General features: G+C 36.6%; 10 protein-coding genes across 12 annotated transcripts; 3 read left to right on the forward strand and 7 right to left on the reverse strand.

Annotated features, from left to right (window-relative positions):
- Nucleotides 1–1,032: 1,032 nt before the first annotated feature.
- LOC106135067 (F-box/LRR-repeat protein 16) lies at nucleotides 1,033–6,240 on the reverse strand. 2 transcript variants are annotated; one of them, XM_013335251.2, is made up of 7 exons: nucleotides 6,055–6,240; nucleotides 4,285–4,948; nucleotides 4,082–4,204; nucleotides 2,994–3,162; nucleotides 2,559–2,754; nucleotides 1,892–2,040; nucleotides 1,033–1,387 (listed from the first exon to the last, which is right to left on the reverse strand). In XM_013335251.2, the coding sequence occupies exons 2-7, from the start codon at nucleotides 4,861–4,863 to the stop codon at nucleotides 1,239–1,241; spliced, it is 1,365 nt and encodes a 454-aa protein (XP_013190705.1). In that variant the 5' UTR covers nucleotides 4,864–4,948; nucleotides 6,055–6,240; the 3' UTR covers nucleotides 1,033–1,238. The 2 variants fall into 2 exon arrangements, with proteins under 2 accessions (XP_013190705.1, XP_060802716.1); XM_060946733.1 differs by lacking the exon at nucleotides 6,055–6,240 and having other exon boundaries at nucleotides 4,285–4,965.
- A 259-nt stretch (nucleotides 6,241–6,499) lies between these two features.
- LOC106135199 (nuclear pore complex protein Nup160 homolog) lies at nucleotides 6,500–21,640 on the forward strand. Of its 2 annotated transcripts, XM_013335432.2 has the most exons (27): nucleotides 6,500–6,832; nucleotides 7,331–7,436; nucleotides 7,999–8,215; nucleotides 8,625–8,730; nucleotides 9,063–9,258; nucleotides 9,745–9,917; nucleotides 10,095–10,258; nucleotides 10,341–10,434; nucleotides 10,822–10,973; nucleotides 11,524–11,663; nucleotides 12,076–12,157; nucleotides 12,446–12,575; nucleotides 12,705–12,907; nucleotides 13,290–13,413; nucleotides 13,591–13,687; nucleotides 14,179–14,331; nucleotides 14,851–15,072; nucleotides 15,447–15,565; nucleotides 15,907–16,079; nucleotides 16,397–16,492; nucleotides 16,819–16,951; nucleotides 18,133–18,294; nucleotides 18,553–18,713; nucleotides 20,239–20,320; nucleotides 20,408–20,541; nucleotides 20,856–21,053; nucleotides 21,498–21,640. In XM_013335432.2, exons 1-27 carry the CDS (start codon nucleotides 6,739–6,741, stop codon nucleotides 21,576–21,578), a joined length of 3,792 nt encoding a protein of 1,263 aa, XP_013190886.2. In that variant the 5' UTR covers nucleotides 6,500–6,738; the 3' UTR covers nucleotides 21,579–21,640. The 2 variants fall into 2 exon arrangements, with proteins under 2 accessions (XP_013190886.2, XP_060802410.1); XM_060946427.1 differs by lacking the exon at nucleotides 18,133–18,294 and having other exon boundaries at nucleotides 16,819–16,874; nucleotides 18,638–18,713.
- On the reverse strand, nucleotides 21,633–23,788 carry LOC106135200 (peroxisomal membrane protein PMP34). Its single transcript, XM_013335433.2, has 3 exons — nucleotides 23,373–23,788; nucleotides 23,158–23,218; nucleotides 21,633–23,066 (listed from the first exon to the last, which is right to left on the reverse strand). Exons 1-3 carry the CDS (start codon nucleotides 23,424–23,426, stop codon nucleotides 22,345–22,347), a joined length of 837 nt encoding a protein of 278 aa, XP_013190887.1. The 5' UTR covers nucleotides 23,427–23,788; the 3' UTR covers nucleotides 21,633–22,344.
- Nucleotides 23,789–24,708: 920 nt separating this feature from the next.
- Nucleotides 24,709–33,012, forward strand: LOC106135011 (WASH complex subunit 5). Its single transcript, XM_013335169.2, has 11 exons — nucleotides 24,709–24,958; nucleotides 25,660–25,762; nucleotides 26,178–26,369; nucleotides 26,775–26,986; nucleotides 27,855–29,272; nucleotides 29,347–29,618; nucleotides 30,119–30,246; nucleotides 30,516–30,911; nucleotides 31,002–31,225; nucleotides 32,553–32,703; nucleotides 32,814–33,012. Exons 1-11 carry the CDS (start codon nucleotides 24,837–24,839, stop codon nucleotides 32,953–32,955), a joined length of 3,360 nt encoding a protein of 1,119 aa, XP_013190623.2. The 5' UTR covers nucleotides 24,709–24,836; the 3' UTR covers nucleotides 32,956–33,012.
- A 34-nt stretch (nucleotides 33,013–33,046) lies between these two features.
- LOC106135012 (leukocyte receptor cluster member 1 homolog) lies at nucleotides 33,047–35,079 on the reverse strand. The gene is made up of 2 exons (XM_013335170.2): nucleotides 34,917–35,079; nucleotides 33,047–33,914 (listed from the first exon to the last, which is right to left on the reverse strand). Exons 1-2 carry the CDS (start codon nucleotides 34,937–34,939, stop codon nucleotides 33,047–33,049), a joined length of 891 nt encoding a protein of 296 aa, XP_013190624.2. The 5' UTR covers nucleotides 34,940–35,079.
- A 491-nt stretch (nucleotides 35,080–35,570) lies between these two features.
- LOC106135013 (putative leucine-rich repeat-containing protein DDB_G0290503) lies at nucleotides 35,571–43,961 on the forward strand. The gene is made up of 5 exons (XM_013335171.2): nucleotides 35,571–38,052; nucleotides 38,136–38,311; nucleotides 38,770–38,983; nucleotides 39,497–39,637; nucleotides 41,582–43,961. The coding sequence occupies exons 1-5, from the start codon at nucleotides 35,836–35,838 to the stop codon at nucleotides 41,729–41,731; spliced, it is 2,898 nt and encodes a 965-aa protein (XP_013190625.2). The 5' UTR covers nucleotides 35,571–35,835; the 3' UTR covers nucleotides 41,732–43,961.
- Nucleotides 39,722–41,205, reverse strand: LOC106135015 (uncharacterized). The gene is made up of 3 exons (XM_013335176.2): nucleotides 41,065–41,205; nucleotides 40,555–40,734; nucleotides 39,722–40,200 (listed from the first exon to the last, which is right to left on the reverse strand). Exons 1-3 carry the CDS (start codon nucleotides 41,161–41,163, stop codon nucleotides 39,757–39,759), a joined length of 723 nt encoding a protein of 240 aa, XP_013190630.2. The 5' UTR covers nucleotides 41,164–41,205; the 3' UTR covers nucleotides 39,722–39,756.
- Nucleotides 43,962–44,304: 343 nt separating the features above from the next.
- On the reverse strand, nucleotides 44,305–45,544 carry LOC106134877 (chromosome transmission fidelity protein 8 homolog). Its single transcript, XM_013335018.2, has 2 exons — nucleotides 45,531–45,544; nucleotides 44,305–44,626 (listed from the first exon to the last, which is right to left on the reverse strand). Exons 1-2 carry the CDS (start codon nucleotides 45,542–45,544, stop codon nucleotides 44,305–44,307), a joined length of 336 nt encoding a protein of 111 aa, XP_013190472.2.
- Nucleotides 44,496–56,275, reverse strand: LOC106135014 (general transcription and DNA repair factor IIH helicase subunit XPB). The gene is made up of 16 exons (XM_013335174.2): nucleotides 55,709–56,275; nucleotides 55,422–55,503; nucleotides 55,134–55,287; nucleotides 53,705–53,845; nucleotides 53,277–53,471; nucleotides 52,851–52,999; nucleotides 52,021–52,172; nucleotides 51,507–51,673; nucleotides 49,882–50,052; nucleotides 49,360–49,580; nucleotides 48,741–48,924; nucleotides 46,724–47,067; nucleotides 46,272–46,414; nucleotides 46,069–46,152; nucleotides 45,724–45,954; nucleotides 44,496–44,626 (listed from the first exon to the last, which is right to left on the reverse strand). Exons 2-15 carry the CDS (start codon nucleotides 55,477–55,479, stop codon nucleotides 45,769–45,771), a joined length of 2,349 nt encoding a protein of 782 aa, XP_013190628.1. The 5' UTR covers nucleotides 55,480–55,503; nucleotides 55,709–56,275; the 3' UTR covers nucleotides 44,496–44,626; nucleotides 45,724–45,768.
- Nucleotides 56,276–61,701: 5,426 nt separating this feature from the next.
- On the reverse strand, nucleotides 61,702–100,189 carry LOC106135108 (uncharacterized). Its single transcript, XM_060946639.1, has 6 exons — nucleotides 100,177–100,189; nucleotides 94,861–95,328; nucleotides 73,787–73,905; nucleotides 67,919–68,019; nucleotides 65,870–66,050; nucleotides 61,702–63,891 (listed from the first exon to the last, which is right to left on the reverse strand). The coding sequence occupies exons 1-6, from the start codon at nucleotides 100,187–100,189 to the stop codon at nucleotides 63,661–63,663; spliced, it is 1,113 nt and encodes a 370-aa protein (XP_060802622.1). The 3' UTR covers nucleotides 61,702–63,660.
- Nucleotides 100,190–121,896: the final 21,707 nt, after the last annotated feature.

The following is a 121,896-nucleotide window of genomic DNA, read 5'->3' on the forward strand; positions in this document are numbered from 1 at the left end:
CTCTAATCTAATACATATAGGTAATTAAAACACTCCAATCTTTTCAAACTTCGGTTCCATACAGTACAACTAGATGAGCAATCTAAAAATTGAGAACGCCAGATGTGGCCAGCGTTTTATCCTCGTATCTATTTACAAATGCACAAAGTTTATAATTTAACATGAATTTGTTACTAGGGCGTGTTAATATAAAACAGGTACAAGAATGTACGCAAAGTGTTCTCAGAATGATCCATAATATCAGTACTGTAATAATTGTCTACTGCTCGACACTGTCTCATAATTACAAAAATGTGTTCTGTATGAGTTCTACATAAGTCGTCGTGTCCAACTAAGTTATTTTTTTTTTATATAGCTACGAGCTAGGAAGACACGCCGTGGGCTGGAAACACTGCTCGCTCACTCAGTTTTCTGTTATATTTAGACTTTCATTTAAATTAGTAGAAAAGGGCATAGTCAAGTACTGAAACTAAAATGATTACTTTGTAACTAAGCGCTTGCCGAAAATTTTGCCCATCCTTTCACTCAGGACCCCTAAGTGGATTAGGCAAGACATTTATGCCTATTGCCCTTAGAAACTTAATTCGCCACGCCGCGACGAACCTAGACACAATGCCAATATTGTTTAATTTTTTATGAGATTGCCATGTGTGAAATAACCAATCGAATTGGATCTGAAGTCGTGTGCTCACTAGTCACAATAAATGTCTTTAGACGATAGTTATGTAGAAATGCCTATCCTGATGAATGAGGATACTCCTGAAATGTATCTGTAATATCTTAGACTTAAAATCCACACTCAAATGAATATCATACTTTCATAGAATTCCAAATCCTACTACTATTATAAAGGCGAAAGTTTGTATGGATGTTTGTTACTCTTTCACGCAAAAACTACTGAACCGATTACCATGAAATTTGGTATGTAGGTAGCTGAAGACCCAGAATAACACATAGGCTACTTTTTATCCCAGAGTTCCCGCGGGATTGATAGGGTTTCCATGCGGACGAAGTCGCGGGCGGCCTCTAGTAAGTAATATAAGACTACAGAATTGGTAAGTACTGGTAAATGTTACGTTGCAACTAATGGTTGACTTGACACCACAACGTCTACATATGATTTGTTTCAACGCTTTGAAGTGCGCAAATATCTGCGAGAGATGCATGGCGACACATCATACCTACAGTTTCAAGTACAGGCATTTATATTGTCTTTTTATTTAGATTTGTATTCTCCCCTACTCAATGATGACGCACCGCGGAAGGTGTTCGTGTAGGTAGTCGAAGAGTTCCGGCGACGCGCCCGGACAATTTGTGAGCTCTAGTTCGCGAAGCTGCCGAAGTTGGATCAAACTCGATAGACCGCCAGATGTGAGCAGTGGGCAGCCTGTCATCATGAAAAAATACACTTACTTATTAACGTGTGTATGTGTTTCGTGAGGAATTTAGGACTAACATATAGGTACTTATAATATGTTATTCCTAGATTGAAACAAAGTAACCGTCAACACTCATTCTTATCTACAGAAGTATCTCTGTACTAAGTGAAAGTTTTTATACTTTTCGTCGCCTCCTACGACTTCCATATAAAAGAGATATAGAGGTCGTATTCTGATGCACTGGAACCACGGGGCTACTTATAAAACATCATCAATCTTTATATTATGATGATACGGAATCCTGATCAATAACCACGGAAAGTGGAAACAAAAGTCATAAAAAACATAGGACTTTTTTTCTATGCATATCGGCTTTGCTATTCGGCTATATCTGTCGGCTTCTAGGGTATAACATTTTTTGATATATATACATAATAAATTAAAAAAAATGTAGTGTGGCCAGATTGTATTTTCTTTCATAGCAACAGCAAAAAGTATTACAAACAACTCACCAGCCAAAGACAAGAGTTGCAGCGAGCGCATCCCGCACAGATGCTGCACGCCGAAGTCCCGTAGCTGGGAGCACCATCGCAGGAACAACGCTTGTAAGGACTGCATCGTGCTGATGTAGCCCACGCCTATGTCCGTTATGTGGACACATCTGTAACGAAATTATATTTAAATACCCTTTTCCCGCTTTTAGCCGAAAGAATACAGGTTTTTCGTAAATCCCAAGGGTATCTTCTCCGTATACGTATGCAAAATTTCAAGTAGTTCCAGTGGCTTAACTGTAAAGGTAACAAAGAAACTCACTTTCGCATTGATTTAGTTATAGTTAGGATAAAATTACAAAGAAAATTGCAAATACGGCGTTGCTGCTTTACATCACCATATCAATATTTCAGAAATCGTGGGGCATAGGTAATGAACATGGAACAGCTTGGAAAGAGACAGCTTTTAATAGCCCTTCAAACCGTGTTCTATATTTTTCTCGTGAAGGCATGTCTATAGCCGGTTTTACTTCAAGTGATGGCTGGACTCAGAGCTGACAGTGAATCTATAATTGCGGTATTGGATTCCTAGAGATTGTCACCAAAAGGCCTATTCATATTACGAGTTCTTGTAGTATGGGCTGCGATTCAGATTGTAGTATCCCCTGCAGTAGCCGGTCTACGTTACCTGTCCAGCGTGAGCTCCTCGAGGTGGTTGAGGTCGCAGGCGATGTACTCGAGCGCGTTGTCGGTGACTCGCGGACACCAGCTGAGGTCGAGGCTGCGCAGACGCGGCAGGTTCTCCGCCAGTAGTTCCACGCCCTCGTCCGTCACTTTGCTGCAGCCGCTCAGTGATAACACCGTCAGGTTTGGTAGCGAGTGTACTGTGTAGAAAAAGTGGTAATTTCGTTTTATTTACAAATTTTAAAAAGCTAGTTTGCTCCCGCATTTGCACTCGGTATGTTATTGTAGCCTATATGTATAAGAGGAGCCCATGAACCTGGAGTAGGTAAATCAGACTTCCATATCTTTACGCTTACCCATAATATTATTAATTAATAATATTAAATTAATTACTAATCATGCATGTGTAGGTCTCATCATTGATAAGTGATATACCAACCAATGTTAACGACGCCGTGATTGGTGAGTTCCCAGCAGCTGTGTAGCCGCAACACACTGAGTGAAGAACTCTGTTTTGGTGAGAAGTAACCCAAAGCCGCGTCAGTCACGTGGTACGCTTGTAGGGAGAACTCGTACAATGACGGCAGTAATTGTGCCACTGCGCCCACCTACAGTTACAGATGACCATGTTAAAATGTAGGAATATCTATGTTTGTAAAAGTTCTGTAAAATATAGCTTGATCTCTCATCGACAGTAGGATGGAACCAGGGATGTTACAGAGCTTGACTCTGGTTCCGTTAAGTCGGAACTTTCGATTATTATTGCACCTTCAGCTCCGACACTTTTAAATCGAAGGTTTTAATCGGAGGTCAAAGCATAATATAGCGGCGGCGGCGGCCTGTGTCGACTGTTATGAACAGGTTCATATGTGTCGCGCGGGGAATCTCCCCGGCCCCCGACACCTACTACGCGCACTTTATCTATTGTACGTAGAAATATTAGTGATAATCCGTTATTGTGGCGGAAAGTAAATGGAAATACAAAATTCCAACCGCTTCAATCAATTGCCCGCCAATATTTGTCGTGTCCACCAGGCTCGGTAGCGAGCGAACAACTTTTTAGTGGCGCTGACATAATTTACGACTCATTAAGAAATACATTGGACGGAGACAAAGCGTAAAAGATTTTGTTCGTAAAGTACAATACACTACTTATTGAGTCAATTAATTTAATTTGTTCTTCAAGCTTTTGTTCATTCAATATACCTAATGTAATATTGTAATTATTTTAATTTATTGTTTATTTGAAAATATGCCACTTTTTTTTGAGTTTTATTTTATAATTAATCGATAAAACTACCTCCGTTTCATCCCTGGATGGAACGATAATTATGGATGTAGGTGCAAACAGATTCATAAAATAATGTTTGCATTTGACATTGTGACATAGATGAAGCTATATTCCTTTTTCACCTGAATATAGAATCATGGCATATAGGTGGTGAAAGAGATTTCCCCATATTGTATTCTTCTAATGTTTGACCTTTTGAGTAGAAAAGCGAAACAATAAAATGGATTGTTACTTACAGCTTCGTCAGCAATGTTAATGCAGTCAGTAAGCGTGAGTGAGACAATTCGTGGAGTTAGACATGCCCATAGACCAGCCTCTGTTATTTCATTGCATCCAGTTAATTCTAGTTCAAACAAAACCTAAAAAAATATCAATTTTATTTAAAAAAGTAAGAAATGAAATATTTAATGTTAACAATTAGTGGAAAATTATTACAAACCTGTAAGTGATCTAATATAGCTTCTAAACCTCTATCTGTTATAGTGCATCCTTTCAAGCTTATAGCGTGTACATGGTGAGTGGATAACGGGAATTGCCTTATAAATTCATTAATGTCGTCATCAGATGCCGAAACCAAAACGACTCCTCGAATTCCTCTTCTAACTAACGTGTTATAAAATCTCTGCATACAACAGCCCGAGGACGAACGAAGTTCGCGGCAATCCAGCACCGCAACCAAACCGCTCCACCAGCGCGGCGAGGCATACAGCACATCTCGCCACTTAGTACACACTTGAGCGAGATTGCGCCTGTCGTTGGCGTTAAAATACAGAAAGAATTTCTCGAGAAATCTGTCTTCTAAAACAAATTGCGACCACACTAGTGGTCTGGGAGAGGGTCGTCGTCGGCGGGGTACGCGCGGCGCCGCGGCGGCCGAGGCCGGGCCGCACAGCGCGTTGGCCACGCGCTCCACCACGCCAGGCGAGCGCTTGCGGCCGCGCAGCCCCAGCCCGGTGATGCGGCGCGACAGTTCCGCCGAGGCGCGTTCCACCACGCCCTGCGCCGACACCGAGGACATCTTCACCTTCACGCGGCGAATGGTGTCCGCGCCGCGCCCGCCCGACCCTGCCCCGGCTCCGTGCTCGCAACCCGCCACCGCGACACTGCAAACGACCATAAACTTATTTTTTTTTCTTTATTTCTTTTGGTAGCCATAATGAGGTAAAAAAATATAAGTATCTGGGATCATTGTGGATATTTTTTATTATAATATATTTATTCATTTACTATCTGTTGCCCGCGGCTTCGCTCACGGACATTGTTGTTTAACACAAATCCTTCCCTTGAATATTTGCTTAGTCCACCTACTTTCATTCATCCTCTCGACATGACCAAACCATCTAAGCTACCCTTATCTATAACTGTCACTATATCTAAGAAACAAATATGCCAAATTAAGGATATTAACAATTAAATAGCATTTCCCATGGTTTTGCTCGGCACATTGTCGTTCACAGATTGCTGCAGGAACATACAATTCTTTTTTTGGTATGAAAGAATTTTTATTGTCCTTCTCAGTACCTTAGTTTGTTTGTAACCTCTTCATGCTTTATCCAGTTAACCAGTATTAAATCTTTGCATGTACCTAGGTAAGTAGTGAGTAAGTAGGAATTTCTTAATACATAACTTTTTAGGATTCAGATAATATTGCAAAATTCAATACATGGCACATACTACAGAGTACATACTTACAAAGTATTTATTTATCTTTCCCATGGACGTCGTAAAAGGGGACTAGGGGTACTATTACATATATTTTCATCTAATGCAAGTTTCTTTGCAGAAATATCACAAAGCGTGCCCTGAAAGAGGGTGAATTCACAATAGATGATAGAGAGAGAGAGAAAATATAGAATAGGGTGCTATTTGTCTGTATGTCATGCATTTCACTGCAACATAATATGTTTGTTGTAGTTACACAATTTATGGCAGCACGACATTTAGGCCAAAATCTTTAGCGATCGATTACCAGTTTTAGCTTGCCGGTGGGACCATTGAACTGAAACGCAAGGCTGGTAAGGATGAAATATCATTATGAAAACCCAATCATTTGCCATAACCCCCACCTTGAGGCATTGGTACATTTTTCACTTTTGCCTCATGTTATCTTCTCTTTATAAAATTATTTGTAATTTCTTAATCATGCATTTACTTCTAACCATAAATTTGTAAGATATGTGGTAGAAAAATCGATCCATATTATACAAACCTATGTACAATTTTCCAAACATGAAAACATCTTCGTCACTATTTTAATAATACACATTCCTATTATTCACTTTGTAAAACATTAAATATATTGTAAAATAAAGGTTCCTTCCAAGCTATAAACATGAAAAAGAAATTAAATTGCAGTTCACAAGATTTTAAGTAAAATACACTACCAAAAAAAAACTCTTTAGTGAAAAATAGCTTATTATTATGAACTCTTCTTTTACGTATAATACAGTCGTCGTTGGAAAGAAACAAAAGATTTCGTATATAACTGGCCTACCATTTCAATTTGGATGTGTTTTCTGTCATTTTCCAACTAAAATATTTTTTCGTTTAGAAACTAGTTACAAGGGCTTTTCACAATTTTCACATGGCCAAGTCTTTTAAAAATACAAATATCAACGTCAAGTCAGTGTATTGTCAGTCAAAGTCAACCAATCCCCACCCGGTACGGAAATAAAAAAAAGAATTTTAGTTGGATTGGATTCTCTAATTTCTTCAAGTTTGAATTTAATGAGCGATTTGGAATTTGCTGTGCAATTTTTATTCACATTTTGTGTTATGTTTCTTTTGGTTTAGTTTCTAGTTATTGTGCCGACATTGACACAGAGATTTTGGTTGCCGCTACATTTATAACCTAACGTTTACACATCGTATTTAAGACAATAACTCAAGCGAAATGGAATTTTCTGAAGCCATTCCTATAACTTTTAAAGAAATAACGCCAAATTATAATATTCCTGAAAAATGGAAAGAAGTGATGTTAAACACAGGTAAAATTCAAATGTTTCCTGATATGTAACGGGGCCCGCAGCCGCTTCGCTAGTCGAACATACTTCAGAAGTACATACAGATCTAATACGACTAGCGAAGCGGTATGCCTACATCACCCGCATATATTGTACTTATTTACGCTGAAAGAATTTTATATGATGCTCTTAAAAACAAATTAAAAACTTACCTTCTTTATATTTATCAGTGTCTTTTAGTACAGTATACAGATAATCTATATAATTGTAATTATTAGTGTAGATAAGTATATGTAGATAGATTACCTTTATACAACCATACAATGCATGGCACAGTAAGTTAAACCAAATTGGTGTCAATTTGCTTTCATATTATAGCCTAAGGCCATATGTACCAATACTTCGATTGTGTTACTTAGTGCTTAAAATGTGTACTATGCATAGATTAACTTACATGCTTGGAATTACACTAGTTTTATCCGTGTATATGCTTGAACTTTAATTTATTGTTTTTATTTACAGGAGGCACACACAGTACTTTACAAGATATCAAATTACCTCAAAAAGCTGGGGGATATTGGTATATGGATTCAAAGAAAGTTAATATAAGAAATAGATTTTTGTACTGGTATGTAGAGTGACAATTACTTTCTTATAGTGTCACAAATAGCATTTTATGCAAATTGGTAATAATAATTTTGAACTAGTTATTGAACTTATTTCTTTCAATTGCTACAAATTACTTGAAAATCTGTTAAGTAAGGTAACTCCAAAACAGCTATAAATGATGCTGCTTATTTCTTATGACAAAAGTTATAAGGAATCACTAAATAGGTTGATATAGCTTATAATATCTTCAAAGATATTATATGTAGATTGACACTGCAGCAGTAATACCCTCGAAGCAGAGGGCAATTTTCTCATGGCACATTGTACATAGTTGCTTTACCAAGAGAAACCACGAAATTAGAGTATAGTGTCTAATGGTAAAATACCTATGAATGAAAACATTAAATAAATAAATAAATATATATACGGGACAAATTACACTGATTGAGTTAGCCTCGAAGTAAGTTCGAAACTGTTCTGTAGCATAGTATAGTATAGCAGTCCTGGTGCAGCAGTGAGTTACTATTTATAGATAAATATTAATGCAAGGACTCATCAAATATAACTTCATTTATTGGCAGGCAAACCACATCAGATGCAATAGAGATATCAGAGTCATCTCTAGACACAAACCTGACAGGATCACATTTAAGATGTAAAGTGGCTCCTGGCACACCACCTTTGAGTAACATAATGGCATATGAAAGACTGAGTACCAAGGAAGTTACCATTTTAGCTGCCACTGTGTCTTCTGTACATCGACTGATCTTTCCTCACCCTGAATCTTTTGATAAAAAGGTAACACATTCTTTACGTTGAAGTGCATCTACTAATGCAATCTTTTTCCAAAGCATGTACATATATGTATAAAAAGTGCTACCTAGACACTGCTGTACTGTGGTCCAAAAATTAAACACATAAAAAAGTAATCTGTATTAAAAATTTGCCAAACACTATATAAAAATAATAAATGCAACCATAATGCATTGTATGGAAGCACCCCATCTAGTGTAAAAAGTATAAAACTAATCGGACAAGATTGGTTTTTAATTTTAATATTTTGATTAATTTTGTTGTTCTTAACTGTTACCTGTCACTATTAGAATTTTAATTTTATTCTTCAGCCATGCATCTGAACATGGCTTTTCTTTCTTTTTGTTGGTTCTGTCTTAAGTGTGTAGTGTTAGTTATTATTTTAATTTTTCAGTCAACTTTTGGATCTATGAGTACATCATCACCATCAATTTTCCATGATACAAGTTCCATAAATAATCCTAACAATTATTGTATCCTGAATCAGTATTCTAATGCCAGTAAGTATTATTTTCCACTTTTTTTTATCCTAATGCAAAATGATTATTCTATTAGGTTTTTATATCCCTTCATTAACTATTTTTTTGTTATTCAACATCACTTAAGTGGTTGGGGCATCTTCTCTTAAATTTGCTTAATCATTTCACAGCATGTAAATTTGGCACACACCCTAATATCTGTAATATCAACCAGTTCAGGCAAAATTTTCACTTTCCCTTTGGGGAAATTACAGTATGTACTAGTTTTTTTATTGATTGCTATTATTTTGAACAAATAGCCACACCAAATAAGAGATCTAGTTCTATAAATATATTTTGTGTAATATTTCTAGCATCTGGTGTAGCACACACCTGTGCATCACTATTACGAGACAATGGTGAGGCGGTGTTTGCACTAGCATTTGGCTATGGTGGAGAAGGAGGGTTGCTGCTTGTTAAATTGCCCATATCAGGAAATGCAGTCATTACAGTATTGAAAAGAGAGTCCACTGTCCCACGATTTCTATCAGGAATTACTGGAGCTTTGAGGTTTGTTAGAAAAATTAATTTGTAAATGTTAAAATAATAATCGGGCTAAAAATTCTTCAAAATATTATTGTGTAATTACATATGTCTTATTGTAAAAAATTTATGGAAGGAACTTAAATTCTCACTCATTGTGTTTTAAAGTTACCTGCTACTTATCTACTGGCAATATTAACTTGAAATTTGCCCACATCAGTCTGATGCATTAAGTCTTTAACAGTTAAAGATGGGAACATTTTTGTGTCTATATGATTTGACGAAAGGAAAGACAACTTAAGAGAAACCATTTTGATGTTAAATCAAAACTAAACATTTTTAGCAGGCAAAAATCAGCAATTGCATAAAGACAAAGAATATGTATGTTGTGTGTAATAAGTGTGTGTGTTTGTGCGTATGTGTGTGTGGCGCTGGTTTCACTACAATTATATTTATCAAATTACTACATTAAATTATTCTTCAGTCTCATCAAAGGCTTCCTTGTTATATCAGAGGCAAGAGCGCAGCAGATGGAGTGGAGACGTACGGCGTGATTCTCACTCACAGTTTAGCCGTGGCAATCTGTGGGGATGCTTGCTTACGCGCATGGTCGCTGGACGACGGCGGGTCGCCTGTGGCAGTGTCGCCACCGCTCTCACAGACGTTAGTTCGACCCAAACCTCCGCGTAAGTAAACTAAGTAGGCTTTTATGTTGCTTTTTATACATTTTAAAAATTTAAAAATCATTATTTTCATATCCAAGAATGTACATTAATTATTGATAGTCAATAAAACAATTTGTTTAACATTCATATGTTTTAACATTGTTTACAATTTTTTAGCTACCTCAATTTTTTTTTCAGCGCATGGGCATATGCTACAAAAAACCAGTGGGCCAGATGGCAGTATAATATTGGTTGCGTATTTATCCTTTCCGAATGAGTGCGAATTTGTTGTCATGAAAATGCACGACGCAGGCGCCGGTGCAGTGAGATTTTCGCATATTTGCAGACTGTTTGGACCACAGGTGAAACCTAATTAATATACTTTTATATTTATTTTCTTAAAATTTTATACCTATTAGTCTTATTTATTGCATTAAATTTTAGCTTGACCTGCTGGATTATGCTATTGGGTATGGAGATGGCAACAATGTTATTTGGGCGTTATGGAGTCAACCAGATGGAGAAACTGTTATCACCAGTAAGTATTTAATTACAAGTGCTTTTTGGCGCTCATTGCGCTGATATTGGTGTGAAAGTCCATGGCAATACTTGCTTACTATTACTTATTTCGCTGCCTCTTTAAAACAGGCATAAAAAACAAGTGAATTCACAAATTTTGTACACTTTTGTATAGAATATTTAGTCCAGTGTATGTACTTGTATAATTACGTCAACCCAATTATACGCTTTATTTATATATCGAGCGTCACTAGTCCAATGCCCGGGTTCAGTTCGCCCGGACGCGAATCATTTCGTGTGAAAATGTGACATCCAAATCAGGATCTTGGTCATAGGTGCACCTTGGTGTCCTCTCCAGAGAAGTGAGCACGCAATCCGGACTAACTTCAGTGTCGTGTACGTACAGGTAGCTGTGCAGGCGTGGAGGCGTCGTGGCGCGCCGTGGGTCGCAATGAGGCGTTGCCGCCGCTGCCGACGTTGGGCTCGCCGCGACTGTACCGCGAACGGCTGCTCGCGCCAGGCCTCTTCCCACCGGCTGTGATCAGCAAGGCCTTACTTGTATGTATCATCAAATTTTACTTGCAAGAATGGTTTTTCAAATATTACATAATAATTTTTAATAAAACTTCATCATGTCTAATCTCGGGCTTGCTGGAAGAGACTTCATTTGGAATAAGCAGAACCTATGTAATTTTGTTTCTAGTGTTTATCATTCTCAATGTTTTCTGTGTAAATAAATTATTTTTATTTAATAATTTATATATAACTTATTTACACCAAACAGCTTAAATCTATTAAGCTTTTATATAATAAATATTTTTGGGAGGTAGTAACCTACTTTCGCATTTTTCGCATTAGTTGGGATTAAAAAACGAAATAGCGAAGAATAACTTTTTGTTCTACTGTGATATGATACTTAATGTTGGACTTAATAGAGGATTCTGCTTAATTCATTCATTCACATAATCACGTCTATATCCCGTGCGGGGTAGACAGAGCCAAATTTCTTTAAATTAGACCAACACCACGTTGAACCATAATCATTCAAAGAATAATTTCATTTAGCATTTACCTACACGAACCTTAATATAAACCTCGCATTACTTAGATATACAGACGAACGTGGGGCAACAACGAGACGAGCATCGAAGGCGACCTGGGCGAGGCGGCCGCCAGCGCCGTGCAGGCCCGGCTGCGGCAGCTGGCCGCGCGCGCCGCCGCGCCCGACCACGCCCATCTCATGCACAAGTATACACTCCTCTAAAATATATATACACTAGGTAGATGCTGGACCTGGAGCGGAGTCGGTCAACCATGAAAAGTTTTTGTGAAACTTGTCAACGTGTATAGTCAGACAGACAGCGAAGGTGATCTTCTGAACCAAACAGGACGGAATACTTTATGATTTAATCTTTTTACAATACTACCACTATCCACTATATGATCAATGCATGGTTGTTTAGTATCGTTGACGACGTTGCATGATCATTTTTGTTTTTTTTTTGTCGAATGATTCCTTCTATCAGCCAGGAGACGCGAGATTTATAAACAGAATTTTGAGAACAAAGGTTAACCATTTTACCACTAACTTGACAAGCAGACGCTTTCTTTTACTCTGTAGTTACTCTTCTGTTGAATAATTTGTCGTTATTTGTTTCAGATGTTGGTCCGACTTGTACAGTTGGTGTGTACAGTATATGGAAGGTTTACAGAAACCACTGGGACTAATGGTATCCCAACATGTAAGTATATTATTTATTTGTTGGTTTAACATGACGTTTTGTGGTCATGTGTGGGGGATGTTAATAAAGGTAAAATATTATGTAGAAGGTGCAAAGCAGGCAACCAAACCATATCCCATTATAGAATGTCAAGTATTTACGAGTCCATCAGTTTTTACTTTTACTCCAAAACAGAAAAATACTAAATAATAAAAGCAATTGGGAATTATCCATGATTAGGGAAACTTCAAAATCATTTCTTGTTTGCTAAGTATTCGGAGTTAATAAAATATACTTATCACATGACAGCATAACTCTATGGAAGAGAGTGAAGGTGGTTGGTGGTGCGGAGTGGTGCGTCGCGCGGGCATCTCACTTGTACGCGAACTCGAGCCGCTCGAGCGAATGATGTGTGAGCAGGACGACGATAGCGGCAAAGGTATACAGTTTATGCCAATTATTTTTCGCAAAAAATTTTTACTGCTTATATGATGTGAAATCATGAATTTTTGGTGTAATTTGATGATGTTGGATATAGATCTTAATAATCCTTGGGTTGTTTATTTAGTGCCTGCCGACAGCGAGTGCGCGCTATCCACAGACGCGATGCGCGTGGTGTGCGCGGGCGCACAGTGGGAGCGTGCGGCGACGCCGAGCGGCGCGGCCGAACTGGAGCGGAGACTGTTCGCGTGCTGCGCCGTGCAGCACCGCCTGCTGCCCCGGATGCTGCACCTGCTGCTCTCCGCCGACGTGGACGACACCAACTCCACGGTAAATATCGTCATCACGTCTTGCGTGTAGTACCTTTTTATAGTTGTGGCAGTCTTCGGTTGGCCCATCTCCAATCATCTACAATCCTTGCTGTCTGCGAATGTCATCAACCCATCTGTTTGGTATTCGGATTCTCCTGCGAGTATCGAGATTGGTTCTCCATTCAAAAACTTGCTTGTTCATCAGCTCGAGTCTATCTCACAATGTGCCCAGCGGAAACTTATATTGTTGGTTGTGTTATATGCAGTCATTGGAGTGGAGATTATGGATAATGCGATAGACTTTCAGATTATGGCCAACAAAAACATATTTATGGCACATTTTTCACAGCAGCTCCCAATGATGTGAAATTTTATATTATTGAAGTTTTATATTATTATAGATTCTGACACCGCAACAAGTGGACGAACTGACAGCCATTTTGGAACCCATCAAAGATCTCCAAAGCGCGGTGCTCGAGTTGAACGACGCTCTAAGACTAGACGTACCTGAAATTGATTCTAAAGGTTAGTCCTTTTTTTTCTTTAGTGGGTTTTCTTACAAAGAACAACATTATCAGTATTTTCATAATGGTATGAATAATACTTTTTCGTAATGCGTAATGCACATTTTTCATGAATTTCAATGTTTCTTACGTCTGTGTTAAGACTTGCCTTGCATAATACATTACGTTTTTTGTACAGATGATGATGAAGAATACAGCGATTATGACAACCTGTTCTCAAGTGATTTAGGAGTTTCTATCGTCACTGAAGCAATTCGACAAATGGCAGAAATGAGGTAAGTACCTACTAATTTATAACAGACCATTGAGTTACGGTTTAAATTGTGAGTGAGAGTGAGTAGTAAATTTCAAGGGTCTTAATGATCAACTAAGAAGAGACATGCAAAGATGAGAAACAGAGAGATTTTATCCAAAATCAATAAAGTCAAGTTTTTTGAAAGTTTGTTTCCAATTCTATCCAGTCCTTTAAAGTGCTTTGCATAGGTCCTTTACAGCCGGTCACATAATGTCCAGGAAACTGTTTATTTGTTTGTGTTTAAAAAGAATAATAAATAAAAAGTTTTTATTTAAGATTGGCATCTATATTATAAGTTAATCGAAATTTTAAAATTACGTTAGTTCTTATCTTGAAGCTACTTGGCACAAAAATACTTCATTTTGGTAATGACTACTTAGTCGGTTAGGGCCCTCAGAGCCGGTTTTATTTCTTTTTCCACTCGGCCTTGTATTTGGAAAGTGAGTTTTGAGTGCGAGCGATATGTTGCAGGTCGCGCGTGGCCCGCGGCGCGCTGGCGGCGCTGGGCGCGGCGCGCGGCGCGGGCGGCGCGCCGGGCGCGGGCCACTGCGCCGTGCACTGGCAGGCCTACCGCGCGCTGCTGTGGCTGCGCGCCGCCGCGCTGCGCCCCGCGCCGCACGCCATGTCAGTACTCTTGTCAGCTATACTACAGCACCAGCCGATACGCGGTTGCAATTATTCATCATATTTCTGCACAGCGTTTATAAAATACAATTTTGTTCAACTTACGTGTCGGCCATTGTAGTGAAATAGCGCCATGCCCGTAGGTGGGCGTGTCCTTCACCGGTGGGGAGTGGGAGGTGCCTCAATAACGGGTCCGTTGGTGTCTTCGTGGGTTGTGGTACACTTTCTAAGGCGATGTACCATAACTTTACGAAGCCTGCTGCATTGCTAAGCAAACAGCGGCAAATGTGCGAGCGGGGACATTGAATTTAAAAACGTTTAGTCATTATATTAGCATCAAGCCTTATCACTGTTTACTTACCATCATCTCTTGGTCTGCCTTTCACTAGGCGGCCATCGTTTAAGTGATAAATACAGTATTTTCTGATACCATCTTCTTGGCCTGTGTTTTCTTCGCCGTTATACCAGAACGTGACGAGCTCTCAATTGCATGCAAATAACTTTGAAAATTTCCAACAGCTCATCAAACTCTTTGGAAGCGTTCCGTCTCAAGTTAAGCGTGTTGGGAGCAGAACCTTGCACTTTACCGCAGTCCCGGGGCGGGGGCGCGGAGGGGGCGATGGCGGCGTACGTGCGGGGGGCGGGGGGGCGCCGCGCTCGGGCACATCTGGCGGCTGCGCGCGCGCCGCTACATTGGCATCAAGCGCTGCCGCTGTTTACGTACCATCTAGCTCATCAATTGTATCCTTTTTTTATTTATTTGGTTCTCTAACTAAACACACAATTTTACGCAAAAAGCAGACACATTGCAAACTGCTGTGAGCGAACAAACTATAAATTAAGTGTAGTGTTAAATAAAAAATATTATTATATAAATCGAGCGAAAAGTGCCAAGTAAGGTTTTTTTTCTTGATGTTATTTGACATTGCATTTGACATTGAGTTCTTATAATCAAGTTCCACTAATATAATCAGCCTGAAAATCAGCGGACCTCGGTCCTCGGTTCTTACTATCCATAATGGATCCTTTCGTATCATCATGGTATCTTTTTACATTTATCCACCAATTACTTGACCAGAATGCGTAAAAGCAATGTTCCTTAGCAGAATCGACAGATGGGCAGTGAGCGGCGGATTTGAATTCGGATGGTGGCTGGCGACGATAAACCAACCTCAATTGGTGCAAAGCTACGTCGCCATGTTGGAGCCCTGGTGCGAGTGGAACGCCTGCTCTCGTAAGTTGTCGTTTACATATAAATTTTCCCTTATTTATTCCAAACGCGATGAAATGTCCACTTTGCCCTTGGTTCAACTCTTCAGACCTTTGTTTCGGGTTAGATGAGTAGAGACAGACTTCTACGATTTACGCATGCACAAAAGCACATTTTAATGCCCCTGCTTCTGCGTGGAAATAAATTCTAGTAGAAATGTAATATCCTTATGTCTTTCTACATTGTCTCCAACATGATTGGAGTTTTGCAATGGTACTTAACATACAAGTTCTCGCATTTATTCCTCTCGTACATCCAGCGTATTGTTTTTTTCTGTTATCCATCCCTTATTTCTGTTACTCCAGGGCAGTTCATCCTAGGACTGGCGCTCCTAGATTTAGAAGACGTGGAGGGCGCGTATACTGCCTTCTGCAAGGCGGCCAAGGGTGTTAGTACAGAGCCCTTCCTCAGGCAACTTGTAGCCGCGACCGACACGCATCTCACGCAACATCAGGCGCTAGTCTTGTATTATATGAAGGTAAAAATCGTCTTAAGGTTCTTTTTCTTTTAAAAGTTCAATGACCCTCTGCTAACAAACCAGTTTAAAAGTCGCTTAATGGACGTGATTGACTGCTTTCGCATTTATACCTCCAAAATAATATTGATTCTTGATTTCCTCCATGTTTTTTTAGTTTCCTGCTAGTTTTTCTGCGTGTTTGGACATGTCTCCATTTTGTATTCTTAACGTGTGTGTAATGGTTATGGGTCCACTTAACCATTACACAATCCTTTCAACTGCGAAGAGATTTGTTCAATATATATATTTTTTTCTTCTCTTTACTTTCTCTCCATCAGGTGATAAAGCTGTTCGAGATACACGACGCCGGCGCATGTGTGGTGCGACTAGCCGAGACCGCCATCAGTATCGCCGATAAGGATGATCCAAATTTGGTAAGAATGCTTTCCCCTGAGTATATTTCACTTACCATTTAATTATTACCACTTAATATTTATATTATTTTACTCTTGTATTTATTACTACAAATTGCATTTTTTTCCATCCCCATAAAATTTTTATGAGATCCTCTTTTAGTGTTCAACAATCAAACAAAGACTGTGTGCCAAATTTAAGCTTTATTTTGAATCTCGGTTCCATCATTAGGTCATCCAGTTAAACCAGTAGCCTGAGTCTTACGACTATCAGGACTCGTCTATAAGGAATAAAGTCGCGATATGTTTGTTAAACAAATAGTAAATCCCCTTCGTACGCCCCCCAGCCGATGTTCCAGTGGCTGGTGTTCAAGTGGCACCTGTCGGGCGGGCGCGTGCAGCGCGCGCTGGGCGCGGCGGCCGCCAACCCCGCGCCCGCCGCGCGCGCCGCCGCCGCCGCCACGCTGCTCACCACGCTCGGTACGTTACAACCATTGCCGCACAAAATGTTTATCTACGTACGAGTTAGGACTTACCACTTTGGAGAGGAGCCCGGGGTATGCCTTTGACAATGGATCCTAGATTGGGTGAGATTATAAAATCAAAATTTTGAAATATCAGTTTAGCTTTTATTACTTTAGTTTCAATTAAATCGATTTATACTAATGATGTCTTATCTCGTCCACATTTCGTCTATTTGTAATTCTAATTTTGGATTATTGTCATGTCGCTACGGTTGCACGTCGAATAAAACAAACCACCACTGCTGCTAAACTCATTTACTCTGAACTTTCTTTGACCTTATATTAGATACAAAGCAAGAAACCATATCGCGTTCTAATATTGAACAGAGCCATCTATGTAACCACACATTAACTATAAGAATTAAACTAAAAATAATTATCTCAAATAGATGGACACTTGTATCACATAAAAGCTCACTAAACAACGTCTCAATTTCCTACGGGGTGGACAGAGTCCGCAGACACATTAAATATAGAAAAAATACAAATTAGGATTACTAATTTGGACAGTAAAGTTGACGAGTTTCTTACCACTTGTACCTACACTTACGCCTTGGAAGCAGCACTAAACTTAATTTTAAGTAATTTATTCGACGTCAACCCATGTCGTGGAACTAAAAGATATGACAATTATTAAGTAATGCTCGAGATGTCCCATAATAATTTAAAAAAAATATATTTGCATTTGAGGTATAAAGTTCAAGTGGCCGCCACGCCACTCCCCCGCTCAATATATTACAGCATAATCGTCAATACATGTCTCTTCGGAAATAAAAGTATGTACCAGCGTTCTCTTGGGACATTCGATGCAGGGCTCTTTGAATCCTATACAAAGGATTTTACATCGCCACGGTAAAGTATGCTGCGGCGCCCTGTTATTACTCTGCGTCGCTATGTACGTAGACTATCATCACTGCCTTACCGGTATTGGTATTAGTTGGTTACTCTTCTCTTTGTGATAATGGTAAAACAATTTAGAACTCCGCCTCATCCTAGACGGACTTTCAGTATGTCCCTAAACACCCTAAATAAGATTTAAAAATTATCGCTTAGGTGTCCGCCCACGCTCTTTGCTATTATTTGAACTATTCATAATATATTATGATTTATTGTGAATGGTTGGATATAATCCAACAGCTCAACGCAAGCAGCTGAGTGCGTTAGTGTCGTGCGGCGTGCTAGCGGCCGAGGCAGAGCGCGCCGCCGCTCAACGCGCTAAACTGGCCGACGCGCACCAAAACAACCCCTACTACGACTTCCTGTATGCGCTGCATGTTTCCCGCCACCATTACAGGAAAGGTGAGAGATTTTTTGGATAAAAATGGCAAAAATTGACAAAATCTGACAGCTTCATTAGTAAATGAAGCTGTCAGATTTTGTCATTTTGTATTTTTGCCATAATATGTAAAATCAAAGTGTCCGATTAGTTTTCCTATTTTTCTACGTAGTTTAACACAGAGAATCTGGCTGGAAGGGCCATTTGTTTTAGCCGTGAATGTTCCTTCAAGCGTGATCTCCCGTTTCAATATTGAAGCTTATTGAATGTATCCATTGCAGCGGCCGCCGTGATGTACGAGCGCGCGGCGCGGTGTGCGGCGGAGCGCGGCGAGGCGGGCGCGGCGCGGCGTGGCTGGCTGGCCGCCGCGCTCACGTGCCTGCGGCTCGCGCGGCCCGAGCACGCCTTCCTGGCCAGGCCCGAGCCCGACGCCGGCCTGCAGGTACACTATAGCGCAACCTACCGACCCATCAAACCTCAATATAATAATGACCTTATATTTACATATATCATATACTAGCTGTTGCCCGCGACTTCGTACGCGTGGAAGAATCGCAAACCCCACAGGAATTATAGTCTTTGTGGCATTTATGAAAAGTATCCAACGTCATTCTCCAGACTGTTCTTAGTCCACGCAAATAATAAACCTCGCAAGCCACGCCACTCTTCCTTGCACGTCATGCGGGGCGGGTGAGTTTTCTAAGATGTTCATTGAAATTAAGTGTTAACCGTTAATTTCACCACAACTTCAAAACCAAACGTCCAATTTTAATCATTCAAAGATATTTGGTAAAAAAGAAAAAAATATTTGGTATATTATCTACATAAACTGTACTTATTGATGAAATTATTTATTTTGATAAGGATTAATAGCATGAGTAAAAAAAAACGCGTTTAAATGTAGACCAAAAAAAATTCAAGATTTTTAAATAAAAATGTGGTTGTTGTGCCTCACTCGACATAGATAGGTATAGTGTGTCGCGGACTTTCTTGTTGATATTTATAAGATCTACAATTAATTAAAACATTTTATGGTTCTATCTTTTGTAGTTTAGGCAGCGTACGCAAAATAAGTAACTTTTTGGTTGATTTTTTCAGTTTGTGTCCGAAAAATCCAAATATATAACGGAACCCTATTTTTTTCCAAAATAAAATATAGTCTATGTTACTCGTGGATAATGTAGCTTTCGAATGGTATAAGAATTTTAAAAATCGGTCCAGTAGTTTTTGAGCCTATTCATTACAACCAAACAAACAAACAAAGTTTTCCTCTTTATAATATTAGTGTAGATATACACACATACAGTACATTAAACTTTAAATCAAAAAACAAAATGTTATTTTGCTCATAATAGAAGTAGAGCAAAACTGCTACACGGCTGATGGTAACGGGATCGATGTCGAGCTGTCCGGACCCGAACCCGACACTGGCCTGCATGTATATGTATACACAGTGTGACGTAACTGCTACACAACTCATGGTGTGGAAGCTAATTTACACCCGAGCAGAACAATTAAACTATGATCCACGCACGCACGTAGGTATTACCTGCATGTACTACCTCACTTACACAAGTTCGCGGTCCCGTTTCACAACATAAAATTAATCGAGACAGCGATAGTTAATCGCGCTATAAAAACGGCGACGCGCGTGCCATGCCCCGCGGGGAGAGGTTGTAATCGAGGCAAACGCCAGGAGGATAACAATATCACCGACAGACACTGTATTGCGACGTAAAACTACTTTTCACTACATAGTATAAAACAAAGTCGCTATTTTAGTCTGTTTGTCTGTATGCTTAAATCTTTAAAATTACGTAACGGATTTCGATGCGGTTTTTTGTAACAGGTAGAGTGATTCAAGAGGAAGGTTTTTATGTATAATAACATTTATAATTTTGCACCCGTGCGAAGCCGGGGCGGGTCGCTAGTATTAAATAACTTGACAATAAATATGTTATTTTCAGGTCATTGGGCCAGAAGAATTAGCTGCCGAGTTGCGTGAAGAAGACCCAGATTCGTTGGATCCAGTGCAAAAAGCATTGATAAGTATGTTCTCATGAATATAGTCTTTTATTTATCATTGGTGGATTTTATGTCTTGAGATACTTGATTTAATGTTTTTTTATATTGCAGAGAACGAAAACATAGATTTTGATAAGTTATACCCGCGTTTGAAAGAGGCCGATGCCGAGACATTGCTGTTGGTGACGAAGAGAATAGTAAGCACAGGCCAATTTATGCCCCACTGGTTTCTTCAGAGGTACATGGTACGTAAATTTGGAAAGTAACTTTACTTTTGCTGATGTTGAATGTCATATAACTTTCCTTTTGATGATGTTGAATGTCATATGAGGAGTGTAGTTCACAAATGATTCGCGCGATAAAAACGGCGATAGATGAATGTAGCTAGCGTCTTTCTGCTCTTCTTAATAGGGGTTATTGGATTTAGTGAAGATTATCTATTGCAGTTGTTGCTACGATAAACACTCAATACATTTAGTCGGGATATCCAGCATACTTCTGGTGCGTTTTGAAGACCTTTTTTATTGCGGGTATTTTATAAAAGTGCGTGTTCCCCCAGGAGGTGGACGGCGCCGGCTGCGTGCGCGCTCTGCTGCACGGCGGGCGCTGCGCGGAGGCGGCGGCGGCGTGCTGCGCAGTGTTGCGGCGGGCGTTGTCTCGGCTGCACGTGCCTACACCCGCCGCCGCGCCGCTGCACCTCGCAGACTTGCTGCTCGCCGAGCTCGCGCACAACACGCACCATGCGCCGCTCAAACAGGTACAGAGGTTCAATGCCTAACGCTGTATGTTCCTGAGCTCGCGACACGCGCACTGCATAAACAGGGATAGCAACCAGAAAATAAATAGACTAGAATTTGACACTTCCCGGGTGCGCAGTAGTTATTTTCCATAAAAAAAATTCTTATGAGTACAATTTACGTGCCAGGCACTATAAGCAAGGAGACTTTGAAATCTGTTAAAATTAATATTTCAATAAACTGGATGTGTATGTGTTACCAGGATACATACATGGGTCAGGTTTCCTTTCAAAATGTCGGGAGTAACTTAAGATTTATGATTATTCTCAAAGGCGCATCCCAGCCCCCTGACAGAGATGAGCATGGATGAATGAAATTTATTAAATCATTTCAAACTACTGCAGTCATTATAACTGGATAGTTTCTCTATACAATACATGTAAAACATTGGACTTTTTTTTTAGGTTTATGAGGAACTTGATCTTCTCGTCAAAGAATACACTCAAGTAGTTATACGAACTTCAGAAGACATGAAAACCTTTTGATTTCTGTAAAAGTGATAATAATATAGTTGAGCAGTTTTCATAAATTAAATGCTATTTCGATGATGAAATTTTTTATTAACACCCCAATTCATAATGCATAAAATTATTGAAATAAAATAAACAAACATTACATCTGCCCCTTAACTGTTAGATATAACTACACTGTTCAAAGTGAATGCATTTTTTTAACACCCACATATATAATGAGAAGATTAGTAGAATATGGTACAGTATAAAAGTAATGTAGTACTTCTACTATATGTACATATTTGGTAAAGCCATAAACTCTTATTTGATTTGTCCAAAGTATGTGGTTGACAGCAATTAATAGAAAATTTAGCAGCCCTATAGATATAGGCTACTTAACTGGTTTTATTTTTACTTATTTCCAATTAAGAATACTTTTCTTCCGTTCCTATAAATTAAGTTTAGTACAAGAGATATAGAATAAGTTCTCACTTTTGGTTAAAATTGAGCAAAACAATTCCAATATTTAGTCACATTATTATTCTATTGGTTTCCGACAAATCTATTTGCATACTTAATTAAACTTCATTGTCAAAAAGCCTTGCCTCTAGCTAGATTAAAAATTAGAATAACAAATAATGTGTTTAACTGTTTAAATATTCTTGTCATGGTTACTACTTGTAAACTTACATCACACAATAATAGAAAATAGTCCATTGCACAGAATTATTATCTATCCCTATAGCCCATACCCTACATATAATACTGGTGAAAACAGCCACACTTCCCTCCACCCCATTTACCGCTTAGATATCCTCACCCTCATTATGACCAATACTAAACGAACTACTTTTTCATATATGAAAAACATTAAAGCTGCTGTCATGACTGTCTGTAAGAGTTTAGCTTCCAGCCCACGAAACAGAACAGATGGTTTGGATTTAACGTCTTTCCATAAAGGCTTAAGGCTGGTACCAGCTCGAAGCCGAGATTGCACTAATTGTAGTGGATAAGTTAAAGTTGTAGCTATTGCTTTGGCAACTGCACCAATTAAAAATGCTGAATATGTATCAAAGCTGCCTTTGGCTGTGAAATGTCTCTTCAAATATTCATAAACCATAAACTGAATTGCTGGGTTAGAAACCAGTATTAATGAAGGTAAAGTTCCTGACCACAAACCCTTGGGACCTTCTGTCCTTGAAATTTCTATCAGCCCATGTAAAAGAGTTTTGTAAGATTTTGGTTCCAACTTCATCCGTGTATTAACTACCCAAAGAGGAGTAGTAACTATAACATTTATACTTCCAGCAACTGATCCAATCAGGAGGTCTTTTAAAGCAGATGTGTCTTTGTAAAATACTCTTCGTAGTGAATGGAATGTGTAGAAATATATGAAATTTGACACTGATAGTGACTGAAGCACTGGTGCCAAACCACGATACAATGAATCAATCCCTTCTTCGTTTGCAAGTTTGAGTAATAGTTCCCAGGACGATCCTTGCAGCTTATTGGAATCTTCAACTGGAAAAAGTAATAGAAAGTTGAAGCAATAGAACAGATTTTACAGCAATAATCACACATTAAATTTAGGAACAGTGGTTGTTATACTTACCTTGCAACCGCGACCTTAGTGTATCCAGGGGATAGAATGCTGCCATGCCAACCACACTACCCTGTGAAAAGTTTTTTTATGTACCAAATTTGTGGTTTAAATCTTTCTAAAAATAAATATAGATATGGTTATGATTATGGTTATTTGAAACCAAAGTCTCTGTTAGTTTAATTTATTTACCTTAAGATAGGAAATTGTAAGCGAAACAAACGTACCGTCGCTCCTGCGATAGCATGAACCAGGGTCTCATAACTGAATAAGGACTGCATCTCCAAGTATTCACATAAAATATCCAAGGTTTTTACACTTGTTCGGCGGTTCAACAATCAACCATAGTACATGGCACAAATAATACAGAGGTGATAAATCTTGCAGTTTTACAGATATGCAGTCTTATTATACTTAAATATCCTTGTCGGAATTATCAGTTTTTGCTTTGAACTTTGATCTTAGAACAATAACAAAATTATAAGTTTTTAATTCAAGTAGGTAGGTATAAACTGTGAACTTTGTACATGTGTTTTTCCCTGCTTTCAGTTTTCAATTTGATTTCAATGTAAGCAATCAATCAACCCAACTAAGCACAGCAACCGCAGATTAAAGAACAGCAGCCAATAAAAACAAAGCAAACGTCAAGTTTTGACTTTTTAGAGCGTTGACGATTGAAAGTCTATCGATAGTCGAGTAAAAGTAATAGTATTGTTAGTAAAAGAGAAGATAAGTTAATGATAATAGTGTGCGGTGAGTGTGTACGGTATGAAAGTTTTGTAGAACAATATGACTATAGATAGCTGTGATGCTAAAGGATGCTATTGATATTTTCGATACTATTGCTGCTGGCAATTGCAACTAGCTATCGTAAGGTCAAAACTATCGATAGTATTGTACCAAACATAGCTATCGTTAATAGCTGTTTGAGTTAGACATTGACATTAAGGACTACTTTGTTGATCAAATGAAATCAAATGATCAAAAGAAAAATGCTCTCCCTATGATTTTTCATGAGGTTTTTGTTTGATGATGTGAACGTGGAAATAATGCAAAATTTTCTTTCTTTTCGTTTAGCGGACTTTCGATGATTCTGCCAATGTCATGGTTTGAAGAAACACGAAGTTACGACGGTTTTACGATTTGAAAAAAGGTTAACAAATTTACAAACACAACAAGTAGGTATTGTTAGTAAAAGAGAAGATATGTTAATGATAATAATTTGTAGTGAGTGTGTACGGTATGTAAGTTTTGTAGAACAAGAGGGCACATAAGTACAGATTTCGGGAGGCAGGAAAAAAATGCGGGGAAGTCTGATAGAAATAGTAATGGGTACTATTGTCTTAGGTTATTTTTAGTTAGAAACGCTGTAATAATATAAAACAAACAGGCGAGGCCAACAGAAATAAATTAATTAATGTTTAAATTTAAATAAGAAAAGTTAGTCGGAATTTTGTAACGAAGATGGACCATAAGTTTGGGGCTAATACAAGTTCATTGGACCTTCGTTGGTCCAAGGTTATGTCAACGTTAAACTGTCACAACGTTCATTGTTTGTAAACTAGGTTTCAATTGTTTAAGTGTCAAATCCAAGTCAAATCTGTCAAATAAACACCAAAAAGTAAACTTTAATTTTCTAAGATTATCAACAAATTAAAATTATTAATTAATATTGCAGAGCAGAATTTAAAATGAGGGCTTTTATGGCAGAAGACAATCTATGTGCTCAAAATCTTTTAAAACTTGTATCGCATGGTAATGCTATAGTTGCTGAAATATTGAGACTAAAAGACCACAAGCCACAAGTATATTTGTAAGTGTCAACAGATTATACTATTAATTTACTAGTAATTACGATAATGGAATTAGTTAAGATACTTATATTATTAAAAGGTTAATTTTGTAACTTGTGATTGTGTGTTTGTCTCATACATGCATAAATAACACCTCTTTCATGGAGGGGTAGGCAGAGACCACATCTTTCCACTTGCCACGATCCCTGCTTACCTTTTCGCTTCCCACTTCCCGCGTCTGTATGTATGATACATACATACATACATATGTATGATTATATCTTTAAAAGTAGGTACATAACGGATTTTGATGCAGTTTTTTAATAGATAGTGATTCAAAAGGAATGTTAATGTGTATAAATGCTACCCGTGCAAAGCCGGGGCGGGTCGCTAGTCTTTGGAAATACTGAACTGATTATGAAAATGTGACGACATTTTCATGCCACAGGTCACAAAAAAAAACAAAATCAACAATGCTATCAGTCAAAACCAAAAAAAAGTCTAAAATCGCGCAAGCAAAGATTTCACTGTTTGGAGCATATATACAACCTTCGACAAGACATCATTGGAGTCTAGCCTGGCAGAAGATCTTCTCTTTGGTGGTGGTCACCCCCGAATCATCGCTCCCGCTACAAAAATATTTAGTTATTTACAAAAATATTTTTATAAAGTAAAGATTTTTAAAGCAGTAGTTTAATTACAATACTTGTGACTTTTACAGATTAGATACAAAAGAACTTCAACATAAGTATTTGGAGGTTATAATGGACTTTGGTTACTTTAAGATCTCAGATGTACAAGAAAAGAAGATTAGTATGAATACAGTAAGACAACTTCATATTATCATGGATGTGACTTAAAATTCTGTTAATTGGTAGTAATATTACATAGAGTTCAAGATTTTTATTTTGATTGTTTGTAAGGGCTTCAGTAATATTGAACCAAACATGAGTAGTAGTTATAATTAGATTTAAGTTATGTGACGTCAATAAGTGATACCTTGTATCCAATTTTGAAAATAAATCTATTCTATTCTATTCTATTCTTTCACCAGTTCATAATTCCAGGAGTTAAAGGTTATATGTATCCACTATAGTTGAAGCTAAGGTTGGCCATTAGTTATAAAATGAGATTTTATTATATTATTATCGCACTCCTCATAGACAGTATGAGTAGTTTAAATAATAGTATAAATTACAAAATAAAATATCTATTAAAAAAATTTAAATTATTTTTCAGAAACTTCAAGACTTGGATGATGACCTCAAAGAGAAACATCTGGATTTGATCACAAGATTTTATTTATTGTTTGAAAATATTTATCAATATATTATGGATTTAATCTCCTTCACTGAACAGTTAAATGACGGTGCTTTTATCCAACAGAGTATTGAAACTGTAATGAGAGATGTTGAGGGTAAACAGCTGTTGGTATGTCTTGTAAAATTATTAGGCATTTTATAATAAACTAATTGATTAAACACATTAATAGATAAAGCTAGATAAAGCTCATAGTAAAAACATAACTGAAAAGGCTAATTCAGGTGGTTCAGTTGATATTAAAATCAATTGAAATTAAAATAGTGATAGGTTGCTAGCCCATCACCAAAACTCACAAGTTTATAAGACACACTAGTTAGTAAGAACATTTTTGAGAAGAGCAATTTGCTCTTTATTTATTATTATTTTCTCTAAGAATGACTTTTACAATGTGTCTTCAGTAGCAGACAAGTATCATATTACATTTGTGATAATTTCTAATGGAAAAATTAATTTCAGTTTTTTTCTCTAAAACCTACTCTTTCTGTGTTCATACAAAATCAAAAGCTTTTTTAGTGTGAATCTCTGTATTTGTATGGAGCAATGCTGTTGCTATGTGATCTTTTCATACCTGGACCAGTAAGAGAAAGACTGATGGTAGCATTCTATAGATATAGCACTACTCAGTCCCAGACAAATATTGATGATGTCTGTAAGCTGTTGAGAGACACGGGTTACGATCAGCAACTTTCAAAGAAACCTGCAGATTATCCTGTAGAATTTTTCAGGTAGGCATGTGTATTTTTTTTAGATTGTAGAAATAATTTACTCATTTTTTGTGCCTTTAAAATTCTCTGTCATTGAAATTTCGTAATTATGTTCAGTAAGTACTGTTTGTTTCAAAGGATATCATGTAACTGATACATAAAATGCTGTGAAGCAAGACTTGTAATCCCTGTATTTTTATACTACATGTAACTGCCGGTTCTGGTATTATTTTGAGATCAGTATTGGTAAAACCAAATATTTGTATCAAAATAATTCACTAAAAAATTAATTTTCCTTAATTTTTAAATGGAAGTTTATTTGTCATCATTCACGAAATTGCGCTATTTTTGGTTTCAGCAAGGCAAAGTTTATCTTGCCTGACTGAAAAAAATAATGCATATTTTGAGCATAACACAAAATATATATTTTTTTCTCATTTAGTATTTTGTGATGTTAATGTACAGTGGGCCAAATAGAAAAGTATACCACCACAGGTTTTGATTTGTCTATTCTACCTATATCGTACACCAATATCAACGTTATTACGAAGACCTGAGGTAGCTAGTAATTTTTTCCTGCGGCCCACTGTACACGTATCTCACATGGGCAGATATACCTATGTTTATACAGAACTAGAGGCCGCCCGCGACTTCGTACGCATGGAAACCCTATCAATCCCGCGGGAACTCTGGGATAAAAAGTAGCCTATGTGTTATTCTGGGTCTTCAGCTACCTACATACCAAATTTCATGGTAATCGGTTCATTAGTTTTTGCGTGAAAGAGTAACAAACATCCATACAAACTTTCGCCTTTATAATAGTAGTAGGATATCTAATCTGCATTTTCTATAAGGACTGATAAAATATAATAGTATTGTTTTTTTTTAGCCGGATAAATATTCGTTCAGAATTTATCGATAAAATAATTGGAAAATTGAGATCAGAAGATATTTACAATCAATTATCAGTATATACTTTCCCTGAACATCAACCATCTGCATTAGCAACGCAAGCTAGTATGTTAGTTGTATGTTTGTTTTTTGCCCCACATTATTTGCATAGTGATACATCAAAAATGAGGGAAATTGTTGATAAATTTTTCCCTAGTAATTGGATCATACCTATTTATATGGGAGTGACCTTAAACATAATAGATTTTTGGGAAAATTTTAAGGCCGCTAAGTCTGCACTAAGTAACACATGTAACAACAAAAGTGTTAAAGAAGTATTTGCTAAGAGAGGAGATTCTGTGCCAATATTAACAGAGAAAACTCACAGACTGTTAAAAGAGGGCACCCTAAATGAAGACTATGTATTGGACCATATAAATAAAATATTGAACTTACTCTTGAACTCCAACTTAGTGGTCAGGTGGTTATTGTTGCACAATTCTGATGTTATATTTTTTGACAACAGTAAAAGGGGAAAACAGTTAAAAGACATTGTAATGAAAGAATCAAATTACGATCCACTGAAATTGCTTGAGTTACTCATTAGCACTGCAGAACTAGAGTTAAAAGTGAGAGAAATTTTAACAACTCTTTTAGAAAACAGAAATCAGTCGTGGAGCTTAAACAAGTCCGTGGCTTTGGTAGCTGTGAATAATTTATCAGAATTATTTTCTGGAAATACTTCATTTACTAAGGTTCAAGGAAATGAACAGTTAAAACTTTGGTTTGATAACATAGCTAAACAGATAGCTTCCCTGACTGAGAATATAACTACGAAATCAATAAAAAAAATAACCCAATTAATACAAGCACTTGACGAGGTTGAAGAATTCCATGGTATTAAAGGCACATCAACAGTTTTGCAGTATCTTACTGAAGGTAAAGAGGCATTAAAAAATGTGGTGAGAGCAGCAACTTTGAAAGAAGATTCTTTGGTGACATTGGAAACTATTGCTGATGTGAGTTATGCTTGGTGTACTATTGATTATTACACCGTGTATATGCAAAACAGTATCAAGGAAAATCCAGCTGTCACCAGCAGGTTGCGCGCATTGTTTCTCAAATTGGCCAGCGCTATGGAGATACCGCTGCTCAGGATAAATCAAGCTGGAAGTCAAGATCTGGTATCCGTTTCGCAATACTATAGCAGTGAATTGATCAAATACATACAAAGAGTGCTGCAAATAATTCCTGAGATGGTATTCAATATAGTCGAAAAAATAATAGAGCTTCAGACATGGACTATTAAAGAAGTACCAACAAGATTAGAAAAAGAAAAACTAAGAGAATATGCACAACTTGAACACAGAATGGAGGTCGCCAAACTTACCCATTCCGCTTCCACTTTTACAACAGGTATGTAGCTACATTATTTGGAAGAAATTTTATAGAATAATAGCTATAATCAAATTTACGCATATTTTTAATAGGAATACTGGACATGAGGTCTACACTTGTCGGGATAATCAGAGTAGATCCAGCGGAATTGCTTGAAGAAGGGTTACTAAAGGAGTTAGATCGCCATATAAGTAAGAAGTTTAGTGAATTCCTTGAACCTCAGACAAAGAAGTCAACTGCTTCATCCAGTAATTTGTTGCCGCGTTTACAAAAGCTAGTAGACAGCATGAATGGTTATAAAAGATCACTGGAATATATTCAAGACTATATAAATATACATGGTTTAAGAATATGGCAAAAGCAGGTTGGTATAAATTTATTTTTCTTTACTATCTAATTACAATAACTTGCACAATTTAGTTCTACTCGCACTCGATCATGGGATGAGACGGCGTGGATGTGTGGGTGGGCCCATGTGGAACCACACCTAATGCACCTCTTGATTTGCCTAATATTTTATTCTGCTGCCCCCAAAAGAGAAGAGTGTGCATGAGAAGGCCTAGAAGGATGTACCTTGATCAAACGACGCCTGGCAAAAGGTCAAGGTCAGGTCAAGAGTACCCGAAATCGCCGAGCATGCATATGAAGAGAGTTATGAATGTAGATAAAGCGAAAGAAGTAGGCAGGGATCATAGCAAGTGAAAAGATATAATCTCTGCCTGCCCCTGTGGGAAAAAGGCGTGATTTTGTGTATTTATCCCCCAAGATATGGAATTCCCTCCCTGCGTATGTGTTCCCCATACCTAAAGAGATAAGCGAATAGGCATTATATATATACTTAAAGCATTATGTTTGTATTCACAGGTTTCAGCGATTATTCAAGAGAGTGTTGATAAAGAAATAAGTTTACGCAAAGGAGTGACACTTTACAGTCCCTCTGCTGGTTTTATGGGGAGCCTGGCGAGGCAAGTCGCGCAGCTCATCGATGCGAGGTACTCGGATATATCGGTATTTCTTAACTTCCTCCTGGCGTTAGTCCCAGTTACAACATCACGTCTCTGAAAAGAAGACGTTTGACTTTGTTCCTTGATTGGGTGAGTCAGCGACCATCAACGATCTAATCTTGTCAAAAAACTTTGCAAAAAGTTGCGGACCCATATTTGATCATGTTTATTTCTTAACATCAGATATTATAAAAGAAAATTTCCCCGAGGACTAGGGTGTTATTTTTTTAAATAAATAAATAGCCTATTTATTGCAGGACCTGTATGTACATCAGCATATGTGCTGCCTGGTTTGATGTAAAAAGCCATAATGAAGTTGTTAATACAAAAACGTTTGCTAAATTGAATGAAGCCATTGGAGTTGTAGGTCTTCATGGTTTGGATAAATTGTACGCGCATATGATAAAGAATCAGTTGCAAGGGGTTCAACACATTCTAAGAAACAGCCATGACAAAATTTCTACTAATGTTAATGAACCCAAAGACATCGAACAAATTGTTATAAAAAATCAAAAACTATTGAATCAATTAGTGGAAGTGTTAATACTAATTGGTAGTTTGCAAATTCTAAGAAAACATATATCATATCAATTAAATTCAACTTGCAAATTTGACTCTGCACATTTGGAGGCTTCTCTAACTACTTTTAATGAGTATGTATGCTTATTGATTACTTATTATACGAAGATATATTACTGAGTTTGATTGTATAAAATTTGGTAACCAAAAATATGTGTCCCCAGTTCAGTCCTACAGGAAATAAGATCTGCCACTGACGATAAATCAAAGGTGTCTACTAAGATGTTAAGAAACTTGGAACAATATCTAGACAGATGTGGAATATATGAGCCGTACGAGAAAATGTATCTCAAGCCTACACAAGAATTCCTGAACATCAACATGGGACGAATACTTGCAATTATTTTAATATCCCAGTTATCAAAACTGCAACTTTGTTATACCACAGGTAGAAATAGAATTTAACCTCTTTTTGTAATTTTCATGCATTTTCTATGGACATGTCACAAGTGAAATACTACCATTCGAGAGATATCCTATCTCTGGAGAATCTGCTGATAAGACAGGCTATGCCATGCAAAGTTAACATTTAGTAAACAGCTTTATGTAAGGTGTTCCCAAAAAGTTATGAATTATTCAAAAGACGGCGGGTAAAAAGAGGATCCCTTTTTATCGCATAACTCTTTCATCCTAATTTAATTTTCATACATATACGTCACGTCTGTATCCTTTGCAGGGTAGACAGAGCCAGCAGTCTTGAAAGACTGACAGGCCACGTTCAGCTGTTAGGCTTAGTGCTAGAATTGAGATGCAAATAGTGACAGGTTGCTAGCCATCGCCTATAAGTAGAATATCAAGTTATAAGCCTATACCTTAGTCCCTTTTTACGACATCCACGGGAAAGAGATGGAGTGGTCTTATTCTTTTAAGTTGGTGCCGGGAACTACACGACACTTTTTTTAATAATTATAATTATAGTTTAGGCAAATAATGCATTGAGTCTTAAGGCATGATGTCATAATGAATTAATCATAATATTTATTCCTGATTTCTATGTAAAATCTAAGCTTTCACATTATTTTATTATAATTATCAAAGTGCTTCATTTTAATTTAATTTTTTTAGCAATAGCTTGTAAATAGGCAAGTTTAGAAGAGAATTAATTTCTGTTGTTAATATTTTTTTAATGTGATTGTGTTTGTCCATGGATTTCTTCTTTTTAATAATTCCTGAAATCTAGTTAAAAAACTAAATGAGGGAAAGTGAAAAAATCAGAAGAATGAAATATCTAATGTGACGGTAGGTTTGTTAGGTTAATTTTGACCACCGCAAAGCGGGGCAAACAAAGCTTTCACTTCTAAAATGTAGGTTAGAGTAGGTTTTAAAAACAGGGTTTTATGACGGTAGCCCCCTGCAATAAAAAATATTTATGCTTCAAAAAGTTATGCGAATTATTATTATGATAAGTAAAAGTAGCCATCCTACTACTATTATAAAGGCGAAAGTTTGTATGGATGTATGGATGTTTGTTACTCTTTCACGCAAAAACTACTGAACCGATTACCATGAAATTTGGTATGTAGGTAGCTGAAGACCCAGAATAACACATAGGCTACTTTTTATCCCAGAGTTCCCGCGGGATTGATAGGGTTTCCATGCGGACGAAGTCGCGGGCGGCCTCTAGTGTTTTATAATGACAAAACATCATAGATGCATTCACTTTTTATTACTTACACATGAATTATTATCATCACTTAAGTATGTGTCATTTTCAGGTGATTTAATATCAAAGAAAGTTGGAGAGAACCTCGATGGATATCCATTGCTTGTAGGAATCTACACTGTTTTATGTCAAACAAAACTGGATAATATCAACATATTTGTTGATTTTCTCTGTAGCTACACTCGCTCCATTATACTCACAAAGTAAGAAATTTTATTTTTTAGTTTTAATACTTTTTACTGAAATATATTTTTAGAAGTAAAGACATCTTAAATTAATGATTAATTATTTAAACTATGCTATCTTTTTTCAGGTCTAAATTATCTGAAGTCTCAAATGAGGGCATGTTTATTGTCAGAATACTTGAATTGTTTTGTGAAACTTTTAATTATTCTTTTGATAGTCTTGAAGATAAGCTCCCACTTGTGTTATTGGCTAATCCACAAATAAAGTGACACATTTTTAATAATTAGATTGCATACATTTAAAAATATATCACTTATCAAAATAAACTACTTAGCTGATTATTTAAAAATGCCTGCCACCCTACCTATTATAATTTTGTCTAGCTAGTTCTGGATTAAATTGAGAGTTGTATTTTGGTTTGACCTTGCTTACAGGAGGATCTATGTAATCAGATTCAGTTTTTCCAGCCAGTCCACTAAGAAACAATTCAGTTTTATGTTTTTCTTGTTGCTCTCTCTTGAGCCGAGCTTCTCTTAATTTTTGTAACTTTGTTTCTTTTTCATCATTTAAGTCTTTCTTATGTTTTTTATTCATTTGATTAGTTTTTGAACAGGAATATATTGCACTTACTTTTTTCTTATCATTTTTTATCTCTCCTTCCAGTTTACAAATTTTTTTAAAGTTATTTATAGGATCAAGGCGTTGTTTGGCCTTCCACCCAACTTCTCCATATTTTTCATCAAGTTCCTTTTGTTTTGGTTTACCATCTTGATCTCTGAGTACTAACATATCATAAGTTTCTCTAACTTGTTTAGACATGGAAGATCGTGCTTCAGGTAAAACCTCATACCAGTTCTTTTTCTTGAGGGCTTCATTTGTATCTTGCCCAAGATAAGTTAAATAACCAATCTTCTTTTCATATTCTTCTAATTTTTCTTTGATTTCTTTATCATGGTCTTTATTGGTAGTATGAACTGCATGTTCAACATCTGCAAACAGATTAACATGTTCTTTGTGTGAGACTTCCCCTTGATCAAGTTTATCTTCCACTGCTTTATCTGTAGCACCACATTGTAACAGGTGCTGCCTGCTTTTCTGTTTAAGCAGATTTAGCCTAGCTTCACGATCTGCATTTTCAATTCTCAATTTTTCTTGCCTCTCCTTTTCGGCAGCTTCAGCTTCATCTTTTCTAACACGGGCAATATTCTCTTTGGTTCTTACATGCCATCTGAAAAAAGCAAACCCCATAAATATATAATTAAAGATGCATTCACTTATCAAATGTAGTGAAAAGATTTATGAAATCCTCAAACAAACTAAACTATCCCTAGAATAATTTGACCTAGCCAGTGGTATAATTATACCACTATATATATACTATTATATTATTATTAATTGCATTTTCAATGCAATCTCAGATATAGCAAATAGATACATTCATCTAGTAGGTATAATCTTCCATTCCATGCTAGTCTGTAAGGTATGAAAAAACAAAGTGTGTGCCAGGTGCTTCCTTTCCCATATAGATTGTAAAAGTCAATCAAAGGAAAGGCCCATAAACTCGTGATTCTTCTAACTAGGCAATTTTATTCCACTAGCGAGTGTGTGTCTATCAACCTTCATTCCAACTGAACCTCGGAAGGATCTCCATGCTATGACGATGGGACGGTGGACGATGGGCTAGCGACCTGACGTGGTCTGTTTATTTCCGAGACTGTTCTGTTTACCCCGTAAGGAATAAAGACTTATGTTATGTATGTACCTATTTCGAAAGAGTTTGTATTCAATATTGATCTATGATTATACATTTTATATTTGCTCACATATATTTGTTGGGTGAAATTGAGTGTCCGTATAAGGAACAGCGTGATAAGGGAATGTTGTGATGTGAAAGATGTAGTTACAGGAATAGAAAAGGGTATGTTGAGATGGTTCGGTCATGTGGAGAGGATGAATGAAAACAGGTTGACTAAGCAGATATACATGGAGGGTGTGGAGGGAAAGATCGGAGTAGGAAGACCTAGACGAACGTATCTTGATCAAATTAAGGACGTCCTGGTAAAGGGTCAGGTCAAAAGTACCCGAAACCGCCGAGCTTGCATGAAGAGAGTTATGAATGTGGATGAAGCGAAGGAAATATGCAGAGATCGTGGCAAGTGGAAAGAGGTAGTCTCTGCCTACCCCTCCGGGAAAGAGGCGTGATTTTATGTATGTATGTATATTTGCTCACCTCTTCTTTGGTAAGATGTTCATTTCTAGAGAATGTAATCGATAATTTGTCGACACAGATTTGCTCTGTTTATTTTTGGTTTATTGAATCGGAAAACAAAATCACAAGTAATATTTTAAATAGGTACCTATATATACGTAATGAATGTTTATGACAGATGATATGTAGAACCACAGATATTAATACCATCGTCTCGGCACCCAGTATCATATCTCTATTTAGTTTATGCCCAGTATGACTTCATACCCTTTGGTGTAGAGATTTGGTTCGTGGGGCAGGAGCGCAAGGCGCTCAGCAAACGGCTGAGAGAGGCAACAGGTGACGGGTTTGTAGTTTAGTAATTTTACTTTTTTTTAATTAGGCAGATTGAAGGTACGGATTAGTTCTATTCTAAAGTGCCGGGACACATACGGCACATTATGTTTATGAAAACATCTTTAATCCCGCCCTTTAGTCGGACCGAGGTCGTCTGAGGCAGTCTTGATTGAGCTAATGCCTGTATTTAATCTCAGTCTCCCAAGTCTTAACTTTGACACGCTGCCATGCATCTAAAGCATTTGTCCCATTTAAATTTCTATGCTTTTTAACTTGTCTTCATTTTTTTTACTACATATCTGTAGCTGTACTGTAATTTCGTTTATAGTCTGTGGTAAATTGTGATGGACGCGAACGCAGTAGCCATCAAGTCAAGTTGATAAATTCTATTCCAAAAATTCTTGAGGGGGATAAATTGTGAATGGAAATTTTAGTAATATCTAACCTGAGTGAAGTTACAATTTGTTTAATTTAAGTAAGACAAGTTAACGCAAAAAATGTATTTGTCAGCTAGAAATCGTTTGAAGTAAGTGTTTGATGGACGTAGGTTATTTTGTGGTTTAAAAAGAAACATTATAAATTCTTTTACTCTAAATAATCAAATATGGAATCTGTTGAAGAGACGCTTGTTCACAGCCCTTCAGTGGAAGGTGCTAAATCTAAACCAAATGATGAAACATCCGATTCGAAAACAGACCCAGAAGTATGTCAAAAATCAAATGGCCTTTCCGATAACTCTGATACATCGCAACAACAGAACTTGGAAAATAACGTTGAAAAACCGGTCGAATGCTCGTCTGCCTCTGCTCCAGGTCCAAATTTTTCTGAAAGTGAATCAATTGAAATGTTAACTGCCTCAAAAGGTTTAGAATCATCAAAATCTGAATCAAAACAGCAGACTTCTATAGATTCTAATGTTATAGAGGAACAGCTAGTGGATAATACTTTTATATATGCTGACCCAGTCAACACTGAAGTCAGTATTTGTTCCCAACCGGGTGATAGTAAAATAACATCTGTTAAAGAAATAAATGATAACCAAAATGAACAATTAATTAATAATGACAATGTTAAATTTGAAACTGAGATCTTAGTGGAAACAAATGACAATGATGTGAATGAGCTTGATTTGAATAATGAAATAGGTGAAGTGGGTCCACAGGAATCTGCTAGTAATATTCTAACAGAACTTGGTCAAAATCTGGAATTGAGTGAAGCCTTGCGTTCATCTGACAATGCTGAAAATGGGGAAAATAACAACCATTCCATGGGGCAAGAAGTATTCAATAAAGAAGAGTTATTAGACATTTTAGAAGGCAATGATGTTTCACATACTGATCCTATGCGAGGTGTTGCCTATGAGATAGAAATCAAACATAACAATCCTGATGGGAAATCAGAAGTTCAGCTAGCTTTAGAGCAACTGTCACGTCTTAAAAAGCCAAAAAATCGTAGAATTAAACGTACAGAAGTTACTCCTAGAAAAAGGAATTCAAATATAAAAACAGAAATGGATCATAATGTTATTGATACCAATAAAGACACTGTGAAATCAAAACAAGAGGGCGTAGTGAAATTTAAGAAATCAGAAAATAAAGAAAAGCCTAAAAAAGAACCTAAAAATGAGACCAGCATAGTAAACAGTTTGGTTCAAGATTGGGATGATGATGAACCTGTAGATGATGATACAAACAACCAAGACAACAAAGACATTATTATTTCAGTTGGAACTGAGCAGCATGTGGAAACACAGGAATCAGTAGTGAGTCAGGATGTAGCAGCACGAACATCAGTAGATTCTGTAGTAAGTGATGGCACTGCACCTAGTAAGTCCCATGATGATGGTCAACCCCAGAGAAGATTAGGTAGAGTCATCAAGAAGAAAGTTATATATGATCCAGATAATCCCGACACTTTTACTAAAAGCAAACCTACTATTAAAAAAGAACCACAAATTGAAGAACCTCTACAAAAGAAGGGCAAAATTGAACAAAGGCCAAAGTCAAAATCTCCTATTGCAAAGCTGCAGTGGAAGAAGCCACAACCAAAAAATAATAAACAAAATAAAAGATTGTCAGAAGTTGATAAGTTATTGATGGATGAAGGCGCTGTAAATATGATATATCAACTTACTCCAGAAGCCCCTAAGGGTAAGAAAAATATGAGAACCAAAGCAGAATTTATTAAAAAATTACAAAGTTCTACCCCTGAGACTAAAGAAATGAAATTCAGAGAAAGGAAAATTAAATTAGAAGAAGGAGAAGCAAAGAAGATAATTGGAGGCAAGCAGAGGTCGTCTTTGAGTAGCTCAGTTAAGTCTCCGTCAGTTTGTGAAGACTTTGAGACTCACAGTGCTGATGACTCCATCATTTATCGGAGACACTCATCCAGTTCTTATTCAAGTGCATGCATGAGCCCGAGACGGTTAAGTGATGTAGAAGGAAGTGGAACTCAAAACAAATCTGCACCAAAGGAATTGGTTGTCGATACTGAGCATGCCCATACTGATATAAGTGGCAATTTATCTACAGATGTATTTGTACCAGAAGAGGAAAAGAGCGAAAATATCTCCATGGATATAATTAACAAAGATGATTGCTTATCTTTAAAAGAAAAGTTGAACTCCAAGTTGTCTCTTGCATTAAACAAACGAAAACTTGACAGTTCCAAAATTGGCAAACCAACAAAGCAAAGAAAAGTATCTAAATTAAACCAAGTGGTTTCAGAAAATGCAACATATACATATTTATCAGTTTCGTATGAGCTACCCTTTGTAGCTGAAATACTTATTCGCAAGACAGGGTCCAAATGTGATATTAGGGTATGTTGGTTTTTATTTGTATTAATGGAAAAATAATATTTTCTATCAGTATATAATAGTATAATTCAATGTTATAATTTCAGATGTTTAAAGAACTGTATCATGCATTAGAGGAGATTGATTCAAGGAAAGACATATCAGTGTCATTGCTGATGTCGGAGAGTGGGGCTCTGTGTTCAGAATTAGATTTAAGTTCATTGGTCAATGATAATGTCGAAGAACGAACCAATTTTGCATATGAATATGCAGAAGCAATAAGGTAAAAATATTAAAATCTTCAAAAAACATTCTTATTTAAATCATATCATGCCATTATTACATTTAATTCTGTTTTGAAGTAGAGGGTAACTTAACTTCTAGTTTAGTATGGAAAGGAATGTGTTTTTAAACTTTCTATAATACCTGCAATACCTATGGTTAGCAGTAGTGAAATTCACTACTATTTGTACACAATAAATATTTGTTTTATATAAAGTTTATATATAAACATCCTTACTCTGGTACTCTCTCTCAGCTTGGAATGCACCTTTTATAAAGATTCTTGATTCTTGAACCTTTGCTGAGGACCCATCCATGTTGGATCATGGCAAAAGTTTCACTAGATGTATGTGCCTATTACTTATTGTTACTTAGTCGTCTTTTACCACATCCGTGGGAAGTGATAGTGTGGTCCTATTCTTTAGTAAACTGGACCAACAGAGTTGTTTTGTTCGTCAGGTTGGTCCTATTCGCGATGGTGCAACACAGCAAGCTGCTATGCACGGGCGTGTGGGGCCCGTGTCGCGGCGTGTCGCTGGCGCTTTTGGCGCTGAGCGACGTGTCTCTGGCGGCGGAGGATGCTACTTTCGCGCTAGCCTCAAACGCCGAGCAGCCAGTGTTGCCAGGCGTAATGCTGCTGTCCTCGCCGTGGCAGTCCCTGCCACAGACTTTGGTGAGTTTTACATACGTGAGTAGTAGTGAGTCACGTTTATATCCCGGGGTAGACAGAGCTAACAGACTTGAATAATCCAGGTTCCACTATATAGCTTTATGATAGAATTAAGATTCAAATAGTTACAGGTTGCTAGCCCACCGCCTACAAGAGAAATTAAGTAACTTAAGTTTTAACCTGGCATAGTGAGCTGTAACAACATATCTTACAACGCCACTTTTGACCACTTTAGGATCATGGCCATAGGTGCACCTCTGGCTTCTCACTTGCGTCGAACTCACGGATTGTGTACTCACCGTTTTAGAAAGAATTCCAGATAAACGAGGACGCTACCGTGACTAACGCTAGAATGATGATACTAGGTACATTATTTTTATGGCTTTAGCTTATAAATCAGAATAATAATCTGGATGCAAAGGGATAAACTACATAGAACCGCATAGTATTTTTCTCACGAGGCTATCGTTATATCCAGGCCCGACTACAGCCAACGGTAACTGTCGCTGTTTTCAGGTCAACGACCTGGTGATATTCGGGAGCTGCCTGAGCGCGCGCGAGGCGGCGCGCGGCGGGCTGGTGTCGCGCGTGCTGCTGCCGGGCCGCCGCGCGGACGTGCGCGCCGCCGTCACGGCTCTGACGCGCGCGCCGCACAAGGTAACATACACACACCTATTCGACGACCTATGGGTAGTCAATAAATATGTTTAGAAAGGCTGTCTGAAATAATGTAGGTAAAAATATAATTTGCAATCCATTATTTTATTAGTGTTTTATTAATATTCTTCGTAACTATAATAATCGTCAACTCGCCTACAATAAGCTCGCCAGCCTTTACCACGATACAACAGCTCCGTAATAATATTGTGTGTGACTCCGCCATCGTGAACACATATGTGATGTTTGGGACATAAACAGGACTGATACAGCGAATTAAGGTTTAAATTGACGTTTCCACAAAACTCATCCGTCTTACACAGCGGTAGAGACGTACACTGATATTGTTCAGTGATTTCGTTGTCGTCTGCGCTTAGCTTTAATCCCCAGTAATTGGAGTTTGGACATCGGCATTTGAAGATGATTTTGGGCGGCGCTAGTTGTATGTTCTTGTGGTGCGACTCCTCGATTTCGTCAGGATCCATTCGGTCATATAGTGATTCGACTGTTAGTGGTGTGTCGTTGAGCGAACATTCAGGCCAATCGGTTACAGGTTTGCAGAACTGTTAAAAATAATATGAAATATATCTATTTTAGTCACAACAAGTATAGACCTTTGTTAATTTTGTATTGTATTGAATACTACACTTTACGTGGAGGAAATGTAGTTTACACAAGCGATGATGAATTTTTGTTCTCATCAAAAGCTGTAATAATTTTGGTCCATTGCATGATTCTCACAGGAGTAAGCGCCAGAGGAGTGTTCGATATGCGAAAGTTTCCGATAATAAATATTTTTTACCCGTTCTTTATCTACTCTTTTTTTCTTGAGGGCGTACACTATCGAAACTTTAATATATAAGTTTGGCACATGGTGCGCTATAATTAAAAAAATGTGTATAAATATACAAAATTACTTGAAAATAAGCGCGGTTGTTGATCTCTATGAGCCGGTCGGGCTCGGCGCGCGCGTCGCAGCGCTCGCGGCGCCGGCAGCCACACAGGCGCACGAGCGCCGGCGCGCGCCAGTAGCGCAGCAGCAGCGCCGAGCACGCCTGCAGAGCCGAACACAGCGGCAAGCTTCGCTCGCTCTCCTCCTAATGCATACAATCCATAGTTTAAAACTTTTCATAATAACGTAGTTCTAGCCGTTGATACTAGGCTACACCTAAGATTAGCCATTGCTGCACCTAGTTTTAGCTGTAATGCATTTGTCGTATACACTTAGGTTTAGCCGGGTCCAACCCGGTCTACACCTAGGTGTATTTGCACTTTGGGGTTAAGACATACACATTTCGGTCTTATCTTAGTTTCATCCAGTACCTACTTCAACAATACGATTAATTTAAATGAACAACGTCATCAACTCCCCTCATTTCATAGCAAAGTGTTTTTAACTAGTTAAATATCTAAAGTTGTGAACTTACTAAGGCGTAGTAATATAACACAGGATCGTCGTTTTCGTTACCGGCTCTTGCATACACACACAATGTACTAACAAATAAAATTTTAAAGACCCACATCATAGTTTGTTCACTGAACTAACCATCAATCGGTCTGAATTTGTTTATAGGTCACAACCCTAATAGATAAGCTTAACCTTGCCTTGCAATACTGTTATTGTATTTTTGTACCAGTTTGTTGGTCATTAAACATTAAATAAACAACAACAGTAAATTTTCGGTAAGCATGGTCGTTTATGGAAAACAGGATCCCTAAAGTTTCAATTGTAATAAGTAGAGGAAAATCATTAGAAAATTTGAGTTAATATATTTTACGAAATCCATATCTGTTTTCAATCTAAGTCAGCCGACATTAGCTTATTGTATGATTTTTTTTATCGCTCTATAAATGTATATGACAAAGCCGATCTCGTTTTATTGAGCCATACACCCATTTTTGTCCCACAGAAAACAACTAAAACCTCATGTAATGTTGTTTCAGAATATTTTGCTGAAGAAACGCTTGTTGAACCTTAAGAATGTGTGCAGCAATACATTCCTTTCCTGCCTAATCAAGGAGAGGGACTTGATCATAAACTATTGGACTTCTGACGAGGGGCAAGAGTTACTACGCGCGACCATTACCGCCTAAGTAGAGTAAGACATATTTGTTGATAGAACCTAGGCTACGATGACTTGATAAGTCATAACTTTATATTCACCCTCTATTCGATAGAGTATGTGGAGATAAAATAATAAACATCTCTTCTCTTTATTGACTGGTTTCTGGGTTCAATGTGCAAGTAGGATAATATTAGATTAATTAACATGTATTTTGGGTATATAATGTGTAATAAATAAACTTCCCTACTTTACTGATCGGTAAAAAGGAATGTTTTGAGTGTGCGCACAATACAAACCGTAGCGTTGAATTATAGCAAAAATTTGACCTTTTGACTATGATATGTGGCAATAAGGCGGAACATTCCTTAGACGTTATTATTTATTATATATTATTTTTACAAATTTGTTTTGTCTTTATGGTTCTTTCAGGTATGTTCAATATAACTGCAATACAAAGCTCATTAATTATTAGTATTGTGCGCTGTAAAAAGACTGCCGTTCTTTTTACAATTTTGATTCACACGCTGCAGAAAATATATACAAAATTACAATAGTATTTTGTTGTGTTAAGTGATTCATCTTTTAATATAAGTGACGTTAAAAAAACTTATATGAATTATTAAAGTTGTTAATACTACAACACCCAAAATTAGAAATAATAGAAGTGCTGTCTGTTAATTATTTTTACATAAAGACTATTTGAATTGAGTAAATATACAAAAAAAAATGTAGCGTAAATCTGATTTATCTTTTCCACTAAACAAATAATGACAGATGAATAAAACATAGTTTTCCATAATTTTACCATCTCATGTTTTGTAAAATGCTTGTTTTTGTGTGAATTTTTTTTTCTAATTAACAATTCTTTCAAATATATATTTATTCAGTATCCATTTTTATCTATTGAAATATTTTTACTCAATTTATAGAGACTTTGTGTAATAGTAACACAACACTGTTGTTATGCATCAGTTGTTGTTACATTTTAGTCATAGAACATTATTTTATGTTACAGATTAAATTGTTTATGCGTTTGTTTTAGATGTTTATGAGTTTATAATGTCGATTAATGAATTTCGATTAATAGCCAAAGTTCTGAAGTGCTTTGATTAAATCTTTTGAAGACTGGTTAATATCGTGCGTTTTAAGTGGGGCTGGAAAGCCGAAAGTTTACATATCCTTTCGTTAAATGCTGAGACCGCCGGAAGATGTTTCGATACAACCAAACGACGTAAATATTGTTTCTGGCATCTTGCATCATCATCAATCATATTGGTATAATGTATTATCTCATTTTTTATGTAATAACAATATTCAAAAGAGTATAAATTATGAACTATCTTGGTTTGTGCATAAATTAAATCTCATATCTCAATCCCGAATAACCACAATATCTTTGTAATCCTGTCTTAGACTTATTTAGATTTTATTCCTTCAGTTTAGTTATTTACATGTAAGTGTAGCAATAATTTATTTCATTCTATTTCTTAGTTAAAAAATAAAGTGCCTTTAATACGATTTCCGTATTTATTTGTTTACGTATATTAAAAAAGTATACACTCTAACGTGTAGCTATTTACAATTACACACATACAATAAATAATCGTTACACAGAATCAATATGACTCGTTGAAATTTTGAGTGTGATCGTGACTGTTAAGGAAAACTGAAAAATTTAATGTAATTATTAAGATTTATGTTACATGAAGGCTAGGCTGGTTTTACATGACGCCGTTGAGACGCGTCGTTGGCCAGCGCGTTCCATCGGCGCGCTTGTCCGGCGGCGCGCTGTGTAACAAGTGTCGCGGTTTGGTGTAAAGTAGTAGTAGTAAGCAGCGCCGACGACGGCACGCGTCTCACGACCAGCGCGTTTAAACTGCGTCACTTTGCAACTGGGCTATTATCTGGTGTTAATCCACGCGCGAGTGTGGTCAGCGCTGGAACAAGCGCGTGACTCTGAAACCAGCCGTAGTGTGTCTGTGGTGTTTTGTAGCATTTCAGCAGTCGGTAAAATATATTTTTCTAAAGATGAAATGTGTAAAAAAGAAAACAAATATTTAGGTAGATATCTATTAAGTATATGCTTCAACGATTTTATGTTGCAACTCCTGAATATGCTACGAAATATCCTTAATGCAAAGATGTAGGTCCTGTTTTTGTTTTTCTTTACATACAAAAACATTATAATAAAATATGAGGCGCATATTATGTGAATAAACATGATTAATTTGTGTCTAATTAAATGATCGACCTTAAAATATTATTTTTTTATTCACCATTAAAAAATCAACACCACCGAAACTATATGGAGCTCGGCGATAAAATCAAATTTGATGCCCCAATTAGTTGCCAAGATTCTTAGCCTATCGTTATTGATTGATCAATTATTTTCATTTACGTTGTTGTATTATTAAATTTAAATCTAAAGTAACCTAAGTGTTTACTTCTCATTTCTTATATGGCTATATATGGCTGGTGGTCTTGACAGACAAATACACCTAGCATGATAGGCTACATCCTCGAACATAGCTTGAGAAGGTATTAAATTTTGTAATATTTTAAATGAAACTAGTTTTATTGGATACAAATTTTATTTAACAATCATACTTTATCAGCAACGTTTGATATAATAGGCTTGGGTCGGGATTTAAAGAGCAATTTCTTCTTGACAATTGCTTTTACTTTGTATTGTGTTTTTTCGTCGATTATAATTTTTTCAATGACCGCCATTGGGTGTTCTAGTTTGACTTCCTTCCCGTTGAGGACGTGGTGGCCTAGAATGAGAACGGGATGGCCGTTTCTGTTGAAGTAGTGCAAGTCTCCGGCCACCGTTACTCCCGACGGGTTCTCCTTCTTCAACTGGATGAGGCCTTGAAGCTCTACTATCGCCCACTCCGGTATACCATTCTCGTCCGTAGTTTTACTGCAATAGATAAGTGAGATGGTAAAAACTTAAGAGAGAAGATAGAGAGAGAGATTAAAGGGAAATAAAAAAAAAAAACAGAAACAATGAAAACAGTTTATTAAATTTGTATGATTGGAGAAAAATATTGCGGCACCTGAATCGGAACACCTCCTGTAATAACTTCAATTATTTAAACAATATACATATGTTTAACATCAAGGTAGACATCATTCCAAAATATTTATACAGCAGTCAACTCCTACTGTTTCTCATTCAGACATACAAAATTATGACGCATCTAAATTGTGTCGGCGAGCGAAAGTTCTCTTAGAGCAGTATAGGTAGGCAGTGCCTATAAGGAACATTATTTTTTTAATTGTGCTCACTACGCGCAGTAGCCAATTAAATTTTATTGTAGGGGAGCCCATGAGGGGATTTTGGGATTTTCTAAAGCGCGGCAGATTAATATACAGGGGGATACCTAGTACCCTATTAAGTACTCCCACAGTATGAGCCTTCTATATATGATCGCCCGTCAAGGGAAAAGGATCAGATTAGTAAAAAATAATAATCATTGAAAATTCTCGAGCGCTTCAGGTTTAGATAAGGTGAGGTAGTTACATGCTAAAACGTGTATATTTCACTAATCTGACTTGAGATGACTTCATGAAGGGGAAGGGCTACATAGTTGTAAAAAAAAAACATCACCAGGACGTTCTCGAGCGTAGCTAATTTTTTTTTTTTATTTTGAGAGAATAATTCAAAGATTACGAAAAATATAAATCTGACGATTTCCACAAGCCAAAGTTACAAAAAATCATTCATAAAGTTTAATGCGTGCAGGTACGTGATGTAATTAAAAATGTAATTTTTTGTAATTATTTTCTGATAAATATAAGTATTCTACTTAAAAAACATGTACTTTCTCATTTGCATTCTATTTCCTCGAGCTTTTCGATTTTAAGTTCAATATATATGTATATATATATTGTTAGATTAGGCGAAACTCTCGAGATAATTGTCAGATTATGAGACAGCATGTCTAGGGCATAATGATGAACCATATACCTATATCTTAATTTGACGCGCTTGAGTATTTCAAAATGACGAATTACATTCTTTTTTTGAACTCATCATCACCGCGCACCGCAACCAGCCAGTTAGTATCGGAACTTCTTGAAGAGCGGATGCTTGTTGTGCTGCGCGTTGCGGCGGTGCTCCAAGTAGAGCGCGTCGTCGGCGCCCGCCAGCGACGACAGCGCGCCCGCGCCGCGCCGCGCGCCGCCCGCGCCGCCCGCGCCCGGCTCGCGCTCGTCCTCGCACTCCGTCTCCGATGCCGCCAGCACCTGGACAACACAACAAAAAATATGACACCCCTTATTTCACTGAGGATTCCTTCCTGTAACATACGTTTATACTGATCTTGTATAATGTTATAAATAAAGTGAAACTATACTGACTTGCTGCAGCAACATTCCTTGCTCCTCACGAGTACCATAAAATAAATCTGGTTCTTGATCCATGCCTTTCAGTTCTGTAATAACCTGAAAAATTTAGAAATAGACACATTTTAGTGGAATCTCATCACAGCCTTTTTGTGGTATTTGTATCTTAAGCAGTCATCTTAAAAAGTGGAATTTGTATCTTAAACAGTATAACTTACTTTATAACTGTACCCCTGGTTGACCAAGAAACGCTGTCTTTTCCTGCTGTAGGCCATCTCGAGAGTGTCTTGGGATACGAGCGTATAGAAGAAAGCGTTGTACTCTTCTGCTAGGGCGCCTTTCTTCGCACGCAAAATACGACCTGAAAAAATAAAAAAAATAAATTAATATTGGACCTCACAGGCTCTATTTGTATTGCTTCTCTTTGGTCACTGTATGATGCGTAACTGATAAATTAAAAATGATTGTACATTTTGTGTGCTATTTATTTTGTTGGTAAGGCTAGCTAGTGAACATGTATATTTAGACTTCGTCTTGACGTCGATGTGAATTTGTTTCCTAAGCGTGCTTTTGTTGGAGCGACTTTGCCATGTATCTGGACCCAAGGAATTTTAAAAACAACAAAATTAATGATTAGAATGTATTAACGAGATATCTCAAGTAAACATACCCAACCGTTGCGCCTCCTGCCTTCTCGAGCCGCCATGCGACGAGATCTGTATCAAGACATTCGCTTCTGGCAAATCGAAGCTCGTGTCCGCGACTTTGCTGACAAATATCGTGTTCACTTTCGGATTGAACTTGAAGTTTTGCAAGATTTGTATTCTCTCGTTTTGCGACGTGGGTCCATAAATATAGGGTTTGTTCATCTTGACGGCGTAATGTCGTAACGCGAACACGTTGTCGGAGAAAACTATAGTTTTGTCTCCCCGTTTCTCGTGGTAGCGCACTAGGAATTGGCACGCGCGGAATTTGGACGGGTTCATCACGTATAACAACATTTTTTTGTTTATTCTGTGGACAAAGAAATGTCATTTTATTATTGTATTTCGTTAGTCTGCCGAAGTAAATCTTGAAAGTTTTGTTAAAGTACAGTTTATATAATGATACATCCAATTACATACATACATACATACATAAACTCACGCCTCTTTCCCGGAGGGGTAGGCAGAGACTACCTCTTTCCACTTGCCACGATCCCTGCATACTTCCTTTGCTTCATCCACATTCATAACTCTCTTCATGCAAGCTCGGCGGTTTCGGGCACTTTTGACCTGACCCTTCACCAGGACGTCCTTAATTTGATCAAGATATGTTCGTCTAGGTCTTCCCACCCCGACCTTTCCCTCCACACTCTCCTTGTATATCTGCTTAGTCAACCTGTTTTCATTCATCCTCTCCACATGACCGAACCATCTCAACATACCCTTTTCTATTCCTGTAACTACATCTTCTTTCACATCACAACATTCCCTTATCACGCTGTTCCTTATCCGGTCACTCAATTTCACACCCAACATACTCCTTAACGCTCTCATTTCCACTGCATTTATTCTGCTTTCGTGCTTCTTTTGCCATACCCAACTTTCACTCCCATACATTAATGTCGGGACCAACACGCCCCTGTGCACAGCCAGTCGAGCCTTTTTGGATAGTTTCTGACTGCTCATAAAGGCATGCAAAGCTCCATTCACCATGTTCCCCGCGTTCACTCTCCTTTCAATATCACTATCACACTTGCCATCTGATGTAAACTTTGATCCTAGATATACAAACTCTTTCACTTGCTCAACTTTTTCTCCTCCAATCAAAATATTACATGCTGTCATTTCTTTCTCCATTTCAAAAACCAGTGTTTTAGTTTTACTTACGTTCACTTTCATTCCTTTCTCTTTTAAAGCTTCATGCATACAGTTTACCATCTCCTGTAACTCCTCCGCTGATGACGCCAGTATAACCTGATCGTCGGCATAGAGCAGACATTTGACGAGTAATTCATTCATCCTTAATCCACTTTCAGACTCTTTCAAATCTGTCAAACAACTATCCATAAATAGGTTGAACAGCCACGGTGACGCAACACATCCCTGCCTAACACCTTTCTCAATCTTAAACCACTCAGTGTGCGCTCCGTTTATCCTGACACAAGCACTCGAATCCTCATATAAGGATTTCAGTGCTCGTATCAAGAGACTGCTCACCCCATGCATAGAAAGTGCTGACCACAATTCATTCCTCTCAACTCTGTCATAGGCCTTTTCCAAATCCACGAAAGTGCAATAGACTTTTTGACTCTTGGCCAAAAACTTTTCGGCTATGCACCGCAAAGAAAAGACCTGATCAGTACATCCCATTCCCTTTCGAAATCCCGCTTGAGCATCCCATATTTTGTCATCAGTTTCATTCCTGACTCTATTAATCAATACCTTAGCATACAATTTGCCGACGACGCTAAGCAGGCTTATACCACGATAATTTTTGCAGTCCAGTTGTACAGTTATACATCCAATTAATTTAAATTTAAGCCTGTCTGTTACGTTTTCACGCCTAAACTATTTGACCGATTTTAAACAAATAAACTTTGGTATGCTTACGGTCGGTCTTATTTCAAACATAGCTTATTACTTCCTTGTGCAAATTTTTATAACAAAAACTTTAGTTGCACGATGGCGGAAGGAGAAACTGACTTCTGTATGAGGTACTCCCGGTAGAACTCGGGCGTCATGGGGCTCCACACCTCGGCGCACTGCACGCGCGCGATGTAGCCGGCGCGCTCCAGCTCCAGCCAGTTGGCCTCGTACAGCTTGGGCCCGATCAGGAAGTTCAGGTCCGCTATCTTGTCGTCTTCGCGCAGCAGTGTGGCTGTTAAACCTGAGTGGTAGAGATTGTACCATGAAGAACACGCATCGTACATTACGAGGGACGAGAAAGCGATTAAGAGATATCAATGCATTTATTATTTTTCAAATAAAGATAATCATCCGTCGAAGAAGACAAACAAAAACATAATGGTCTTTTTTTCAATTATAAAAATGACTGTATTATTTTTTTAACAATATTTTTTTTCTGCTTATTCTCTCTTTGCGTATTGCCAGTTGCATTGTCTGCCGCTCATTTCTTTTATACATACATACATAAAATCACGCCTCTTTCCCGGAGGGGTAGGCAGAGACCACCTCTGTCCACTTGCCACGATCTCTGCATATTTCCTTCGCTTCATCCACATTCATAACTCTCTTCATGCAAGCTCGGCGGTTTCGGGTACTTTTGACCTGACCCTTTTATTCACAGTCTAATATAACCGACCCAGCTTGGCATGCGAGTGCACGATGGTGAGCACCCGGCGGAACATCTTGGCGGGGATCGTGTGCACCTCGTCCAGCACCACCAGCCCCCACTCCTGCGCCTGCAGCCACTTCATGGTCTGCTCGGCCTCCCACGAGCGCCGCTGCCCGTGAGTGATCATGGAGTAAGTGGTGATGAGGATGCCCGCGCCCATTGGCTTGTCTTTCGCTTCTGATGTGAACCTGTTATTGTTTAGTTTTATTGTAGAACAAATAGCTTACAAGTTATTAAAGGAACAAGTAACTTACATTGAATGGAATTATCAGAAATTTTAAATATGGGAATGGTGATCGGTTGATGGGAAAAAATTATACAAAATTGGAATATTTCCAGCACCCATGCAGAAATATTCTGAATCTGACTTTGGCGAGGCTGTAGTCGTAATCCTATGCTAATACGTATTTAGATATTACAATATATTATTATATTTCGGAAAAAAGGTACATTTATAGAATGATGATCTGAGATAAAAGAATGTGTTACCGGCAGATGCAGCTGTCATCGGCGGTGGACCAGCACTTGAACTGCTGCTTCCACTGTTCCACGGAGACGCCGGAGTTGCACAGCACGAGCGCTCGCTTCCGCACCGTGCACACGGCCGTCACGCCGACCAGAGACTTGCCCGCGCCGCACGGCAACACTATCACACCGGACCTGGCGAGACGACAACAACATTCATCTACATCATTTAATTTTTATTTATGCCTACTAATATAGTTATAAGTATACTAACATAATGAGTCTGATTACTTTTGAATTTTGATTTAGATTCAAATCGAACTACAATTCTTTACGAGGTTCGTAAGCCAAACTGGATTGTCTGCTTATTACATACTAGCTATTTGCCCGCGACTTCGTCCGCGTAAAGTTCGAGTTGAATTTTAATCATACAATCAGATACAGACATACAGACAAAATATTATTACCGTTTTATTATATGTAGTATTTTTAAATAAAATACTCAAACAATACAAAAAAAATATTTTTAATAAAAAATTAAATCATGTTTTTGTTGGGACTCGAACTTGGACCGCCAACTTCACAGTCTTACGCGCTAACCATTGAACCATCGAGGCCGTTCCAGTGGTGTCGAAATTAAAGTAGACTAAGTACATACATATGGTCACGTCCATATCCCTTGCGGGGTAGACAGAGCCAACAGGCTTGAAAAGACTGAATGGCCACGTTAGCTATTTGGCTTAATGATAGATTGAGATTCAAATAGTGATAGGTTGCTCGCCCATCGCCTAAAAAAGAATCCCAAGTTTGTAAGCCTATCCCTTAGTCGCCTTTTACTTATATTTATATGTTATAGGTATAATGCTGTCGTATAATGATAAATTACTTTGAATTTTAAAATTAGTAACTTATTTGCAGGCAAACTCATGCCTTGAGTTCATTCAAATGTCGTTACCTTTTTTTTTAGCAAACCGATTTTGTTGAAACAAACTTTAAATGTTCTTCTGAGTTAAAACAAAGCAATTGGTGAAAGTTTGAAGTAAATCGGTTCAGTACTTTCGGAGATAATCGTGATCATACATACAGACAGACAAGAAATTAAAAAAAAATATTTTTGTTTTCTAATATTCATTCTAAGTGTCCCTCTATCGATTTCAGTCAAAAATACTAAATGTACAGACAAAATATTTTTACTATTTTATTATATGTATATAGAATAGATATAGATGAGGATGATGACGGTAGGTTGCGCTGTTGCTATATTCTGCGTCGTTGATATTGCCGTGTAGTGTAGGTAATCATGTTTATACGCTGTTAATCTCTCTTTTGTTTTCACATACACGATAATAATGCGTGCCACTGGGCGATAAGTTTCAGGTGTACCACAGCGCAACATTGTGACACGAACAACGCGTAGCAAGCTGCTGTTAGTATCTTGTATTTAAACAAGATGAACTCCATGCATTTTTTTTTATTCTAAACGAATAGGACACAGGCTAAGATCACAGACCACACCGTCACACAATCAAGTATGATTTGGTTTTTTAACGTCTTAAGTCAAATAGTCATCACTGTCACCAAACAAAACAGATTTTTTTGAAACTAAAACCTGGAATTTTATTTAGAAAGAAGAGTTTCGGAATATTTACCTCGCACGTCCGTTGCCGAACATTTTTCTCAAACTCTTTTCCTGGTAGGGCCGTAGCACCGCCGTAGGCTTCAGGTCAATGTTTATGTCGGGGTTCACCGAGTCATTGCGGAAATCGTACTCGGCCAGCAGAGGATGCTCTAACTCGATACATCGTTTTTGTATCACCTACACCATACGAATTTAAATATTAGAACACTGTGTCAGAAGCAGGACCTTGAATTGTATATGCAAAAATATCTACATCAATCGCCAATCAATACATGTTAAGAAAAAGTACTGATAATAACATGTTGAAAACACAGATACACCAAGCGCTAAAGTGTAATGAATGGTTGGACAAAGTAAGTCCTTATTACTCAACAATCACTGTTTATTTATTTCACACTCTATTATACCAATGACAACATGAGCCCTGTTTGCCCTCTAAATAAAATAAGAAACAATAGATATAATTTTTTATAGCTACTGGTAAAACTGGGTCATGCCATCAGCAACCCAACAACAAAACTAACCTCAATCTTGTCGGGGTCAACTTCGAAGGCCACGGCGGTGTTGGACGAGATGTCAGTGACCTCGTCCTCGTCGTCGTCCTTGTCCAGCTGCTGGTAGAACTGGCTGATGTCGTCGGGGACGCTGCCGTTCGCGGCTGCTGGCTTGTCCTCGCCTAAACAATGTGGGAATCGTTTTATTTGAAACACTGATGGTGTTACGTCCTAACTTGTACCAGCACTCAAACATCCAGATTATTTAGTTTGGTATAAGATAAGACGGCTAATTCAGGGAGTAGAGCACGATACTAAATCTCAAGGTGATGGGTTCAGACCCCATGTAGGTCCCATATGTGCAAGCTTATGCCTTTAACACTGGAGGTATGTTAAAATTTACATTTGTTATTTATTTATATACATGGTGACTTTGTATATTACGGAAAAATAAATACACTAAGGAAACATCTTACACACACGTTTAAGATGCAGAGTGTGGAGAGCACCACATCAGCATCATAATAAAGCATAAAATTATTCTTTGGAAATGGAACTTAAAAGAGTGATTGGTTCAAAATATAGGGTTATTATTTGATTTCATTTGGATCCAGTAACGTGTGATTCAAAAACTGGGTACACTTATAAGCTGGACACTAATAGAAATATATTAAGTCTCAAAACAGGATACAAGGAATTACCTACTACCGCTTATGAAGCGCAGGTGTAGCAGAAACGGCGACACAAACTACACTGCAGCATTTTCACCAGACGTCAATTTACATTTCTATCTAATCCAATCCAATCCTACACTAATTATCTAAACACAGCTTAAAATATCATGTCACACAAATGCTTACTAGTTTTAGTTGCGGTTGTGGCAGGTTTGTTAGGAAGCGCGGACGCCAACAGATCGTCGTCTCCGTCTCGCCGCAGCCGACATTGTTGTATCACCGGATCTTTCAGCAATTTTTGAAGCACTTCTACGTGCTTGCTCTCTACTAAATATCTACAAACACATAGAAAATAAAGGTATATTCTGTCCATAGATTATGTAAATAAAGTTTAAGTTTGTATGGATAATCTTGATCAAAAGTGAGATTGAATCTTTATTTTTCAGTATATTACACAAAACAGCACATCCAATCCTTATTCATTGACATTTTAACTATTACACAGAATTGCCAAGTTTGACCCTAATTAATGGTGTAACTTAATGTATATCGGTTTTGGCACAAATTAAACAAATATTTACTTCTGTGATGTGTTAGGGCAGTTTAAATTACCTGTTGTGTTTAAGAACAAGCTTCACTTTTCCGTAAGACAATGTGCACAATGTTATGAACTCTATGATTCCCGCAGGCACGGCGCACTTGCTCAACCTTTGGAGATATTCAATGATGTCTGCAGTTTGGAGGCCCACAGACACCGCCGCATATAAACTGTATGCAGTCAGCTTGTACTCATGAATATGTTGTGGCCTAAAAGACAAATATGTATTAGATATATTATTTTTATGTTGCTAAAATGTAATTTTGACAGGAAAATATATAATTTTTAGTTAGGCATTTAATGTTGATAAATGCCAAGATACTTTTTTATACATACAGCAAGATTGACTTATATTACATTTTTAAGGAATAATGAGGGGAAATACCACAGTTATCAGTTAAATTACCAATACGTTCCTGCTTTTGACAAAGAGTTCAATTACCTGCAGACTGGTTCAGAAATAGCAATTAGGAAGTCATGTGCGTGTTTGTAGACTGGTGAGAAGGCTTCCAAAAAAATATGGCCATTTGGAGCCACCCAGAGAGGCCGGCTCGCATTGTCAGGCTTTAGTGTCATCTGATTCCTGAAATTATAACAATTTTTAGGGTTCCATACTGAAAAGGTAAGAACGGGACCCTATTACTAGCCTCCGCTGTCTGTCACTAAGTATCAGCAAGGCAGCAAATTCTTCTTGAAATTGAGACTTTCCATTGCCACTATAACAACATATATTGAAGTGGTCCGCACACAATAAACGTGTTTCATTTCAAATTTTTTTGCTCAATGTTAATAATAGTAACAGGTCGACACTAAAAATTTTCACAGAATATTTACAAACAAACATATAATCACGTCTATATCCCTTGCGGGGTAGACAGAGCCAACAGTCTTGAAAATATTGATAGGCCATGTTCAGCTGTTTGGCTTAATGATAGAATTGAGATTCAAATAGTGACAGGTTCCTAGCCCATCGCCTAAAAGAAGAATCCCAAGTTTATAAACCGATCCCTTAGTTATTTTTCTTTATTGGTGCCAGAACCTCAGAATATTTACTTACATAACAAAATAATTAAATAACATTTATTTATAAAATTTATAAAGGGAGCTCCCCTTAATAAATACATACAACAAAGTATTTTGTTATCAACAGCACAATCTTGCAAAGACCACAAAGTAATTTGTTTATATTTGCGCGAGTCCAATTCGCACTTGGCCGGTTTTTTTCACTACATATTAAATTATTTTACATTTCCCTGTCTGTTTGTATGAACTTATATGAGAAAGTTGTGGATTGCTTTTGTGCCTGTTTGAAAGGTTGGGAAGAGGGTTGAATCGGTAAGGTGCCTGGTTAGTATGTGTGATGCGCTAATAAATGTGATTGTTTAAATACGAACTGATGCTCTTACAATGAGGGAAAACATTGTGAGGAAACTTGCACATTCAGGCGACTGAATGTGTAACCATTACTGATCCAATAAGGGTCACGATTAACATAACCATGTTTAGCCGTAGAGGTCAGATGAGAGCTGTTTGGTGTAAAAACTGATGGATGGATGGTGGGATCCATGGTCAAAGGCATGGTCATACACTGGGCTTCTCTCTAGAGTGATGAGGATCCAACCAGGACTAAAGCCAGTAGTAAATAGTACTAGTGGTATGTGTCTTAAGTACAGTAGGCTACGTGTCTAAAGCTGGGACAGGTCACTAGTTAACAATATAATTATTTTGTTGACGGTAACAATTGATAAATTGACTTGGATCTAGTTCTCTGTAATTATTAATCAATCTTCAAAATTATTAATCATCTTCAAAATATTATGATAATTTATTATGCTTTGTAGCTAAAAGTCGAATAGGATGAAATGGCAAACCTATAATCTTTAGCTCCAAATTCATCTTCAGGGACTTGTTGATCATTTTTTTCAGCATCTTGCATGGCTGCCCCTGGCACTCCAACATTCTCTGTGTTATCATCTTCAACCAAATCTATTGTCATATTATCATCTTCAACTTTTTTCTTTTTACCTATAGAATACATTTATTTCAATTATATTTATTATAATTAAGTATAAAAGTGCTGTAACACAAAGCTGACATTGTGTGAGCAGATTAATTTGGAGATTACAATTACAATTTTAGATATAATTAAACAAACTTACTTGATCTATCACTTCCTGGTTTCGAGTCATATTTTTTAAATTTCTTTGGCGGTCCCATTTTAGTTGTATATTCCTGGATTAGCTAAAAAAGAAAGAGATCTCAAAATACTGTGGTAAGTATTCAAAACTCTTTTAGAAAAATTAATCTGATTCAATGACACTGAAACAGACTTTTTGTCTATAGTTGTAATATAATTATATTTATTCAAATTCAACATTTTTATTTGCATATTATGAGCGCATAAAATATTTATTTATTTCAAAGAATATAAGTTATAGATACTCACTTTTTCTCGGAATAGAAACACACACCTAACCTACCTTATTAACTTTATGAAAATCTCGAAATATCAATTAAATGATAGGAACTTATAAAAATAGCTTCATTTTATCAAACCACGTTCAAAATTAAAAAAAAATATGGAAAATAATATAGAATAAACCTTCACAAACAAAACAAGACAAGACACTAATATCCAAACGTCAACTTCAACATCGTCACAGTTCGTTTTGATAGTGGTACATACGTAGTCGATAATCGATATATTAGTCCTATCGACTACATAGTATAAAGCAATGTCGCTTTCCCACGTCTGTTCATATGTCTATGTTTGCTTAGATGTTTTATATGTATAAATGCTACCCGTGCGAAGCCGGGGCGGATCACTAGTATCTCATATATGGAAAAATCAAATTGTAAAGTGCGGGGTAAGATGCCCGCTATTTGCAATGCACTTGGACTTAAATTGAGTCAAGATGCGTGACTATTGCTCTTACGAAGAAGGCCACTAATAACTGTTTGGGTCTAGGTTAGGTTTAAAGAACTTTATTTCCTCATAAAGAATTAACAATTCACTTACTGAGAAACTAACAATATACATCTATTAATTTAAAGATTAATTTAAAGGGTCTAATAAAATAAATAATGTACCCTAACACAATGTCTCCAAAAACGGTGGTGTACTGTTTTTGAATTAATCATTGAAAATGATGAATTCATCCATATTAATCACGTTTTTATCCCAGATGGTGTATTTTATTTCACGTAGGATCTATAGTCAAGTCTTAAATTAACGTTAAGCAGTAGGTATCGATATTACTACCCGACCCATTCTCGATCTGAACAATCGATAAAAAAGTAGTGTTAGTTAATAGATAACTATAGTAGATACTTTTTGATTGAATCTTTATTGGATTGAATCGATATGTAGTCAAACTTCTGATTATTTTGCAATCTTAATGCAAATATTTACCATAAGTATCAACTATACTCTCCATTAATTTCGGAATCAAGATATTATTTGAACCTAAATATATATAAAACAAAATATAAATTACTTAAAATAGTCCGTCCAATCAAAAACAATAATCGAATAGGGGGAATAAGTATACAAGTTTATTTAATTTACAATCAACTTACCAGTCTATATGTAACTGCATACTATTTTATGGATAGATTTTTGTTTTATTTGTTAAATCTTTTCTAGTCTTATGTTGTAAACAAAACCCTAACCTCAAAACAAGTGACTGAACAAATTTAATAGATGTATGAGAATGAAATCGAATGAATGATATGATCGAGATAGAGTAAATTAAGGAGTATATAGATCTACTTAAGTCGAGACTTGAACACTCACACGCAAACGTTTCTGCTTTGATACTGCTTAGTGCTTTGCGTGTAGGGTTGCCATTCGTACGGGTTTCCCCGGATTTCTCCTAGTTTAGAGGGCATCCGGGGAGCGTCCGGGGAAGGTTTCATTTGTAGTCCGGGTTTTAAAATATTAATAAATAAAAAAAAATTGGGCCGCTTACATTGCTGTAGGTCTAAACTTTAAAAATGTTCTGATTTGTTGTTTAATATTCAAATGTCTTTTACTGCATTGTATATGTTTAAAAGATCTTGTTAACATGTCCAGCTTTCGGACTCTAAAATCGGGGTTTTCACGCGTTTTGTCCGGTTTTCCAAATTTTAGAGATATCAACCCTATTTGCGTGCATTGTAAACTCTATCAAATAGGGTTGTATAATAAAAAAAAAAGATTTGCACTGTAGGTACTGTACATACATAACATAGTTCGTATATCACTCGAGTAGGTTATTAAAAGCAGTCGATTTTATAATTGGGAATGAAGCGGATTACTTCTGGTACACAACATAGGCAATTAGGATAAGCACGAATTGGGTTAATTAACCACAAACTAAATAGAGATCTAATTAATACGGTAAAGGATGGCACGTAAGGCAGGCCAATACTGACATACCTACTACTTACTGGAAGGTCAGAAATTAGAGTTTGTTGAAAATACAAAGGTTTTAGGAATAATACCTAATAGAGGAAAAATACAGTGGGGTGTTCATATTTTTAAATTTTGCAATAGACTTAGCTCTGCCACTTAAGTTGTTATTTATTTTTTTATGACAGATGAAGCTACACTACATCTTGATTATTTCAGCTATTTTCATCATAGGTTGCTTCCATGGGGGTAACGTGGCTGTTATACCTATAAACTAATTTTATAATTTAGAAAAGGGCATACATACAAACATACATCAAATCACGCCTCTTTCCCGGAGGGGTAAGCAAGACTACCTCTTTCCACTTGCCACGATCTCTGCATACTTCCTTTGCTTCATGCACATTCATAACTCTCTTCATGCAAGTTCGGCGGTTTCGGGTACTCTTGACCTGACCCTTTACCAAAACGTCCTTAATTTGATCAAGATACGTTCATCTAGGTCTTCCCACTCCGACCTTTCCCTCCACACTCTCCTTGTATATCTGCTCAGTCAACCTGCTTTCATTCATGCTCTCCACATGACCAAACCATGCACAGCCAGTCGAGCTTTTTTGGACAGTTTCTGACTGCTCATAAAGACATGCAAAGCTCCATTCACCATGTTCCCCGCGTTCACTCTCCTTTCAATATTACTATCACACTTGCCATCTGATGTAAACTTTGATTTAAAGAAAAGGGCAGTTCGCGCAATTTATGGTCTAGGTTCAAGCGAATCATTTAAGACAACTCTAAGGAAATAAATGTATCTACATACATTTTAGGTAGGTATAATAATGTATGTTAGGAAAAATACCTCTCTTATCCAAAAAGTTTGTGCCACAACTAAGTTTAAAACCTAATATTATTTATTCATTGCGCTAATTTCGTGATGTAAATTTTAGAGATATGTACCTAAGTACTTGTATGTACCTGGTAACGTATCTATCTATCTTACCAAACTTGAGGTTCGATCCCTCCTCTGGCATGGGTCTTTTAACCCGTTCTGATCAGAAAGGCTAAGTAACTTTATGAGAGGGAATCTAAAGCTGGGTCCAGACATGTTTATCTGTCCATACGGCATCTCCATATTGTATGATCAGACTAAAGAACATCTCTGGACCCAGCTTAAGAAAGAATAAGGTCATGCACGGGGCTATTATCGAACTGTGGCGACATCTTTACGTCACAAGTCACAACAACCAATCACGCGACGCTATCAGACAAAAACAGCAAAACGTCTAAATCGCGCCAGCAAAGATTTCACGGTAATCCGTAAAAGTTAGATCTGCTCTAATGAGCATATATACATATATCTAACCTGCGACACAACAGAGTCGCGGTTCCCCAGGCATAACACCTAGCCTGGCGGAAGATCTTCCGCTACAGAACTAAGAGTTAGTAGGTATTGGGGTTGATATAGCACAAGCAAGAAATAAAAAGAAAGACACAGTCATGTCACTCGTGACTCCTAAAAAAAACTGTATTGTGTGAATATTCTAAAATCTATATCTTAAGAATATCCTTTATCAGTTGAGACTTGTCTTTGCTCACTAAAGCGTCGCGTCGTTGGTTTAACGGTAAGGTAATCCATTTTGCGAGGGCGTTCATATAATGAAGCCTCTAGGTGAGTCGATGTCGCCGGTGACGAAGCCTCGCCGGACCGGCATCCGATCGACCATTAATTGAAGCCTTTAGGTGTGGCCGATGTACGCCGGACCGACGTAAACCGGATATGTAGACACAAGGCCTAAGGCACCCAAATAAAAAAGTTTTTTGTGCCCATGTACCACCTTAAAAGCGTTCCACGTACCTAAAATGTAAAAACGGTACCGTCCGGGAAAGTCCGTCCGTCTGCCAGGCTGCATCTCGTAAACCGTGATAGCTAGAAAGATGAAATAAATTTCCGTTGCCACTTTAACAACAAACACTAAAAAGAAAAATGTAAAATAATATTTATTTATTGGGGTCCCCATACAACAAACGCGTGTTTTTGGTATTCGATTTTTGTTCGATATTAATAGGACAGGCAGGCATCACGTGAAAACTAACGGTTCGATTTCGATGAAACTGGGTATAATTATACCTTATTATCCTGGGCATAAAATGGGATACTTTTAATCCTGGAAAAATACGTAAAAAAAAAAGTTTAAGCGATCTTCTTTTACTAAAACATAGAAACAAGCTAGGCGAAGCCTAGTCGTATTTGGGTCCAATAGATATTTATAAGATGTCATTGTCAGAGTTACTCAAAATGGAGAAATAAACTATCCACGCGAAGACCGACATCCGCGCGGACGGAGTCGTGGGCAGAAGCTAGTACTAAAATATATAGGGGGAAGTCCCGTAACGCCGGACGGCATCTAGCGCCGGACACTCGTACTATCAAGCGAGTACAAATCAGTTCGTTTCAAAATACATGTGAAAGGGGTGCTGGGGCATACAGGTACAAGATCACGCGCCGCTCCTCGCCAGTGACGCACACGGCCGCGGCAGGAGTAACCATTTGCTGTTTTAGGCTCGTAATCACGGCGTCACCTAAATATTAATGTAAGTAATTCCAGTATATTTATGCATTTACATTTGAGTGGTATTCAAAGATAAAATCAGTACTCGATTGTTATCCGTAAAATGGTAGAAAATTATTACATCTTTTAAACAATTTTAGTAGATACCATCTAATGAACGAAAATGTGTGTCCCTTAGCACCGGACACTAAGTCGTCCCTTAGTGCCGGACAGTAAACATATTGATATTTCTTGTAAGAAATTACGTATTTTATTCTAATTATTTAATTTTGTTTTAGAGTATAGAAGAAAGAAGATAGTTAAAATGGAAGAGAAGAAAAAGAAAGGATCCTGGGATCCACAGAGCTTACAAACTGCTATTGATAAGGTTATGTTAAAAGAACTGAGTGTAAGACAAGCTGCAATGCGATACAATATTACTAAAAGCACTATACATTAAATAAGACCCTAAATCGAGAAGAAGTAACAATGAAACCAAAGTTAGGTAGATTCACTAACACCTTCTCAGCAGAGTATGAAGAAGTCTTGGTGGACCACATTAAAGGTTTATCGAATAGATGCATGCCAGAAAAAGAAGTTTCTTAAATTAGCATAGGACTTAGCTGAAGTCATGAAGATTCCTCATCGATTTAATAAAGAAAAAGGCAGTGCTGATAAATAAAAAATAAAAGTCGCAATAAAAAATTACGACTTCATGAAAAGGCATTCTGACATTTCGTTGAGAACACCGGAATCGACAAGCATGATGCGCCCCGTAGGATTTAACAAACCACGAGTGGATCTCTTCTACGACAACCTTGAAAAGCTGATGAAACAGTACAACATTCACACCCTCAAGAATTTATAACTGTGATGAAACTGGTGTCAGTTGCGTGCACAAATATTCGTCCGGTACTAGGTGCCACTTTTTAAAATTATGTTTTTTGTTACCAAAGTTTGTTTGATAGTATTAATTATTTTTTAGCAGAGGTTGCATTTTTGTTAAATTAATTTGATTTCTAACTTTGTTATCTAATATAAGTCATAATTTTATAAACATTCCTTAAATATTTTATGTTTTATTTTGAAATAACCTTAGGTGTCCGCCACTGGGGGACTTCCCCCTAAATGTGATACTGATACGTTGGTAAATGGTGAGCGTCGGCGAAATATTAAGGTAGAAGGGAAATAAAAACTATTTCGTAATTATTGGTAGGTCATAATTTAATGTAGTTTTCTTTTATTATTAAACATTTGATTCTGCATTTACTTATTAATATGACAAATGGAATATTGTTTGAATCTAGATTAAATTATCTAATCTGTGAAACTACTTTTAAACAACTTTTATATTTAGTATTTTGTACAAGTAGGTACCAATAGGTTTCTAGTTCTAACAGCTGAAAAATAATATAAGTGGTCAATTTAAAATCAATGTTACCTTAACGCATTTACGTGAAAAAAATGCAAGTAATAAATTACTGAACTCATTACATCTCCGCAAAGAATACACCATTTATTGCCGTGCAATTCTATAAAAGGAGCAAGTTTCATCAAAAGTTTCTCGATGTGATAATATAAAATTTGCAGCAACAATGATGTTCAGTGCTTTTATTCTTCACATAGGTAGCAAAGATACATGCAAACGGATTGGTAACGCCATGACGTAGGCCTTAACGCCTCACGGATAACGCAACTGATAAAATGTACGTTACGACCATAATATATTATGCTAAAAATTTAAAGATTCGTACAGTCGAATATGGTACCGGTAACGGTAGTTGCTTAAAGCATTCGAACACCTTAAAAATTATTCATAGATCTAAATTCACTCGTGAAAAAGTAAACTTTAATTAGTGCGTTTATAGATAGATGTTTTTAATATCCGCGAGGCAAATGGGGAGGGCTTTCTTTTTAATTGACGTAATGTTGTAATCTTACGTGTTGCATTCTTTATTTCATTAAAATAATCGCCTGTCTTGGCACCAATGCGCCACAAAATAAAAAAAAATAGCTCTCCAGCAGTAAAACTTATGATGAAAGTAATAAAAAACAAGATTTTCGAGTGTTAGGGTTTACTGGGATTGATTTCAATGTAATGGAAAACATGTATGTAATTGAATGTAATGAGAACAGTGACTTTTAACTGGACTTACATGAAAATATATGAATTCACCAGGTCAAAATTTGATACAAATGTTTTCCTTTAAACACTGTCTGATGGTTTGTATGAAAAGTATTACTAATAACGATATTGTGGAACTTGTGGGGAAAATATTGCACAAGTAAAATAAATAGTAATAAAATATTTTGTAACATAATAGCTTCCTGTGTTTAGTTTGAAAATAATTGGAAGCACTCTTAAGCAGTAGTGTATAGGATTGACATTATAAAATAACAATGCCATTATCGTAAAGTGACTAGTGTTTAAGGTCTAGGCAGGGATGTGCTCAATCATTGTCTTTCTTAATGGTCTACAAACTTACACTTTATTTAACAGGAAAAGTTATGAAAAAAAGACTTGGAATAGGCCTTTAATGCTGATAACAAAATTCGGCGCATATCCTGCTTGTCAATCACTTGTTTTCATGAATTTTCAGATTATTTTCCACACAGGATATATTTGCCTTATGATAAAAACAATAAATACCTAATTATATATAACTAACTCAACCAATATCTTTAATTTAAACCATGTCTATCCCTAATGAGATTTCGATTCACTTGCATTTAATATCACTCACTAGCACAAAATAGTGAAGCATACAAACGCAGAACAGCGAGATAACGAAGCCGGGCGACGACAAGTGAAGTACAGTATTATTGAGAATATTTCAACATAAATATGGAATGTAGCAAACACTCAATTGAAAAGACCCTCGGATTCTGGCGTTCGGTCATTATTAATCTAAATTAAATTAAAGATAATATTTACAATTAAATAGTAACTATGTTTTGTAAATTAATAATGCTCACATTTACTGTACTGATATGCATTCTATTATTACACAAATAAATATAAAAGTTGTTTAAACACAGATGTTACACTGCTGGATAGAAATTAAACTTTAAAATAGATCACTTAAACATGAAACTGTACACCGTAAGACATTAGCTCACTATTGACTGACCTCTTTCACAATATACAATATCATCGAAGGTTACAATCGAAAGATTCATTAAATATTATATACTTTTAATTGCGTCTATTTGAATTAATTTTACCTAAGACAACATACTTCAATGTAAACTTTATAGCGTTATATCTTTTTAGTTCAGTCTTAGTTTCGGCGTCGCCGCACTCCGCACTCCGCCACTCACACGTCACAAGCGGCCCGGCGCCGCTCCCGAGCGAACAATAAATACCAAGTCTGTAACCCTGCGCGGCGGCGGGCGGCGGGCGGGCCCGCGGGCCGGCCCGGTAATGGAATGTAAGCGTGATATGGTAGAGGCGCGGCGTCACGCGTCGGGCGGCGGCGCGCGGCGCGGCACCATGACGCAGGGCGGCCCGGCCGGCAGGCAGGCGGGCGCCGCGCCGCGCCCCATGCGCACCCACCAGCGCGTGGCCTTCTGCAGCAGCCCGTCCTTCTTGCCGGCGCTGCGGCCCGCCTCCGCGCCCGCCCACGCCGGCACGTCGCTCACGCACTTGTTGGGCGGCGGCTGGAAGCTGCTGCGCGTCAGCTCGGCTTGCTGCAACCAAAGGGGGCCCAGTTACAATGCGTCAATATGCTCAAATCATTACTCGATGCTTTATTTTTTTTCTAACCTATTTTTAAATAACCACAGATAGATGGATACTCTTTATTGCACCATAAGACCACCACCACCACCGAAAAAAAATACAAAGGTAATGAGGTACAAAGGTGGACTTATCGCTCAAGCAATCTTTTCTAGTCAACCTTAGGGTGAGAGGAAATTAAAATAGAAAGGCGATTGGCGCAGTACATATAAAATAAAATGCAAAGTATAAATATACCTAAACCTAATATAAACACAATAAACATACTACATTGAAATATACCGACATAAATAAATAATGATATAGGTAATATAAATATAATAAGTATATGATATAATATAAATTAGGAAAGTGTAGAAAGATAGTGAGACTTAAGGTCTTTGAAACTGCCTATAGTCTGGGTTTTTCGTATGTAAACTGGAAGAGCATTCCACAGGCGGATAGCCTGCACAGTGAAGGAGTGAGAAGAGAATTTGGTATGAAATACAGGTAATCTTAGTCTGAGAGAAACCGTACTACGCAATCCACATGTGGTGTCTTGAGCATCGCTGTAGAAACTGAAACGCTCCTTTAAGTAAGGTGGTATAAAGCATAGTCACAACGTGCAAGTTGCGACGAAGTTGGATCGGGAGCCACTTCAGTTGCGATCGAAAAGAAGAAACATGATCGTATTTGCGAAACCCAAATATGAATTGAATGGATAGATTTTGAAGACGCTCCAATTTGTTTAATGGTTCTTCAGTGACATCCAGATAACAAGTATCAGCGTAATCAAGAAGAGGGAGAAGAACCATTCATACAAAGCAAACAAAACATTCACATTATGGCAGAGAGCTGGCAGGCAGAGAGAGAGAGAGAGAGAGCAAACCTTATAAGAAATACGAAACTATAACTGGTTCCCGCTTGGTTGCAGTCCTCGTCGAAAAGTTGAAATTTATCGCAAACTCATTTCGAACCTTGCAATGGGTTCGCCACGGGAACTTAAAATGTAATTAGCTTGAGAAGCACTGTACATAGGGTTTGCTCATAGTTCGTAGACCCTAATCGTCTTCTAGTTAAATGCTGAAAACCAGGTTGGTTGAATATAGAAGAATAATTTTTCAGAAAAATTGTGGTAATTTTGCTGGAAAATTATTCTTCTATAAACCTATTGTTGGCAGAATGACGAGTAATCAGTGCAGTGTCTTTTCCGGCAATTTAGAAAAGGACCACTATCTTTTTTTCAAGGAAGAAGTAAGTCGAACCTGTTGGCTCTGTCAGATCTGAAAAAGCTAAAGATGTATGAAGAGAAACAGACCTGATAAAAAGCCCGTAACTGCTAGTTCGCGTCCTATTTGAACTAGGTGGCCGGAAGGATCTGGATAGTCAGGCGAGTTGAACTTAAAAGGTATTCACACACTTACAAACCTATTGTTGGCAGAGACCCGTAACAGCAGATTTGCGTCTTGCCCGTACTCTCTGCCGGGTAACTGTAAGCTGGGCGGTAGAACGGTTAAATATAAAGAACCTTTTAAAGAGCCAAATCGCCACACACAAAACTTATGAGAATGACAAGAAATAGGTGCTTTGTGTTTCTCGGCATTATTAGTAGGAATACCCCATCTCTTTTCCATGGATGTAAAGGATAAAGACGTATATATGAAGAGAAACCCACCTGATAAGGGACCCGTAACTGCTAGTTTGTGTGCTGTCCATATTCGCCATCCAGCAGCTGGATCTTGGGTGCCAGGCCCGTTAACTATAGAGGAATCATTTTCCACCACCTTTCAAGACGTAAAATTACCACACCCAAACCTAGTTGGCAGAATGTGCAGTGTTTTTTTCGGATATTTTAGAATAAGATCACTCCATTTCTTTTTCATGGATCTGTAAGTAGTCTTTTTGAGGCTCTGTAAGTGATTAAATCTACATGTATGATGAGAAACACACCTGATAAGGGACCCGTAACTGCAAGTTTGCGTCTTGCCCGTACTCTCCGTCGGGCAGCTGTATGCTGGGCGGCAGACCGAGCCTCTCTGCCGCGGCGGCGGAGCGCGCGCGCGCGTCCTGCTCCACCATCTCCTGTATACGCCCCACCACTGCTTGCAGTCTCTGCTGCTTCTCCCATTCCCTGGAAATTTATTAAATTGAGCTATTAATACGATTGTGTGCATCGGCTAGTAATCGAAATAACTCAGAAACAGTTGAATTAGCTTTTTAATAGGACGCTCTTTTCTTCCTCGTTGATATCAGCATTTAATATTTGTTACGTTTTTGGCTTTATCGTTAGCTGTCATAACAATTTTAAATTAAGAGACACACACATCAGTGGGGGCTTTAGACCACTTGATAAGAGGTATCAGCCAGTCGTTTTGCTTTTTTTCTAGTCGAATTGATTGATCTCTTAATATTCATCCAAATCTGAGTAAAAGCCAGAAAGAGAAACTTCGATTTAATCTCGTGGTGATGTTTTGAGCAATCATCATATGACTGTTCTTGTATGTATAATAGCTTCTAATAGTTTGTTTCAAGGGTAGTTTCCTTAATGGTAATAAAGTACAATTTATTCTAGAATATTAGATTCTACTCTTGTTACGGTGTTGTGGTTTTGAAGATAGTTGTAAGTCTTAAAAGTTAATTTTAACCACTTGTATTGCCTTATCATTTTGATGTTTGTATTGTACACAAGACAAGTATAAACATTATAATTCCATTTATCGCAGTATTACCTATATTTAGTATAAGGACACAAATTTTTCGTATAAGATTATTACTTATCGCATATGAACTTTGCTTCAGATGTCTTTCTACTGATAAATAGAAGAGAATAATGATAACAATTAAAAGCGGAAATTTAAGACTAAAGTTGTCTCCGTCTGTTATCTTTGGGATCAATCTTAAGACTTGATATTGGCATGATTTGCAGACTGATAGGTAGGTACGATAAACCGAAGTCCATTTTAATAAATATGAGTATCTGTGCTGTTTTATTGAACCCGTTTGTTCGTGTTTTTTCTTTAAGTTTTACTTATCGGAAATAACTTCCATTCTCTATCTCGAATCATAAATTTGGGGTTGCACTTTAAGCTGCCTGCCAAGTCCACCTCTTACTATTAGAGTATTTTTGTAATAAGTTTGTCAACTTTTCCCTTGCGAAATACCGGAAAATAATGGAGTTTCATGATCCTATATTCCATTTATACTAACTCAACATAAGTAATGCTAGAAATTAAAATAAAAAGCAAGGTCAAGTTTTGAGTTCAAGTGCGTCAGTCGCTAATCGTCGGTGTTTGATATATTATGCATTATGCATACACTAGACTAGGCTTTTCTGTTATGTGAACAAACATAGGAATGATTAAAACTCATTGGCCATTGAAATATTGGAAAGGTATCAATGTATTATTACATGAATTCATATAACAAAGGCTACGTTTTATGTAAACCAGCGTTTCCTTTTTAAAGTAACGGCAACATACCTACATACATTATAATCACGACTTTATCCCTTACGGGGAAGACATAGCCAACAGTCTCACAAAGACTGAAAGGCTACGTTCAGCTGTATGGCTTAAAGATGGAATTGAGATTTAAATAGTGGCAATTTGCAAGCCATGGTCTAAAAGAATAATCCCAAGTTTATGAGACTATCCCTTAGTCGCCTTTTCTGACATCCATGGAAAACGATATGGCATAATGTACAATACACAGCAATGGCAAATAAGGAACTATTTTCAGATAATTAAATGGCGAAGAAGTGATGAGATGAAGAAGTATTCGATAGTAAGTCGATATAACAAAAGATGTTTTAAAACACACACCCCAAATTCGTAATTTATTAATTTTAATTGCAAATTGTGGAGTATGGTTTTTTTTATCAGTACCTAGTAGCGGTAAATGGCGAATTGTCGACATTGCATTTGGTATATCAGATATTTTATAGTTTATGATGTAGAAATTCTTTAGTCAATGGTAGTATAAGAAAAGCATGATACTCACAATGTGGAATGATGGGTTCTGTGGTCGTGCCTGAGGCGCGGTCCCCCCGGCGCGCCCAGCCGCTCCATGCCCGCGCACCCCGGCACTTGAACCGAGAGCATCTGCAAATCACAACACACTGCTCTCACTTATGTGGTCCTCATCACAACTGAAACTATGTAGTGGTTCTGGATGACAGTAATAGATACTTAAAGGCCGGAACACAAAAACCTGAGGCAGAGTGATAAAGTGCGATTTTCGTAAAATTTGAGTTTCTGTATAAACATTTTAACATACCTATGATGTATGTGTTTATTATTTTTGAGTTTGTGTGAATAATATTTTAGTAAGACGGAGCTATATAAATATCGGGAACCAACCTTATTTTGTTTCTGTGCATAGCGGCTTTGAAGTAAGATTATATCAATTATTAGCATAGAGTATGCAACCAAATGCATAAGACATCATGTAATCTTAATAACGTAGGTAGGGAAACTGCATTCATATAATCACGTCTATATCTTCTGCGGGGTAGACAGATATTCATATGGCTTAATATAAACTACAACAATACAAATTCTCTAAATTTAATGCTATTTAATAATTGTAGTTTTATATCATCACCTTAATAAGTAGTGTCATAACTAGTCTGCCTTAAGTTAAATTCAATTAAGTAGATATATGTATATTATTTTTGGTAAGATCAAGGACCCCAGGGCCTTTTATTTTCAGGCAAGCTGCCGTGTGGTTTCCGGCACCAATACAAAAAAGAATAGGACCACTCCATCTTGTTCCCATGGATGTCGTAAAAGACGACTAAGGGATAGGCTTACAAACTTGGGATTCTTTTTTTAGGCGATGGGCTAGCAACCCGTCACTATTTGAATCTCAATTCTATCATTAAGCCAAACAGCTGAACGTGGCCTATCAGTTTTTTCAAGACTGTTGGCTCTGTCTACCCCGTAAGGGATAAAGACGTGATCATATGTATGTATGCAAGCTGCCTAACTAGTTACTGACAATTGGTAAAGCTATAGTGCCTTCACAAGTTTTCAAGTCTCTTATGTCCAAGTTGTGTTTCAACCAACAACTGAAATAAGAACTTGTATAAACCTTCTTTAGTGCCATGTAATAGACTAGTAAGAGGAGCAAGAACATAAACCTTTATCAATATCAAATTTTGTATAAAAAAAGTAAAATAAGATGAAAGCAAACCAAATTGTCACAGCTGGTGCAACAACACCATTACACTATACTTTTGTATTGGTATTGCAGTTAGCTTTTTTCCAGGGCTTTACTTAAGTTAATCGGAATATCATAAAATTCTGCAATGTGGTTCCCGGCACCAATACAAAAAGAATAGGACCACTCCATCTCTTGCCCATGGATGTCGTAAAAGGCGACTAAGGGATAGGCTTACAAACTTGGGATTCTTTTTAAGGCGATGGGCTAGCAAACTGTCACTATTTGAATCTAATTCTATCATAAAGTCAAATAGCTGAACATGGCCATTCAGTCTTTTCAAGACTGTTGGCTCTGTCTACGTATGTATTAATAAAATTCCTCTGTTTGGCTATGCTTAGCGTAACTATATATCTGACTATTATATTAAAGATCTAAGGATACAAGCTTATAGGCCTAAGTCATGTGTAGAACTGTGTACTCCACTCCCTCATATAACACAGGTTTACGCATATAAGTAAAATGAACAATTCCAACATATTTTTCCAAAGGGATAAATTGTCCTGTAAAGTATTATGGTCCAATACATACTGTTTTAATAAATAGGAATTTTTGTCTTTTATAAGTTTAAAAGTGTGTTTTACTAGCTTTCACTGACTCACTTTTACTAGCTTTTAAAAATTTTCATGTTTTTTCATGAAAAGAAATTAATTATAAAATTTTTTAGAGATGGGTTCAGTGGTTAAGGAAGGAGGCAGACTTACCATCATCACATTTATAGTTTATTTTAATTAATATATCATAATATTAGTTTGGTTTGGATTTTTCATATTTCTTTTTGGATTTCAAACGGACATAATAATAATAATATGTAGGTACATATTGTATGGTGTATGTTTTATGTAATAGAATAACTAAACTTCATAATCTAAGCATACCATTTCATTTACTAAGTTCTCATCATCATATTGTTCTAAGGTATGTAAGAAATCTAATATTAGTATCATTATTTTAGTTAAATTATAAAGGTAGTTGGGTTTTGTTGTTTTCTTGTCAAATTAAAATGGTTAAACTACTGACAGGTAATGACTTTTATTCTGATTATTTTAATATGAATTTATTTGAAATTTAAGGAAGGAAATTTTAAAGACGTGTGGTTCCCGGCACCAATACAAAAAAGAATAGGACCACTCCATCTCTTTTCCATGGATGTCGTAAAAGGCGACTAAGGGATAGGCTTAACTCTTTTTTTTAGGCGATGGGCTAGCTACCTGTCACTATTTGAATCTCAATTCTATTATTAAGCTTAATAGTTGAATATGGCCTATCAGTCTTTTCAAGATTTGCATTATCAGCTGTGAAATTATTAAAAAGAAATACAGAATAATACAAAATCATAAAAGTATTGGACTAATAACAATGCATTCTTGTAATCATGTTTGTATACACCTTAAAGGTAGTGAAATGAATAAAACAAATAAATATAATAGTTCTGATTACAATGCTATTATTCTATTGCTATTCAAACTCAGAGATACTTGAAAATATTACAATGATATTTAAGGGTGCAGCAGTAGCACATATTATATTACAATTCTGATTATTTATGGGATCCAGAAGAGCCTTTAAATGACAAACATGATATATACTTTAGATATTATAAATGTGAAAAAGATAATCCACTGAAATAATCTTTATGAATTTGGCATACAGATAGCATAGAGTGTGGAGATGGGCTAAATATCATGCAGCAGATCCGGAGGCAAAATAAGTAGGTGCCGTGTAGTTTCCTGCACCAATCGTAAAAAAAGAATAGGACTACTTCATCTTTTTCCCATGGATGTCGTAAAATGCTACTAGGTGATAGGCTTATACACTTGGGATTCTTCTCTTAGGCAATGGGCTAGCAACCTGTCACTATTTGAATCTCAATTCTATCTTAAAGCCTTTAAGTTGCTTATGTGGAAAATAAAGTTTGTTAATCTCTCAATCTTAATTTAAATAAATATATATATAATATGTATACTTTTTAAAATAATAGAATTTTAAATATTAAATGGTAATGAATTGATTTAATTGATGTTTCTGGAGATTAATTAAATATGAATATTAATACATTCAAAACATATGTGTTGTTGTTGAATTGTTAATACAAAAGTGTTAGTGAAATTTTAAGAATTTTCAATTGTTCAAGAATCTTACAGACAATTTACATTAACTTTACAGTACCTAGTGATAGTAGTAACTTTACAGTAATTCTTTATGGACACATTCACTGGAATTTGCATGATATCTAGTTGGCTTGTCAAGACTGGTGATATGGCCAGAGGTGATTACGGAACTGTCTGTCATGAAAATTTATTTAAATTCACACAAACAACGTCTGGGTGTGACGTCGCTATCGGCGCGCCTCTTATCACTTGGCACGCTCCCGCCGTCTCGCGGACATTCGACCGCCTCGGGCCTCACTCACTCTACTAAGAACTTCTCTGATATACATTTATCAAACATTTTATTGTAATACTTCACGAATTTTCCACAATTCATGATTGAGGATGTTCTTTTTATGATATGTAGTACTTAATTTAAAACTACTGTTTACGGTAAGAATATCACAAATGATCAATCACGCCTGGATATAACGAAAACTAGAAAAATATAGAGCTCCTTGGTATTAAACAAATTACTTACTATTTTCAACAGTGTCGTCTACAATTTTTGTAGGTTTTCCACATATGACAGTTAGTGATGTCCTTTGCTTGTGTCAATGGGTCCGATGACACAACAATCGAATCGTAAGAAGTCAAATCGATCACCATAACACGTAGGTACTGTAGAATTTTATAATACACACACTGTCATTGACATTGCAATTTCTCTTCAGGCTTTAACAAAACAATCACTGCACTAAATGAAGATTACAACACCCGTGTATGTAGCGTATTTACAATAATTAACTAGACATCATTCACTAATAAATAAAAATATGTTTTTCAATGTAATAACACTATAAAAATAAATTATTTGTAAAATAAAGATAACGTTGAAATTCCACTATCGCGTATTTTGTGATATAGTTTCTTAACTCTTTTCATATTGGCAGGAAAACGCCTGCCGTAGAGCGAGTCTTGTTGTTCAATGACGCGGCGGACGCGGCGCGGTGTTCGCAGTCGCGTAGCGGGGAGAACGGGCAGGCGGGCGCGGTGCACCGGCTGCCCCGATGTCGCCGCACACTACAGTATGTGTATGGTTGCTCTCACAAACACACAAACAAACTGTCTACTCATATTTGTGTGCGGTGTTGGTACTTTAGACCTATAGGATATGTTGATACTATGTGTGTGCTATCCTGAGTACTGTAAGAGTGTATAATATGTGTATATACCTACATCATGACACACATACAAGTATAGAGCGATTGCTGCCAGCCATCGTTGTCGGTGTTATGTATGCGCACCTATTATTGTAGTGAGCGATGACGCGTTTGTCGGCTTGCGAGACGAGACGAGACGGTTGGCATTGCTCAATGATCGAGTTGTAGCCGTAGTCGTACGTAACCAGCTAGAGTAACTACCAATCAATTCCCATGACGAATTGTTTCAAAATATATTACCGCCTGCCCGAACAAGGAATAAACCTTTTATTAAGATATTCTAGTTGTAAGTACCTTTTTTTAAAATTTACAATTAAAATTTGACCTATTACATTATCAGACTACGGCAGGTAATCAATTATAATAGTAATTATAATCAGTACAAAGCTAAATCATAGGACCTATCATAAACCTATCATGCTAGCTCTGTCCGCGTTATTACTCAATGTTAAACTCGTCTTTTTTCGTTCCCACGTTTGGGATATACCTATATGCTCTTTTAATGCTTCTCTTTTCTTCTTACGGAATATACATTCATGAAAAATAATAGTTTAATTCCTACACCCTGAAGATTACGTCACATGTACAGTCTTTTTAAGACTATTGGCTCTGTCTACTCCGTAAGACGTAATTTTATATATATGTCCAGGGATAGGTACAAATTGCATATTTTATTCAGAGCGAAAGTCGAGAGTTGAAGTTGAGGTCCCAAGTCATTCATTTCTAATGTACTGGTTCACAGGATCCAGTAATGGTCAAGTAATATGTATCAGTATTGCTTGCTGGTGTTTTATTTTGGCTCTTCTTAATTTTTAGATTAAGAATAGATTTTTCGGAATGGCAGCAAAAGTTCCGTAATTCGGTATTAAAATGCCAAAAGGTAAGCAATGTTAAAAATGAATAATGTTTGAATTAATACAAGCTTTATCCAATAGCTTCGTGATCGTTTCTTACAATCTTCTTGAAAATCGTCGACATTTGTCTTTACTTCCTTGGAGGTGTGCATAAGATCACAAGCCAGGTAAGATAAGTTCCCGGCGACTCCAACCAATCTGAATCTCGCAACCTTGCAGGGCAACTTAACCTTTATTGGATCATGACTACCTATCCCAATTGCGAGAACGTGTAAATTATTTCCCGATTTTTTCCTTGGATTAACAAGAAAACTTCCTAATGTTATTTGGAATATAGTCACCGGGTTGGTACATGGTTGAGGAACGATAAAAACTTGTATCACCCTGTGTATCATGTTTTTATTCACCCGTCAAGATATTTTGTAAAAGATCGTGATATAAGATAGGTTATTTAGCCTAGGTTAAATAAATAGCACTCACGGGGTTGGCGGCGGCAGCCGCGGCGGCAACGTGTCGACGACGCCAGTGCGGGCGCGCCAGGGCGCCCGCCGCGCACAACAACACGGCGGCGCCGACGCATGCGCCTGCCCACCACCACCCTGAAACGGATAACCATATTTCTGTTAATAATTAAACATTTTTATCAAAGGATCATGTACTGAACAGCTTATTACTCTATCTATACATACATATAGTCACGTCTGTATCCCTTGCGGGATACACAGAATAGAATAGATTTATTTTCAAAATTGGATACAAGGTATCACTTATTGACGTCACATCACTTAAATCTAATTATAAAATTCCGCTTCCAAAGCGCATGTGTAGAAGAAGCGGCGGAACAAACTACACTGCAGCATTTTCATCGGACGTCAATGTAAAAAATATAGATCTCTTAAATCTAAATCATGGACGAATACACATTGTCTACATTAAAAAATATGAATGAATGTAGAACTAGTTATTTCAATACGAATATTTCGTCAAATAAATAAAGATAAAATAAAATATGTACACACTGTACAAATTATGTCAACACCATGTCAAAAATGCACAAGCATTTAAGAGGCCATTATGTCAAGCTCGGGCCACACATGTTTATCATTTATATAATCCTCCGTGCTGTAATAGGCTTTCCTACAAAGCTCATCTTTAATGTACTTTTTGAATTTTCTATCATTCATTTCAAGAACACTTTTTGGTAATTTATTATAAAATCTTATACAATTAATCAGAAATGATTTCCCTACCTTAGCCAGCCGATGCGCTGGGATCGACAACTTGTAATTGTTCCGCAGTGATCTACTAGTACATTCACCTACTTTTTTGAAAGCGTCTAAGTTTTTCCTAACATGCATAATGTTATCGAAAATGTATTGTGAGGGCAATGTTAAAATATTAAGGGTTTTGAAAAAATCTCTAAATGAATCTCTTTGTTTTAAGCCGTAGATAGCTCGAATTGCCCTTTTTTGTAGAATGAAAATAGTTTGTATGTCTGCTGCTGCTCCCCAAAGCAGTAGACCATAAGACATTAAACTATGAAAATAAGTAAAATATACTAACTTACTTGCCACTTGCCACATCTGTCAAATGCCTAATACGACGAATAGCGTAGACGGAGCCAAGACTCTTGAAAAGTCTAAAAGGCCACGTTTAGCTGCCCGGAATTCAATATATTCATGAAGGTGTTATTGTTTGCACTACAGTTATTCGTAAAATTTTTATTGCGATAGGAAAGTATTTTTTTCTAAATAAGGTTTAAAAGTTGTTTTCAGTATTTTTTATTCCCTGCCAGCACACAAGAGGCGTGACTGGCAGGGTATATTAAATAAAGTTAGAGTATATTTAAAAGAAGCAGGTACAGTAAGAATAAAAATATACAATGCATATATAATGTTAAGTTACTATATATTTTGTTTTTATCAATCAGACGAAAATGAATGTCAATGACGACAACGGTTTTGAGAAATGCGTCGGCTAATTTGACTATGTTTAATTTAACATTCAGAATAATACCTCGCATGTTCGCGGAAAGCCGACGCTTTTCTTCGTAGCGATGCTACGGCGTAGAGGCTCTACGCCGTAGAACGAAAGCCGGAAGCATAAGCTCAGAAAGTTCACGTTCACAAAGCTTCATCTAATTCTAATGACTATGTATTTATTAACAATATTTTGTTTTGTTTAAACACACATTGACTTTATCTAAGAAAGACAGAATCAATGTAGCTACAGATTCCAAGACCACGTTTAGCTGAAACTCATTGGATGGAGATTGAGATTGAGAGATAGTGATAGTGTGCTTTATTTCAGAAGTTATTATTTTTATTACATGTAAAATTATACCATTTTTATTGTGTTACCTGACATACGATATTTTAATACTAAAACTACTTATAAAAATAAAGAAAAAAGATACTTACAAACTAATTAATTTAGAACTAAAACTTCTTATAAAAAGAAAGAAAAAAGATGACTACAAACTAAAATTTAATTTATAAATTGTACAGTCCCTGTCCCTGCATAGCATCAACATGCGGGAGTGTGCCTAGAAGGCTGGCAGCATTGCCAATTTGAATGGCAATGCAGATTCTGTAAGCCAGATAATTTCCAGTCCTCCGGTCACGAGATACCTCAATCAGCTTTTTCGACAATTGTCGGAAAAGCTGATGGGCAGATGGGCACCACGGTCACAGAGTTTCTACCCCTAAAGGTTCAAAAGTATAGATATTATCGATACCTACATATTTGCGCCTTTTGAGGTTTTCTGCTTCATTTGCAGCAGAACCGGCCTTAGATTTAGTACCCTGAAGATGAGACGGCGCAAGTGTGTCGACACAAGTAGCATCCCACACCAAAGGCCGCCCCAATCTCCAGGGTACCAAAGTCATACCATCTGGGCTCTGTTAAATTATACCTAAAAGATACGTGTATAATTTAAGGTAATCGGAATGTGCTGTTTCGTTTCTGAAAAATAAGAACCTTAAATGGCTATACGAGCCACTTGAGCGTACACAGCACATAGATGTTTGTGCATTATGTGCGGTTCTATTTTTACAGGGAGTTTGTTTGCGTGGTCGTGCTAATTTTAGCAGATCTTAATCAGAATATCTCGCTCAACAAGCTTGCAGAGTCGAATGCGTGCACGCGCTGCCACGAAACACTATGAACATGTTGTTTCAGCTTATTTATTTACTGAATACTTACTCAAAAATGTATAAGGGTTACACTATTGTAAGTATTTCATAAGAATAAGACTGACCTTTGTTATCTGTAATCTATTTGCTATGGATATATTATGCTATTTGATATATAGAGGAATGTGGTTCTTACCAATTAACTACATTGTTACATTGGCCTTATTTCCCCCTTAAACATACAGATGAACTTTAATGTTTTAGTTTTGGGTAAAAAACTGTTTGTTGCCTTCATACTTTTATGTAGAATCTTAAACCTTGTAGGATGGATGGCTAGGATTCTTTATTTTAAAAACACCTTTTAAAAATTAACAATGGAATTTGCTTAATTGAAACAGTGGGGCAGTTTCCACTAGTTTACGATTTGGTGTTATCTGTCCAGCAGGATGGGCAGTTTTAAGGTATCTGTTTGGATTTCCCCATATTGTGATAATATCGATGGCCAAATAGGGAAGAATATTCACATCAGTGGGCAGATTACACAAATGTAAATGTATTCGTAAAGTTGATTTCACTGCGAAATTCAAGCAAGGTAGGGAAAAGTTTGTAGTCAAGTTTTACACTATCAAGTTATAATAGTAGGTAACTTAAACGGGACTCTCCCGTTTATGACACACATTTTAATAGTGCTTGTGCATAGAATTATTAAAAACTGTGTATAAGTTTACTCCTTATATATTATTTGATTAGATCTCAAAACTACATTGTTAAAAGATGTTATTGTTTGTACTTGGTAATTGCTTACCAAACAACTAGAAATGAGATCATCGAGAAAGTAGTACGTGCGTGATGTGTGTTATTTATTGAAAATAGCCGCCTCTTAGATGTAGTGTACTACAAAGTTGGTCTTGAAAGCCAGCGATGCGTTCTCCACAGAAACCGGATGCTATTATTATGACGGCCGGCCATCTCCACGGTCGAAGGTTACCGTCGGTGAGGGGCCAAAACAAACGGCATGTGGTCGCGAGTACTCGACAAAAATTTAACATCGTTCGCCCAAGAATGCACAGTACGGTTATTTTTAGAGGTGGCGAGGAGCGCGGGGGCGGCGACGTCGTCTGGTGTCGGTCTGCCGGGGCCTGCCACCGATCACCAAAATAGCTTCTCCAGCTGGCGGTACCTGCCACGTGGCAAGCGCCTTCATAAGATACCTTACCTGAACCCATCAATACAATGGTGGGACCTAGTTCTCACATGTCTCTGATCCGATGAGATGTTGCGTAATTGTATTATTATCTGTTTGTTACTCAAAAGAAATATTTTTTACATCGATGATTAATTTGGCTGAAAGTTGCGGGTGACTTCAGTATAGTTCAAGTAATTTGTATGTAGTTGGTATGCAGATAAGGGTACGCTACAATAATAGTTCACATTTCAAGGTAGTACAATGAACTACGTTACAAGCTGCCAGCAAAAATAACAATTCTCTTGTTTTCTGTTCTGGAAAATTAATTGTTTTCCACGTACATTTGTTCTGTTTATTTTATGAGAGAATATTCAACAATATAAGTTGTTTTGTCTAAATAAGCAGACTAAAATGGTTAATAATTACGCAGGTAAAGCGGATATAGGTCAAAAATTTGACACGACAAACATTTTGAGAGACATCTTACGGTACGAATTGCTTGCATGTGCTGTGTTACGGTCATCTTCATCAATCGACATAGACATTTACTTTGTGGCAGTGGCGTATGCTGTTATAGTTATGCGTATATGTTATGAAAGGTTTTAAACATGAATAAATATCTAATTCCCGATTGAGGTTATACGCCTCTACGCACTCCGGTCAAAAAACTATCTATTTTCGTTTGACTGAAAATTTAAGATCTTATAGAATTTTTGGTCGCACATTTTAATACTTGTTTATTTTAGCTTTTTAATTAGGTATGAGTATAATGAAAACACGATAAGAAAGGACTAAGTATCTACTGTTTCGATTCGTACATCTTATTGAAAAGTTTTAGCACGGTATATACGTGTATGAATGTGAGTATATTGTACATACGATCAGAATTAGGTAGGTATGTAGTATTCAAAGATAATGAGAGCATCGGGCGGCGCGAGTCACGCCAACGGCACGCATTGCTATCACACTGGGGCCGCGGCGATATAAACGTGCACTACACCCGGACGCTTCTTAATTAATATCACATAACTAGTGGCTCTTACACATTTTCCAATTGGTGTTATTGCATCATTAAATAGTTGTGAAGGTACGTACTTTATGTATGTTATTATTTTAGACGGAGGATTTAAATCTTGAAACTTAACCATTTTTTGATTGCCTGGTTTCACTCTGAATTAATTGTGAATATTATGGTAGATATAAATTAAAGCGCAAAATTTTTAACCCGTTGCGTAGAGGCAGGAAAGGTCGAAAAAGAATAAGGCAGTAAGTAAATTACTTTTTAAATAAATTATCCTTTTCTCGCTTTTTTTAAGAGCGTTTAGTTGGCAATAATTTCTATAATTTAATTTAAGTGTAGGAAGAATTGCGTCGGTGGGTACCTGCTATTTGATACAGGTAGCTTTCTTGTGTTACCTACTGTTTCGATTTAAACGTTCTAAAGTTTACATCGACGAAATGACATACTTATGTACATACTACCTACTTAAATTTAATTTCCGTAGGAAAAACCCATCAAAATCTGAATATCAAATATCTACCTATTAAAATGGTTAAAGTAGGTAATTATTGCCTCAGTGGAAATGACATGAACTCGCTTCATGTGAAAATTAAGAATGAATTCTCTTTGATTCATATTTTAGGCTTAACGTTTATAGCGATTTATTTTCTTCTAGACAACCAGTGGCTGAAAGCTGCTTCTTACTTCAATTATGACAAGGAATCTTGTGATAACAGAGTTGACTTAGGCAACACGGTCGTAGTCTGTTGTTTGCAATAGATGAAGCAACAAAAAATAATTTCTAATTATTGTTCTGCATTTTAGATCTACCTAATCATAAATGATTGCTAATTATAAGTCAGTTTGGTATCTCAGTACTTGATAGAAAATCAGAACGTATGTATATTAGGTCCTTACATGGGAAACTGGCGTTTTCTTATACTGGCCACTTTAATCATCAATTTCTTCCCTTTGGTTAGGAAATGCAAATTAAAATTTATACCGAGCTACTTACACATTATGTGTTTTGTAACCGTCATTCGTTGGTATTTTTTTTTTCTTCTGATTTTTCTTTTTGCGGCACTTAGTTTACAAAATGGAAAACATGAAATATCGTGTTATTTACGAGTACGAGTTCCACCGTGGCACCAGTGCTGCGGAAACGGCTCGAAGGGTTATTGATGCGTACTATGGCGATCGTGTCGCAAAAGAAAACACAGTGCGTTTTGGGTTCCAACGTTTTCGTGCTGGAAATTTCGACTAGCAGAACAAGCCCCTTGGACGGCCGGCGACCCTAGTTGATAATGAAGAATTGAAGGCTATTGTGGAAGCGTAACTAACGCAAACCACGTCCGAGTTCGCTTCAGGCTTCGGTGTTAGTGATAAAAATATTTTAATCCATTTGAAGCAAATTGTAAGGTGGGTACCTCACGAATTGGGTAAAGCAAACTGGCAAACGCCTATCGACAGCTGCGTTACATTACTTAACCGGCACAATAATGAAGGGTTTTTAAATCAAATCATTACCTGTGACGAAAAGTGGATTCTCTACGATAATTGGAAATGCTCATCGAAATGGCTAGAACCTGGCCGAGGCTGGTCAATAGCTCTACGCCACTGCTACTTCACGACAGCGCTAGACTACACACTGCACAATAGACGGCTACCAAATTACCTCACGATTCTCTCTTTCTCCTCACCTAGAGGAGCTTCAGTTGGCATGTCTAAGACATCCACTCTACTCCCCGGACCTTGCTCCAACAGATTACCTTTTTTTTCGAAATTAGGACAACTTCTTTCAAGGGAAAACTTCAACTCCGATAGTAGTTATGGTATTTTTAGTAAAGGGATCAATTAACTACCTATGAGATGACAAAAGTGTATAGATACTCGTAATAATGGTTCTTACTTTGATTAATAAATATTTTAAATTAAAAAATATTCGAATTTTTATTCCTCCTTTGGTATAGGTGGAATAAAAAGTCGAATATTTTTTCATAAGTAAGGACCTAATACGAGTTCTTACATCTTTACAAGCATTTAAAATTAAGTTAGTATATAAGTTCGTTTACATTTGGTTGGATAACCATAAACCTATGAACTTTGATCATTAATCGTTCATACAGTGAGTAAGTTACAAAGTGGAAATATCTAATCTATTCGCGAATCCTCTTTAACTTCGTACTATTGGTAAATTGTCATCGTTATCAATGTTAAAAAATGAAGTCATCCATGTGTATATTATAATAGTATGATTGTAGGTTCAAGTTTAATGATCTTGTAGTTTACTTAAAGTCGTTATTCTGTTCAAATTTCTTTTGTAATTAAAAAGGTAAATAACTACAGATATCGATTTATGGCAAAGTATGCGGTGATGTTCATGACCCATAAAGATTCCTTATCATAAGTTTAGCCAAAGCCAAGGGTTTTTTAAGTGTAATTTATCACCATATGGCGTTAGTATATCGTCGATCTATTTCCCAAAACGATGATGTTGTGCTTACCCTCAGCATCTCTACGGAAATGTAGAGTGGTTAAACACCACTTAGTCAGAGCCAAATGGTAAATGTTTATGTAATCTTTTATAGAGTCAAGAAGAACACCGGGTTTCGAATTATTACAGTGGAGGGTGCAACTGGAACACGCAAAGATGAGAGAGATCTTTGATAGATGTAAAAAGCTGGTTGCGTCATGATGATAAATTAAATGATATGTAGAAGCATTGGTATTGCAAATATTATGCCAAGTTATTGCCAAGGTAATGTGAAATCCAGTCGTCGTCCAAAGAGTCGACGTATGCTCCGAAAATTTTCCCATGAATAATTTTAAACATTTGAAGGCAGTATTTCTCAAGTTTATTAAAGCAGATGTTCGGTATTATCTAAAATAACCAGTCATAACTAAGTACGTTAATTAATTTTTAATGATTAGGCTACAACTGATAGTCTTAAATCATATGGGGTCAGGGGTTAAAATCAATGTGACTTAAAATTGCGTCATTAGTCTAGTCATAGGCAAAGACAAACTGTGATAGCAAAAAATAACAGTATCTAATTAATTATTTACAGTTGCTACATAGATATTTTAAGTGTTAAAACAATTACATCTATCCAGGCAAAGCCGAGAAATGCGATCCTTTTTAGAGCTTTTGTGAAAAATCCTTCAAAATAGTAAATGATTTTGGAAAATCAAGCAGCGGAAAATTATCTGTCATGCCGTCATGTGTACTGTCATCGACTTTTAATGCAAATTCACTTTATTGTCTTATTCGTTACAGTTGTTTTTTCCTTTAAAAGCCGAATTTTCTACAATGAGTTACGTAAGCGGAATTTGGATTGGGGTGTTCTAAGGTGCGGTGGGGGTCAGGGCAGGGTACAGGGGGCAGGAGGCAGGCGGGAACCAGCGACGTCTGTCTAGACGGTGTGTAATTATGAAGGTGAGCGCGTAGGCAGTGTGGCGGTGTCTATTAACGATAGCGTGGAATGGTCACTTCAGATAATGACACCTGCACTCGTAAAAGTTATAGTGTAATAATATATTACATAGTATTAGCGTCGGAATAAATGGCTTAATTGTTGTTACTTCGCGTTGATAAAAAGAGTCTACTAAAGTAAACCTTCTGCGCTCTCGTCATTTCTTGGTTAGTATTCGGCGTAGACGTGCAAACTAAAGTCACATAAATATAAGTTTCGACTTCAAATATACAAACAGGGTGTGCAAGATAACTAATAACAAAGAAAAACCACAATAAATGAAAATTAGGGTAACGAATAAAACTGTCCGGATTTAGGTAGGTTCTAACACAAATAAAGGAAGCATTTTTGAAGCATAATGAGCCTCGATTGCCCTGTCTTCACCTACAAGACCACAAATTGAGTACAATTGTACGGCATCCTGAATATAAACGAAGTTATAACATTTTGTTTGTCCGTCCATATATTTGCAATATCTCGGTCTCTGCCCCCGAAATGGTTCAATGACGTGTTGTGAGATCTCTTCTTATTTATCTCAAAAGCTATATGTGATATTTTCTGATGGATATTTAATAGAAAATTCAATTGGACGAGTAAATTTTTACGAATTACGAGAGGCACTTAAAAATTTCTTACTCTTTAAATCAAATCTAAAGTATGACTCGTCATTAACTAATTCATTATACCGTTCATTTACTAATAAAAATTCTCAATATTTGCTGTTCGTTTAGTTTATCATGGGTTTAAACATTATTACAATGGATCGTAGCGGAAATCAGAAAAGCCTGTGAAAAATTGATCCTAACTCATAGGTATACTTAGATCAAATTTAAGGTTGCATGGAGATTTCTAACACTTTCAGATACACTCAAGGTTTTAATTATGGTATAAGCAAGGTCATAAAAGACAAACAGCAATCACGTATCATAAACGCCGCGAATGTCGAGTTTAAACATGAAGGTCGCAACGCAAGATCAAGATGGTGCGACAGCGCCGGTTTTATGCCATAATGGGCGTGTTCCGTCTTCACGTTGAACTCGAGTGCTAATGTCCCTGTTGTTTGTCAACGTCGAATGGTGCCGATGTGTCCGCTGGCTATAAATAAATAATAATATGTACCTAGCTGTGCGGTCGGTGTGCGCGCAAATTAGAAAGAGTTGCAGATGTGTCACACAAGGTGTTAGAAACAAACGATATCTCATAAATTTTGAGAATAGAACATATTCACTAGTTATGGATGGAATTCGACAGGTGATATTTGATAAGTTAGGTACAGAAAATTTGAATATCTTGATAAAAACATAACATAAACATAACATAGAATCACGACTCTTTCCCAGATTTATGTCTTTCGGCAGAGACTACATCTTTCCACTTACTTCTACTAACTCTCTTCCTTCATGCAAGCTCGGCGATTTCGGGTACTCTTGACCTGACCCTTTACCAGGACGTCCTTAATTTGATCAGGATACGTTCGTCTAGGTCTTCCCACTCCGACCTTTATCTAGTAGTAGTCTCTATCAGTATCTTGATGCGGTTACTTATTCTCACCGAATGATTGAAAATAAGTTAAATTAGTCCAAGGATGCCGATCCTAAGGCGAAGGCCTGATGACCGATTTTCTGGTAGTGCCAATCGCAACAAAAACATGCAATTTCTCTGTCTCTCATGGGTATTTCAGAGTGATCGTGCGTGCAGACAGCCAGTGGAAAATAAGCGGCCTGCAAACAATCGCTATTGTCCATACTTCGAAGCCTCAAGCTTATCTTCAGGGACGATGTTATGATATTTGATAAACTACAGTTTTATGACTTTGAAATAGTTACGAGTATGATAGTCTGTGTGAAGGCAGACTACTATTTTAAGACGGAATACAACAAAGTATTTATCTAGCTACTGTTTATGTTCTTTTAGCTCTGTATTAATGACAAAATATTTATTCATCAACAATAACACACCAATCGCAGACCAGTAACTTGAAAAATTGAAATTGGCTATTTCAGGTCAAACGTAGATAATAATAATATAAAAGATGATAAAATAACAGTAATTATACCCAGCGCATAATGAAATTTTTACAATTTCCACAGGTAATACGAATGCGTTATGTTGCAGTATCGATTTGCAAACAGGCGCTACTGCCGAGTGGCGGCGAGTTTGCGATTGAAATTAAATGATTACCTACGTGCAGAAATGCAATCAGAATGCACATGTACAATTTGAATTTTTCTTGTTATTACTTTTTATGAATATTTATTTGTATGTAGTCATAGAGCTCCTGACAGTGGCTTTACAGAAAGCTCTACTTGATTAAGACTAGAAGTCAGATAGTAACAATTGCGAGAATAGTAAAAGTATAATCCCTTTACTTTGATATACCTTTACAATCTGCGTAGGAAGAGTAGCAGCTGGCACATACACTTTGTTTTGTGTTATTTCTTTAAATAGCAATATTTTGGGTGAAAGTTTGTATGAAAATTAATAACCCGAAACCTGGCCGGGTCGCTAGCGTACTATAATATTACATATCAGAATGAGTACCTATTGTCGTGTGGTTCCCGGCACCAATACAAAAAAGAATAGGACCACTCCATCTCTTTCCCACGGATGTTGTAAAAGGCGAGTAAGGGATAGGCTTACCAACTTGGGATTCTTTTTAAGGCGATGGGCTAGCAACCTGTCACTATTTGAATCTCAATTCTATCATTATATAAGCCAAATAACTGAACGTGGCCATTCAGTCTTTTCAAGACTGTTGGCTCTGTCTACTCCGCAAGGGATATAGTGACCATATGTATGTATGAGTACCTACTGTATCTTTTGAAGTTGTGTATCGTTTATATTAAACTGAAGGCTGTTCAGATCGGATAAAGTGGAAAAAGTAATGATAGAAAGTGGAACCTAGGCCCAGCGTAGCATAGCGCCGGAAGATACAGTTGGCAACATGCAATGAATGACGGTATCGTAACTCTGCAGTTGAATTAAGTCCGTCATTGTACATGTTCTTTAAAATCCAACGATTGTTTTGTAATTTGTTATTTTCTTATGTGCAATAATGAGTTTACATACATACACCTCGAGTTTGGTTAAATGCATTCAATTTTCAATTACAATAAGAATGGTTTCTTTCTAAACTTATTCTATTCTACATATATTGCAAAGGTAGACTTCATCGCCAGGTGTAACCAAAGTGGTGGAGGTACCTACTGTTACAAAAAAAATGCATACCATGAGCAATGTATTTAGATAAGATAAAAGACGAAAAATTTCCCTTTGCGGAAACTTTTGTTCAATGTCTAGTTCGCGTTTATTATCTACTTAGACACTACACTATCTATTAGTAACTATAGCCCCAATCTTCATTACGTAAACACAATGAATTGAATTATTAAAATGAGTGGTATGTATGGCGGGTGGAGTACTTCGCGAGCATATTTGTCCGTCATTTTTGCGTGCGCATGAGGGCGCAAGCGCGGCTCGATTGTTTTCGTCGTGTTTCGCGGGTTATTTTGGTCGCCGGAGCGTGTGCTGAGCTGTGCTGAGCAAGACACTTCTCGTCTCACTGTCCAGTACTTCGAGAAACATTTGCGAAGAACCAAAGGCATTTGAATAATATTATCTATCTACTTTGAACCTATTGATAAGTTGAGTTGAGTTGATTGCGAAAAACGCACATTTAGATCCGAATCAACTAATACTCAAGTAAAGTAAATGAGAACTTATGAGACTGAAAAATAATGAGGGGTGTGGTGACTCATAGGCATACGCCCATCCACAGGTACCTAGTTTAAATATCTTTTAATTTTATCAGAACGTCAATAAGCTTCATTCATAATTTAATAAGTGGATTGAACATTTTATGCTTCATGTAGGTACCTACTTAATGACTGATAGCGTAATCTTAAAACTTCATTTCTTCCGCATCCGCAAAGACAAGGGATAAAGATTTATAAGATAAAATAATTTTACGATTGTAATGGCATGTTCGGCTTTTACTAAAAATCTACTAATATTCAATTCTATTATCTTCAAACGTATTTCCCAGAATAATTTAATATTGAATAATTTACAGATTTACGTAAAATCCAGCCAAGTGCATGTCGGTCGCGCGATTTAGACTTCCGTTGTTGTCCTCTTAGAAACGATGATAACTTGAGTAGTAATAATGCACTCTTTATGGTAATTATTTGTATTATAAATAATTGTAAGTTGATGCTTTTCTAAGTTCATCAATAATAATAGTATTGTAAGTAGTCGCAACTTGTGAAGCCTTCCTGGTAGAGATGGCTATTTTGCTAACTTTTCATTACATTTGTGTTCTATATAGTATTCATTAGAGTTATATTTCAAAAGGGTCAAATGGTAAGTAAATACCATTTGACCCTTGTATTTTAAAGCTGATTTATTCGCAAATACCTAAATAAGTATTTAAATTAAAGAACAATTGTTAGCGAACATTCACTGATATTGTTTTCGAAAGTCTGCCTATTTTTAGATAAGATTATTTTTAGATTATAGGTGATCTACCTTCTTTGAGTGTTTGTAGGTATGCAAAAAATATTTTTAAGTATTTTCAAATTTCACTTAATTAATATGTTAGGCTGCAGAAAACAGACAAACATTGTGAAAGTTAAACTTACTGTTACATACAGAACCCTAATTTGGCGAACGTTTCCGTTGCTTCATAACTATTGCAAAAAAGAAACATGCTGTTTCATACTAATGTACTTACACGTGTTCCATGTCATTCATTTTCAAAACTAAGTGTTCTTGCCTTGTAAAGAAGAGCCTTTGATTCATATATGAGTTCGTTTCTTATGCAAATTGATTTTAAGTTTTCATTTTACCTCTGTCTTTTTAAAAATGGATAACCCTGAACTACAAAACTAAAACAGCGAAAGCCGCATGAAATGCCATTCTTTCAAAATCTGGCCAGGTAAAGCAAATTGTTTGGGCTTCCAATCGATATTTTTACTTTTATGTAGGCTTACTAATAATTCAAAACTTCTAATTCAAAATCACTACACTTAAAAGACATGAACATAAAAAAATAGCTTATAAACTTGGGATTCTTCTTTTAGGCGACGGGCTAGCAACCTGCCACTGTATGAATCTCGATTCTATTATTAAGATAAACAACTGAATGTGGCCTATTGGTCTTTTCGAGACTGATGGCTCTGTCTACCCCGCAAGGGATATAGAAGTGATTATGTACCTATGTAGATAGCTTAATTAAAACCTACCTTTATTAAAAACAATCATTAGACAATTATTGTTCTTTGCATAGGTAGGTAGATAGGTACTTTAATATTTGAAGAGTTCCCTCAATTTCTTCAAGCTTCCTGCCGGAATAAGATGCCTACTTACACCTTTTTCACAAAAAAATAATCAACTGGCTTTGAAATAAATTTTCAGAAATAAACTATAAAAAGATCCGTAATATTTACTTGGACAGACGGCTGAGCAGTGAGACTATTGTTTCATTTTTATGCGCTATAAACTTCATTTACATAGTATTGGTCACACTATATAAAGCTTGGGTGAAGAAAGTTATGTTTGTAGAGAAAGAAGTAAGTATGCAGGGATTGTGGCAAGTGGAAAGATGTAGACTACCTAGCCCTTCGGGAAAGATGAGTGTGATTTATTCTATGTACCTATTCATGTAAAACCGATATGTACTTAATGTATCTAAATAGGCAGAACTTTTGTGGAATTTTAGTACTACCTAAAAAGCATTATTTAGATTATGTCCTAAATAATTAAATTTAGGGTGTCTAGGTCTGTCGGTTGTAGGTCAGCAGCGGCCGTCGGCCCCACGACATAGTTCCCCCACCATGCAGCAGGCAGTCCGCCTTATCAGTGTGATAACGAGAAGTCAGGACTCAGACTCAGCTGTCATGACCCCACTTGGTGTGACAGCACTTGTTAGATTCCAATTCCCAACAAACATTTTGCAGACGCCTCCTGCTGTATATCATAAACCAATAGAGAGAATATATATAAGGAACGGAGAGTATAGCTTTTTTCTATCCCTCCTCTAGGGCAACGGTTAGTTATCTAACTAAAATAATCTCAATTTTGTATGCGATCCTCTTATTGTCAGGTTATCTGGAAGAGATCCCGCTTAGGGATAAGCTCGCTTTTGTACTGTACTACTGTTTTATATTTGTAATGTACTCCTTTAGTGAAAAATAAATTATTTACTTACTTAATAATAAATGTGTTTTGTACAATAAAGTATTTACTAACAAACAAACAATATACGTAATTCAAATAAGGAAAATGGTCTGCGTGCATTACACTTTTCAGACGCTCTACTATAACTTGTTAGAACTTATAATTTTAAAGGTTTTAAAATTAAAAAAAGTGTTTTTACTATTCAATCCTCAAAAAAAGAGGTGTTTTAATTTTATTTGACATTAATTCGTTCGTGCGTTTTCTTTTTGGATCGAATCGACGTAATAGGTAGGTCGTTTCTTGGTTTACAAAATAGGCGGGCAAGCAACTAAAAGTAGGTATGTATGTGAATATATCTGAGTCAACAAGATACAATTTTGTAGTAAGAGTAACTACAGTGAGTATTCCAAATAAAATCTGTCCCATATGCAGCTGTAATTGGGTATGGAATTTAGTTAGGTTTATTATAATCAATAAACTTAATGGGTAGGTACAACTTAATTTCTAAGTACCTAACCTTGAATGTGAACATTAATTATCTTATGACGTAAATTGATACTGATGGCGTTGGAATATTTTTGTTATGACATCCGTGCATATAAAGTATTATCTATTAAAGTATAGAAATGTGGACTACTAGTACTGTCATGGTAGTCTCTGCAGTCTGAAGTAAAAAAGTGGAAGGAAGGAATTTTTTCTGGCTATTTTCCCTTTGTTTTCCCACCATGGTTTGTCGTAAGCGATCGATCGAGAGGCATCTAACCGATAAAGTATTATGATTACTAACTCGTGTTATACATTAGCAATGACAAAAAACCTGTCTCGACTATTTCAATATATTGTAACGATATGTAAAATGTATAATTCATCAAATGTCTGACTGAGAACTGCGTGTAAACTGCAACACAGTTGACCTTTGAGCAAATCCGGCCCGATTTAGATCCGCGGCAAGATTGGCGGCTCTTGGAGATACTAGCTACATGATGTCAATAATCGATTTAGAGAGGGTAGCCTGGTGTTACATTAGGTGGCGGGAGCGGTGCGACAACACTATGGTGTCGTAGTTGCCCCCAGGGCGACAGGCGGCTGCGTCTGCCGGCGCGTCGCGTTCGACGACCTGCCGTCTCAAGGCCGCTGTTACACGTGCCACCGGCCGCTTCCTGACGCCGCCATAACAAACCTCTCCCCTCTCCACTCACCCACACATCCTAAAACCTCCGTTCTCAATAGAACTACCTACTTACTAGATTCTAAGAAGTTGGCATATTTTTTTGTAATCTGATCGGCCTAAAGATCGACCGGGCTTCTTTGTCTTATAATTAACTTTTCTATAGATAATCTGACTGTTAAGTAAGCTATGTATGTATTTTAGTTATATTTTTCAAATGACAATCTAAATAGTCGACGCGGGGCTGGCAGACAATGTTCGTTGCAAATATATTATGTTACAATATATATGTAATTACTCCTATACATATACCACAAAATTTATAATGGTACTATTAGGCGATATACAGAGAAATGTTTTCCTGTCGGTAATTTATTAGGGGGAATCCTGTAAAAATCAATATGTTTAACGAATTTAACGAAAGATGGTTGTGAAATAACCTAGGTTTCATCTGTAAATGGAAACAGAATGCAAAAATGAATTTTTGCAAGGCCAAATTAAAATTTTCCTTTCGAATTATGTGGCTATGTTAATTTATGCCAGTTTTAGGTGCATATGCGACGATCACAATAGACGTAATTAATTGAATTTGCATAATACTTACGTAGATAGCAGATATCTAGTCACAAATAAATTATCTACTTAGTTAAAATCTTTTTCGCGGTTCCTTGTTCTTTAATGTCGACTTATAATTGTATATACAAAAATCTGAATTTCTTTGATTTGAACATACATATATCACTGTATCAGATGGAATAGAAATTCCAATTACAGCGGAACCGATTCGGTTACACATTCGTGATGTTTGTTCCCTCACCATATATTCTTCTATTTAAAGTTGTTTTTTATTTTTTAGGGATAAGAAAAATATTAAGAGGAAACTTACATTCGTGGTACTTTATTGAATAAGTATGGTATCCCATTGACAGAGTGACGGATTGAAAGATAACTTGAGTTTTTACTTTCAATCGCACCCGCGTCGACTATTTAGATTGAAAGGTAACTTGAGTTTTTACTTTCAATGTGATAACATGTCACAAAGTTAGGATGAAAATATCAGTAAAACGAATGTAGTCTTTTGAAAGGGTAGGCGCTCCACTGATCTCCTGAGTTTTTCACTTCTAGATTCACTTCAAACTTCGGAATATATAACAATGTACCTACTTAGGTGTTAAAAAACGTCATACATGCTTTTGTACCTACAAAGTAATTACATGATGTTTAAATTAATGAATGACATTTTAATGAAGATTGATTGTGAGACAACTTTATAAGGTAATTATTTGGCTTTATTGTATTTTATAAAGAGTTTTAATATACTATACTTAAAAATTTTTGTGCTCCTCACAAATACATCAATGGGGGGTAGGTATTCATTGACCAATTCGCTTGGTATAAGCATGGTCTTGACATACTTGAGTTGGTGTTTCTCTTTTTTATTACTTTATAAAATATTTCGTTACAAGAGTAAGAAAGGAAAGAACGATTTCGAAAAATCCTTTCTTTCACGTCTTATGTAGTCTTAACATAGGGAACCTATATGGCAAATTTCAAATCTATGTATATAATGTAGATCCAGCGGTTTGGGCTGTGCGTATGTATGCAGTGCTATGGTATCTCTCTTTTAAGTATATACGTATTTTTAAGAAGATATAAAGACATTGTGGCGATTGTTTGTGAAACATCCAAAAGTCCCAATAAATAAATATAAATAAACAATATTTATTTATTATATTTAATAAAAGAAAAAAAATAAAAGAACGGGGTAAAAACTAAAAACATTGTGATGATGATAAAAGTTAAGAAAGGGAACAAATTATATTTATTTTGTTTTAAAACTAAACAATCAAACTAATTAAGTCCATATCTACCAATTAAAAATTATTTTCGTTTGTATTGACGACAATTACACAATTACACAACACGTAGGATAAATAATCGCATGTAGAAGTGACCTCCACAAATTGAAGTTTGTTCATTTGCAAGTAAATGCAACAATCTAACAAGTGATCTTGAACAAATTCTAATTTATTATAATTTACTAGCGGTCTATGGGTTGTCATTTTTCGGATCACAACAAAAGTGTTCAGTTGGAACGCTAATATTTAAATATAATTGAATCTATTTTTAACATCTGCAAAAAAAAGTTCATTTTAATAATATGTAACTACCTAGGTTTTCAAGTCTTTGGAAAATATATGAAATTCTTTGATCACTACTGAAAAACAACATGTTGTCAGTCTGTATTAATTTAAAAATTGATTTAATAAATCAAAGCTCATCAACGTCATTAATTAATTTCGATAAAATGAAAAGGAACTAGTAGTAAGATTAAATAATACTTACTACGAGTATGTCGGCTCGGCGTTCGCATACGAATGAAAAAGCGGGCGACGACGCCTCATCGAAATCGTCGATACCTTTGAAGAATGGTGGTTTGTTTTTCATGTTTACTGCCGAAGCAATTCGCTGTTTAATATATTGAAAACAAGCAGGTGAGCCAAAAAACCGGATTATACTTGTTTTCAGCTTTTTTTTGTTCAAGTAATTTGTTTCTTATATTGGTTACTTGGATTTTCTCCTATGATCTTATAAGAATAAAAAAATTATCCTTACAATGGATTGTGGAAAAAAAAAAACACTGCCTTTTTATGGTTCCATAGAAAACAAGGAACTGTCGGTCGCAGTTTAACTTAAATATGAAATGTGTTTGAAAGTAAATCATTTGATATTAGTATGTATGTACATTAACGGCATATTCTTAGAAAAAAGTAGAATGTTTAGGGTTCCCATACAATTGAAGCGGGGAGTAATTTTTTTTTCTCCAATTAACCAATGTGTGCGGTATTGTTGAGAAGGTCTTTTTAAATATTACGAGGTTAAGAACCATATCTCGATATAAGGATCCGTTTCTGAAATATTTGGTTCTAAAGTTATTTTTTTTTTGTTAGAGCAAAAGTGTCCCACATCTCTTTTTACTCAAGAGTTATATATGAACTGGTGAAAAATATAATATATAGCGGCAGTATGTATAACGAAGTTGAAAGGAAAACTATCAGAGCTGAGAAATAAGTAAAAAGAAATTAATAAAAACTTATAGGCGACCGACTTATAAAATATGTTGGGAAAAGTAAAATTTCATACAGATTTGATTGAAAATTACTGTTTCTTTAGATAGCTCCTATATGCTCGTTTTTAGATATTTGTGAGTGTGAACTCAAAGAACTCATTCGCAACAACAGAATCCTACACTGTGCGTGGCCTGAAACGCACTTGATTGGTATTTATGAACTTTTTAATCAAAAATAAATCAAATATGTTCAGTCTCACATTAATCTAAAATGTCGAAATACACAACACTTAAACAAAGCAACCAGGGTTTCATATGTTTATCTTCAGGTTTTTTATGTTCATATACTTGGATTCAGTTCGGTATTTTGGTAAGAAAGCAGTTGCTTGGAATTTTATTTCTAAAATAACTTATAAACAAAATTAGTAAAAAAAATATTTTTAATGCAGAAATATGCGTGTGTTTTCTTGGAATCGAATGGCATAAAAAAACGGAAATCGAAAAGAGTCGGCTTGCTTGAAGTTTAAGTTTGTTCAGCTGAATTAGGGTGTCATACTGAACTGACCAGAGAATGGAGAATTACGAGTAATTACTAACTTTCTTATTATTATGTAAAATACAGCCAGCTTATTACACGCATATCCTTGAGATTGCACAGTTTCTTCGATAACTCCTACTTCGTTGGATAACCGAAGTAGGAGCTATCCATCCTATCCGATCTTACGCTAGAGAATCTATAAGAAATCAATAACTGACGAATATAGACTTAGCGTAATGCAACATAAGATTGTTAGAATCGTTTGACAAAAACTTGGGATATCTCAGGTTCAAAGGTATTGTACCTGCGCAGTGCGTGCCGCGAATTTGGAGAGAGCAGTAGGGCTCCGCAGTGGGGGCGGGCGCGGCGGAATCTTCGCCCTGATGACCCACATCCTCGCGCCCCGCCGGCGCCTCGCACGGGGTTACGACCCGGCTTCGAACCCCCGAACTACTTATATACTATAGATTATAACGGCCCTTTATTTGTAGCTAGCTTTTGCAATGGGAATATCCAGAAATCCAATTTTCATAATTGTTACTTCTGAAGAATTGGACTGTCTTGTGCCTATCATTAGTCCAAGTAAATGATGCATTGCATTCAGTGTTAATAGGTATGTGTCGGCGTTAAAATTCTTTCGTGTTTACCTTAAAAAAATCACAATAAAAGTGTAAAAATAAAAGTTTTTCCCCTTGTACAAGTTTTCAGATTAGGTGTGTATTATTTCCCTAGAAGTAAATTCGTGAAAATGAATCAATTTTTACAAAACAAAATACTTACTTTTCTTTTCTATATTTGGATATTTTTCTTCATTGTATCTCCCACGAATGATTTTTTTGATATCTTCAATATATATTTAGTTTATGTGTTATAATAAAGTTCACGGATCAAATGTTTCACAAAATTGGAAAAGTAAGCATTTAGCAAAAAAAAAAAAACTTGGAATTTCATCACTACACATTATAAGTCATATTTTAGTCAAAGTTGTGGGCGGATTTTGTTCCTGATTGAAATATTGCAAAGACGCGATTTTCTGAGGAAGGTATTTATCTATAAATGGCAACCATGCGAAGCGGGTTGCTAGTGGTAAATATTTAAATGTTTGGACGCCGGTTTGTAACCTGAAGAATACGGTCTTGTTGCCTTTTCCTTCGTTACTTAAGTACCGCGAAGATTTTGATTGTAGGTTCACATTTGTGAAGCGATGGGTACTGCGAAGCTGTCTACACGATTGCCAACCCTACGTCTGTTTTCACTAACAATAGCTACAATACAAACGTTTGCCACGTACGAGTACGGCACAACATTCAGGTAACTTAAGAGATTATTCACTACCACCAGTGTTTAATGAATATTTTTATATACCGTTGTTATGTAAACTTCATACATCTAATCGATTAATGACGTTAACTATTATAAATATGGAAATGTAATATTTGTCTATTAGTTATCTATTGTTGATATTTACATATACATACACTTACTTTGATTGTTCGCATATCTTAAATTTTTACACTATGTTATACTTCGTAGACGTTACCACTACAATAATTACTATGGAATCAAGCTAGAACGCGCTTATAATAATAGAAAATGGGAGCGATCGAAATAAGTGACAATACGCGACTGTGATGTAGAGAGAAGAATTACGAAAGAAGCTGCGTTTGAATAGTTTTTTGCATGCGTTATTTCGAAAACGATGTATATGTCAAGTACGATTTAAGCAGAGGATGCGGAAGCGGGGCAAGGTGCGCGGGCACCGGGTATGGCGGTAAGCGGCGGCCGGCAGGTGTGCGCGTGCTACTGACCGGGGTGGGCGGGCGATTCGGCCGCGGGCGGCGGCGGTGTCGGCGGCTCGGTGGTGTTGAAGGGCGCGCTCGCGCAAGGAGCCGCCGGCGGCGCATTGTCCGCGGCGCGGGCGGAGGGCGGCGGCGGCGCGCCGATGCCGGCCGGGCCGGGGGGAGGCGCACAGAGCGCGACCAGCCGCAGCAGCGCCACGCACCACCACCAGAGCACGGCGGCCAGCGCGCGGGCAGCGCGCCCGACGCGGCCCGGGGCCCTCTCGTGACCGAAATACGCGCACCGTAGACTCGTGCACCGTGGAGCTAGCTCTTTCACCCGGTTATTCGTGCGGCGGCGTCGAGACGGCTGACAATGCGACGCGGGTGCGCGCGCGCGGCCACACGGCGACTGGGGCGCCGTTCCCGAGAGCGCACGACCGCGCCCGAACACTATTTCGGGCGCGACGCTCCTCGCCGCCGCCGCCGCCCGCCCGACTCACGCTGCCAATTTTACGCGAAATTGCGGGCGGGCGGTGATGCGATATGTACCACAGCGCGGCAACCTGCATTTGCGCAAGCACAACAGTCAACAATGTACTATGTGAGGAGGTTTTAGTCTTTTTTCATTGCGAGGGACTTTGGCGGGGTCGCGAGAGGGTTGAGACTCGTTTCCGTCACTGCGGACAACACGTGCGTCGCTCGTCCAGTCCACTTAAAATAGTCAGCGACAAACGTGCTGGCCCGTGTCAATAGATACAATGTCGCAGCTATTGGCAAGGAAACAGAGACTCGCACTATCTCACTGTCTCGCGCTCTCTATGTTGTGAATTCTTATGCACGGTTTATATTTAGATGCAAAATTATTTCTGATATAGATGGGTGTTTGACATTACGTTGAACTCTCTCATACGTCGGGAAGTTCCACCTGTAAAAGTATGTTTTGCAGTAAAATGATTTTGATCCTATATATTTGTGGTTCTTTATATACAAAAGTCTATGAAAATGTCAATATAAAAATTCTTCGCAAAGTTTTGGAACATTTTTTCTACAATTTGTGAAAACCTTCCGAAGTGAATTTATTGTTTTAACTAAACATTTTTTTTTTTGTAAATACTGCAATGTTCATAACAGAATGACAGATATTACTATAGAGTTTAAAAAAGGTATTTTTGTAAAGACATTTAATGTGGCCATATTTATTTTTAAGATTATCTCGTTGAAGTTGTTTGTTTTAATCAACCTGAGATATTTTAACTCGAGAGTGGGTTTGTAGATGCTCGACCTAAATGAATCAAAATTAAAACGTAAATCTTATAAGTGATTGAGACAAACAACATACTAGCATAGCCAGAACAACTCGACGTAGGAAGCTGTTTGCTATTATTATGTTAGGTTTTTTCAGGATTACTGATAATTATACCATGATCCTCTTAAAATCAGTACAAACTTATACTTGCCAAATAGCAGACATACTCGTATTACCTACGCGATAAACCCAAAAATGGGTTGAAAAAAAAATTGTTAGTCTGTTTTGTCAATAACTGTTGGTAAGATGACCAAGAGTTTTGATATAATTATGGTTTTCCTTCTTGCGCACCACATACACTTGGTACTTGTTATCCTGGAATAGAAATCTTTTCTGAGGGCTTTGCTTCTCTATATGCTGACGATCTTCAACTCTTCCATTCATGCGATGCTAACGATGTTAACTCAGCTGTAGCGCTGCTAAATACTGATCTGTCTCACATTGCTGAGTGGTCGAGAGAGTTTGGCATCTTAATTAAAACCCAAGACCCATTCATTGCAAAAGAGAGTTAGTCCGGTCAAATACTATAACTGACACAAATCACCTCGAACTTCTTAGTATCGATATCACATCTGATTCATAACTTCTATGGTTTTATAGATATCTTTTCTTCAAAGAACTAACTTAAACCTCTCGAAAGTAATTTACCTCAGATCAACTAATACCACTCAGGTCCCTTCATGTATAAAATACTGCTCGCATCTATGGGCTTCTATGGACAGAAGTGTTAGAAGACTAATTGTAGATCCATAAGAATTGCCGACTGGTCTGTGTGCATGTTATAGGCTTCATTTCGGAGAGTGTGCATTGAAACTGCACAGTTACTTCCCCTTGCCTCTTTCCATTATCGGATGCCATGGCTTGGGCAGAGATTTCATGTGTCGATCCAAAGGACTTCGTGGTTGGCAATTCTTATTCGCAAACGCAATCAACTTCCCATTAAAAAAATAAACTTAAAAAAAAAACTTTTTTTTTTTATTATTTATATTTTTTGCTTCGTACCTAGTGTAGTAGGTATTGCAAAAGAATACATTCTATAGGCCAAAATTATTCTTCGACATGTGCTGAAGTAGTTGTAATATCGGTTATGTAAATAAGAAATCTATTATCGCAATTTTTATCTCAGATTTTCAATGAAAATAAACTACAAACGAACAATATGGTTACGAACTCCTTTTCTTAAGAACCATAAAGTGTTTAAATATATCATTTAAAATAAGAAAGAAAAAAAATAAAATGTCTTGGCAGAGTATCCATCATCTTTTATTCCAGCGCAAATATTTTAATTATTTAGCACATTTCCTATGCACTTTATACCTTTTGTCTCACGTTATGTACAAATATCTTTTTATATGTGTACTAACAAACTTGTCTGTACTGCAAACAATTACTGCATAGTATGCTGCCAGCAATGTCACATCGGACATTGCTAAAAGGGTATGTGCGGGTTGCGGGTGAACTGGGGGGAGGGGAGGGGGTCAGTGCACTGAGGTCGCGATGCACCGGAGCATGTGGCCACTGCACCCGCCCTGCAGCCAACCCCGCCGCCCTCACCCCCGCCGGTGCAACCTTATTTCAAGTTACAAGCGACTGCGCAAAATTAAAAATCTGCTTGATAGGGATTTCCTTTGCTTGGCGGTTTAGAAAAGGACACTCATCATCAGATTCTTTTGCTTACAAGCTTCGGCACTTACAACTAAATGCAATAGCCAGAAGAGCCCTTACTTTGACAATAAACTTATATTATATTATATTATTATTATAATTGAAGAAGCCGCTCGAGAGTACGCTATCCAGAACAACAACTCTGAATAAATATGATATGCTGAAATTCTTGTGAATTCAGAACATTCCAAGAATTTCTGAGTAACAACTGGTACAAACTCTTGTAGCTGTAACATTAAGAGTTAATACCACGTTGGCTGAGGGTGGCAATGCTTATTCTTTGTCCCATGTAATTAATGGCTTATACCTAATTATATGTACGTAAGGTATACAAAACGACGCGACTTACAGAAGATATTTTCCGCTCAGCGTTCTTGCGTCAAGTCACGTTTTAGCTGGTACCGGTTACTTTAAATTTTCATTAGCAGCACTCGCCGCCCGCCGCTGGCCGCCCGCCGCCGTCTGCAATTACACTTCGCAATTTACAACTTGTCTTTTTGTTTACGACCCATGTATACTGACACGTTGTTTATATTTCAATTATTTACATTTAGCATAGGAACGTATGCCTTTATATTTTGTAGACAATCCCGAAGTTAATGTCGTATGGTCCACTGCTTTGGGGAGCAGCAGCACACATACAAACTATATTCTTTCTACAAATAAGGGCAATTCACGGTGTAAAACAAAGAGATACGCTAAGAGAATTTTTCAAAAACCTAAATATTAACATTGCCCTTCCAATACATATTCGATAACATTATGCATTCTAGGAAAAACTTACTCTTTCAAAAAAGTTATTTATCTATATTTATTTCACAAAATATTCGTATTGACATTATTTGTTTTATATTCATTCATATTTTGTTAATTCATTTAATAAAGACAATGTGCATTCGTCCACGATTTAGATTTGAGAGATCTATATTTGTAAATTGATGTCCAGTGGAAAATGCTATAATGCTAGTTTTTTCCGCCACTTCTTCGAATCATGCGCTTTGGAAGCGTTAGTAGATATAATTAGATTTAAGTGATATTATGACGTTAATACCTTGTATCCAATTTTGAAAATAAATCTATTCTATTCTATTCGAAGCATTGTAGTGTAGGAAAACGAAATGATGAGAGAGATTAGCATTATGTTCGCCAATTTAAGCTATTGATAATTACACATGCATGACATATTAGGTACGTCTTTATATCTCAAAAGACAATGCAATTAAAGTCATACAACAATCAATGAAACGAAATGAACGGATTCAAACATTTGAAAATAACAGAATGCTAAATTTTACACACCACAATTTTAATATATTTTATTATTGTATTTCTAAAATAAAATTTATGCTTACGCGTTAAAGTCTTTTGTATGATAATTTACGACAAACTTTTATTTGGGTTAAATAAACGTTATTTTTCTTTGTTATGCGAACGAGTATATAATTCTTTTGATAGTAAATATTATTGGGTTGTCTAATATAAGTAGGTTGACTACGCAGTAAGTTGACTAAATGGGTAGGTATCGTGGGAAATAAAACTAAAGAGGCGCATTATTAATATTAGAATTATATAACACAAATTCAAGCTTTCTCAATTTCTGTGGAGATTACAGGTATGTCCCTCCTTCTTCTTTTCTTTGTATTTCCAAACTAATTTAATAATTAAGTTCTTATAACTTTTCAATCACAAGAGAGATTAAGACTTTCAAGAAATAAAACACATCGAATCTGTCCAAAAACTGTTACCAACACGAAAACATGAAAATAGCTAAACTATATTACCTATAATAATACGATTATGAAAACGAAGATCACTCAATGTCGTATAAGATACGTAGTTCATGACATTGCGTGGCCGCTGAATGCCGTAAAAAAATTGCGATGAGCATTTATATGTATATTTCATTATGTTTCTTAAATGTAGATATCGGGTCGAGTTAGTGTGGCCATGCGGTATCAAACGTTATCGGTTACGTGCGCACGGAGCGTCGACCCCGCCTCGGTGCGTTTATCATTTTAGTCTGCACTCTGTGTTCTGCTTTGTTCTCTAATTCGCGTTCATTTCATTGCTCCTAAATTAAAATCTTCCATATTTTTATTAAACTGACAAGACATTTCACGAAGAGGTTCTAAATATGCATTTTTTTATTTGTTGGTACAAAATATTTTAGGGCATCATTTTAATATTAAAAGTATCAGTAAAATCAACAAGTTTGGACAATAATATACATATATCGTTTTAGTATGGGAGTACTACAATAATATGAGAAATTGCTGTCTAGATTTCATGTACTCAGTCTTGATTCTCGGCCATTATATAATTTATCTATTTCTTTAATGATAGACATGTCATCTCATTACATTAATGTTTACCTAAGGCTTGCATGTTGATAGCAATAATTAATTATGCAGCTGACGCAACTAATATTTCACAGATAACAAGGGACGATGATTACACATTTCGAAAGTGAATCAGTTCTTACAATACCATTGTCAGGACTGAATGTAATATTATTAAGACATGTGCCGAACTAATTGAATAAAACAAAGCAAGAAAACAAGTTGATAAAAGATTTTTTGATGGAATATTGGTCAGATACAATGTTGTTCAGATGACGAAATATATAAAAAGATAATATAAAGAGAAGGCTAATATAAAATTTTCCTTTGCCTGAAAGGACCACGATCAAATCTATATTAATGTATGTTGTAAAACTTTGAACTGATAGAACGATATAAAGATAGTTAATTTTTTAGGGTTCCTATGGTTTTGCCATGTCTTTTTATTTGTCTGTCCGCGGTTTTATCCAGAAACTTAAGTGGTAGAAAGTTGTGATTTGTTATGGGTATAATTAAAAAAATATATTGAAAACATATCATTTTTAATTTAGAGCCACAGAGAAGTACAGAACAGTGTAGCTCCCATTAAAGTTAAGTAGGGAGTAATTTTTTTTTCATTAACCCATCGTGTGTGGTATTGTTAAAAAGGTCTTTTAAAATTAAAATAAAAAAATAGAAAAAGTGTGTTGTCACACACTTTTTCGATTTATAATATATACTCGGAAAAGTAAAATTTTATACAGCATTGATTGAAAATCAGTTAACAAACAAGTACTTAAATAAAAATTTAGGAATTATGTTAAGTTAAAAAATATAAAATTATATTAAGTTTTTTTTTTTTTTTTTTTTTTATACGGGACAAATTACACGGATTGAGTTAGCCTCGAAGTAAGTTCGAAACTTGTGTTACGAGATACTAACTCAATGATACTATATTCTATAATAAATACTTATATAGATAAACATCCAAGACCTAGGCCAATCAGAAAAAGTTCTTTTCTCATCATGCCCTGGCCGGGATTCGAACCCGGGACCTCCGGTGTCACAGACAAGCGTACTACCGCTGCGCCACAGAGGCCGTCAGATTTAACAATATTATACCTTTACATCAAGTTTAACAATATTATACCTTTATTGAACCTAGTAGCATGTTTACGATCGCGACGTTCGGCACTTGGCATCAACTCTTTCTTCAATTATCACCATCCTATATATTCATGTTATAGAGTAAATGAACTAAAATTTAAATAAGTAAAAGGTCGTGAAGTATTTTTTATTATTATATATTTTTTATCAAATTAAAATAAAAACTAAAGATAATTCAGTGTATCCTGTGGTCTCTTATTAAAAAAAGCTGTCCAAAAAACCATGATTTGCAAATTTCATATAATAACATAAAAATATATCACATAAGGTGCACTTGTGTGATTTTTCAGATTGAGCCCAAGTGGCATTCCGAATGTGCAAGTCCAAGAGACGCTTGCGCTGACCGCAATGAAGAAAAAAAGTCCAGACTTCCTGCTTGGCCTCGCAGCTCGTCCTTAACCAGCTTTGCAACTTTGTAGCATTCAAAATGGCGTCGGTAAGAAGTATTAATTCTCATTTCTTTATTTATTATGACCAGACAGCCAAGCCAGGAAGGTTAAGATGTTTTATTGGATACGAGTGTTGATTAGTATAACGCCAAGAGTACCACCTACTCATTGTGGAATTTGGAGAACTTTAATTTTCGAAATTTTGTGACGAATAAGACGGATCTTACTCTTTTTTGATGAAAATTTATATGTACTACCTTGAAGAAAAAGAGTAGATTGTAAATGTGAAAGTTGGTTAAGAAAACTTAGACTCTAACTTTTATGAGTATTATTATATGTCGAACGACTTCGTCACATCGACACACGGTACTAAAGTATAACAAACCAAAAATCTTTTTACGTGAAAATTACGTTTTACATTTTTTGTGTTACAAAACCAGAATATTATCAAACTGATTTTCACTTATATTTATATGTTATAGGTATTATACTGTCGTACAATGATAAATGACTTCGAATTTTAAATTTCGTAACTATTTGCAGGCAAACTCATGCTTTGAGTTCATTCAAATTTCGATAACTTTTTTTTAATGAACCGATTTTGTGAAAGAAACTTTAAATGTTTTTCTGAGTTAAAACAAAGCAATTGATGAAAGTTTTAGGTAAATCGGTTCAGTTCTTTCGGAGATAATCGTGATCATACATACAGACAGACAGACAAACAGACAAGAAATTAAAAAAAAATTTGCTTTCTATTATTCATTCTAAGTGTCCCTCTATCTATTTCAGTCCAAAATACTAAATGTACAGACAAAATATTTTTACTGTTTTATTATATGTAGTATTGTTTCTTCTATTGGATTTATTAGTATTATTAGTAGATACTAATTCTACATGCTGAACGTGGCCATTCAGTCTTTTCAAGACTGGTGGCTCTGTCTACCCCGCAAGGGATATAGACGTGACCATATGTTTGTATTAGTATTACTGATTAAGTGAAACATACAAGAATTTTTTTAACTCAGAAAGTATTATAATTAAAATCGGTATTCTTAGAATTCCTATTACAAATCAACAGCACCAAGTACATGGTGCTGTTGATTTGTAATATCTACCTGATCTGTAATACCTTGTACCTGTATCAACCGAACCGACCTCTTTAACATTAGGCATAAAAAAAGTTAATTCGAAATAAGTAAATGCAATGTTCGTCTCGACGGCAGAGGTCAAAGCAGACACCAAATGCATGGCAGTGTGCATAGTGCAGTGAAATCTGTGATGCACTGGTTGTATGTGTGCGCGGCGGCGGCTTGGCGGCGCAGCCTCCGTGCGTCTGCGGGCTGTCTAGACGCCCCCCCCCCGCCGCGCCCGCGCCCCCCCCCCCCCGCCGCCGGTGCAGGCTGCACCCTAGCCGTGCTCCTTTCACTATGGCCGGCCAGCTATTGGCACCTTCTATATTTAAATAAATAGTCTAGTTTTCAATTGAAGTAATGGGAATATGAATAGAAGCAGATTTCGTCAAGAATCCTAATAAATGCCGTGTGGTTCCCGGCCAATACAAAAAAGGATAGGACCACTACATCTCTATCCCATTGATGTCGTAAAAAGCGATTAAGGGATAGGCTTACAAACTTGGGATTCTTTTTTAGGCGATGGGCTAGCAACCTGGCACTATTTGAATCTCAATTCTATCACTAAGCCAAATAGCTGAACGTGGCCATTCAGTCTTGTCAAGACAGATAACAAGACGGGGAAGATAGAGCCAACAGGCTCTGTCTACCCCGCAAGGGATATAGACGTGACCATATGTATGTATGTATGTATCCAGGGCATGATGAGAAAATAACTTTTTCTGATTGGCCTGGGTCTTGGATGTTTATCTATATAAGTATTTATTATAAAATATAGTATCGTTGAGTTAGTATCTCGTAACACAAGTCTCGAACTTACTTCGAGGTTAACTCAATAAGTGTAATTTGTCCCGTATATATGTATGTATGTATCTTAATAAGAAATTCTTTTACAGTCCATTCATTTATTATTCAGCAGAATGGAAACCACCACCATCTGAAAAAACTAATAGTGAAATAAAAAAAAACATGTCATTTCTCAAAATTTATACTTTATTCTCTTAACCGGCCCCTACAATTTTTATTCGCAGATATCATTTCATTTGGTAAATTTTAGCCTCGTTTAACCTAACTGGTGAAATAGTAAAATAGGACTTGACCAAAGTAAAATAAAAAAATGTTAAATCCTCATAATCTGAAAGTATAAAAAAGATAGAACAGCTATTATTACAATCTTTTTTAACTTACAATCGTAATTAATAAATGCAACCTATGGTTTGTACAAGTGGAAAATTTCAATTTTTAAAGCAGATTTTCATTCAATTAATTATCGATTGAAAATCTGAACATATATAAGAAAAACGAGTTACATTGCAATAGGGAGCTGATCTACTAATTACTACCGAACAAAGGTCACCAAAAAAAGCTTGAGACTTGAACTTATTTCTAACCTATTTAATTACAAAAATGTTAACCTTCACCAAAATACTAAATTGCTACTTACAAATAGTTGTTAAAGGCTGGTTTTTTATTTTATTTAATTAAACGCGCAAAAGCAATAAATATCAAATAAAAAAGCTCTTCCAATGTTATGTTACAAGACTAACGTAATACACAATAGCTTGCACCTTGGATTGGAGAATGCAGTTCAAGCCTTAGCTCGATAACGTACTACAGACGGGCAAAAAGACTGAAAAGAGATTAGTCTGGTCTGGTCTGGGGCGGTTGTGCAAGTTCTGAGACCACAGCCTTCAGACTCCTGTAAGCCGACGCGGCAAATAACAGCGGCAAATATGAAAGTTATATTTGGAGAGTTTATTTTTAGTACTACATAAATAATCTAAATTTAACTTTTACTATGTCTCCTTATCCTATTACTAAGTCATCGAGCTATTTATTTCTCTACACAACATATACTCTATTTCTACATCACTTGCTAGACTGACTGAATAAATAAACTCTCGTGATCCTGACTGACAGAAACCACACAACCGAGACTACTGGACGGACGCTGAAATTTGAGTACCTATGATTAGCTGAGCAGATTTGTTGGGCCGAGCCGCGAACATTAGGTTAGTGCCTTTCTTTAAATGGTAACGTATGTATTTGAATGTGAATTCTATCATTAAGCCAAACAGCTGACCGTTGTCTATCAGTCTTTTCAAGATTGTTGACTCTGTCTACCCCGCGAGGAACAAAGACGTGACTATATGTATTTATGTAACGCATGATTGTAATCACTAACGACGAAAGAGTATTTTAACTTACTTTTTTTTGCAAAATACTCATTTTAACGTCTATTAACTCTAGTTGTAGGAAAAGAAATTTAGGAAAGTACGTAAAGTGACGGTAGGTGAAAATATAAACAAAGAAAGATGAAAGAAATTGATTATGTCATAACTTAGTCTCGGATCGTGGTTTTCATAGTTCTTAAACCTACGGAGTTGATGTATGGATAAAATAATGTATTTTTATATGAACTGGGACGATTTCAATAGGTAGGAACTCTTTGAAATTTGTTTATTTTGAATGAACTCCGCATGTGCATGCGCTTTCTATACGCACGACATGCGTCGCTGTGTGCATGCTATCTCTCTGTAGCTTAAAAAAATTGAGAGTACAGAAATAAAGCGGAATGACCTGTATTTAAAATTCTTCTCAATGAAGAGCTATATGTTTAATGTACATATTTGTTCTTTCGCAACAAGAGCTTATTGCACAGTTAAGTTTTAAATAGGTTGACACATTTTAAGCTAGAAGCGCTTTGTAAGTTTGTGTATATTGAACATTTGTAAAGGCAGATTACAAAGCCAGTGGCCTTTGTTTGTTATATTCGTATACTAGAAGTAAACTAAAATTATTATTAGTATTCCATTAATATAATCAAAAGTTAGCAATGACATTTACATTAAATTCATAAAAGATGATATTGCTGATGTTACTATTTTATGTAATAGTTTAAAACGAAAAGATTTAATAAAAAGTTATTTACATAACATAATTTAAAAAGTAGCATAAAGTGTTACTTCTGTTCTTAAGTTTGTACACCGGCCACGAGGCCGCGCCCGGTCGGCGGCCGACTCAATAAATATGGCACGTCGATGCACCACTACAATGTGGCAGTACAGATATAAATAGTTCTGTGATGGTGCGGCCACCTGTCCAGCGTCTATGCTCGCCTGCATTCAGACATTTATCTTTTATCTTAACAAATACCTATTGTAAATGTTATTATTTGTTCGCAGCTTCTTATACATTTGCGGTTTAGAAGCGGGAGTAAATTTAATGGTATGACTAAATGGTAAGACGTCATTAAGTGATATCTTCGCCTTTTCTGAAAAAAAATTAGATATTTAATTATAACATTTATACAGGGAAAAATTATAATCAATCGTATATGACATGGAATCTAATTAACTCTTGGATCGTTTAGCCGAAAGTGCTTTTCGAAGGTCTTACGGAACGTGTTCCTAACTGTAAGTAATATCAAGTCTGCGATAGGAACTTTGCACTAGAGACGATCAGCCAATTATTTTAAGTCCTAAATTAATTTTGCTCTATATTTTATTAACACCATGTCAGGAATATTCATACAACCTTTACTGAATCGGGCACAAGTTATAATAGGAAACACGCTATGATTAAAGAGAGAAGCAATAATCCTATATAATTTTGGTTTTCATCGTATCATTACTTTCAGTAACAGTTACAATGTAACTACAGTAATTGCACAAGCGACTAGTCTAGCCCACTCGTGGTAGAAGCCGTGCAGCGTAGCAAGACAATGTTTGAGTTAAAATTAGTCTGTAATAAGAAGCTTATTACGCGCTTGATTTTGCTTGATAAACGATCCAATCAACCAAACTGTTGGTGGTGGCACAAGAGTCTATATTCTTTAGCTATGTTAATTCCTCAATATTATAAGCTGTTAACTTTTCAATAATAAAAAAAAAACAGTATAACGTAATTTCTAATTGATTATCATGTGCCGTGTGGTTCCCTTTCCCGGCACTTTAGAATAGGACCATGTCTTTTTCATGGATATAAATATTGATTGATATAGTGTCATTAAAAATTACTTAAAAACATAATGAAGTTTATTTGCCAAGAAATTCTTTAAAATATTTCAACGCAAAATAAAAGAAAATCTTTTTCTATTCAAAGCGGTATTAACATTTAAAATCGATTTATTCGTTTAGTTGCTTCTGCTACAACACTCTATGCCGAATTTTTCAGATATGTCAAAGGCTAAAAAATAAGGATAAAACATATATATGTTTGACAGTCAAACATATATATGTTTTATCCTTATTTTTTAGCCGGGTCGGGGTTAAAGACAATAAATCATAACACAAACTAGAGCGAGCTAGAAATTGCATTCGATTTAGTACTTTTTCAGAAACTTTAGACCCGCAGTTCCACTAAATACTCTCCGCCTTTAACAAAAGATTTGTATTACATGTTTTACTGTTTCATTTTTGTTGCATTATTAATTATTTTCGTCTTCTGCTCATGAAAATGGAAAGTATGCTATATTTGTGGTAAAGATATATATATATATATATATATATATATAGACATAAAGCCTATATTACATGACTATAATAATAATATATCAACCAAAGCTCTGGTGCCATTCACATGATAACATGAATTGCTATTCATATTGCGACACTAATAAGGTAATGATAGTAGTCACAGACGATGATTATCAAAATTTCGTCACGCAAATGCCGCTGCGAATACCCCATTTTATTCTGTATAACACGTGAAAGCTAGACTGGCTCATGGCCTGGACCAGCCGTCTAGACACATACTCATAGGCTAAAAACGCGGTCGGCAAGAGGCGGGTTCCCCGAGTGCCATAAACAGACAGTCATCTCATCATTCTAAAAATTACGTCATGCGTTCTCTGGGTACTTTTCCTACTGCATATTCTGCTTAGATATACATATATAGGCCACATCGTTTTATAGACTGCGTATTATAGGTATCCATGACAGAAGTCTAGTGTCACCAAGAAATTTATCTGTATTCTTTGATTTGAAAATGTTTTTGACATGTTCTTTTTAAAATATTTTAGGTTTATCCTTTGCAATAATGACACTTCAATTCTGCAATATTCAGATTTCATGTGGCATATTTAGATAAGAACGTAAAAAAACAATTTTAGTCACCTTAGATGAAAAGCGTAGGTAACTATTTTTTACCAATCTTATGCAGAGTAGTTTAGATATAATGCGTCGGTAAGTTTAGTTACAGTAGGCATCAAATAATTCATATGATGGCGGTGACCACAAATCTGAAACCGCAGCATATCCTCATTTGTAGATAACGAATCACATGATACCTACTTACTCGCTATATGTTGGTACGTCTGAGCATTTAAGTTTAAATAAATTAAAGTTAGTAACAAAATATTTCACAGTATAAAGGAACATTTTTTCAGTATCTTACTCAAAATGAAGGACCATTAAATCTTGTTATTTTTTTTTAAGACAACGGTCAAGCAAAATGTTACTACATTCAGAATCCTACTTCCATCATAAGGTCATCCAGCCATAGATCGGACTGCTCCGTAAGAGATGGACATCTTCCTAGTCACACCTAGTTCACCATTTGTTCTAGTCATAGCCTAATCCCGCTTAGTTTGCAGAAGCTCCGGATCCACTTTCTGACATTGTCAACTTACTTTTAATCATCTAGTATTTGGTAACTTGTGAAACGTTTTTTACCTAAGTTTATTTTAATGAATAAAGAGAACTGTTTAATTGTTTCATGCTTCTGGCATACAGCACAGTACACGTACTACAATGAGATTCTTCTGCACTCTGGTTATTTTGTGAATTGTTGATTGTTACGCAGTAGATGGCGTCCGTGGCTGCGGTCGCGTTCGTATTAAAAATTCGTCTGTGGACTGTCTAGACGAGGCCCGCTTACATTGTCATGTCATGACAAACAACCATCACTAACTTATTACATGAACGTTCTAATAGGCAGTTATAACTTTTCCTCATGCACGTCGGTCGATTTATGCGAAAATCTGTGCAATCAGCCTTTTCAAAACGTTCGACGGAAGATTCCGCTGCTGAGTATACAACGCTCATATGAGTTACGTAGGGTTTGAATGCTAACTGATGCTCTAACAGTAAGACCTGCACTTTTCAGGCAACAGCCAGGAATAATTTAGGTTTTCTAAGCTTACTTAGTATTTTTTTTGTTAGCCATAATATAATAAAAATATATTATTTTTATATACATATTATATACATACCCTACTAAACAACTTTTGATCGATCGATTTTGATATTTTTTGACACAGAGACAGACGAAACCCTTTTATTTGAATATCCACTTGAATGAAAAAAAAATATTTGTATTTTTCTGTTCCGAGTTCCGAGAGAGTTAAAGTCATTACAAAACAAAAGGTGGGGCTCTAATTGAATTTAAAATATTTTAATAACGAGTCGATTGATAGCGTCAAGTTTTTAACTGAAGTTAGTCAAGTGCGTGTATGAGCAGTTTTTGTGATAGTCTATTTATTCTCGTACATGTTATCGCCTTCCTCGGTCATTATACCTGCAGCTGCTGCTATGCTACTGTGACGTACGTAGACTTTGAACTTCTCTGTATTACCAATAACTTGACATGTCTGCAACGACTCATATGAATGTATTTTCATATAATGTGACCCTGAAATGATTTTGCATTTAATTTTAAAATTGGCATGGCATGTTCTTAAAATTAGCTTATTTTATAATGAAATATCCTTTTATGTTATGCTTTGTTGCGAGAGGTCAAAGCAGCTATTGTAGGTACGAGTATATTATAGGCGTAACAAGATTTTGCCAATATTTGATTAGGTAGTAATTTTGCATGAGATTAAGAAATGACTAGCCGTAATGATGATTTGTTAATGTTATAGTATTTTATGTTTGCAATATAAAGTGGTGGCAGCTGCTTAATTCTACAGATTACCTTATCTATTTATTTGTAACGGACAGTGACAACTAAGTTTATACAGATGATACAGATATATTGTCATGAATTATTAAAAAGGCCACGTTCAGCTGTGTGGTTTAATAGAAAGATAGAGACAGGTTGCTAGCCCATCACCTAGTTTATAAGCCTATCCCTTAGTCGCCTTTTACGACACCCATGGGAAAAAGATAGAGTGGTCCTATTGTTTTTTTTATTGGTGCCGAAAACCAAACGGCATACATTTTTTTTTTTCTAGAATATTTCTTCTTAAACCGTATTGACAATTTTGAAATTCCGTCATAAAATATGAGAATATGCTATTATTTAAGTGTTAGTGTTGTCGGTTGCTGAGGGCGTCTGTTCTTTGATTTTAGAAAAATCGAATATTATTAAAATATGTATATACAAAATATAATTTTAACAGATTCCGATACACATAGAAGAGTAGGTATGCCTATGACTCTAACTAATCAAATAAGTCTTAAATATAATTTAAATATTTTGCATTGACTTGTATTGTTCGGGCAAGTTGATCAACCGTGTGGTTCCCGGCACCAATACAAAACAGAATAGGACCACTCCATCTCTTTCCCATGGATGTCGTAAAAGGCGACTAAGGTATAGGCTCATAAACTTGGGATTCTTCTTTTAGGCGATGGGCTAGCAACCTGTCACTATTTGAATCTCAATTCTATCATTAAGCCAAATAGCTGAACGTGGCCATTTAGTCTTCAAGACTGTTGGCTCTGTCTACCCCGCATGGGATATAGACGTGACGATATGTATGTATGTATGTATGTAAGTTGATCAAAACTTGTTTGTAGAGGACTGCGCGCGTTTGTTAAATCACGTTGCTACCGTATGTGATCGTTAGTGACGTACTGACTGAGATCTTAAAGGTAAGTAAAGACTGCTCTTTACCTATCAATTTTGAGAACACTTCGGTGTGAATTGAATGACGTATGTTTCGAATTTGAATTGCCATGTTTGTCGTCTTATGAACTCACTGTCACTGCTTTCTCCGCCTGCTGCAGCCTTTTGGATGAATGACATTCACTTTACCTAATGATACAGTAATTGCATATTTCCAAGCTATTCTATTGTTCTTGTCATTTTAAAATAGCTAAATGTCATATTTTATAAAGATTTAAAGTTCAGTGTCAGAAATGATGAAAAGCAAATCATAGATATTGCCTATTTATATTTAAATAACCTGTTCGTTATGAACACTCTATAACTAACATACATGACTATCGCGAGTTAATAAGTGCGATTTGTCATGTCAATCGTGAATACCGATAGGGATCTCCAGACAGGCTTAGCTTATTTTTATTCGTAGGAGAGACTCGCAAAAAGCGTGCCGTTGGGAACATTATATTCAATGCACATTTGGCTGCGAATATTGCTTGCAGTAGTGTTACCAGCTTTTCTCAAAATTGTTTCTGCGAAAGGTTACTTTTGTAAATTGTAAATTGTACTTTTAAAAATCGGCTAACGGTTAGTTATTCAATAGTGATATGTGAGTGAATCATTTATCGTGTGTTCTATTTAACTGAATCCGATTTTTTTGTTTAAATACCCAAAAATAATATCCGAAACAACCTAGTTCCTTAAAATTTGGGGACAAAATCCCTAAGTTGGTGACCGTTGCTTGCAAATTGTGTTTGGTGGACACAAGGAGCGGGTGTCGTGTGTCGCTAAGCTGACACGGATGGGACGTCTAGACGTACCATTCATGATCTCATACCAGTATCAGTATCTTATATCTTTAAAGTCTAGACTGGTTGCAGGCTGCTCGCAAAAAATAGCGAGCACTGCACGATGTGAAGGTCTCTACACAGGCGGTGAACAAATATCTCTAATAATATTCAGTTGACTGGTTTCGAGTGGCTGCATTATTTTTACTACTTTAACTAAAACTAGTGATGACGACAATTAGTCCTGATTTATAACTTTTCACTAAATAAAACTCTGGACACGATATAAAAATGTGTATTCGGTCAGCGTTCGAAAAAAGGTGGAAAGATTTTTCTCTTTTCTGACTATGGAAATTACGAAAACTAATTGACCCAAACAACTAGGAAGCTTTGTAAAAACTATTTACATGGAACTAAATAAATTAATTGGGTAACAGTAATAAATTTTAGGCACGTTACATTGTATAGAGTTTAAGTATTTAAATATCTTAATATGTTTAATTGTGTATTAGAAGATAAAAACTGCTGATATTTATTGCGTTGCACAAATTGTTAGTCGGTAGGTAATTTATTTTTTCATAATAAAACTAGCTGATAACACAATGTAAAGGGTATTTTCCAAAACTAGGAATCTTTTCAGTTCTAGGCTATGCAGCTACTTTGTCTAGTTTCGATATGCCAAGACGGCAAATATTTCATGTTTTTATTTTTTAGAAGATTTGGTTTGCGGTTTAGGTGGACACATGCAAGCATTTGGGTTTATTATGACGATTTTTTTTTATCTAACGAAATATGTTTATATATATAAATTTTTTAAATAAAGGAATCCTCATACGATTTCAAGTTATGCTAATTCGAATTCTAAAAATTTTCGAAATTTCACACAAATTACAACACACGCTATAATAAAGAGTAGATAGTCAATCAATATAAAAATTTTCCGGAAAATTCAGGCGACTGTAAGTGGAGATATTTGAGAACTTTAACATACATTGGGTTGTTGATTTCTTAATCTATTCATTTTAGCTAAAATATTGTCTTGCTCAAGTGGCCACCGATGACGGCATGATTTCGATACGTTCTAACGCCATGCAATCTTCCTTGTGACGGAGGGATATCCTTATTGCGAGGTTTTTGTTTACCTAAAACTAACGTTTAAAATTAAATTAAAATTTGTAATCTACAGCGACTCTTGAAAATCAGCGAAGGCTACATGGTTATATGTACTTAGTGTCTGGCAGGTGGTACGTATATACGCATATGTAGGGATGGTTACCGCGGCCACTGCACCTTGTGGTGGAACTGGTCGTGAGGGGGGCGGGGAGGGCCGTGCCTCAGGCTCATCGACCTCATCCTAGTGGTTTGCGGCTGCAGCGGCGCCCGACTGCCGCAAAAAATCAACTAACCCAAATTTCGGTAGCCGTCTGGCGCGATCTCTCCACACAATAAGATGATTACAGAGAGAGAAAGAGCTCAATATATAATTCACTTCCTTTGAATAACAGACGCTGTAATTACCTCACCAATTTAGTTATAATATACATATAAGCGGTTTCACGCAAAAAAGGGTCTAGTAGTCGACGAAAACTGGATCCCTTTTGCGTGGAACGCCACACGAATTTCCTTTTTTTTTTAATAAAACCAGACTGCTGGCCTGATTATAAGTAGTGGTGGTACGCTTTCCCGTATTTAATAATATCCCTGTCTAGCGAATCGAAAGGATATTAGCTTCAGACACTTTAACATTTCTGTGCTTTTTCTTATTATTTTAGGGAGGATTGCGATCGAATGATTGTTAGGTCACTTGATCCTGGGTTGTATTTTGGTCCAACTGAACGCTTTGAGTCCTCTGATATGGTAACCTAGATCTCCGCGTAACAAGTTAATAATTACGACCTATCAAACTTTAATAAAGCTAGACTCCATCCATAGATATCAGAATAAAACAATTGTATCTGAAACTAAATTTTAATCTCAATTAGATATCATTAGGCCTAACAGCTGAACATAGGCCACGTTCAGCTGTTAGGCTTAATCAGTGGCTCTGTCTACACCCCAAGGGATATAGACGTGATTATATGAATGAATGAATGTATCTGAAACTAAAAGAATGATGTGTCGTCGTCCTGCAATGGAAACAGTTTTCAGAGCAAAGCTATCAAATAACTTTTTGGTGACTGGTGAGAAACTCCTCACCGAGTAAGAAATTCCTCCTGCAGCCATCATGTTCGTGCGTGACGTAGCAGACAAAATACAGGAAAACCCCCTACGCTGGTACGGCCATATCTTGTGGAGATCCAGGGTAGCACACGCAAAGATGTGATAGAGATAACTATCAGTTTTCTTATTTTATGATTCTACTACTCTAGAAACCATAGAGGTCGAGAGTTGTCTATTCTTGTCTGATCACAGACAATAATAGATAGATCGTTTTGTCAAAGTTTAATTTCTGTTTGTTCGCTATTTTCTCTATTAAATACCCCTGGCACGGGCGTATGTAGGTAATCAGCACGCGTGCGCATCAAACTCAACGCGCGATTGACATTAGTCGGACAAGGCACTGCCAGTTTCAATCTGCCCCTATCACAGCTACATACGAGTACTTTGCATACTTATTTGAATACGATAGGTGTTTTATTTATTCTTTATTAAAAGGAATTTCATTTAATATTAGGTCTTTACATGTGAAATTGGCGTTTGGTATCGGAGGAACAAAAAGTGGAATATTTTTTAATATAATATACTTATTTACTCAAAGTAAGAACCATATTATCTATATATCCATCACATAGGTAGTTCATTGATCCCTTTACTAAAAAAAACCATTCGGACGGGAATCAATAAAATCTTTTAAGGCAGTTCGGACTGCCCTATCGGAGTTGAATTTTACCCTTGGAAGAAGTCATTTCGAAATCATTCATCCCAAATTTCGAAAAAATGGTAATCTGTTTGAGCAAGGAGCGGGGAGCACAGTGGATGTCTTAGACATTTCAATTGAAGCTCCTTGGTAGCCGTCTGTTGTGCAGTGTGTGGTCTAGCGTTGTCGTGAAGCAACAGTCTCGTGGAGCTATTGACCAGCCTCGGTTATTTAGCAGTTAACTTTTCCACTATAGTTTGCAATTCCTGACAATAGACGTCTGCCGTAATCGTCTGGCCAGATTTGAGAAAACTGTAATGGAAGACACCGGCACTAGTCCACCAAATGCTTATAAGTAACTTTTTTGGGTAAATTTTCGCTTGGAGCAGGATTTGGCTGGCTGGCCAGGGTCTAGCCGTTGCGATGACCGTTTCCGATTATCGTAGAGAATCCACTGTTCATCACAGGTAATGATTTGATTTAAAAACGCTTCATTATTGTGCGGGTTAAGTAATGTAACGCAGCAGTCGACACGCATTTGCCGGTTTGCTTCACTCAATCCGTGAGGTACCCACCGTTCAAGTTTCTTAATCTCCTTAATTTGCTTCAAGTGGATTAAATTAGTTTTATCACTAGCACCAAATTTAAGCCTGAAGCTAACTCGGATGTGGTTTGCGATGGTTACGCTTCCTCAATAACTTTCAATTCTTCATAATCAACTAGGGTTTCCCGCCGTCAAAGGGACTTGTTGTGCAGGTCGAAATTTCCAGAACGGAAACGTTGGAACCAAAAATGCACTGTGTTCATAATCAATAACCCTTCGAGCCGTTTCCGCAGCACGGTACCATGGTGGAACTCGTTCTTGTAAATAACGCGATATTTCAAGTTTTCTATTTTGTATACTGAGTGACGCAAATAGAATTATTTATTTATCCTCTTAATCTGACATCCAAGAGGAAGCGCCTTGGTGTATGATGTTCGCGGATGATATTGTTTTGGTTGGAGAAAACGGATCTGAAGTTGCACTTCAGATCAGCAGACTGGGAAAATGGCAGGAGAGATTAGAAAACGTAGGTCTAAAAATCAGTAGGACCAAAACAGAACATATGTTCCTCGACTTTGGTGGTTCTTCGAATTTCTCCTCAATTGCTTTAAGTGGTGTGGTGTGACCTTACCAGTCTGTTCAAATTTTATGTATTTAGGTTCGCTTATACAGGGAGACGCAGGCATCGACCGGGATATTAACAACAGAGTACGGGCAGGATGGGCAAAATGGCGACAAGTAACAGGAGTGACATGCGATCCTCGTATGGCTCTTAAATTAAAAGGGAAAATCTACAAGACTGTCATCAGATCTGTCATGCTGTATGGAGCAGAGTGTTGGGCAACGAAAGAGACGGATGAAAAGAAACTGCATGCAAGTGAGATGCGAATGTTACGATGGATGTGTTGAGTGACAAGAATGGATAAAATAGTAATGAGTATATAAGAGGAAGTATGAAAGTAGCGCCAATAAATGAAAAGATTTGTTGAAAGGTTGGTACGGACACATCATGAGAAGAGAGGTCATGTTACTAAAAGAGCCTTAAATATGGAAGTGAAAGGTTCAAGAATAGGGTAAGGCCGAAAAAGAGATGGATGGACGGCGTAAAGGATAGTATGAGGAGAAAGGGAGTGACCAGTGAGATGGGAATTGACAGAAGTAATTGGAAAAAACTAACATACTGTGCCGACCCCACGTAGAAAGTGGGAATAGGTAACGATGAAGAAGAAGAAAAAGTGACGCAAATTGAAAAATCAGAAGAAAAAAAATGAATGACGGCAAAAGAAACACATGTGTCAATAACTGTATAAATTTGAATTTGGGATTTCTAACCAAAGGGGAGAATCTTTACATGTAAGGACCTAATACTTTTATAATATATGTAGTCAAAAGAGTCGTTAGTGGGTGATATGTATCGTATTCAGGATGCAATTCAAATTTTTAAATAAATGTAAAAATTGTCCCTATTCTAATTTTTTTTATATGAATTTAGGATTTTACAATTGAAGAACTAAATAATAATATGTTTTAATAATGTGCTATAATAAAAACCAGCATCGTATGATCAAATGAGGTCACAAAATGCAAAATTTCCATATTATATTTCATCAGATTAATTAAGGTCTTCATAACCTTTAGACAGCAACGGAATTCCAGATAAGTTTAATCTAATATATTTAATTAAATTAAATTAAATTATCTCTAAATGTCACTTTTGGTATTTAATTTGGCCGAAAAGGCGATCGTCATTCCTCTGAGCCTTGAACTCATAATGAACCGAAACACGGCCTGTTTTTTTATTTGCGATAATATGTGGGTATAGCGCCGTGCTATTGTTCTTTGTGTGCATAGTAAAGATGGATGTGTGCATAGCGACTAGGCAACTGCAGGCCAAACTAGATAGACGTCTGTGAAACTGCAGACGTACACTTTGTATAATCTCTAACTTTGCCGTGGTAGGTAGAGCAACAGCATCAGCTAAGGGCGGCCTCGGTTATCTATGACATTTAAAGTTTAGTCTTCAAAATAGGCTCAGAATATAAAACTATATAATCTAATAAAAATAATTTGTTAATTTCATCTGCCTTCAAATTGAAGATTCTACGAGACATTGACGTCAAAATCTGACTGATTTGAGAAGAGGAGACCGGCCTTTCTGTAACCACGATCTGTAAAAATCCCCTTAGTTTGTAAGTTAGCAATCCCCGACTTAATTTCGCAACGCTGCAGGAAACTTACTTTTACTTCATGGTTGTACAAAATATAAGAACCTGCAAAAAACTTGAGAGACCAACCAACTAACTATTGTGAGTTGGTAAGTAGCTGAAGAAGATTATGTATTCCTGGTTGCATAGTATCAAAATATCACAATAACGACGTCCCTTAGAAGCAAGCATGCAAGTAAAACTTTACAATATAATTAAAATTATTTGCCAAAGTTTCCATGTTTCAAAAGTTGTTCAACCTTTAGTTGCCTTTTACCTATATGTTGTTCCGCCGCCTATTCTGCAAACTTGCGTTTTGGAAGTGGTAATAGATCTAATTTTTACTTAAGTTATATTGACGTCATTAAATGATACCTTGTTATGCTATTAAGACTAGAAAAAGAGGCTTCGTAGCTCACAAACGGATAAAGCGATTTCAATTTTGTTGCCTGTACGTGTCTGTCTATTTGTGTGTGCGTCTGTGCGTGTGAGTTCACTGAAAGAGAATAATGATTATTTGATGACTTCATCAAGAGTGTCCAAAACAAAATTTTCGACAGGAATTTACACTATAATATGTACAGATTTTTAAGAAATACGTCGCATTTTCCCGCTCTAAACCAAAAAAAAAATTATAAATACATAGTCTAACCTAAGTGTTAAATTCAAAGCAATTTGCTTTAAATTTAACACAAAAATATTTAGATATGTTAAGAAAAAATGGACTTATGAAAAAATCGTAGGTAATAAAAAATATGAATGGTAAATCATTAATTACTAAGATACCTTGAGATTGAGATTTTATTATTCCTCAATGTTTTTAGGGACCTCAAATTTGTGTCGATTATTTACTTAAAAAAACTAAATACATGCATATACTCCCGTCTTTATCCCTTATGGGGCAGACAGAGGCAGCAATCTCAAAAAGACTGGAAGGCCACGTTTAGCTGTATGATTTAAAAAGAAAAAATCTATCTCTCATCTCATCAATCGTCAGTAGCAGCTGGTTTCCGTCCGAGATAAAATTAAGTTACGTTTGCGTTAATACCTGTTTTATTTGAGAATAGTAATAACTTTTACTTTAAAGACGCTAAAATATTTTAAAATTCTACGAACCAATAAACCAAACAAAAAAATATGAACATTAAAATGTGAAATAATAATAAAAATTCAAATTTTCATTTCCAATGTTTCTAGTATCTGTGAAAAAGAGAGTAAAGGTCGCATTACAAGTGGTATTAATTACTGTTCTTATAGAGATTACGAGGGCAAAGTACAGAACTTTATCGTATTTCGTAAAAATAGTTTTAGAAATAACTATTATATTAGTTTATCAGTTTTCTCAATTGACATGTTGAACGGCCAACCACTATAGCTCGAACTTCGGCCACTCACTCCTACCACGCGTGTCAGCCCAGGTGATAATGCATGTTTGTTTAATTTGATTGTGTTATCTCTCAAGAACATTGTACACTCATGATCATAAGCGCTATGCAAAAGCGTAACCGTAATGCAATAAGGTGGTTGAATATACACGTACGCTCCATGTTCATCAATTCTAACAATAATCATAAAACCTACATGTTTATATAAGTCTACTATTAAAATAAAACTAAACTGGCTAAGTATTTTAAGTGTTAGTCTATGTGTTAAATTAGAATCGGTTCAGTAATATTAGAGTTCTAATATTAACGCCAAAATCGATTACATAAGATTCTTAATTACAATAAAGATAGGCGTTTTTATTTTTGTAAATAGAAAAAATAGGAGAATCTACTGATTAAATGCACTACAATATACTTATACAATGTCTGCAATGAGTAAATTGGATCCTTTAGCGGATCCCGTGTTTAAAAGGCACAGCTGAAAATCACGGGCAAGCGATTATGCGCCAAGTATTATGAGTGATATTATAGATATCTGTCCGGTATTTTATTTATTTATTTATTTGATTTGTCGCTCAATATATTCGTTTTATACAAATATAGTTTATTCAGTATGAGTTTACAAACGTTTGTTGTGCTGGCCCCGTATGTTTATTGCGATTGAGACACAGTAAAGGCATTAAAGTCTCGATTGTCATAAAATTAAGTTAATTGACTTATGTAACTGTTCTACTTTACTTTTTAAATGTGAATGTTGTAATCCTTTGCTGATATGAGAACTAAATTAATTAATTTCTCCTTGACCTCTTTTTCCAGAAACAAAATGCAATTTGCAAGTATTTGCATATAAACATTTCAACCATATTTTGTAATTAAATTATAGCTGTATAGTTATTCTTACACTCAAATATAAATTTAGGAAACGAAGTTAGTTTGAACTACGCTTACAAGCCAAGCACGAATGGAGGAGATATTCCTCGAAGTGCACCTATTTTGTAGCGCACCTGACCGGAGCGCGAGCTGAGCAAACATTGTGCTAAACAATGATTGATGTTTTTAAATCCAAAGAAATCTACCTACATGATATTTTACAGTATTTTCGAGCAAATTAGCACGGACAGAATGTTATGTATCTTTTTATAAAACAAACATACATCTAATTACGACTTTATTCCTTGCGGGAAGACAGAGCCAAAAAGTGATAGGCTCCGCTCAGCTGCTTGGCATAGTGATAGAATTGACATTCAAAAAGTGACATAGGTCATCGCCCAAAAGAAGAATCCCGTTCATAAGCCTATTCCTTATTCGCCTTTTGTGACATCCATGGGTACGAGATGGAGCGGTGCTATTGTTTTTCTATTGGTGCCGGGAACCACACGGCACACATTTATTTAACAAATGTAAAGTAGTATAAACCATGTTTAGTCACATCTTCCACAGAGAAAGATCGTCGATCACAGTCGTGACAACCGTGTATTTATGGTAAAAATTATTGAATTTTAGTCACCATCATAACTTTACACGAAGTGACTTTAGCAAGTTCAGTGCAATCAGTTCCTGTTAAACAAGTAAAGGTGTTAAGTTTAACTTTATATCTCTTCGGGATATCTGTTAAAAAAGAAGATAAACAAAGAATAGCGCTGCAATTCATTTTGATACTACATGTTGACGGTCAAGAAAGAAATTATGAATGTACGTAGAACCGATAAAAATTAAAGACTTTGTCATCTTATATAGGTATCGATTATAATATTGAATAGTTAACTACCAATAAGTTGGGGCGAAAATAAATGTTTTTATATATATATATATATTATGTTTGTCACGCATTTAAAGTTCCGAGCTTCTCTCCGAAGAGGGTAAAAGGTTGTAAATAATACCAAGTTTGTTTACAACGTAGTTAGTCCTATGTCACGTGACAAATATCATAATAGGTAATATAGGTATCCTTATCGATTCTATGAAAAGTTCCCTTTCTACGGTTATCTAAGCCACGGCTGGGGCGGTCGGGCTTAGGAGCGGCTGTTGATTGTGTTGTCGTTCAGTGCACCGCTACTTGCATTGCAGCATTACCGTTTGAAAGATAAACCGGTGATCGAAACAGTGCATGGCCGTCGGTCGGGTGGCGGTGGGAAGCGCGGGGTGCGGGGCGCGAGGCGGCCGTCTAGACGCTACGTCACGCGGCCTCGCGATACCGCGTCGCGTCGGTAAACAACGTTGTGCACTGACCGAATATGGCAGCCCACAGCCCGGCACGCCGCTCGACGGCCATCCTGCCGGCCTACTGCGGTCACGCATCCCGTGGAACCTGCGACCACCACCAGAGGAAACCGCTTTCCCAATAAGAAATCTCTGAAACCTGTTCTCGCTGTCCTCGTCAACCACCTCTACAATCTTTGCCTTCGTAATTTCGTTGTGATACGATCTCATATTGTTCGCCTGTCAGGCATTTAATCTAGTTTCACTACAAGAGATTAAATTGGTATTGTGGCCATCAATCATCCCGATGGCAGATCACCATCAAAACCTCGTCCGTACAGTCCATACATCATTTAGGAAATATAATAATGCCTTTGTTTCGTAGACGCACATAAATGGATAATGTGATTATCATTTTACTGATGCCTATGTTAAATGAGACATTGTAATGGAGTAGGTCATTACCTACATCAGTCTATATGCTTATCTGTCATAGCTGTTAGTATTTGATAAAGATTTATCGTGAACGTCTGTCTGGCTAACGGATTATTACATTACCGTCAATTTATTAACAATGTTTTACGAGTTGGGGTTCCTAATGTGTGACATAGGTAATAATTGATACATTTTGTGAACAATGTGTGTTTACACAGTCTGAATCACATGTTTATCTGTAACAATAAACGGCGTATCTGTGTCTGTCTGTTTAAGATATGTAGGTGTTTACAAATAGTTTGTTGTGCCGGTGTGTCGGGTGTTTTCCGGTTTTTACCGTGACGGCGCCGTGATCGGATGGGTGTCCCTGTTCCAAATCAATGTCTTAAAATTTTTTTACATAAAGATAGGCGGCCGTATTAATTCCTAACTAGTGGGCTTCTAAACATCATCGCGATTAATTGGTTTCAATTTAGGGAACATACCTAAATTAAAAGTAACCCTACCTAGATTTTAATATGCATTTACATACATACGTACATTCACGTCTATATCCCATGCGGGGTAGACAGAGCCAACAGTCTTAAAAAGAATGATTGGCCACGTAAAACTGTTTGCATAATATGCATTTTAATTAGGTGAATTTTAGAAACTTTTAATTGTCGACATTTGGAGTTACATCCACGATGTAACTCCATACGGCTATAATAGCATTTGGCTTTATTTAACAGATATATCTCTAACGTCGATGAACTGTAAAATGTTTGGATGATTTCACTGAAATAAAACAGTTGAACAGTTGGGCGAGCATGAAGGAGTGTACTCCACCCTTTACATCTTGTGTTC

Source organism: Amyelois transitella, chromosome 11, assembly GCF_032362555.1.
Source record: "Amyelois transitella isolate CPQ chromosome 11, ilAmyTran1.1, whole genome shotgun sequence".
Classification (NCBI taxonomy): Eukaryota; Metazoa; Arthropoda; class Insecta; order Lepidoptera; family Pyralidae; genus Amyelois; species Amyelois transitella.

Bases quoted from the DNA above. Each gene is read 5' to 3' on its own strand.
- LOC106135067 (XM_060946733.1), bottom strand. From the start codon at position 4,962: ATGGTCGTTTGCAGTGTCGCGGTGGCGGGTTGCGAGCACGGAGCCGGG. The intron at 3,163-4,081 runs GTAAGTAACAAT...CTGTAACTGTAG, and splicing joins TTAACATTGCTGACGAAGCT to GTGGGCGCAGTGGCACAATT. The intron at 1,388-1,891 runs GTGAGTTGTTTG...TCATGATGACAG, and splicing joins GCAACTCTTGTCTTTGGCTG to GCTGCCCACTGCTCACATCT.
- LOC106135199 (XM_013335432.2), top strand. From the start codon at position 6,739: ATGGAATTTTCTGAAGCCATTCCTATAACTTTTAAAGAAATAACGCCA. The intron at 18,295-18,552 runs GTGAGAGATTTT...TATCCATTGCAG, and splicing joins CCGCCACCATTACAGGAAAG to CGGCCGCCGTGATGTACGAG. The intron at 21,054-21,497 runs GTACAGAGGTTC...CTTTTTTTTTAG, and splicing joins ACCATGCGCCGCTCAAACAG to GTTTATGAGGAACTTGATCT.
- LOC106135200 (XM_013335433.2), bottom strand. From the start codon at position 23,426: ATGCAGTCCTTATTCAGTTATGAGACCCTGGTTCATGCTATCGCAGGA. The intron at 23,219-23,372 runs GTACGTTTGTTT...AACTTTTCACAG, and splicing joins ATGCTATCGCAGGAGCGACG to GGTAGTGTGGTTGGCATGGC. The intron at 23,067-23,157 runs GTAAGTATAACA...TACTTTTTCCAG, and splicing joins ACTAAGGTCGCGGTTGCAAG to TTGAAGATTCCAATAAGCTG.
- LOC106135011 (XM_013335169.2), top strand. From the start codon at position 24,837: ATGAGGGCTTTTATGGCAGAAGACAATCTATGTGCTCAAAATCTTTTA. The intron at 26,370-26,774 runs GTATGTCTTGTA...AAGCTTTTTTAG, and splicing joins TTGAGGGTAAACAGCTGTTG to TGTGAATCTCTGTATTTGTA. The intron at 30,247-30,515 runs GTACTCGGATAT...TATTTATTGCAG, and splicing joins GCGCAGCTCATCGATGCGAG to GACCTGTATGTACATCAGCA.
- LOC106135012 (XM_013335170.2), bottom strand. From the start codon at position 34,939: ATGAACATCTTACCAAAGAAGAG. The intron at 33,915-34,916 runs GTGAGCAAATAT...TGCTTTTTTCAG, and splicing joins AACATCTTACCAAAGAAGAG to ATGGCATGTAAGAACCAAAG.
- LOC106135013 (XM_013335171.2), top strand. From the start codon at position 35,836: ATGGAATCTGTTGAAGAGACGCTTGTTCACAGCCCTTCAGTGGAAGGT. The intron at 38,312-38,769 runs GTAAAAATATTA...TTTGTTCGTCAG, and splicing joins GAATATGCAGAAGCAATAAG to GTTGGTCCTATTCGCGATGG. The intron at 39,638-41,581 runs GTAACATACACA...ATGTTGTTTCAG, and splicing joins TGACGCGCGCGCCGCACAAG to AATATTTTGCTGAAGAAACG.
- LOC106135015 (XM_013335176.2), bottom strand. From the start codon at position 41,163: ATGATGTGGGTCTTTAAAATTTTATTTGTTAGTACATTGTGTGTGTAT. The intron at 40,735-41,064 runs GTAAGTTCACAA...TGTATGCATTAG, and splicing joins TGTTATATTACTACGCCTTA to GAGGAGAGCGAGCGAAGCTT. The intron at 40,201-40,554 runs GTAATTTTGTAT...TATTTTTAACAG, and splicing joins ACAACCGCGCTTATTTTCAA to TTCTGCAAACCTGTAACCGA.
- LOC106135014 (XM_013335174.2), bottom strand. From the start codon at position 55,479: ATGGGACCGCCAAAGAAATTTAAAAAATATGACTCGAAACCAGGAAGT. The intron at 53,472-53,704 runs GTAATTGAACTC...TTTGTCTTTTAG, and splicing joins ATTTCTGAACCAGTCTGCAG to GCCACAACATATTCATGAGT. The intron at 46,153-46,271 runs GTAAGTTATACT...TAAATTTTTCAG, and splicing joins ACCAGGGGTACAGTTATAAA to GTTATTACAGAACTGAAAGG.
- LOC106135108 (XM_060946639.1), bottom strand. The intron at 68,020-73,786 runs GTGAGTGCTATT...TGTGATTTGCAG, and splicing joins CGGCTGCCGCCGCCAACCCC to ATGCTCTCGGTTCAAGTGCC. The intron at 66,051-67,918 runs GTGAGTATCATG...ATAAATTTCCAG, and splicing joins AGAACCCATCATTCCACATT to GGAATGGGAGAAGCAGCAGA.